Raw genomic sequence first — 133,527 nt, 5'->3', positions numbered from 1 at the left:
GGGAAGAAGGGCCTTCAGAGGTGAAGTTACGGAGAGAATTCGAGGCATCAGATACAGTTTGGTTTAGCTCAGCATTTCTCTGGCCGGAGGGTCACTGACCACCTGTGCAGAATCAACAGGGGGCGACTGTCAGAATACAGATTTACGGGACACCTGTGAGTCAGCTCAGACCGGGGAATCCCAGTCTCCGGGGATGGGCCCTGGGCATCTGCCCGTTGATCACCATCTGCAGGTGGCTCTACTGCTGGCTGACATTTGGGAACCCTTGACCTGGAAGAACAGCACGTGGCTTTTACCCCGCAACCTTAGAAAGTCTGGACATTTATCACATCTCAACCTCCCCTCCCAGCCCTTCTCCTCTCCTGCGAATCCATGACTCCCATCTTTTTTCCCTGTGGACTCTGATTCATGGAAATCATTTCTATAGTGCTGCTTTAGATGAGAAGGGAGGGTTTGTTGCAAAAATTTTATCAGATGGAACTCTATTTCCCGCAATACTGTGCTGTGCATGCACACTCTCCTCGTCCCGTAAAAACAGTCGTGCTTAGTGCCTCTCCAAGAACAGGGTGTAAATCTGCTCAATACAAACCATGCCTCCACCCTTTTCCCTGTCCTGTTCCCTCTGCCATGAGTGCCATTCACTTCTGCATTCTTTTAACACACATTCATTGAGTACCTACCATGCGCCAGCTATCTGCTGGGTGCTGGGGATACTGAGACTAAAAACAGACACAGTCCCTGTCCTCAAGGAGCTCAGTCTGTAGGAGAGACCGTTGCACAAAATAATCTGGTGAATGCAAAGCACTGAGATACGTGGTATTGATTTGTGTGTTCACTCACTCGTTTGCACAACAGAAATATTTGAGCACACACTATGTGCAGGTGACATGACACAGCAGTGGACAAACAGACAAGATGTTGCTCTGCTGGAGGCTTCATTCCAATGGGCAAGACACTTGTTCAGTGCCTACTGAACAAGTGAACAGCAATGTGTCTGATGAGAAAAAGAAAACTGGACAGTGTGAGAGAGTCACTTGGAGGTGGAGAGAGAGGTGCCTGGGGTGACCAAGGTGGGCTTCACAGAGGAGACGACCTTTGAGCTGAAACCCTGATCCAGAATGATGAGAAGGAGCCACCAGGGAAAGATGGGGGAGAAGCACACCCACAGAGGGCGCTGCCAGTGCTCCGCAGCTCCAGGAACAGGAAGGCCTGTCTGGCGATGGCCTGGACATGAGGGAAGAGGGGTAGGAAGTGAGGCCAGAGACGGGGGAAAGAGCCAAATGGAGCAGGATGTGGCAGACTACAGAGGGAAGTTTGAATTGCATCTCAAGTGCAATAGGATGCATTGGGAGGGTTTTAGGCAGAAGGCCATAGAGGGGGGTGGAGTCTCAGATTGTACTTAAGAAGCTATTACAGGGGCCTGGGGCCAGGATGCCTTGGTCTAGGTTGGTGGAGTCAATATGGAAAGAAAAGAACAGGTTCCAAATGAGAGTGAGGGCGGGGTGTAGAGCCAGCAGGACTGGTGGATGGATTGGGATTAGGATTGGGCAGTAGAGAGAGACCAAGCAGACAGAGGACAAGGAGCTCAGGCTCGGGAGTCGATGGTGAGGCCGTTCACTGAGATGAGGGGAGCAGTTGTTGGGGGCAGGGCAGCGGGAATCGAGGGGCATGTCTCGGATGTGTCTTAGGCATCCGAGCACCCATGCTGTGGGGCAGTTAGATAGACAGTTCGGAGCTCAGCGGAGAACTTGGGGATGGGATACAAATGCGGGGTGTGTGCACATGGCCCTGAGAGAGGAGTGGCTGTGGGATGGTGGTGTCAGCGAGGAAGGAGCAGTTCTTTCTCAGGGGGAGTAAGGAGAAAGGCCCTTCACACCCAGGGTGTGACTTAGGGGTTTTTGATTATGAGCAAAAGAAACCAACCCCAGCTATGGAGCAGCTCAGACTGAGATTCGGGAAGGAAGGAATCCAGGTTGGGGCAGTAGAAATTCAAGGACCATCTTGGGATGTCTCAGTTCCAGCTGTCTTCTGTCCTGTAAGACGCCGTGGCAAATAGAAAGTCCTGGGAGTAAGGTCTGAAGGACCCACACCCTGTCTGTGGGGCGTGGCTGGGGCTCAGCTGGCTCCAACCACCAGGGCCTCTTGGGACGCGGGATGGGGCAGGGGAGTTCTCAGAGAAAAGCTGGGCCCCATTATCAAAGAAGGGAGGAGGGAAGCTGGCAGACAAGAGCACCAGCAACTGCCCTACCCAGCCTGCCAGGAAACTCCGCACGTCTTTCACGACCCAGCTCAAAGTTCAGATTCTCTGGGCAGGTTTCTTTGACCTTCACAGATTAATTTATATGCTCCTCCTCCGTGTTCCCACTCTCTGAATCGTAAAAGCACTTGTGGGCTTGTCCATCCACTCCTGCCCCTCAACAGACTATGAGGCCACCAAGGTCAGAAACATACTCCTGTTCATCAGCGAAACCCCAGCAGCCCACACAGGGCCTGCCATATAACCAGAGCTCAGTAAACACTTGGCTGCATTGACTGTGAAGCCATGAGTTGAAGATAATGTGGATCACAACCCTGACACTTTTTTAATGTATCATTCTGTATTCATTTGAAAGCCCAGGGAGAGTCGAGTGACAAAGTACGGAGGTCTCTCCCAAATGCCTTCCAAGTCACACAGCCAAATCAGCTCAGCAAATTCTAAGCAATCAGTGAGGAAATCAATAAGCACTTGCAAGTGCATTAAAGGGTTTGGCAGGTTCATTATGCGTTTAGCACATCCAGTCTAATTCGCAGGCAGTTCAGACAGCAACAGGCTTTAGCATAAACAGTGTCTCTGACTGACTCTTTGGAAGGTCCTGGCTGCACAGCCTCAGAGGCGAGGGCCCATCAGGAGGCTGGGGCCTCACACCCCCTCTAGCACAGCCAGGCCAGGCCAGCCCCGGGTCAGGGGTCACCCCCGAAGGCAGAGAAGAGCATCTCACAGCCGCTTTCTGCTCGGAAGTTCTGTGGGTGACGAAAGAAGGGTGGGAGGGAGGGAGGAGAAATAGAGTATTAAATTTATTGGGGTTTTGGCCTTTCCCTCAGTATCTCAGCAGCCTCATGCCTCTGAAAAAGGGTCATCTAATAATTCAGTCCACAAACCTTTTCTAAACACATGCTCTGTGCCAGGTCAGAGGCCAAGCTCAGGGGCATGAGCTGAATCAGACCTCCACTGCCTTCAGGCAACTCACAGCCTGGCAGGGAGCTGGGAGGGAGATGCAGCCATGGGACAACATCAGCCCAAGTGGAGCTTGGATGCTCTCTGCCCGGAGAGGAGGAGGGGCCATTTGAGCAGGGTGCTGAGGAATGATGAGAAGTGCGTGAAGGTGGCATCTCACAGGAGGACAAACATCCTCAAAGGCACAGATGAAACACAATGCATTTGGGAATGACAAGTAGTCGATGTGATGTCACCAGAGCATTAAGTACGGGGGCAGGACAGCACGGGCAGTGCCTCTTGCACACAAATCACAGGGCCTCCTCCAGTCCTGGTTCATTCTCTCTCATTGCAGACACAGCCCCTGGTGCCCAGAGAGGGGAAGTGATTTGCCCAGGATCACTCAGCAAATGGCCAAGGCTGAATGGAGCCTCTGATCACTGCCCCAAGTCCTTTTCGGATTCCCCTCCACCACAAGTGCCTCCGTCACCTCTGGCCACAAATCTTCTCATGCTCCGATTTCTGAATTGGGCTGAGAAGTGGCACCAATTTGGGAAACCATGGAGCACACAGCCATCATAACTCCCTTTTATTGATTTGGAACAACTGACATCAATAAAAGAATAATTCACACTGGGACAGATGTACATGCATACTTGCACTAGTTTACGGCTCCCACGGCAGACATTGCTAATCAAGCCCTGCTTTGTTTCCCACTGATTTCCTAAGGCAGCATTCCAGCCAGCCGATTAGAAACGAGTCGTTACTTGGGTGAAAGCAGCACGCCTTTTCCTGCACAAGCATTTAACTACCAGCAGTAAGGAGTGAAATCATAAAGGGAAAAAAAGAGCAAATATCTAGCGTAAGTTCTAAGAAGCCAAAGAAGATCCAGAACAGAGATCAAGCGCTGATGGCGAAGCAGCAATAACACGCTTGGCAGCAAACAGGCTTCAGCTGGTGGCGGCTGGTTGTCGTAGGCCTTCTATTCCTCGGAAAACCCACCAAGTTTAACTTCAGCAAAAACGGGGACCGACAGGCGCATAATGCTGGAGCGGACGGGCTCGGAGGCTGGACTGGACCCAGGGGCTTCCAGGATGTCCTCGGACGTTGTCTCGGCCTCTGCCCACCCAGCCCTGCTTTCCCCCACGCTGGCTCCCTTCCCGGGCAGAACTGCCCTTTGTGGGAACAAGCTGGCCACCCGCCTACATCCCCACCACTCCCAGCCAAGGAGGAGAATGTCCTTCCTCCGGGGGGTTTCGACTAGAGCCCTGGTTCCCGCTCTCACTGGCCCATCCTGGTGGCGGGGTGGGTGGTCCACCCACGCCCTGGGCTCTGCCGGTAGAGACAGCTCCCCCTAGGAAAGGGGATGGGACAATAGCTGAGGGGGCAGGGGGATAGATAAGGTAAAAACTGATCGCATTTAAACAACATAAAAACAGCTGTCATCCATCATGCTGACGACCACCCACTTCGGAGGGGGACGCGGGCAGGGCCTCAAGGAGGAAGCGGCTTGTCCAGGGCAAGTAAGGAGTGGGCCCGGCTGTGACTCCTCATCTTCCCGGCACGGGCCATCTCCCCTCCCACCTCCCCCCACCTAAATGAAGCAGAGAGTTCAGAGAAGACCCCTCTGTAGCCCAGGGGTGCCCTCGCGGGCGGGAGATGCCCCTGGTGGCCTCAAACTGCCTTTCAGACAAGAGCCCTGCAGGGTCCAGCGGCCACCTGATTAAAGAGCCTCCACAGCTTCTCTGCCTTCCCTGGACAGCCACGGGGAACAGACCCCGGCCCGTGCTCCGAGCTGCAGGGCTGACATCAGGCAGTCACCCAAAATGCAGCGTCAGAGTCACCCGGGCGTCTGCCGAAATGCAGAATCCTTGGCCCCACACCCAGAGAGTCTGATTCGGAGTTCTGGAATGCAGCCTAGGAGCTGACAGTTTAACATGCTCCCAGGCGAAGCTGGTGCAGGAGGGCCCTGGGTCGCACTTCGAGAAAGCCTAAAAATGGGGTTTGGAGTCCAATAGAGGCAGCACTCAGAAGGTGCTCACTAAGGGGCAGCTCAAGGCTCTGGCAGCTGGCCCTGTCTTGCTGGAGTTCCCAAGGTGCCAGCGCAGATGGATTACCATCCGTAATAGACAGGTTTGGGGGTGCTAACAGCCCAATCTAGACAACTGCCCCTAGGCCCCCAACCTCCTCCACTAACCGCCAGCACTGACTGGCCAGGAGTAGATACTGTTGCAAGGACAGCTCTTCTGTAACCAGGTGAGCTGGGCCCATCACAGTCTCCTTTGAAAAGGCTGTAGTTCAGAGTTACGGGCCTGTAAACAGCCTGACAGGGTGGGGCAAACTGGAGAGCAAGGCCCAGTGAAAGGCAACCTCTCTGTTCCAGCCAGAGGCTCCCATGCAGACTGTGAGCCCAGGATTGTCAGCCCCGATGTTTGTAAGAGAAGCCGGAAATCTGGATTTTTTAAAAATGTCAAATCTTATAATATTTAAATGTCTGATCATGATTTTTTTGGTGAGGAAGATTGGCCCTGAGCTACCATCTGTGTCACTCTTCCTCCATTTTATGTGGGATGGCGCCACAGCATGAATTAATGAGTGGTGCTAGGTCTGTGTCCGGGATCCGAACTTGTAAACCCCAGGCCGCCAAAGTGGAGCACGCAAACTTAACCACTATGCCACCAGGCCAGCCCCCTGATCGTGTTTTTAAAAATTCTAGGAGCCAGCCCCGTGGCCAAGTGGTTAAGTTCACATGCTCTGCTTCAGTGGCCCAGGGTTTTACTGGTTCAGATCCTGAGCACGGACATGGCACGGACATGACGTGCTGAGGCAGCGTCCCACATAGCCCAACTAGAAGGACCTACAGCCAGTATATACAACTATGTACCAGGGAGCTTTGGGCAGAAGAATGAAAAGAAAAAAAAAAAAGAAGATTGGCAACAGATGTTAGCTCAGGTACCAATCTTTAAAAAAAAAAATCTAAATTGTCAAGGCCAACCAAAATATATCTGCAGGCTGGATTCCAGCTACGATCTGAGTTTTTAATTTTGCTGCAATGAGCCTCATTTCCCAGGCTCCTTTGCATTTAGATGTGGTCGTGTGACTAAGTTCTGGCCAGCTGCAGTGTTGTGTGGGCAAGAGACATTGTGTGGGACTACCTGGAAGTTTTCTTAAAAAGGAGGAAGTAAGTCCTTCTTTATTTTCTCCTTCCTGATGCTTGGAAGACAGAAGTGATAGCTGGAGCTTTAGCAATCCTATTAGACACTGAAGTGACTTTGAGCATAGAAGTGTGCTGAGGATTACAGAGCAGAAAAACAGGAGGAGCCAGAGTCCTCTCTGACTTTGAGAAGCTGTCATCCTGGTCCTGAGCTTCTCACTGCTATAGCTCTTTTGTATGAGAAAGAAACCTCAGTTTATTTTTGTTCCATGCAGCTGAACTTTGTTCCCCACCCCCTCCCTAGCTTAGGTGAGGCCTGGCCATTCTGCCTACCCTGGGTTTCATAAGAGGAGCCTGGATCTTTCCAGCAAAACCCTTTAGCTGGACTAGATTGGATGGGATTTTATCCCTTGCAAACCAAACGCTCTCTGTGTCCTCTCCCTTCGCCCTCACCTCCATTCCTTACCCGTCACAGACTGTGCCAGCCATCATAATAAACAACTGTTAGTGGATCTTTTTTTAAAAGATAAAGTCAGGACTGCCATACAAACACAGAATGAACAAATGTCGAAGATATATTTAGCTCAATAATGGTGAGGGAGCAGGAAGATATTGCTGCAGCTTTAAGGAGAATCCAAGGAACAGAGCCTTGAAGAGGAGATCACGAATGCTGCCAAGAACTTGTTAGCGGGTGACCACCTGGCCTTCCGCAGAGCAGGAGTCCGTGGAAGCTCCAGGGCAAAGTTCGTCTGCATTGCTATCGACAGGAATCATTTGCTTCCCTCTCAGTTTTCTGCACCTTACAGAGCTGTGAAACAGGTCCATCCCAGACCATGAAGGGCACAGACCCCTAGAGGATCAGATAACCCCAAAGGGTCTGCTAGACATTATGTTTACACCCAACACCTCTCCCCATTCTCTGAGCGTCCCCAGCTACTGAAGGAGGGACCGTGTCTCCTGTCTTCCCCGGACACCCTCCCCTCACCCCAACACATCTGCCCTTGACTTTCCTGCCTCAAAAAATACCTAAGGATGCTTTCCCAACTCAACTGGGCATCGAAGGAGGAGCAGAGGTTTGCCAGGCAGAGAAAGTTCTAGACCACTGGCCGTACTTACTAGAATGACCTGAGCAGCTGATAAAAATGCACACGCCCAGGCCTCACCCTGAACTTTATTGAATTTGCTGTGTCTGCCGAGCAGGCGAACGTTTCCACTGAGGCTGCGTGTGGTGTGCCGAGGTCGTGGGGAGCGGGTGGAGCTGTGGGCGTGGAGGCTGGAGATTCCCCCCTCCACCCACCCACCCACACTCCCGCCGGCCGCACTCAGCCCCCGCTTGGCACCATCACTGCTAAATCATGGCCTCCGTATGTCTATCTTGCAAATACACCCCTGGTGGTTCTACTGTGTGGATCTCACCTCCCCACCCACCCCACCTCCAGCTACCTCTCCGTTTCTCTGCTCCTCTCTGCAGCGAAGCTCTTGCTCTCTGTGCTCGGGGTTTCAATTCTCCCGCCCACCTTACACCACTTCCGTCAGGCTTTAACCCCTACTCTCAACAAAACCCTTCTGCCAAGGTCACAAGGAACTCCACGTGGCCAGGTCCCAGCCTGCATCTCCAGCCTCCTCTTGTGGACCCATGGCCTCGTCTGGCACTAAGTGTCACCCCGGCCTCCTGGAAATGGATCACCGCTCTCCTGGTCCTTCGAGCCCTCTGGTCTCTCTTCTCAGTGTCCTTTGCTCTAAGGACCTCCTTTCCCTCCCTCCAAATGTTCCTGGACTCCAGGGCTCAGTCCTGGGTTGCCTTCTTCCCCATCAACATCCCCCCAATGGAGCTCTCAGCAGGACTCATGGCTTTAGATGTCATCTGTGTCTTTCAAGTCCCAAGTTCAGGTTCAGAGCACTTTCCCGAGCTCGGCCTCACTTTCTAACCTCCCTCTCAGCATCTCCACTGGTTACCTCATAGACAAATAAACTCAAACTGTCTAAACCTAACTCAGATCTTCCCTCACAACACACGCCCCCCCACAGCCCCCTCTCGTGTGCGGCCACTCCCTCCTCCCACCAGTTCAGCCAGAACCTTGGCAGCAGCCCTGAATCCCCACTGCCTTTCACACTCCACATCCCATCTGTCAGAACATCCTATTGCTTCTACTGAAATCTACCCACGATCCCAGGACTTTGGGCCCTTGGCCCAAGCCGCTGCCATCTTCTCTGTCTTGGATCTACAGTAGCCCCGTGGCCCCAACTACCACTGCCCTTGGCCCCACACAGACCTTTCTTAGCACAGCAATCCTGGTGAGCCTCTGTAAATGTAAGTCTGATCAATGTAATTTTTCGCTTAAAAACTCCCCATGGCTCCCATTGCACACAGACGAAAGCCCTCATTCTAAGTCGGGGCCTACCTGGCCCATGAGGTCGGGTCCAGTGCCTGTCTGACCCGGCTGTACCACACTCCCCTCTCGCTCCCTCCAGCCGTTGGCCACCTGGCCGTTGCTCCAACAAGCCAGGCATGCACCCTCCCCTCCCAGGGCCTCTGTCAGGACGCCCTTCGCTGACATCTGCTGGCTAATGCCTCACTTCCTTCAAGCCCTTGCTCACAGCTTTTTCCCCCACTGCTCTGTGTAACAGCAGAACCACGCCACCGCACCTGCCACGCACCTTCGTCTTCTAAAATGCTGTGTAATGTGGTAATTTATCGAGTTTTTTGCTTGTAGTCTGTATTTCCCCGGGTGGAATATATGCCCCATGAAGGCAGGGATCTTAATCTGCTTTGTTCCTAGATTTCTCCCAAATGCCTAAAACAACGCCCGGCACACGGTAGTTGTTCAATAAATAGTCATCGTTGAATTGTTCCGTGCCAGGCACTGAACTGCCACCCTACATGGCTGTCCCATTTGAAGTTTCAACACTCCTGTGCGTAATGGCGCAGGCAGAAGGCAAGGCACCACGAGGAGAGGGACTCGCCCGCGGACGTGGAGTAGGCGCCAGTGCAGACGCTGCCGCGAGTCCGGCTAGAGCCCAGGGTGGGGACGGTGCCCCGCCACAGGCAGGGCCTGTCCCAGATCCCGAGCCCCTGGATGCCCGGCTGATAAGGCTGGACCTTTGGGCCAGTGGTTCTCTCCCTGCAGCGAGCATCAGGATGCCCTGGGAGCTTGTTAAACACAGACTTCTGGGCACCACCCCGAGTCCCTGAGTCAGTAGGTCAGGAGTGTGGCCAAAATATGCGTTTCTAACAAGTTCCAGGGTGATGGGCTGGTCCGGGCCTCATCTGGAGAACCCCTGGGGTGGGCCGGGGGGAGCCGCCGAGGGGCATTCGTCAGGAACGACAGAGTCCTCTGGTTTGGAAAGGGCTGTGTGCAGGCTGGATGGGACGTAAGGAGCCCCGGCAGGTGAGACAAGGCTGCAGCCTGGGGGGCCCAGCAGAGGGTAGAAGGGCCGGCGAGGAGGTCGGGGCAGCTCCGTGTGCCCTCGGGCCCTCGCCCTGGCCATGCAGCTGTGGCCTCTTGCCCAGCCCACTGGCACATCTCCTGGGCGGAAGATCCAGGCCTCCTGGCTCATCACTCACTTGAAATGTTAATTATCTGCCAGAGCGAGATTTCCACAGCCAGCCCCACTAGGGGCGGGTGTGAGACAAGCCAAATAGCTCCAAAACGCACGACTTCAGCAAAAAAGCAATCACAGTCTGGCTCTGGAGAGCAGTGGTGATGACTCCAGAGGCGTTGGTCCCCCGCAGCTGGGAGGGCCAGCTGCAGGCAGTGGAGCGGGATGCCGGCAGGGGCCTTGGACAAGCCCTAGGACTCAGTTTCCTCAACTGTCAAATCAGTTACCCAAGAATTACCCGGTAGCACCAGCCCTGCCCCAGACCCTGGATGCTGGGTACTGAGATGGGCCTTCCCTTCTGTGGTGGGAGGAACCGGCCCAATGTGCCCTCCCCGGGTGCACACTGACCGCCTGCATTTTAATAGTCATGCGTTTACTCCAAAGTGAATGAGAAGAATGGATAACTGGCATATCCAGTCTGTGCTGTTATGGAGAATTATTTCTTAGAGTGCAGCTAAACTTAAGTTTTTTTAAAAAGTGAACTATCTCAAGAAAATATTAATTAGCAATGTGTATCCAGCAATCGTGTAATGCTGACTTGCTCTTCATGGATTAATTCATTAAAAGCTTATAACAATCCTGTAAGGTAGGTGCCATTGTTACACCCATTTTACAGATGGAGAAACAGAGGTACAGAGGGACTAAGTAATTGGCCTGTGGTCACACAGTAGCGGGTAGAGTGAGGATTTGAACCTCGGCCGCCCAGATCCAGATTCTATGCTCTTAACACCCTCCTCACGGCATGGGCAGGAAGTGGCAAAAATCGGATGATGGTCCTCCAGACACTGCCGGTTGGGACGCACCCAGCAAGTCATCCCTCCTGCCTCAGCCACTGTTAGACCCCAAAATGTGGAGGCTCGAAGTGAGAAGCTGTCCGGATCCTTCGACCGCTGAGCCTCCCAAGAGGCGGTGAGCATGTCTTCTCCAAACGTGAGGGCTCCATGTGTCTGTCTGACACCCTCCGTGCCCGGGGGTGAGCAGGGAGGGTGGCTGGGAGCCTGTCACTTCGGAGGGCGGGTGGAGTGGGGCCGGGAGGGGAAGCCCCGGGGGACGCCCCGCCCAGGCTGTCTCCATCACTGGGAGACGGATGCAACAGGGCTCGCCCAGATCCACGGCTCCCAGCCCTCTTACCCGCCACGCCCTCTTTTATCATAAACATTCGAAAGTGAATCAGGAAACTGTGTCACTGCCTATCCGATCTGTGCCAAAATGAAGAATTAGCTCTTGGAGTGAAGGCACATTTTACAATTTTTAAGTGTTCCTTTTACCATCCTGAAATTTTAGATATATGACATACCTCCACGCATGATTTAAATATATACAAATATGAAATCTCCCACCCACAGTATAACAGGAAATAATTCATGGCACAATAGTACATATTTCAACACGTAAGTGCTCAGGCCTGAGTACATGAGAAGACATGGTGAAGTGACCTGACAGTCAGCCACTGGCTCCTATTTACAGTGTGTAAATGTGGATTAAAGAGGGACAAGATGCCTTCCAGAAAGCATAAGCAGTGCAGAGAAGTGAAGAGGCCGAGGCAGAGTGGGCCTTACGTTAAACACCAGTGTTAGGGTGAGTGTAAACGGACCCGACTTATTTATGTGGGATAAGAGGAAGGGAGACAACTTTAACAGAAGTTTGATGAACATGCCAAGCAAAGGGAGAGAGTGAGGAAGTATGAGGTCTCCCAAACAAGCTGGGCCTTCTTTATAAGGGGGGCGTCCAGGTAATTCCCTGTGTTGTGACAGGTGACAGGGTTGTGACGAAGGGTCCCAGAAAACATCTCCTATCTTGAAATTTCAGGGCGTACCAAGGCACGCAGGCATCTCAGAGACCTGGAAATCTGTGTCCTTGCAGAGGAGACAGACACAGGGCATGGGATGGAAAAGAAAAATAATAACAACACAAGAGCTGTAGAAAAGTTGTGTGGCCGATGGAAAGCTCTGTCAGAGGAAAAGTGAAAAATGACGAGCAAGCGCAAAATAGAATTTTTAATGTGTAAGTTCTAGATTGTAGGTGTCTTCTCCTTAGGCTGCGAGAATATTTAAAATTATTTTGAATGGCAATCATTTTGATTATTTTTGAAATTTCTAGTAATGAAATGAGTGAGATTTCTGCGTTCCATGTATCTCCGCTAATTTAACACAGTTTGGTTCTTCTGTTACAAGGACTATGCAGTCGCAGGGAGTGACTGCGTTTGCTGTGACTGCACGCCTGGCTGGAGCCCTCTTCAACTGCGGGTGAGGTTGGAGATGCTATGATAGGCTTTGCGTTAGATGCACGTACAAGAGAAATTGGTCAGTAATCTCTAGACAGAATTTTTCTCCCACTGAAGCCTCTATCTCCGTGGGAAGCTTCTCCTGAATTAGTAGGATTTCACATAGTGCCTTGTGAAAGCTTTTCCTTATTAAAATATCTTATTAAAAGTCTTACTGATTTGTATTTGTGCTGTCTAGCCTGGGGGGCCCTCTGAGAGCCCGCAGGGACGCAAAAAGTCTTCTGCGCCTTTCTGTGAGGACCTTGGTGCCCATGGCAGGACCCAAGCATCCTTGCCCCTCCCCCAAATGAATGTGCTGCCCCCATTTCCCAAATGCCCCCCAGGGGGTGATATGGTCCAGGTAGGAATCCCGATCAACACAGTAAAGAAAACTCAGGTCGGGCCGTCCTGACCTGCTGCTTCACTGTGTCCCTTTTATGTGCCAGGTTCTCAGGGCATCCTCACAGCAGGTCATAAAGCCATGCTATTATCCTGGTTTTACACATAAAGAAGTGAAAGTCCAGAGAGGTAAGTGCCTCGCCAAAGGTCATCCGGCTTGTAAGCCCTTGCCTCTGAACTCCAGTCAGTGTCCTCGTCGGCCGGCGCTCAATACATATTCATGGAGTGAGTGAGTCAGAAGTGAACAGACGGGGGTGGTGGGTGGGGGGGCTGTCTGGGAGCTGTCTGGGAGGGCTTTCTAGCACCCCATCCAGTATGTTTCTGGAATGTGTAAAATCAAAAGGAAATTCCGGAGTCTGACGAACAAAATTCCTACTTCATGTAAGGGTTATGGGAGCTAAACAAGATTCACATTTGGAAAGTATTTGGCACGTGATATTCCTTTCCCTCCTGTGTCTTTCACCCCACCGTCACCGTCCAAGGTCAAGAGAAAAATTCACCTTAATAAAAACAGTCCTTCACTCGGCTGTACTCATGATCCCACTTGGTTTTCATGTGTTTGCAGAGTTGGTTCTGAGCGCCCACTAGAGATCCAGAGACACCAGCTCCGGGAGGAAGGCAGGTCCCCGTTCTGAGCGCCACTCAGAGTCTCACATTTCCTCCCCCCCGCTCAAGGATGCTGCTTAATTAGCACGGGAAGCAAGGCTTTGGCTGAGCCCTGCCCGGCAGTCTGGCTTCTGTTAAAGATCACACTTCAACCAGCTCTGCCAGACTTATTTCCCTTCCAAACTTGCGCTTGGCTCTTAAAAGAGCTTTTCCTCTTCCCCTTCGAAAATAACCTTGAAGATACTTCTTGAATGCCTGTCCCTAAAGGGTTCACTCAGCAGATTCTTCCTTGGGGTGGCGGGTGGAAGCTGGGGTCCTATTTTAAGGAGAACGCAACTGGTGAGAACAGAGTGCTGGAGCTGGAGAGACCAGGACCAGGCTCACAGCTGTCCTTGTTTGGAGCTGAGTGTGGATCTCAGGCCCTCCACCCCCCACCCCGACCTCACCCCCGGCATCTGTGAGTGGGGAGAGACAGGAAGTTAGAAGTGGCTAAAATAAGGACAAAACAGGGTTTCCAGCAGCTACTTGGCGATCCCTGGGAGGACATTTGAGTGTGAGGGATGTGGGTGGGCACGAGCCAGGGACTGCCAGTCCTTCCTCTCACAACAAACCACTGTCACTAGTTCCTGCCTAACTCGAAGCCAGAGCTCTTCCCGAAGCATGCCCCGGATCCCGGGCCAAGTGGCGAGTGTGCTTTTGCTGCTGTTCACGCCACAGAAGAAGTCAGGGCAAGAGAAGGCAGTCCCCGGCTGAGCTGCAGCGAAGGGGCAGGGCCACTCAGGGAGCTCAAGCCCCTCACCAGCGAGCTCAAACTTTGGTCCCAGTGCCCCGGGCAGGTCCAGCATGTGATAGGTGCTTAGAAAGTACTTGTTAGTGGAGGAAAGGAGGGAGAGAAGGCAGAAGTACGGGCTTTCTCTGGCTGGTCATCCTTTCCCCTTATATTTGTAGAGGGCTATGAAATGCATGAATGTCACACATATTATCTCACTGCCTTCCAGAAGCCACCAGAATTGAAATTTTAACTACAGTAGAGCCTTTGTGTTGTAGATTAAGCCCGTTTAAAATATTCTTTGCAGGGAGTGCAATGGATAAACCCTTATGAAATGCTAATGTTTTCAGCCCTTTGAGGAATTAACTCATAGAAACCATTTACTTAAGGAGAGAAACTCCTAATGAATTAATGGATCCAGGCCATGATCATCAATGTCTGCTCTCATTAAAAAGCAGAGACAGTCTTGCAAAAGAAAGAAAATAAAAGATGAATCCTCCTACTGACTCAGCCTCCACTGGGTCAGGCCAGCAATGCACGGGGAGTGTGGGGACAGAGGAACAAGTCAAACAACGCCCGAGGCTGCGGTCAGCAAAGGTGGACTGTGGGGGCGGGGGCACATTTCCACAACGACAAAAAAGTTGGTTTTAGAAATTGAAAGCTGGAGGGGGAAACTTAAAAGGGATCTAGCAGAACACATCAACAGTTGTTACAGTATGATCTGTGCCATTTTTGGATCCCATTAGAGCATGCATTTTCAAGGAGGGATCACCCCTAACGGAGCAAAAATTGCTCCTTGGGGGGTGGAAAAATCTTAGCTATTATAATGTTTTGTGGCCCTCCAAAGGGCCGCAGTACATAAAGAAGCATACAGTATATCTACGGCATTAAAATTCATAGAGCGGGGGTGGGGGGGGAGGGTTACGATTGGGGAAAAAACGTCTTACATAACTCCATAGGGGCCCATAGTGATAAAAGATTAGAAACCGCTGCGTTAGGACACAGAAATTGTGAAATATGTATATATGAGGCAACAGGGGAAATGTACTGGTATTTGAAGGAATACTGTTAATTTTTTAGGTCTGATAATGGTATTGAGGTTACGTTCTTAAAGAGTCCTTGCCTTTCAGAGAAAACTCCTGACATATTTGCAGGTAAAATAGAGAGTAGGGAGAGACCAGGACAGACAGAGGCACGGAGAGATTCCTGGATGTTTCTCAGAGCCGTAGACTTCCTTCTCCTTGTGTTTCAAGAGGGAGCTTTTCTTAGACTGTGGTTGCAAACTAGAGACCCACAGGTCAGACTCAGCCCACAGATTTGTTTTATTTGACTCTCCCACTGTTTTAAAACTATTTGAGTCAACATTTTAAAATGAGAGATTTTACTTAAACTCCCCATTTCCAAGTTCTCTTGGGAGAAATCAGACCCTCTGGGACCTGGACCTGAGCCCTGTGTCCTCAATGGTGCCTCTGCTCTTCTGGTCTCCGAGGCCACCCTGGGTCCTACTGGAAATGCCCTGCTCACGCTCTGTTCTGTTTCCGGGCTTTTCCTTCCCTGTCAGCCCTCAGAGTACTGAAATTACATCATTAACAATGGCTGCCAATCCTTGCGTACCAACTGTAAGCCAGGTAGAGTGTAGCCACATTATCTCGTTGAACCCTCCAATCAAACCAGGAGGTAAGACCTGCAATCATCTCTATTTTACAGATGCCAACACTGAGGATCAGAGAGGTGAAGTGACTCACTCAAGGGCACACAGCTATTGGGAATTTAAACCTGCTCTTTCTGATTCCGAAGCCTGTGTTTCATCTGTCATACCGGCTGCGGCCTCCTTCACGTGACCACGGTACACAGGGTCACTGCCCCAGACCCATGGACAGTGCTGATCTGAGGCGGGCAGGCGGACCCTGCTCCAGCTCCCCGAGGGACCTGGCCTCAGTCCGGTTGGTTCCCTGGCAGGGGTGTCCCTACCGTATTTGACACCCAGAGCAGATCATTATTTTAGCACCCTTTCCTCTATACAGGTGAGTATTAAATTATAATAATCTGGAATAAAATAATCTTCTAAAGTGAAATTGATATATTTCATGTACACACTAAAATTTGAACTATCAAACTAAAATATTACATCTCACAGATATTTTGTTTTGTTTTGTTCGTTTTTAAGATTAACACCCGAGCTAACAACTGTTGGCAATCTTCTTTTTTTTTCTGCTTTTTCTCCCCAAATCCCCCCAGTACATAGTTGTATATTTTAGTTGTGGGTCCTTCCAGTTGTGGCATGTGGGACGCCGCCTCAGCATGGCCTGATGAGCAGTGCCATGTCTGTGCCCAGGATCCAAACTGGCTAAACCCTGGACCACCGAAGCAGAGCGCTCAAGGATAACCACTTGGCCATGGGGCCAGCCCCTACATCTCACAGTTTGTATTTTGTTCCACTGTTTTAAATTTCAAAAACAAATAAAAACTCCCAGTAGCCACGTAGAATGACAAAACCGAAGAAACCCAAGTTCAGTTTTTTGTCTCTGCAATTTCTATGCTTTCACTTATTTCAAATCTGTTGTTCAAACACAGAAACACAGAGCATCATAAACCCCTCCCAAAGGGAACTTGAACGATCCCAAACCCTTATGAATTTATTCTCGAAACAAGAGCTTGTAGCTGAGTCTGAGTGTGTCACAGTCGACTGTAGAATGGGGAATTCTCAGAATTAATTTCAGGTAGAATCGTATTTTTCCAAGAAACAGTAATAAAAATATGCTAATTTGAAGCTGACATATATTATTAAAACTCTCAGCAATAACACAGCAGTTATTTAGAACTTGCACCAACAGACAATTTTCCCGGGAGGGATGTTTTATTGCCAACGTTGTTCAGAATTGCAGGCACATGAGGATAATAAAAAAGCGAACTGACTTTTAGTTCATTTTGTTATCCTTGTTAAATTCTCAGACAATGCATCCCTTATTGCCTCCCTGGCCCCCCCCCCCCCGGGGTGCTCAGTCCCTGAGCGTCTTTCCCTGAGCCCAGCAGGGCCCCCGCGTGACTGCCTCCTACGGGAAGCCCAAAATCTGGTACCAGGAGACTTTAAGCCTCAGCTGCCTCTCCTGCTAAACAAGGTCAAGCAAACAAAACAGGGGTGTTGGGAGAAGCAAATGAGATGACACCCCAAGAGGAAGTTCTTCGTAAACCATGAGACAGCGTACAAAACCCTGTCAGCATCCTGGATGGACGAGCGCTTCCGAAGAATCCAGCACAGTCCGAAAGTGCACGGCCACCGTCTATTGAGCTCTCTCGGTGTATCTGTGAACTGTTTCTCCAACGCCCACAACCGGTTCTCATACCAACTCTCGGGACACCAACTGGGCTTCCTGAATTCAAGTAGGTTCTGACACTGACTGCCCGGAGCTGGCGCCGGCCCCCATGAGGGCTCAGTCCCACAGATTGCCCTCACTTCAGATGCCAGTCGAAAGTCCCAGGCTGCCATCTATACTAATGACCCGCAGCTGTAAATTCAGGGGCTTCCCACAACGTCCTCCTCAGGTCTGATAGTTTGCTAGAATGACTCACGGAATTCAGTAAAGTGCTTTAGTTACTATTGCCAGTTTATTATAAAGGCTACAGCTCAGGACGAGCCAGTCGGAGGAGACACATAGGGCAAGGTACAGGGGACCGGCACAGGGCTTCCACGCCCTCTCAGGGGCCCCCACCCTCCCAGCGCCTTGATGTGCTCACCACCCTGACGTGGGACTGAGAGTTCCAACCCTCTAATCCTGCCTTGATTGGATGACCAGCCCCATCCTGAACCTATCGAGGGGCCCAATGCCCCCAGTCATCTCATTAGCATACAAAAGACCCTCTTATCACTTGCAGACTGTCCAAGTGTTTTAGGAGCTCTGTGCCAGGAACTGAGACAAAGACTGAATATATCTTTGTCATAATCTGTCACTTTGCATATGCTATCTCAATTAATGACCTCCTCTTCATAATCCTGTGAGGTAGAGATGCTGTCATCTCCATTGAAATGATTAGGAAACGGAGGCTCAGAGAGGTTGGCAGACTTGCCCAAGGCATCGCGGCTGAACCAGGATTCTAACCCACGTTCTGGACATTCCAGAGTCTGCCAGATCCAAAGAACAGGTGGCTTCTGCCTGCGCCATGTAGGGTGAAAAGGAAACAGATCCCCTCTGAGCATGACCCTGAAGCCAGGGGCCTGGGGGTCCAGCCGGCAGGGAGCCGGGGCTGTTGCTTCTGGGTGAGAGGTTACTAGGAAGCTGACTTGAGGGCCAGGAGGGAAGATGGGTGTGCACGCTTGCTTGCTCTTGCTTGTTTAAAGGACTTTTCAGCAACTGAGTGAAAGAGGGATCAAAGGGATCTTGTGCTTCGGGCCAGCCAGCCAGGCAGCTTCCAGGTCCAGGAAGGAGATGGCCTGGCAGTCCAGTTGGCAAACTAGCAGGGAGACAGTCCAAGTGCCCAGGCCTGGAAGAGACAATGCAAAGGAGGACAGCTCTGCTTCCTAATTTAGCTTTTGGAGACTAAAGCTGAGAGAGGCAAAATGACTTGCCTAAGGTCATGCAGCCCCCAAGTGCCAGAGTCAGGCACTGAACCCCAGTCCATGTGACTATGTGGTCTGTGACGTGTCCACAATGTGTGGCCACCCCAGGAGTGGCGTGAGGCACCAGAGTCTGGATTTCTTCTGCGGAAGCGTGGACTCTGTCATCTCCTATGGTAAGACGTTCCCACAGGAGTAACGATTCTGCAGCATCTGCCCACGACTTTTTCTATTCTGGGTGCAGGGTGTGCAATTTGCATAAATCTGAATACATTTCTCATTTTTAACAGGAACCAGAAATACATGAGAAATGAGATTTAAAAGCTCATGTTAACTAGTGAAATTGTGTGTCACTTTTCTTTGGATTCTACCTCATGTTCTGCCTTCTGCCTAAGAAGCCCACCCTCATTGTCACCATCTAACGAACTCCTCTTCATCCTTCAAGGCCCAGCTGAAAAGTCGTGTCCCCTGGGGAGCTTTCTGGAGGCCTCCATGGCACAGTTGGTGGCTTTTCCTCTCATACCTCCCTGGACGTGTATATCCCTTCTTCACACCCCATCACGGTGTATTCTAACTGCAATAGGAAAAACTCGGTGCAGTCTGCGTCCTGAGTAGAAAACCCCAGTTCATCTCTACTACGTCCTTCTTCCCCGTGTGTCTCCTTGACTCTCACACTGCTGCCACACTCGTAGAGAACACTCACACTTCCGACACTTCTGGTCACCAAATGTGTGGAGGTTTTCCCCCACACCAAGCAATTCTCTGTAACACCAGCTGGGTGTCCTACAATTTGACTCAGTTCTGACACTGTCTACCCAGAGACGGTGTCAGACCCACAGGTGAAGGGCTCAGTCCCACAAGACTGCCCCTCTTCAGATGCCGGTTATCCTAGGTTGTCACCTGTGCTTCTGACCGCTGGCTCTAGCCCAGAGGTCCCCACGACCCCCTCCCTGAGTTGGACTGATTTGCTAGAGTGGTTCACGGAGCTCAGGGAAACGCTTACATTTACCAGTTTGTTACAGGACACAGATGAGCACCCAGATGCAGAGGTACATAGGGTAGGGGCTGGGAGGGTCCTGAGCCGGGATCCTCTGTCCCCGTGGCGTTGGGGTGTGTCACCCTCCTGCGTGGATGTGTCTGCCAGCCTGGAGGCCCTCTGAGCCCGTCCTGGCGGGACGTTTATGGAGCTTCCTCACGTAGGCGTGATGGATCCCTGGCTCCATATGCAGCCCCCTCCCTTCTCAAGAGAATGGGGGGCAGGGCAGAACATGCCAAGCTTCTGATCATGGCTTGGTCTTTCCAGTGACCAGCCCTCATCCAGGAGCCATCGAGAAGCCCACCCAGAGTCACTTCCTTGGAACAAAAGACACTCCTATCACCCAGGAAATTCCAAGGGTTCAGCAGTCCTGTGTCAGGAACAGGGGACAGGGACCAATATAATAGATTTCTTATTGTAGATCACAATATCGCACTAATATGCTCCTGAAATGAGCTACCTGGGGTTGTCCTCCCTCAAGTCCCTATGCCTCAGGGGGTTTGCTTATGCTGAAAGGCTCTAGAAAGTTCTCAGTGCTGCAGGCACCTTGTCACTGTCTGCAGACTGAGGGGCCCCACACACCGAAAGCTGTGGGACTGAGTTCAGACTTGTTCGCACAGCTTCCTTCCGACTTTGGGGAGTGTTCTCAGGGCCTGGCCAGCAGGGGACTGCTCTCCCCATTGCGGTGAGGACACCATTCTGTCTCAGGGCCAGGGCAGTGGTTGGCCCAAGCTGCAAAGGGTCCTCCACAGAGTCCAAAATTATCCCCAATAAGCCCCCAAATATAAGTAAGATTGCAGCCCCCTGGAGAGCCTTGGGCCTCCAGCCTGTGGTGCAAGGCCTGCTTTTGTAGGGTTTTTTTTTTTTTTTTTTTTGAGGAAGACTGGCCCTGAGCTAATATCCGTGCCCATCTTCCTCTACTTTATATGTGGGACGCCTACCACAGCATGGCTTGCCAAGTGGTGCCATGTCCGCACCCGGGATCTGAACCAGCGAACCCCAGGTCACCAAAGGAGAACGTGTGCACTTAACCACTGTGCCACTGGGCTGGCCCCTTACTCTTGGAGATTTAAATAAGAGTAGCTCACACTCCCATTCTAGGTCCCTGCATTTCTCCAGCCAGCCTTTGCTGCCATCTCCTCTTCCTCTGAGTTCTCACCCTCCCCCAGGACCCCCCCACCACCTCGCATGCTAGACGCCGGCCTGACCTCCTCTCACCCAAACTACCACGCACACAGGTTCTGTGCATGACAGCCTTTCGCTGAAAGTTTAGGGCAATGGAGAGTGCGCACACAGCAGATGGCACAGGACACAGCTTCGACTCAAATATTATCCTAAAAGCCCACCAGGAGGAATCCGTCACTGGCCGCATTCACCCTTTTGTGCTAGATTATTGACACCTTTTCCTGCCTCTTTTCCTTCTATGACAGCCTGTGCAGCGCCTCTCCACTCCCCGTCTTCCCACTCTAAGTCTCCTCTCCGTTAGGAGACTCCAGCTCTCTGGCCCCTGCTCTGCTCGGAGCTCCTAGACACACACATCCGTCTAGGGGCTCAGCTCACTCAGCGAAGGGCCTCCCTTCCTAGTTGCCATCCTTGAGCAGCACTGCGAACCTGCAGGGTATTAATATGCCATTTCCTTTCATGTGACCGAATTCTAGGTCCAGGATCCCTCACTAGGAACGAAGGGAGTCCCAGGGGTGACGTGTTGTGGTTTTCCTTTCTATAGTGTCTCGTGCACGCGGCTATAAGCAACTCAAGGACAGAGACGGTCTGATTCATCTCTGGTCAGAAGAGGGGAAGGATGCTGGAAAGAGGGAAAGCGTGAATGGGTGGATGATGATGCAGCACACAGACCAAGAGAAAGGCAGGAGGGAGCAGGGGGACACTTTGAAGTTGGGGATGGTGATGGATTTACTGGATCCTGGAGGGATCCAGTCGTGTGGAAAATCATGAATCTGTCTCTCTGGTATGGACCAGACATCTGGAAGGTCATTGTGGGGGACTGGAATTGGCAACTCCAAGATAGGTCTCTTTGGCGTGAGGATTATTTCGGGCTGGTTACTTTTAAAAACTGCAGACAGGAAAGAAACTCTGAAAAGTAGAAGTTACCCTTTGTAAGAGACATTTACGTTTGTAAGGGAAATCTCCATCTGTAAAGGTGTCTACCTCTCTGTACCAGGAGGAGGGGATGACCTTATCTCTAGAAACTCTTGTCAATATGAAAGGAAAGGACTTAAATCTGCATAATAACCTTACTCTTGTTTACTGTGCTTTTCTGGTGATCTCCCATGACTGCCTCTCCCCACCCCCAACATCCCCCTCTGTAACTGAAGATGGTGTTTAAGATGAGATCCTCCACAATTTTGGCAAGTTGCTCAGTCTTCCTGAGCCTCTCCCATATATACATGTTATAAAGCTTTGTTCAATTTTCTCCTGCTATTCTGTCTCATGTGAATTTAATTCGTAGTCCAGCCAGAAGGACCCAGAGAGGATAGAGGAAATGTCTTCCTCCCCAACAGTTTGGCAACTTGGACAGGATAAAATTTCACTGGCTGGACACTGCTCACTCCTGGACTCCTGCAGCCGAGAGATTCTGGACCCATGACGAGAACCGGCAGGCGGTAAGAGTTCTTACCACGTCAGTCTCCCAGATCTCTGCCCGCAGGGTCCAATGAAAGCAAGAGTGGTAAGTTTTTTTGCTTTTCTAAATTTAGATTAGCAGGAGAAAGTTTTGATGAGGTTAGCTTCTTGGAGTCAGTGACTCTAGGATTTGGTTGAGTACTCATTGGTTGTAGATCCTTTTCCTCCCAGAGATAGTATTTTTCCTTGTCTCTGTCTTTTTTTGTCATTTGTCATAAGACACAGGCATCTCTATCAGCCTGTTGTCTGGGCCTTTTGTCTTGTCCTATGTCTTGAGAGCTTGGCTTTGTGACCTTTCTGGTCCCCACCAACGGAGGATGCATGTACCGGCACGCATCTTGGCGGCCAGTCGTGTAGCCTGGGCTTCTGCGACACACTCTCTTTGGCTGTGTCAGCTCTCAGGGAAGTTCGTCATAAGGGGGTCCCAATTGCTTTCATAAGGAGCCTTTGTTGGCTCAACCTTCGTTGCTTGCTGTGCAATGAAGGCCTTTACTTCTAGACTATTTTTTGGGAGTGAACTTTTTGGATCTCTTTTGGGGACGCCTCTTGCATCCATGATTAAGCTTATTTGTATGAGTCACTGTTAAGATCCTACTCATCATTGTGGCCAGATGATGGATCATTTAAACCGGGAAAACATCTAAATTGGGGGAAAAAGTTTGTGAGAGCTCTCATCATGATTTTTATCGGTACCTATGAAAAGGCCAAATTAAAAAGGAAGTATAGAAAAAAAAAAAAATGACTAGCCTCAAGACCCTGACTCAGGTGGCAATTGAATTGAGAAAATATAAAAGTGTAAGTGTTGATAACATTACAAAGGTTGGAATGCTTGAGCTGGTTTTTTACAAAGAGGTTATATCTACTTTGCCTAAGTATGTTCTAAAATGTCTGGCTAGGAATACTTCCCCTGTCCAATTTCATAAGATCAAGACCTATTGATAAAGTCCTAATGAGAGCTATGATTAGAGGTGTAAGAGATGATGGAATTCAGATGAAATTTGTAGGAAATTGATATATTTACAGGCTTTCTGTAAAGTGATTGCATCTCTCTGTCTGATTGTGTTATAAACTGTATCGTGGAGACAGACATGTCTCGTGGGGAATGTTTCCCGTGTCTGATTGTATGATGTTGAGAGGTGTGATACATCGTTCTGAAAGTTTTAGAACAGACGAACCTTTGATTCACCTCTTAAAACTTTCCCTGACATAAAGAAGCAATTGGAAGGGAGTAGCTGGAGGGGTGAGTCAGCCTCTTTTTTTGTCCTTCAGGCTCTAATCCGGTTCTTTGGGGAACCGGAAGCAACCATCTTTGACTCGCCAATCTCTGCAAGGCTGGAGGTGTGGTTCCAGAGTGCAGTTCAAAGTTCACCTGTCTTCTGCCAACCCCAGGGCCCCCCTGTGCCTCCAAATGCTCCTAGATATTAACTGAGACAAAAGATTGAGACATGAGAAACAGATAGGGCAAACATGCCCCAGAAACTCCATCTTGAAGAAAACTTAACTGATTTCTCTGCCTTTATGATGTAAATCTTCTGCTCCCCTCTTCTCTAGGACCTGAGAGCCATTCTTTGAAATGCAAATGTTTCTCAGAAACTAGTGCGTTTTGTATTGCACCTGATTCATAACAAAAATTTAACATCTCTGCATGTGTCTACCTGTGTGTATATGTGTGTCTATATATACATTATATATGTGATATTTTACCCCTGGACGGGACGGCCAAAATCAAGAGCTCTGTTTAATTGACTTAAAGTAAGCACTTACGTGTCTTTCAAGTTAACACGATATAAAATAATCTTTGAATGAAAGCTTGTTGAAGTTGGCTGGTTTGATTAAAATGGACATGTCGGCAGTTATCAGCACTGGACATGAGGCAGACGTGCAGGCTTTATTCTCCATTTGTTGGTCAAATGAGCTGACGTTATCTCTATTACAAAACTGCTTAACAAAAAGACCTTAAAATGACGGCTAATTTTGCCAAATGTCTCATGAAAGTTTTGTGGGTAATCTAAACATAATTGTTGGGAACAAATGATTTAGTTAGAAATGAAATAAGAGTTTATAGATAAAATTTTAGCAATAATTTTAGTTTATGGCATGTGTATCTAAAACAACATCCAAAATCTCTTTGGTAACTTGAAACTTTGAAGTCTTCCTAGGTTAATTTAAATGATAAAATTCATTGAGTATCTAGATCATTTCCAAATAAGATATTAGACATTAATTACTAAATGTAAGTTTATCTACTTTTGGCTTCTTATTACAGAAAAACTAAAAGCTGTTTGGATCTATTGGTAAACATGTCTTGTGTTTTATTAAAAGATTGTACTGTGAAGTAACATGCTTTTAGAAATTATAAAAGTTACTTATAAATTTACCAAGCCACAAAATGCTGAAAAGTTTATAATTGCTTACTCAGTTTTTACTTAAAAATTAAGGTTTCTAAGGGTTAAAAAATTCTAATATGTGATTAAAGCTACTAGAAATTAATAAGGAGAAATTTATATTCGAGGAAAGTAAAATGTAAGTTTTCAGTAAAGAAGGTATAAAGAATTTGTTGTTGTAAGCTACTGCATTTTGGGAAGTTGTCTGTTACCCAGCACACACTGACTCATACGGCCATCTAGTCTAAACTCTACCCGATGCATAAAGCTGTACCTCACCATTTCTGCTGTTGACGAAAATAATCCATAACCAATCTATAAATGAAAATTTGGGTGAGTTTATTCTGAGTTGAAATCTGAGGATTATAACCCGAGGCCTTTCTTCCCAAAGGAAGAAAGGGCACCAAAGAAGTGGGGTGCACAGAGTGGTTATATACCCCCAGAGAGGATGTTTCACATAGGATTGAAATGTCCCTTTTACAATAGTCGTGAGACTGCTCTGTTTGCACAGCGATTGATGGAAACAGCAGGTAGGTCTTCCGTCTCAGTGAACACAGCAGGGTGGCAGTCTGTTGTCTCCAGCTGAGTGGTCACAGGTGAGTGCAGCAATCAGTTCCTAGCCTAAGGAAAGATGCTCATCCCTAAGGAAATGCCAATGTGGGGGGAAGTTGCACCTTTAACTCAAGGGCCTTTGTTCTGGCCATAGGAAATGTCTAAGCAGATATACAATGAGTGCTCAATAGCCACAGTCAGGCCCTTTTGGAAAAAACAAAGTCAGGCCGAATTAGGTTTATACCAAATGTCTTCCTCATATACTCCAATATATCCTATTGCTTGCCATTTTTATTTGTCACTGCCAAGTTGAAATCAAGCCTCAGCTCGCACACCTCCAGTGATGGGGAGCCCACATCCCATTTCTGGAGAGTTAGATCCAAACTCATCCCCCATCTGAGTTCATGCATTGGTCCCAGCTCCCTCCCTTCCTCCTTCCTGGCCTCATGGAGCAAGACAAGCCCAACACAGCCTGGCAGAGACGGAAGCAGCGTGGTTTTGCAGCCCTCCCTTGTCTCCTCAGAGCTCCAGCTGTTCCCATACCACATGGCCCCCTGCATCTTTTCTCCTCCACCTGCTCTCCGACTCCTGTCCTCCACAAATGCTGTCTGAACTGGCCGTCACAGCCAGTCAGTGTGGCCAGGCGCCAGACCCTGGTCTCTGTTGGTCTTGACAATATGCCTCCATGGGAAACACCTGATTAGAAGCGGACTCTGGAGCTGGACAGGCCTGGGGGCAAACCCCAGCCCTGCCACCACCTGCTGTGTCACCTTGGACACACCACTTCATTCTTGGAACCTCAGTCTACTCATCTGTAAAATGAGGACACTTGTTACCTCCACCTTGAGAGCTGGTGTGATGATTACAAGCACAACACCTCACACACTTGGCACAGAGCCTGGCTGACGGAAGCACTCGGTCTCCGCTGAGTGACGCCAAGAGCAATTGTTTACTCTTGACACCTGCTGAACTCACTGTCTCTCATGTCTTGAATAATATTTTCCTTTAAAAAGGTATTTTAAAAATTATATTAAAACACTTGATAAATAAATGAAGTATATGAGGAAGCCATTTGGTTTAAAACCAATTCAGCCTGACCTTGTTTTTCCAGAAAGCTCTGACGTGGCCTGTTGAGCATGCATTGTACATCTGCTTTAAACCTTCACAATGTCCCAAAGACAAGAATGATGCCCTTGAAAATGATGTAGCTTTCCCCAGATCATCATTTCCTTAAGGATAAGCATCTCTTCCTGGAAACTAAGGGTTAATTACCAACCTGCTGAGCTCACATTGTGACCACTGACCCGGTGACCACCCACCTGCTGTGCCAGCTCAGCCTCTCATAACAGGAGTAAAAGAGATGTTTCTGTCAATGTGACTTAAGCTCTTTGTTCCAAGACGGCATATAACAACTCCGTACACTCCACTTCTTTGGTGCCCTTCCTTCCTTGGGAAAGGAAGGCCCCCAGGCTATAGTCCTCAAACCTGACTCATAACAAACTAACCCCAATTTTGATTTATAGATTGATTATGGATTATTTGTGTTGACACACTCATACCATACCAGAAAGAACAAAGCGATCAAACCTGATCACGCAGAGACAATACAGTTAAATACTGGCTAACTCCCTTTTACAGAGATGTTTAATTTCTGGCGAGATACATGCTACCCCTCACCTTCCTTGCCCTGTCCTGAGGGAGGAAGCAGAGCATAGAGGAATGAAAGAGCCTTTGGGGTCATGCAGACAAGTCTTTGATCTCGGTTTTGTCACTTGCTAGTGTGTGACCCTGGGTCAGCGACTTTACCTCTTGGAGGCTGACTGTGTCTTTGGTGTGTAAAGCAATTTCTTTTATACAGCTTTATTGAGATATAATTCACATATCCATTTCACCCTTAAGGTGTATAATTCATGGCTTTTCGTGTATTCACAGAGTTTGGCATCCACAACCACACTCAGTTTTAGAACATTTTTATTACCCCAAAAAGGAGCCCCGCACTCCTCAGCCATGGAGCCCAGGCCCCCCAGCGCTAGGCAACCACTCATCTACTTTCTGTCTCTAGAGACTTGCTCATTCTGGACATTTAATAGAAATGAATCATATAATATGTGGTGTTTTGTGACTGGCTTGTTTCTTTAGCATAATGCTTCCAAGGTTCATCCATGTCGTGTTAAGGGATTTTTTAAAAAATCGCGAACCTGGACTTTTTTACGTGCCACCCCCACTCCCAGGGAGAGCGTTGCTTTCCCTTCTCAGCTCCTCCCCACCTGCCGCTACCCCACCTTCTCCAAGCTTCATCCAGGCTGGTGCACGGGCTGTAGTGCTACAGGCTCTGGAGGAAGGGCGAAAGAGAGGGAGCACCGGCCAGGTGGAGCAGAGGCACGTCCACCTCTGTGGCAAGGAGAGATAGTGACTGCTGAGCTGGAGGCAGCTGCCCCCTGGGGGAGGGAGAGGCCCTGGAGCACTGTGGGCTGGAAGGGGATGGAGGGAAAATGGGGGTGAACAAATGCCCTGGGGTTACGAATTGGATCCTCTTGAACGTTTCCTAGTGTTGCTTGTAAAATTTAGAGCTCCTTTGCTTATCACTTCTGGGATTGGGCTGCACTTCCCGGAAGCAGCTGCTTGCAGAGATTGGGCTGGTCTGGAATCCTGAGGGTTCCATGGCGACCTTGGCAAGGCACCTGCATGGCTGGGAGCAATCCGGGCTGGGAACATTAACCCTGTCAGCCCCCGTGACTCGGAAAGACCAGGGGCCCTACATCCTTTTCATTCGATTCTCAGGCACACCCACGAGGCAGGCACATCTTACTGATGGGGAAACTGAGGCTCCTTAAGTGGGGACACAAGGACTTCCATCCTTGGAAGGGATGCTCCCTGCCTGCCTGCCTCGTATGCTCTGCCCACAAATGGGCCTGAGCAGGCCACAGCCACCCTGGTCCCCAGAAGATGCTCCACTCACGGGGGCTCCCAGGCTCCAACTCTTGGCTCTGGACCTCTGGGTCAGAGGGTTCCAAGCCATGCTGAGATCATTCTACATTTTAATGGGTTTTTTTGTCTTCTAAAATAACCCAGAACTATAAAACTCTTAGAGGAAAACACAGGGTAAACCTTCATGACACTGGATTTGACAATGATTTCTTGGGTATGACACCAAAAGCACAGGCAACAAAATTAAAAATACATAAATTGGACTACATCAAAATTTAAACTTCTGTCCATCAAAGGAGACAAGAGTGACAAGGTAACCTATGGAATAGAAGAAAATATTTGCAAATCATATATCTGATAAGGGCTTAATATCCAGAATATACAGAGAACTTCTACAACTCAACAACAAGAAAATAAACAAGTCAATTAAAAAATAGGCAAAGGACTTGAACAGACATTTCTCCAAAAGAAGATACACAAGTGGCCAACAAGCACATGAAAAGATGGTCAACATCACAAATCGTTATGGAAATGCAAATTAAAAAGACAACGAAACACCATTTCACAGCCATTAGGATGATTACCATTAAAAAATAAAATAAAATAAGTGTTAGCAAGGATGTGGAGAAATTGGAACCCTTGTGCACTGTTGATGGGAGCGTAAAATGGTACACTTGCTGTAGAAAACAGAACGGTGGTTCCTCAAAGAATTAAACATAGAATTATCATATGATCCAGCCATTCCACTGCTGGGTATATACTCACAAGAATTTGAAGCAGGGTGTCGAGGAGATATCTGTACACCACGATCACAGCAGCGTTCTTCACAATAGCCAAGAGGTAACCCAAATGTCCATTGATGGGTGACCAGGTAAACAAAATGTGATATATACATTATATTATTCAGCCTTAAAAAGGAAGGAAATTCTGACACCTGCTACAACATGGATGGACCTTGAGGACATTGTGCTAAGTGAGATAAGCCAGTCACAGAAGGACACATACTGCATGATTCCACTTAGATGAGGTGTTTAGAGCAGTCAAATTCATGGAGAGAGAAAGGAGAGCGGTGGTTGCCAGGCACGGGGGGAGGGGAGATTGAGTTATTATTTAATGAGAACAGAGTTTCAGTTTTTCAAGATGAAAAGAGTTATAGAGATGGATGGTGGAGCTGGCTGCACAACAGTGTGAATGTACTCAATGCCGCTGAACTGTGCACTTAAAAAGGGTTAAGATAGTAAATTTTATGTCATGTGTATTTTACCACAGTTAAAAATCTAAATAAATAAATAAGTAGCCCAGAGTCTTGTATGTTTTCTTAGAGGCCACGGTCCTACAGACTCCAAGAAGACTCCATTGCATCCCAAAGAGGGGGCGGCAGCCCCAGGTGGAGCTTTAAGTTGTCTTTTAGGCAGGTGTGGGCTCTGCACAGGAGCTGGAACAGACACAAAGAGCACCCTCATCCCCCACGTGCCCGTCAGCACACAGAGCACTCACACTCATTCACCAGGTTCTGTCTTTCCAGACTGCTTCCCAGGTAATGACTTTACAGGTGGAGAAGAGGATCAGAGAGGTTGAGTCACTTGCCCAAGGTCACACAGCGGGTAAGCCATAGAGCAAGTGCTCAGACCCACACACCTGTATGCAAAGCCTGCACTCTTTCCTGAAACTCTCAGCACCCGGGCCCGAAGCCCGAGCAAAGCTGTCAGCTGCTTCACAAAAGCTCTCAGCATCGGTTGTCCCCTCAGGCCTTCAGCCTCCTCTCACAGAAGATGACAGGTCCAGCTCCAAGACTTCTGTGAGTGCCGCTCCCTCAGTCCTTCACAGGAGTTGCTGAGAACTGTCTGCCCCGCGGGTGTGGCCGTGACCCCATGGATGAGGCCTCTCGGAGCTCACAGACAACGAGGAGGCTCCCGGAGCAAAAGTGCCGGAGAACAGGCCAAGGGTACCTGGAGGCCTACCTGAAAGGGTGGAGGGCCAGGCCTCCCGCAAGGGTGTCGGTGATGCCCTAGCTGAGAACCCGAGAGTGAAAAGGAGCCAGCCAATAAAAGAGCAGCAGGGGACATTCCCGGCAGAAATAGAGCAAAAGTGGTGGGAACAAACCTGGCTTCTCAGGAGAACAGACAGGAGGCCTGCATGGGTGCAGCGGGTGGGCAGGGAGGAGACAGGGAGACGGGGGCAGGACGCGGGTGCCGAGGGCCTGAGGCCAGGGAGCGGGGTTGGCGTTTTGTTCCAACTGAGGAGGAGCGTCTTTGGAGGAAGCGACAAGAATAAAGAAGCGTCCCGGACTCGAGTGCTCTGTAAACTGTAGAGTGCAGTGCACCTGTGAGGTATGACACGCTCGCCCTCCCAGGGTCCCCTTCAGTGTCGAGCGGAGAGTTAATCTCCAGTGGCCCCCTCTCTCCTCGCAGGCCTGTCTGCATACCCCAGGCAAACGGACACACTTTGGGGCTAAGGAAGCAACAACTCATTCTTCTTGTTTCCCGTCCTCTTTACCTGATCCGGCCCTGGCGGGCTCTGCCCCTGGATCCGACCTTTCCCAGGACCTCGCCACCTGAGCCATCGGCAGGCGGGCAGGGTGACATGTGCCACTTGGGCAGTGGGGCCGGGGTGGGACCGCTCTGGGCAGGCACCGAGGGAGACAAGGTCTGGAAGGGAAAGAGCAGTGGGAAGGCTCTAGAAAAAGGGGAAACTAATGCTGGGTGGAACCTGGAGATTAGCTGGCGAAACTAAGAAGCCCAGAGAGAGAAAGGGAACTTTCTAGGTCCTACGGCAAGTGGGAAACAGATGGGACTGGATCCCACGGCTCCAGCCGCCCCAGCCCGAGGCTCTCTCGCCACACCCCTTAATTCGAGCGGTCCCGGTGCGTCATCATCATCGTCATCGTCACAGCAGCAACGGGAGTTCGCCATCCTTCAGCTTCACTCAGCGCTGGCACGGCCCTAAGGCACTGCTGCTCACGACAGCCCTGTGAGGTGGGACCCATTAGATTCCCAATTCCAGAGGCAAAGAGGTTTAGCTGCTGGACGGGATTCAAACTCGCATCTGCTGCCTCCAGAACCCCCCTCTTCACGCCTGTATGACCAAACGGGGGCTCCGAGCAGGGGAGTCGCTCACCGAGTCACTCAGCCCACGCACACCCGTGCTGTAGTCACCGCCCGACGCCATCCTCCAGAGAATGTGTCATGCGCTTCTTTATGTGGACGGCGCCAGGCACGGGGAAGGCTTGGCACAGAAAACGCCAGTTGAATTGAGACTAATTGTGGTAACAAGCCTTGCTTAAATGTTGCAGATTCACTTGGTACTCGCAGGAGGAACAGAAGGAAATTGCGGAGCGAAGCAGCTCTAACACCCCAGCGGGTGGCGGTTGTAGTAGAAAGAATAGGGGCTTCTGTGAAGTCCGATTGCTCATAGGAAATCTGTGCGATCATCAGCAAGTCATTTAGTCACACTCAGCCTCAGTTTCCTTATCTAGAAAAGTTAGGACAAAATTCCCAGCCTCCCAGGGCATGGATTAACTCAGCTGATGGACATACAGTGGGAGTTGGCAGATTTTTTTCTGCAGAGGGCCCAATAATAAACGTTTTCAGTTTTGTGGAGCGTACGGTCCCTGTCACCTCTTCTCAACTGCTGTTGCATGTACAGTGCTGCGGGCGACTTTTGTGGGCCTTAGGAACTTTTGCCTTTGTGGGTCCCTCCCACCAGAATAGAATTTTGTGGGCCCTGGAAATTTCTCTTTTTCTATATGAAGAAAATTTTTCATTTTTTATCTTATGATTTTAAAAGAAATAGGCACTGTGTCCATGTGTCTGAGGGACGGGCAGCACGCGGCCCACAACAGGCGGCCCACAGCAGGCGCTCGGTAAATGGGACTCCCCTCCCCGTCCCCTTCTCTCTGCGGGGTGGGCCTGTGTCTCAGCCGGCTTGGGCTGCCATAACAAAATACCAGAGACAAGGTGGCTGACACCACAGAAATTTATTTTCTCACGGCTCTGGAGGCTGGAGAGTCCAAGATCCAGGGGCAGTGGGTTCAGGTTCTGGTGAGGCCGCCCCTCCGGGCTGCAGACAGGCACCATCCCACAGTGTGCTCACATGATCTCTTTTTTGTGCGAGAGAAAGAAAGGGTGTGGAGGAGGGAGAGAGAGAAGCAGCTCTCTGGGTCTCTTCTTACAGGAGAACTAAACTTATCAGATCTGGGCCCCACCCTTATGACCTCATTTAACCTTAATTACTTCCTTAGAAGCCTCTTCTCCAAATACAGGCCCACTGGGCGTTAGGGCTTTAACATACGATTTGCGGGGGATACAAACATTTGGTCCGTGATAGCCTGGAATTGGACAAGGGAGGCAGGACGACTTCCATGTGGCAGGTTACAGGATGGCACCTGTGAGCTCAGGCTTTGCAGTGAGGCCACCCAGGCGTCAAATCCTGGTGGACCCTCCTTGGCGTTTATCAGAGAAGTCTTCTCACTTTTCCTTCCCTCAGGTTCTTCTTCTGTAAAATGGGGATAATTGTAATTTCTGCGTCACCGGGCTGTTGTGGGATGTGTGGCAAACATTCAGCAGAGGGTCTGGCACGTGGTGGATGTTAGTAACAGTGATGACGGTGTGATGGTGACGAGGGTGCCAGTGGTAGTGTTGATGGCGATGGGATGGTGATAATGGTGGTGATGATGTTGGTGATAGTGGTTGATGGTGATAGTGAGAATGGTGGAATGAGTATGATGATGGTGACGGTGAGTATGATCTTATAAAAAAGCACAGAGAGTGACTGAATTTTCCGGTGGCTGGGGTCCTTCAGCTGAGCATAAGTTCTTTCCATCACCAGTGCAAGAAAGATCCGCTGAAATGAGCGGATCCTGGCATCTCTGGGCAGGGACACTGACACGATGAATCTCTTTATCTGGGGTCCTTGCACACAACGCTTCTGTTCAAACTCTGCCTTCAGATGGACTAATACTTGTGGCCCCATTTATCTCCGATACCCCACCACTGATTCTCTGAGACCAACTGGATGTCTTGGAGCTAACATCAGACTCCATAGCTTTAAGAGCTCCGTCCTCCACGCGGCTGCTTCCACTTCAGATGCCAGCCACGAGTGTCGGGAGCCACCCACACTTCTGACTAACTGACTATAAATTTGCAGGTTCCCGTGACTCCCTTAGGGTTGATAATTCTGCAGAATGACTCACAGAACTCACTGGAACTGCTACCCTTACGATCACAGTTTTATTATAAAAGATAGAGATCAGCACCAGCCAACTGAAGAGACACAGAGGATGCAGCCTGAAGAGAGGATGCGCAGCTTGCATGCCCTCTGTTTGTGATCCAGACAGATCCCGTCCTGCACACCAATGTGTTCACCAGCAGGACACTCCGTCATGCCACAGTGTCGAGGTTTTTATTGGAGTCTCACTACGTAGACATGATCGATTAAATCACTGGCCACATAACTGAACTCGATCTCGAGCCCTCTCCCCTCCCTGGGGTCAGATTGGCCCAAAGTTCCAATCCTCTAACCACACGATTGGTCTTTCTGGTAACCATCCCCTGTCCCAAAACTATCTAGGGGCTCATCGTGAGTCACATTAGTGCATCCCAAAGACTCTCCTGTGAGCTCTGCGGCAGGACAAAAACCAGATGTAGTTTTCCTTGTACCACCTCTCCCTTGGGAAGCCCCCCCACCCAAAGCCTTGCTTGAATTCCCAGGCTCTGAACTTATTGTTTTCCACCTGGGAGACGTTTTGTCCCTGGAAATGACTTCTGCAGGAGCTGAGCTCATCATTCAGCCATACGTAGACTCACTCTGCTTACCTTTCGGTACCCACTGACCCTCCCTATATCTCCTTCTGACCTGGATCCTGAGTTTCAGGCCTGAACCCAACTTCCTAGGTTAAGGCTGGGGCCCCTCACTTGCTTATATCACCTCTCAGATCTGCCCAGATTCCCTGTTTCCCCAGTCACTGCCCCAGACCTCTTGCTGTGCTTTCTTGTCCTGTCCCTGTTTCTGATCCTGAGCTTGCCTAGCCTACGATTCTGGCTTGAAATGAGTCCTAAAAAGACGTAAGTTCAACTGCCAATGGCACATCCCCACTCTGCCATTTCCTAGGTGGATGACCTTGAGCAAGTGACTTCAAGGCCAGAAGGTTACATTTCCTCACCTGGAAGGAGAAAAATAACCCTCTGTTAGTCAGGGTCAGCTAGGCTTTGCTGTGGTAACAAATGCATCCTTAACATAACAGAGGTTCTATCTGGCTTACACCCTCATGCACAGCACTGCTCTGTCCTATAACTGTGTCATCTAGACACATGGTCTCCGGGGTCATCAGGGCAGAGGGAACAGGAGGGGTGGAGGAGGAATACTGGCTCTCAGTTGCCTGGGCCCAGAAGTGACCCCAAAGCTACCGGCCCACGGTCATCACACGGCTCTCTCTCCACACCTGCAAGGATGGCTGGGGGATGTCTAGGGGTTGCATGGCCGGTGCCCACACTCTCCTCCACAGCTTCTTGGACTCGCAGGGAGGTTGGAAAAATCGAGCAAGCTCATGTATTTGGAAACTCCAGCCACAGAGCAGGTACTCACTGATCAGAATTTCCTGATTCCACAAAGGGCCTCTGTTTCTCTCAGTGAGCACTTTGATCTTGATAAGGGGGGGGCGGGTGCATCTGTGTGTGCTGTTTCACAGTGAGGCCTCCCTGCTTACCGGCTGCCGGGGTTGGACAGTCCTAGTGGTCTGGCCGCTGGGGCTGTTCATCCGGGTCGAGAGAAGCCCAGCAGAGATGACCCCGTTATTTCTCTCGGGTCCCCCTGGGGTCAGACAGCCTGTCTTCCCAGTAGGCAGATCAAAGCCCCGGGCAGAGCTTATCTCAAACGTCACAGACCTCGACCTTTGCAGCCAAAGGTCAAAAACAATCTGATTTAGCGTTGTGGCTTTCTGTTTTCTGGCAAAGTTTACTCGTGTGGCTGTAACGGAGTTGGTTAGTGGAATGGAACACAAGACGTGGAGTCAAGATAATGACCACGGCAACTCTGACAGCAGCACACAGGTGTAGAACACCTACTGTGCGCCAGCTTCTGGCCAAGTGTTTGATGAGAATAGTCATTGAACTCCCTGCTGTGACGGGGGTCCTATTGTTATCTCTGTTTCACAAGCGGAAACGTGGAAGCACTGGCTATTGGGAGACCCGTCCCTGTGTCACGGTTGGTGCATGGCAGGGCCCAGGTTCACACCACGGCCTAGGCGACGGGCCGCCGGCTCCATGGCTGGGGTTGACAGCAGCTTTGCCGTTCACCGGTGGCAGGCATGTGTCCCAGACACAAAGGGCCCTAACTCTTCGGGTGTGTGAGGATAAAATCAATTCACCTTTCAGCAAGCATTGAGTGAGTGTCTGCTGTGTCTGAGGCGCTGGCCGGGTTCTGGGGTACCGGAGATGAATCAGACGTGGCGTCCTTAAGGAGCTCTTGGCCCAGGGTATCATTAATTCCCAAAGCAGTAAGAAAGAGGCCATGGGAGAAAGAGGGGAGAAGCCTGGAAGTTGGAGACAGGGCAGGGAAAGGTCAGGAAAGAGCTGAGTCCTGCTGGGTGAAGAGGGGAGAATCAGGAACGCAAAAAAGAGGGCATTCCAGGTAGAAAAGGGCCTGTACAAAGGCGGAGGCACGAAAGGACATAGTGGGGAGCTGCAGGGCGAAAATCCAGGAGGTGTGGCTGGAGAGGTGGCCAGGGCCACATCGTTCATTCATTCATTTGTTCATTCATCCAAGGAAAATCCAGTCAGCATCAAAAGACTCCAGGTGCTGCACGAGGCACTGTGGATACAACGGACGCAAAGCTCAGCGTGGAGAGGGAGACAGGCAAGAAGCCAGCAGACAAGGAACAAGAGAATTTCAGAGCGATCCAAGCCAGGAGAAGGGCCTTGAAAGCCAGGTCCAGGGACCTCAGGGGGTGGGGAGCCCAGAAGAGCTGTGGGTAGAGGAGAGACGACGCTAGAAGATCGCCCCAGGTGGAGACAAGGCTCCCTGAGGAGGGCACAGGGCAGCACGCAGTAGGTACTCAGGAAGCGCTAGGGGTCTGGGGTCTCAGTGGGCTGCGATTCCTAGAGCCCCCACCTGCACCCGGAGTAGGAGAGAGCCCCAGCCTTCCGGCGGCTGCCACCTGTCAGGACTCCACCGCTTCCCTGGCCTCATCTGTCCCCGCATGAGCAGTGGTCAGAGGTCTGACCGGGAGGCTCGTGACCTGCACCTTGAGCACGACTTCTGCTCCTGCCCCTGACTTGCTGCGTGCCCCAGGCAGGCTGCTCCCTTACTCTGAGCCTCTGTTTCCTTCTAAGCCAAATGGGGACAATAATCCCACCTCCTCACCTCACAGGGCTCTGATGGGGAGCAAGGAAGGTTATCCATTGGCCCCTCAACCCACAGGTTCTCACTGACCGCTTCCTGGGGCGCTCCACGGCAGGTGGGGGCACAGTGCAGCCGGCAGACCCGGAGAAAGAAGCCGCTCGTGTTTTCTGAGGTGCGCCGATTCCCGGCCTCTGCTCTGACAGCATCAGAGGGAGTTGCTCCACTGAATCTTCCTAACAACCCGATGAGGCGATGAGGTGGGCTCTCTCGTCACCCCCTTTGACAGACTAGGAAACCGAGGCAGAAGGAAGCTGCCACACCGGCCCGTGGGACAGGCCCATGAGCAGCAGCGGGGACAGGAACTGAGTCCAGAGCCCTTCCTTTTGTCTTTTTTTGAGGATTGGCCCTGAGCCTCCTCGGCGGGAGCTTGCATTTTTCTCCAAGGGCTCTGAGAAGCCATTTGGGGTCAGGGGGTGTAAGCCAATTTATGTTTTAGAAAGAATTCCCCAGACTCGAGAGACCATGACCAGACACAGGAAGGCCATTCACAGGATGCTGCAGTGACCCTGGTAAGAGGGGATGTGGCCTAGAAGGGGCGGTGGTCCTGGGGGTGGGCAGAAGAAGGCGGTTTGGGAGGATCTGGCAAAGAACCGAGCTGGGAAGTGGCACGTGGAAAAGTCACCACCGCAGAGTCTCGACACGCTCGTTCTCCAGGAAACAGAAGGAGCCAGAGCCACCATGAAACACACAGTGGGGAAGGCTCGGAGGACTCGATCAGGCCTGGAGGCCCTGGCTCCACCCCGACCAGCGTGTGACCTCTAGCAAATCACCTTCCTGACCCTCGGTTTCCTTGTCTCAAAACAGAGGCATAAACACCCACCTCGCAGAAGCGTTGGGATAACGGAGGTGGGTAGCTCCCGTCATGGGGTTCAACATCCCGGCATAGACTCAGCTACAAGTCACTGAGCACGGGCTATGTGCCAGGCTGTGCATTGTGCATTGCAAACAGGATCTCGTTAATCCTCCCGACATCCCAGTGAGGTAGGCAGAGTTAGTCCCTTCACTTCTCTGTAGGGAAATAGAGCTCAGAGAAGTGAAGTGCTTTGCCCAAAGTCACACAGTAACCAAATGTAGAGCTAGAATTTAAGCACAGATAGGTCTTATTCCGAAGCCTGTGCATTTCTTTACCACACTAGCTGGCATTAGTTAGGATGTAGTCAGCTGCAAGTAACAGAAAGCGCAGGCAGAGGTGCTTGTCCAGCAGGGGTTTATTCCTCTCACATATCAAGAAGCCTGGTCATAAATGATTCCAGGGTAGACGCAGTAGCTCAGCTGTGTCATCAAGGACCCACACACTTCTCAATTTCCCACTCTACCCCTGTCATTCTGTCAGCAGTATCTTCCCTCATGCTTGCAATATGGCTGCCACAGCTCCAAGCATCATGAATGGATCCCAAGAAAGAAGGAAAGGAGATGGCATAAAAAGAGTACTCTCTCTTATCATGCAGAAAAAACTCCCCAGAAACCTCCAAGAGACTATCCTTTATGTCTCATTGGCCAGAAATAGGTCACATAACCGACCCTAGACCAGTCAGCAGCAAGAGAGTGGGGATGATATGATGTGGCAGTTTTCAAGCTTCTCAACAAAAGGTTAGGTCCCCTTGAATTCGAGCCAACCTTAGGAACTTGTTGACCAACAGAATGAGGCGTAAGTGACACCATGTGACTTCCCAGGGCCAGGTCACAAAAGGAGACTGAGCCTCTACCTGGGTCACTGGAGCACATGTGCTGGAGCCCAGAGCCGCCGTGTTGTCAGGAGGCCCAACCAGCCCACACAGATCCACGAGGAGAGGCCCTACGTGAAGAGAAAGACGCCTGGCCAGCCCCAAGTGCTCCAGCCCCGCGATGTCCCAGCTCCAGCCACATCGGACTGCAACCCCAGAACAACGCAGCCAAGGCCCTCCACAGCTCCTGATCCCAGCGACAACCCGCGACAGAAGGATGGAGCTGCTGTTTCAAGCCACGAAGGTTTAGGGTAATTTGTTACACAGACAGCAGGAGGTGACGAGATCCCACGGTCAGCTTCAACCAACCGTGCTTCAGCCCCTGGGGTTAGACATGCTGCCAGCGGCATCGCCCTGGCGTTCCATCAGCAAGGACGAGGGGCAGTGATGGTGGGACAGGTAATCCCCGTGTCTACGACACTGCTGGAAGTTTCTGAGATGGGGGATTTGACAACCAAACTCCGAGTAACCACAGTAACACTAGGAGCCCTCTCGTAAGCTGCACAGCCGCTTCTCCGAGACTTACAGCGGCACCAGAAGCTTAGCGCCTCTCGCCGCAGGCTGCTGCGTCGCTGCCATGCTCTGCCCATGTGGCAGCTCATTTGGTCATGCAGCCCGTCCCGAGACCTGTCCACACCCAGCTGTCTCTGGGCCCTGAGACACAGAGATGGAAATGTAACCTTCCCCTGCCCTCTGGGGGCCCTGGGAGTCCAGCACGTCCATAAATAACTAACTGCCAGATCAGACAGAAAGTACATGGTGTTCGTGGGAGAGTGCAACTCAGATTCGGAGGGAATTCAGAGCCAAGCTGTCTCTTCTGAATTTGGGGAGGTGGGAGCTGGCAGAGGAAGGGATTTGTGGCAGCGGCAGCGTTGCACAACATGGCAGACCCCTGCCCACCTCTCCTCCTGGTCCCCCCCTCGCTCACTGTGCTCCCACCACGTGGCCTTCTTTCTGTTCCTGGAACTCCTCAAGCTTGTTCCTGCCCCAGGGTCTTTGCTCTCGCTGTTCCTTTTGTCTGGAATGCTCACCACCCCCCATTATCATTTAGGCTTCAAATCAGATGACACCTCTTCAGACATGGATCAGTTCTTAGCCACTGAGCGTCAGACCAGCCTTCACACCAGGGAGGTCAAAGGAGGTTCAGAAATCCAGTTTCTCTCTCTCCTGCCCCTTGGGAAGCATGTTATCTAGCCTCAGCCTCTCCAATGGGACCATCAGAAATGATTCACAGTGGTGAGAGTGATCAGGTCCAGTGTCAACAGGGCAGCAGAGGCGGTCCCAGGCAGGGCGGCAGCTTCCTGGGCCGGCTGTGCTGTGGCTGGTCTGGCTGAGGCCTTATTTAGGTCCTGCCCGCTTCCTGTGCCTCATTCTCTGTTCCTGTAGATCCAGCTGGCCGTCCAGGGCCCACTTGGTTCCTGTTCAGCGTTCATCAGCCAGAGCTGGTTTCTCTGGTCCATGCCCACTCCTCACTCCCTCCCAAAGCAGCCAGCCCCACCCCGCTCCACAGTGGCCTCTCCAATCGCCTCGAGGTGCCTTCTTCAGGGCCTTTCACACCACTGACGTCACCTGGTTTCTCTCCCGACGCAAACACAAGCTGCACGAGAGCAAAGACCTGGTCTGTTTGGTTCACAGTTGCATCCTCAGGGCCTTGAACTGCGCCCGACACAAAATCAGGGTCAGCATGTCAGTACAGAATTGTTGGATGGATGTGTGAATAAACGCGGAGGGAAGGACGTGCTGGCGGGAGGAACAGCATGAGCAAAGGCTAGGAGGTAGGAGAGGTTTGGGGAACAACAAATCCACCCTGAAGGAATATAGGAGTAAGGGAGAGGAGCGAGCGGGCTCTTGAGTCGCCCTCCCAGTGGGGCGAGTGGCCTCCTGCCTGCCCTCGAGTTTTCAGTCCAGGCCCACGGCCAGGGCTCCTGCACGAGGCAGCAGATCTACTTGTGGCCCGAACGGCTGAACAACAACTCCATGTGTGTGCCCAGCACTGCGCCGGGGGGTCAACAAGCTCCCCTCGTTTCGTCCTCACCATCGTCCTGCGAGGTGGGTATGGACATGCCCGCTGTGCAGATGAGAAAGTGGAGGCCCCGGGAGATGAACGAACGGCTTGCCTCCATCACATGTCCTCCAAGGAAGGGTGGGCTGACTCTGGAGCCCACACTGATCCCTCTGCAGGGCTTATCAGAAATGAGGGGCGTCCTAGAAACGCAGCTCCCAGAGTCGCAAAGAAAGCCCCCAAGCAGCCGCGGCTTCAACATCCACAAAAACAGGGAACTCAGCCCAAGACGTTGGCAAAAGAATCCCCCCGGCAGGTTTGGGGAGGAGAGGAAGGAGGCAGCTCAAGGAAGAGATCCCGGCAAAGGCTGACAGGCCTCAGAGCGGCTCTAAGGGGACAGGCAGGTTCCATTTGAGCTTTGGGAAAATCCCCAGGGGCCAGAGGGAAGGATGCAGTGGAGGCCTGGAGGCATGGAGCCAGAGAGCAGCAAGGACCCTGCAGTGCGGACACAGGGACGGAGCGCCGCTGGGGGCGACAGGGGCACTTGGTGGTCAAAGTTGGGGCAGACGGGGACTGGATGCAGGGATTTCTCCTGGCTGACCCTGGCCCCCTAAGACAGCATTTTGCATATGTACCCGGGGGGGGGGGGGGACACGCCATCGTGCGGCTGGTGCCCTCCTTCTGGCAGACAAGATCAGCCAGTACGATCACAGGGAGGCCCGTGGTTCACTAGTCTGCCCTGGCCGCCATGTCAATCATCAGCGGGCGATTAAGGGCCTCTGGAAGCTGTGCCCTCTGGCAGAACACCCTGTGCCCAGTGGTTTCTCACCGGTCCGCCCAAACACCCCAGTCACCCCCTCGGGAAGCTCGGGTCTGCTGGGCTCCCGGCTGAGGACCTGGACCAGCTCTCCCCCACACGCATCGGAGCAGGGCAGATCACTGGGGCCCACTGTCACCGAGTTAGAGGGGCTTCCTTCTTGCCCCTCCGGGGCCTAGGGCAGTCAGAAGTGTCTGGTTCTGGCCCCCCTCAGTTCCGGCTTCAAACCCTGGCTCCCCCACTACTTTGAGCCATGGTTGCTCCCTCTGTCAATCAGAGAAGGGCTGGCGTGGGGACTATGTGAGCTGATATCAGACAAGGTGAGAGCTCAATAGATGGTAACCCTCCCATATCATCCGTCTGCTCCTGCCACCTGCAAGAGGGGAAACATGTTCTTCCACAGAGGCAAACGCCCCCTGTGCAGGTCCTTCCAACCTGAGGCTACGGAGGGAGGTTTTGCGGGCAGAATGGTAACCGCGTGTCCATCCACAGGATGCGTGTGGGAATGGGACTTGCGCCAGGCCATCTTTATTCTTCTTGTATAATTCAGCAAACTATTACTGAATGCCCATTCTATGTGTTAAGAGCTGAGGACACAAACATGAAAGCATACGATCCCTGCCTTCAAGGTCAACAAAGAGGCACCATGTGACCAAATAACGCCAGTCCACCCGCTGACTGCTGTCACGACGTGTGGGCCGTGGTCAGGCAGAGCACTGGAGAAGGAGCAGCTAATTCTGCCCAGGGGAGTTAGGCCAGGCCCCCAGAACAGGGCAGGGACTGAGAGTCGGGAGACCAGCAGGCTGTCCAAGCTTCTGACCTCCCGCAGCCTCCCTCCGGCCCCCCGTGTTGTCCCCCCGGGGACTCCTGCGCCGGCTCCCAGCCTCGTTCAACGTCCTGGCTCTGCCCACACTCCTGGGCGACCGCCAAGGCTGGGCCCCGCCACGTTCTCCAAGGTGTCCACTGGCCACGCCCGCCTAGGTCTTCCAGGAAGGTGGTCCCAGGACAAGGGAACCTCCTGGTTCTGCGCCCATGAAGTTAAAAAAATGTACTTTTCTGGCTTTCTCTCTGTCTGCTTCTGGAGACTAACTCACATACCCCACCCCCTGCAGATCTCACAAACACACAAAAAGTTGACTTACGCTCCCCCTAAGAGAGGGTCAGCATCCTGTACGGTTACCTCATTACGCAGCGTTCAGAGAAGAGAAAACTGAGGCTCAAAACTCTCAGATGAAAAGAGGCCAAGACAGGGTTACCGACAAGGTCAGGACTGCAGTGGGCATAACAGAGCTGCCGCCCCTCCCACCGCAGGCCAGTCAGGGTCCCGGGCCGCTGTGAACCGACCTTCAGGGAAAGGATTCAAGTAACCAGCATTTACTCAGCCAGCAGTCATGGAGTTCTTACTGTGTGCAAGCACAGCTCTACACACTGGGCATTTGGCGATGAGCAAGCCAGACACACAAGGAGCTTGGATTCCAGTGAAAAGAGATGAGCAATAAACACACAAGTACGAGTAAATGGGAACACTTCAGAGAGTGATGCATGCTGTGAAGACAACAAAGCAGGGTAATGGGGTAGAGAGTGATGGGAGCGGAAAGGAGCTTGGCATTAGATAGAGTGGCCAGGAAGGGCCTAAATGATGAGAAGCATCCGGCCATATAAAAAGCTATGGGAAGAGTATTTTAGGCCAAGAAAGCAGCAAGTGCAAGGGCCCTGAGGTAGGAATGGGTTTAGCATGCTCATGAAACAGCAAGATCAGTGTGGCTGGAGCAACGCAAGGAAGAGGCCAAGTGGGACTGGAGAACTGCTTTTGAACACCGTGGGGAGAGGAGAGAAGTGGTACTCAGTCATCCACCAGGCTGATGCTTCTGTTATTGCCACAGGGGTCGCTGTTGAACACTGGTTTTGCACAGTCCTGTGGACATTTGTCTACTGTCGCAACTCTCTCTGGCTGGTCAGACCCTCCTTGTTGATGCCACAGTTGTGGCCCATGCTTGGCACCAAATTTCAGCTCTCTTGGCACACATCCTGTCTACTCAGCTCTTCTTTCTGAAGCACCACCCCAAGCCAGGGTGGCTGGGTCCAGAGAAGCTTTCAGCCACATGAACTCAGCTCTTCCCATGAACCCAGCCCCCCCTTGCTCCTGATGGAGTCTCCTTTGGGGAACCACCAGCAGATGCAGGTCAGGGGCTTCCCAATGAGAATTCCTAGTTTTAAATATCAGAGAGCAGGGCGTAGGGGTTCCAATACCTTCCTTTCCAGAAGACCTTGGTATATTTTGTTTCAGAAAAGAAATTTGTTTAAGCCCAATGTTGCTAAATCTTCCTATTTTTTTCAGTAGTAGCCAGTATTTATCATTTTTATGCGAAATTTCCAGGTCTCAAAAATACCACAAGGGCCAAAACCTGTCAACTATTAAAAAAAAGGGATATTAATAAATCACATCATGCTTATATACGAGTGTGTGTGTGTGTGTCCTTTTCCAACTTCTGAAACCAGTTTTTTCCCCTATTATCAATGAGAAAGCAGACGATGACTCTGCTGGCAGCCAGACAGTGATGTTCCCATCTGGACATAAACGACGCTCAATGCTCACAGAATACAAACGGAGTGCCAGTGGCAGGGCGTTCAGACTGGACCGCGCTGCCTCTGTGTTTCAAACAAGACAGAGACAAAGCCACTGAGAGGCCACAAAAATTACTAACCACCTCCTCCTTTGACTTACGTGAACAATTGCCGCTTTTTTTACTGCCTCCAAAATAAAAAGCATTAAGATACCCAATGACCAGAGAGCCCTTTCTCCTTGGCAATACCCAACCTAGAGCCCACTTCCTTAACCCTACCTTAGAATCATTCAGGTCAAGCCCAGAGTCTCTAAGAAACTCTCCCAACCCAACCCCACTCTTGGATTCCTCTGGGGTGCATTTCTCCCTTGCTGCGAAGCTGAATAAACCTGCCTCTGACCACAGCTGTGCCCCTGGTGGTCTTCGGTTGGTGGCCTTTGCCAACAGCATGTCCTGAGCACCCTCCCGTACCAGTCACTAGAGACGCCAGCACACTTTGTAGTGGCTGTGCGGTAGTGCGTTGTTTGGATGGTAACGTCTATGTTACTCCCACTTTTTCAATACTCCCCATCATATATTCCTTATCACGGCATCTCATCACACGCTGTAACTATTTTGTTTATTGTATTTATTTGTATTGTTTATTTGCTGCGTTGTAACTCTCTGCTTGTTTTCTGTCTTTCCCCCTGGACCATAGCCTCTGTGAGGGCAGGGACCCGGATAAGAGCTCAGTGAACAGCGAACAGAATCAGATGGGGACTAGAAGACAGCTCATCACCAAAGGAAACTGAAGGGGAAGAATAGTGCAAGCTGCCGTCTGGAGCACTTCCTGGTCACTGGAAGAGTCAACGATGCCCGCTCTGGATGCAGTTGCAGCCCAGGCAAGGAGGGAATGAACGCTGCGGGCCGTGGCCAGCTGCCTGCGAGCCGGGACCTCTCGGGGTCTATGAGTAGCCTTCACACAGGGGAGCCCAGTGGTGCTTGAGGTCCTGGGACCAGAGTCAGTGGTATACTCGTAAAGACAGCAATGTGGATGGGCCAGGGCCAGTAGCCATCCCTGGGACAGAGCTTTTCCTCCACAGTCCTGTCAGCGACTCTAAAGTAGATGGAGTAAGAATCCTGTCTTTGGCTCAGGGAGGGAAGAGAGCTGAGAAACGCCAGGGGTCTCTACCTTCCATGCTAACCCCATCCAACTGTGCCATTAGACATCCTGGAAACCCAGAGAAACTTCCTGACTCTGCTAGGAAAGAGCTCAGGAGGAATGTCAGCCCCAGCTTAGCAGGCCCCAACCCGGTGTGCAGCGGAGTCTGAGGGCTCTCCGAGGAGAGGCGTCCTCTGTGCTGAGCCTGGGAGGGAAGAGCCCGCCGTGAGCTGCGAGGGGGCGGGAGCAGCAGGAGCACCTGCTCCTACTCTGGGCGAGACGTGAGACGGAACTTGACTTGGAAGAGAGATTTGTGAGCACAGACTAGGCATCAGGAGACCAGTTGTGGGGCCCTGAGCTGACCACTGCTCCCTCTCGCCTGCCATTCTAAAGAACAAGGCATGGGAACATGTGGTTGCCAGGGGCTCTTTCTGCTGCGTGCTCTGCGTGCTCTGGGACAGGTCACATGTCCTTGCTGACCCTCAGTTTTCCAGCCTATAGGGAAGAGACAGGGATATAGGAGGGAACAGACTCCGAGGGGTGTTGGGTGGACTCTGGGCCAGATCTCACGCTGGGCACTGGAGATGCAGGGATCAAAGACACTTTCTGTGTCCTCAGGAAGCCCGTCATGCCCGAGAGAGGATGAGTCAGAGCTCATCACACTGAGTGACAGCCCAACCTCAGAGAATGAGGAGGAGTTTCTCAGGGGAGACAGGGAAGAGGCCGTCCCGGGGGAGGAAGCTGCACAAGCATGGCACAGAGGCCTGGTTCGCTCCGTGAGGACCTGGAAGGCAGCCTCATGCATGGGTGTTGGAGATTTGCAGCAAAAGTTACCTTGTCCAGTGCCTGCGGGGCCCGGGGCGGTGATGCACAGGAGTGAGGTGGGCAGGCGTCTGAGACCAAAGGAGCTGTGTGGACCTCCGCGAAGGAGGGAACTCACGCCCTGTCCACAGAGGCACACCACTCAGGTCCCGTGGAAGGCTGCCTTGTAAGAATTAGCCCAGTGTCTGACTTTTTAGAAGGAGACAAAAATCTAGATTTTTAGGTGAAATATTCTAATTTGTAAATACTGACTCCAATGTGCTAGACATATAAAACAGACTGAACACAACTCTTAGTTCCCCAGTTTGCAACCTCTGGGCAAGGTGGTCTCTGAGTCCCTTCCTCCTTTCCTAAAAAGGCATGTAGCATAGTGCTTGAGAGCATGGGCTGTGGAGCCAGAAAGATCTGAGTTCAAATCTTGACACTGGCTTTTACCAGGTAATTCACATAGTTTGCAAATGTCACCACTTGGAGTTGTGCAATGCACGACCTGAACAGCTGTATATAGTTGTCTTGAATGTCACTATGAGCAAGGCCCTCCTCCTCTCCAAGCCCACATTTCTTCCCTTGTAAATCAGGGACAGTGATCTGTGTACCTCTGGGGGAAATGGACTTACACAGGTACATATGCTCAGCTCAATGTAGGACACAAAGCAAATATTCCAGATACAGTGTTCTCACCCCCGTGTCTTTCTGAGGACTCCAGCTGGCGTTGCGGGCCCTCTGGGGAGAGACTTTCCTGTGCCGGGAGAATTGGAGCTGAGGGTCAGAAGGGAAGACCCAGCTCTTCAGAGTTGGGCTGGAGTGGAATCAGATAGAGGAGTACACACTTTTCCTGCAAGACATGAGCTGGGATTAGAACCTGCGAAGAGAGATTTCAAAAAACCTGGACACCAGGTTCAGATTTTGAAGGAACTTTTAAAGAATTTATTAAAAGAATCAGTTTGGGAAGATCCAAGATGGCGCCGTGAGTAGTCCTCTTTGTCTCTCCCCCTTCGAGTCTACAATTATTTGGACACTTATCGCTTGACAAAGGATATCCAGACAGCATCTCAGGACGTCTGAGAGACCCACGCGACTATACATCGGAAGGCGGATGGACTTTCCTCCGGGAGGATGTGGAAATAGGTGAAAACTCTCCGACCCCGACGAGCAGCCTAGTACCCGCAAGCGGCTTTCTTCCAATGGACGCCCCCAGAGGATCTACACACATCTAGGGCAGGAGCGAGCACACAACAGAGGAGCGACGGTGGAAACAGGTGACCAGAACCCTCCTAAACCCCCCGCAATTACTCCTAAATGCAGAGGGAAACTTTGGAGTTGCACACCTGAGCCCGCGGGGAGAGTCTCTCCCCGCCATTGGCGGGGAGTCCCCGCCGGGTGTTCGCGGTGCCCGGAGGGTCCCAGAGAGAGTCGCTGAGGGTACGGAGGTCTCCCAGCTGCCGGTGCCCGCCCCGTGGGACTAGGGATTGCCGGAGATCTCGGAGAGGACCGGGGCTGGGGGAAGTTTCAAAGGCCGGCTCTGCGAACCCGGACAGGAAGCGCCGGAGTTCCGCCCGGGCAGCAGACAAAACTCTCTGTCTGCCATTAGCAGAGGGGCCACCCCGAGCAATCACAGCTCCGGGAGAGGCCCGGAGAGAATCCCAGAGGGCGGGGCGACCCCCAGCTGCCGTTGCCTGCCCCGTGGGTCTAGGGATAGCCGGAGATCTCGGAGAGGACTGGGGCTGGGGGGAGTTCCAGAGACCCAGCTTCGTAGCCTAGGGGGAAACCCTACAGGCTCACAGCAGCCTTAGGGAAAGCCTGCGCACAGCACCAGTAGAAGGCACCCAGCCACCAGCCACAAGGCTGGAAGACCCCAGGGCAAAAGCAGCATAGCTAGGTGAACTAACCACAGACTGTAGAAGATGCCAATAGCTCTCCTACGACCCATAGAGGACAAGTGAGATTTTGTGGGTGCCGACAGCAACGGAGCGACAAATATAAGTGATCCCACCCCTGGCCGCTGGAAAAGCCCATAACACCGTTGCAGACCCCAAGGAGAGAGCACATCTAGGTGGGCTGCAACAGTAGGCACCAGCAGCCTGAAGCCCCCCTGTGACGGCCCCCACAGCAGAGGAGGGAATCCAAAGGGCCACTGTGGCTACGAGGAGGGGCCCAGGCCCAGTTAGCAACTGCAGACAGGGTTCCTGGTTGGTGCAGTATAAACAGCTGCTCCCCCACCGCAGCAGCTGAAACAAGTGAAAGGAGCAACTAAACTCTATCTCCATGCGGAGGCACAAATCAACAACATCAAGCAATATGAAAAAATACATTAAATCTCCAGAACAGAAAGAAAGTAACAAATACACAGAAAACAATCCCAAAGAAAATGAGATATATAACCTAAATGATGATGACTTCAAAACAGCCATCATTAAAATTCTCAATGAGTTAAGAGAGAGTTCTGACCGTCAACTCAACGAGTTCAGGAGCTATGTCACAAAAGAGTTTGATACGATAAAGAAGAACCAAACAGAAATATTGGAAATGAGGAACACAATAGAGGAGATTAAGAAAAATCTAGATGCTCTGAACAGTAGGGCCAATAATATGGAGGAAAGAATTAGCAATTTGGAAGATGGCAATATAGAATTGCTGCAGGCAGAGGAGGAGAGAGAAGCAAGACTAAAAAGAAATGAAGAAACTCTCCGAGAATTATCAGACACAATTAGGAGATGCAACGTAAGGATTATAGGTATACCAGAGGGAGAAGAGAAGGAGAAAGGGGCAGAAAGCCTATTCAAAGAAATAATGGCTGAGAACTTCCCAAATCTGGTGAGGGAGATGGATCTTCAGGTGACAGAAGCCAATAGATCTCCAAACTTTATCAATGCAAGAAGACCAACTCCACGCCATATAGTAGTGAAGCTAGCAAAAGTCAACGACAAGGAGAAAATACTAAGGACAGCCAGGCAAAAGAAACTAACCTACAAAGGAACCCCCATCAGGCTATCAGCAGATTTCTCAGCAGAAACTTTACAGGCTAGAAGAGAGTGGAATGATATATTCAAAAATCTAAAGGACAAAAATCTACAGCCGAGAATTCTCTACCCAGCGAAAATATCCTTCAAATACGATGGAGAAATAAAAACTTTCGCAGATAGACAAAAATTAAGGGAGTTAATTGCCACAAAACCTCCTCTTCAGGAAATCCTCAGGAAAACCCTCATTCCTGAAAAATCCAAAAAAGGAAAGGGGCTACAAAACCAAGAGCAGAGGAGATAAGTAGAAGGACAACAACAGAGAGTAGCAGCTCTACATCAGAACAGATTAAACCATGGGACGAGAAACAAAGGAAACTGAAGAAAAGCAGAAAACAAGACACGAAATGGTAGTGGTAGGCCCCCACATCTCAATAATCACTCTAAATGTAAATGGATTGAACTCCCCAATCAAAAGACACAGAGTGGCAGGATGGATCAAAGAACAAGATCCAACAATATGCTGCCTCCAGGAAACACACCTCAGCCCCAAAGACAAACACAGACTCAGAGTGAAGGGATGGAGAACAATACTCCAAGCTAATAATGAACAAAAGAAAGCAGGTGTTGCTATACTAATATCAGACAAATTTGATAGATTTCAAAGCAAAACAGATAAAGAAAGATAAAGAGGGACAGTATATAATGATAAAAGGGACTCTCCACCAAGAAGACATAACACATAAATATATACGCACCCAACACAGGAGCACCAAAATTTGTAAAGCAACTCTTAATAGAACTAAAAGAAGACATCAACAACAATACAATAATAGTAGGGGACCTCAACACACCATTAACACCAATGGACAGAACATCCAGACAGAAAATCAGCAAGGAAATAATAGAATTAAATGAAAAATTAGACCAGATGGACTTAATAGATATATATAGAACACTTCATCCAAAAACAGCAGGTTACACATTCTTCTCAAGTGCACATGGAACATTCTCAAGGATTGATCATATTTTGGGAACCAAAGCAAACATCAATAAATACAAGAGAGTTGAAATAATATCAAGCATCTTTTCTGATCATAATGCTATGAAACTAGAAATCAACTACAAGAAAAAAGCAGAGAAAGGTGCAAAAATGTGGAGACTAAACAACACGCTTCTCAACAAACAATGGATCATTGAAGAAATTAAAGAAGAAATCAAATTTTATCTGGAGACTAATGAAAATGAGAACACAACATACCAAAACATTTGGGATGCAGCAAAAGCAGTCCTAAGAGGGAAATTCATCGCAATACAGGCCCACCTCACTAAACAAGAAAAAGCTCACATAAGCAACCTCAAACGACACCTAACAGAACTAGAAAAAGAAGAACAAACAAAGCCCAGAGTCAGTAGAAGGAGGGAAATAATAAAAATAAGAGCAGAAATAAACGATATTGAAACAAAAAAGACAATAGAAAGGATCAATGAAACAAAGAGTTGGTTCTTCGAAAGAATTAACAAAATTGACAAACCCCTAGCCAGACTCACCAAGAAAAGAAGAGAGAAATCGCAAATTAATAAAATTAGGAATGACAGAGGAGAAATCACAACAGATACCAATGAAATACAAGAGATCATAAGAGAATACTATGAAAAACTATATGCCAACAAATTGAACAACCTGGAAGAAATGGACAAATTCCTAGACTCCTACAATCTCCCCAAACTGAATCAGGAAGAAATGGAGAATCTGAATAGGCCAATCACAAGTAAGGAAATAGAAACGGTAATCAAAAACCTCCCCAAAAATAAGAGTCCAGGACCAGACGGCTTCTCTGGAGAATTCTACCAAACATTCAAAGAAGACTTAATACCTATTCTCCTCAAACTGTTCCAGAAAATTGAGAAAGATGGAGAACTCCCTAACACATTCTATGAAGCCAACATCACCCTGATCCCCAAACCTGACAAGGACAACACAAAGAAGGAGAACTACAGGCCGATATCACTGATGAACATAGATGCAAAAATCCTCAACAAAATTTTGGCAAACCGATTACAGCAATACATCAAAAAGATTATACACCATGATCAAGTGGGATTTATACCAGGGACACAGGGATGGTTCAACATCCGCAAGTCAATCAACGTGATACACTACATCAACAAAATGAAAAACAAAAACCACATGATCATCTCAATAGATGCAGAGAAAGCATTCGACAAGATCCAACACCCATTTATGATAAAAACCCTCAGTAAAATGGGTATAGAAGGAAAGTACCTCAACATAATAAAGGCCATATATGATAGACCCACAGCCAACATCATACTCAATGGACAAAAGCTGAAAGCCATCCCTCTGAGGACAGGAACAAGACAAGGGTGCCCACTTTCACCACTCCTATTCAACATAGTACTGGAGGTGCTGGCCAGAGCAATTCGGCAGGAAAAAGAAATAAAAGGAATCCAAATAGGTAACGAAGAAGTAAAACTCTCATTGTTTGCAGACGACATGATCTTATATATAGAAAACCCCAAAGAATCCACAGAAAAACTATTAGAAATAATCAACAACTACAGCAAAGTAGCAGGGTATAAAATTAACGTGCATAAATCAGTAGCATTTCTATACACTAACAATGAACTAACAGAAAAAGAACTCAAGAACTCAATCCCATTCACAATCACAACGAAAAGAATAAACTTAACCAAGGAAGTGAAGGATCTATACAATGAAAACTACAAGACTTTCTTGAAAGAAATTGACGATGACATAAAGAGATGGAAAGACATTCCTTGCACATGGATTGGAAGAATAAACATAGTTAAAATGTCCATACTACCTAAAGCAATATACAGATTCAATGCTATCCCAATCAGAATCCCAAGAACATTCTTCACAGATATTGAACAAACAATCCTAAAATTCATATGGGGCAACAAAAGACCGCAAATTGCTAAAGCAATCCTGAGCAAGAAAAACAAAGCCGGCGGAATCACAATCCCCGATTTCAAAACATACTACAAAGCTACAGTGATCAAAACAGCATGGTACTGGTACAAAAACAGGTGCACAGATCAATGGAACAGAATTGAAAGCCCAGAGATAAAACCACACATCTACGGACAGCTAATCTTCGACAAAGGAGCAGAGGGCCTACAATGGAGAAAAGAAAGTCTCTTCAACAAATGGTGCTGGGAAAACTGGACAGCCACATGCAAAAGATTGAAAATTGACCAGTCTTTTTCACCACACACCAAAATAAACTCAAAATGGATCAAAGACCTAAAGATTAGGCCTGAGACAATAAGTCTTTTGGAAGAGAATATAGGCAGTACACTCTTTGACATCAGTTTCAAAAGAATCTTTTCGGACACTGTAACTCCTCAGTTGAGGGAAACAATAGAAAGAATAAACAAATGGGACTTCATCAGACTAAAGAGCTTCTTCAAGGCAAGGGAAAACAGGATTGAAACAAAAAAACAGCTCACTAATTGGGAAAAAATATTCACAAGCCACTTATCCGACAAAGGGTTAATCTCCATAATATACAAAGAACTCACACGGCTTAACAACAAAAAAACGAACAACCCGATCAAAAAATGGGCAGAGGACATGAACAGACATTTCTCAAAAGAAGATATGAATATGGCCAATAGACACATGAAAAGATGTTCGTCATCGCTAATCATCAGGGAAATGCAAATCAAAACTACACTAAGATATCACCTTACACCCGTTAGATTGGCAAAAACATCCAAAACCAAGAGTGACAAATGTTGGAGAGGTTGTGGAGAAAAAGGAACCCTCATACACTGTTGGTGGGAATGCAAACTGGTACAACCACTATGGAAAACAGTATGGAGATTTCTCAAAAAGTTAAAAATAGAAATACCCTATGACCCAGCCATCCCATTACTGGGTATCTATCCTAAGAACCTGATATCAGAAATCTCAAGAGTCCGTTGCACCCCTATGTTCATCGCAGCATTATTTACAATAGCCAAGACGTGGAACCAGCCTACATGCCCAGAAACTGATGATTGGATAAAGAAGATGTGGTATATATACACAATGGAATACTACTCAGCCATAAAAAAAGACAAAATTGGCCCATTCACAACAACGTGGATGGACCTCGAGGGTATTATGTTAAGCGAAATAAGCCAGTCAGAGAAAGACGAACTCTATATGACTCCACTCATAGGTGGAATTTAGTATATTGATATGGAGATCTGATCGGTGGTTACCAGGGAAAAGGGGGGGTTGGGGGAGGGCACAGAGGGGGAAGTGGTGTACCCACAACATGACTAACAAAAATGCACAACTGAAATCTCACAAGGTTGTAATCTATCATAACATTAATAAAAAAAAAAAAACAATAAAAAAAAAAGAATCAGTTTGGAATATGTTTGGAAGTATGTCATTTTTTTTTAAACTTCCTGTTCACTAAGGAAAATGGAAGAACAACCCCCCCTACCACCACCACCAAACCCAGCAAATGTCTGGGGAACTTGAGGCTAGTGACTTGGATAATAAATGCAAATAGATTCACTGAGGGCTTGTTTACACGGGGCCGAGACCTGTTGTCACACATCAGCCAGACCTGTTCTCAGCATTCCCTCCTCCCCCCACCACCCCTGCCCACCTCCACCATCCACCCCTCGGACCCCTCCCTCCGTTACCTGGTTATGGCCTGACTCTCTGGGCTGAGCTCTTGGCACCAGGGCACCCATCCTCAGTGTCTTTGCCTCTCCGGTATCCAGGGCTCGGTACACATTTGGTGCTCAATAAATGTAAGGAGGGAGTGAATGAGAATGAGTAAATGTCTCAGCTCTCAGGGGCCTAAAATCGTGTCCTCCCAAAAGATGTCGAAGGCCTAACCCCCAGTACCTTGAGAGTGACATTATTTGGAAATAGGGTCTTTGCAGATGACCAAGAGGAGCTCATTAGAGTGGGACCCAATCCAATATGACAGCTGTTATACTCCCCTCTTAAGGAGAGGGGCCTGGAACAGATCCTCCCTCACAGCCCTCGGAAGGGACCAGCCCTGCCGACACCTTGATCTCACTTCCAGCCTCCAGAGCTGTGAGATAATACACATCTGTTGTTTAAGCTGCCAGTTTGTATTTTTTTTGTTGTGCAGCCATAGGAAACTAATACAGACAGAAAACACAGAAATCTCAGAGTTGCGAATGCAGTGTTTAAAGCATGCATGTGCTCTTTCATTACACAAATACTGACTGAGCTCCACCCACGTGCCCAGCCCTCCTCCAGGCAGTGGCTGTGGCACACAGGCACGTGCATCCAGCTTTCCTGTTGCTGTTCTGTCAATTGTTTGCCCACCTCCTTTCCACGGTCCAAAACAAGTCCTTAGACCCTCCCCAATTCACCCCCTTCCCTTGTGAAATGTGCCCTTGGCCTCAACTCTCCTTGCCCTTCACATTCAAACACAGACACCCACCGGCCCTCCAATCCTCCTGTCCGCCTGCTAGGCTGAAGCTCCCCTGGCTGGACCCCACCCAGAGATTCGGACTGAGTGGTCTGCCAGGAACCCAGGTGTGGGTATCATTTTAAACCTCCCAGGGGGCTCCTAATGTGCAGCCAGGGTTGAGAAGTCCTGGACTGGAGGCCTGTGGTCAGAGAGCTGATCTATGATAATAATAATAATAATAAACAGCAACAATAGCTAGCACTTACATAGTGCTTACGATGTGCCCGGAATGGATCTAACCACTCATATTCACTCTGTTAAGCCTCACGACAGTACCATGAGGTGGATACTATTATTATCCCCATTGCAAACGAGAAAAGTGAGATGAGTGCAATGGACGGAATGTTTGTGTCCCCCCCAAACTCCTAGTTTGAAGCCCTAAGCCCCAATGCACTAGCATGTGGAAGCGGGGTTTGGGAGGTGATTAGGGTAAGATGAGGCGCCGAGGGTGGGCCCTTAGGATGGGACAGCGCTCTATAGGAAGAGGGAGAGACCGGAGCTCACACTGCAGGGACACAGTGAGAAAGTGCCGTCTACAAGCCGGGAAGAGAGCTTTCGACAGAGCCAACCACGCTGGCAGCAGCCTCCAGAACGGTGACAAACCAGTGTCTGCTATTAAGCCACGCAGTCTGTGGCACTTTGCTATGGCAGCCCGGACCCGGCGGGTAAGCGACGGAGTGGAGACTCACACCCGGCTGCCTCTCTGTTCCCAGGATACAGGATGACTCCACAAGAGGAGCACTGGGGTCCAGGGCTCTGGCTGGGACGTGGGAGCCGAAATGCTGCTGTAAGCATGCACACAGTACCGCGGGCTGACAACTGATGCAGGCGACCTGATTGCTCTGCTCATCGTCTGCTGGCTTGACGCTTTGCCATTGACTCACTCCAAGTAAAGCTCCTGAGTACAATCCTACCCTACTAGGAGTCTCAGCATTTGCATCCATCCCAACCCTAGTGCATTTCCCAGTGCGGAGCCACCCTGGAAGGCAGCCACATGCAGCGGCTCAGGAGGCAGCTTCCCGGGCACCCCTGAACGAGGGTTGGGAGGCAGTGCAGTATAGGGCCCCAGACCTCCAGATCCCAGCTCTGCCTCTCTGTAGCTGGGTGACCTGGCACAAGTGCCTAACCTCTCTGAGCCTCAGTTTCACTATGAGAAAAATACGGATGCTAACAATAACAGCACCCACCTCAGAGGGCTGTTGGGGGGATTAAATAATGCAAGTGAAGTGCTGACAAAGAGCCTGGCACGCGGTCAGTGTTACATGTACTCGCCCTTACTCTCCTGGAGACCAACGTGCGGCTCCCCGCTGTGGTGGATGACCTCTCTCTGTCCCTCCAGCCCTTCTCTCCACCCCAGAGGCCCACTCTACCAAACAGCTCCCTTGCCCCTGGCTCCCCGTCGTGTGCCGCCAATGGGCAGAGCTGTCAGGAGGGCTGGGGAGAGTGGGGCTGGGTCAGTGTCCTCCACTTCTCCCTGCGGGACCCAGGAGTGTGGCCATCTCCCTCCACCAAAGGTCATAGCTCCTTCCAGGCAGTTCTCTCTGCCCAGCCCTCTCTGTGTCTAGGTGCTGGAACCTGCTAGCTCTCTTGCCCCTCCAGCCCTAGGAGTAGTGGTGCCCAGCCGCGGCCAGCCAGGGTGCCGCACCATCTTTCGTGGCTTCCCTTCACCCTGCCTGCCCCTTTGCAAAAAAGTCCCTCTGATACCCTCCTCAAATTACCCAATTGGAGGGTGCCATCAGTTTCCTGCCAGGGCACTGTCTCACGCATGTGCCCTGTAGGGGCTGTCAGGAAACTAGCTTGGGCGCCAGGGATGAGAGAATGCCCTTGTTAACACAGTGTTAAGAGGCAGTGAACTGTGTCCTCAGAGGGGCTTGGGGCCGACTTTCAGACACGGGTGTGTGTATGTTAAGGTCTTCCATTCAACCCTGAATGGTGCCGGCCAGCGGGAGCAGCCAGCTGAGGAGGGCCCTGGGACAGAGAGCCAGGCTCCCGCCTCCCTCCCCACACCCAGGCTTGCAGGGCTGCAAGTTCCCCAGAGCCCGGACTCTGCGACCAGGCCAGGCCAGGCCAGGCCCCGCACCAGTGGCCCAGTTCCCCACTCGCTTTGCCAGCCTCCCCAGGAGTGGGAGGGAGCCGCTCGGCTTCCAGGTGGGCTTCTGCTTCCGCAGGGCCTGGGAGCCTCCGTGGCCTTACTGCAGCAGGTGCAGCTCAGAGGCAGGGCCCGCTGCTCTGCCTTGAGGCTCAAGGGCCCGTGGAAAGACCACGGAGAGGTCTGGATCAGGGCGGGGATGCTCAGAGCTTTCTTACTTGGCCGTTGTGATACTGCGATTTATAATAAGAAATATATATTTGATCTTTGTTCCTATTTCTGGCACAGAGCTCCTAAAACCCTTGGAATTTCCTGAGCAATAAAGGTGTCTTGAAATTCATAACAAACTCCTTTCAACCACACCTGAATTTATGCTAATGAGGTGACTTTTGGAAAGCCCCTAAGGTGGGGGCTGGTTGCCAGGGAAACCAACCTTGTGATTAGAAAGTTGGAACTTTCAGCCCCTGCCTGACCTCTGCAGAGACGGAGTTCAGTCACCAGTGGCCAATGACTTAATCACTCATGCCTACGTAATGAGGCCTCCATAAAACCCCAAAAGGATCTGATTCTTTCCAGGCCAGAGACCACATGCCGACTGGGAGAGTGGCGCTTAGAGAGCATGGAAGCTCCACGCCCTTTCTCCACACCTTGCCCTATGAATCTCTTCCGTCTGGCTGTTCCTGAGTTATATCCTTTTATAAGAAACTGGTGATCTAGTAAGTAAACTGTTTGAGTTCTGTGAGCCACTGTAGCAAATTAATTGAACCCGAGTGGGGAGTCACCGGAACCTCCAATCTATAGCTGGTCGGTCAAAAGCACAGGTGACAACCTGGACTTGTGATTGGCATCAGAAGTGGGGACAGTCTTGGAGGACTGAGCCCTTAACCTGTGGGACCTGATGCTATCTCCAGGTAGATAGTGTCGGAATTGAATTGACCTGTAGGACACCCAGCTGGTGTCGGAAAATTGCCTTATGGTGTCAGAAAAAAACACACATGGTAGCCACTACAGTGAGCAGGGGTAGAGCAGCTAGGGAGGGGTGGGATCTCCCTTCCAAATCCCCATGACACTTGACACTTCTGCTCTGCCCTCCCCTCCCATCACCTCGTGTCTGTGTGTGTGTGTGTGTGTGTGTGTGTGTGTGTGTGTGTCTCTCTCTCTGTCTCTCTCACTGCCCAGAACCTTTGCCCACACCCCTCCCATCCCTCCCAAGATTCCCTGGTCCCCAGCTCCACTCTCCACCTGGTCTTAGGCAGAGCAATTTTACTCTCTTCCAGCATTTCCACACCCAACAGCATCACTTTCAAGAATCTGAAAAGTCATTAGAGTACTCGAGACGTGTGCTTAGCGAACAGAAATGTCCCCCTGCTGTCAAAGAGATTCGGGGAAGAGGGTAAGAAACATTTTTGTATAGAGTAATGACAAACACCCAGCATGATGGTACATTGCTTAGAGTTATCAAATATTTATGTCAGCAATGTTGCTAAGTAATCATAATAGCAGACATTTTTCGCTTATGTGCACAGTACCAGGCAACATCCTGAAAGCTGTACTGCAGCACCTTTTACTACACGCCCGCGGAGCACATGCTACCTCCTCTCCGTTACAGACCGGGAACTGAGACTTGGGGGGTTGGGGGAGTTCCCCAGGTCACATGCCTTAAGTGGATTCGCACCCAGATCTGCTGGGCTCCACAGCCAGTCATCTGAACCACAGATGCCAGCGAGAGACATCCAACCCAGGATCCTAAGTCTCAGTCACTCTAACGGAGAAGAGATGCCTTCAAAAGAGCAAGAGAAACAGCAAAATACCCAGGAATAGACTTACAGGCAAGCAGACAAGGCCAGTAGCCAGGAAACGATGCAGCCTTGCAAAGCACAACAAGGAGGACGGCTGGGTGAAGGAGCGCAGGCCACGTTCCTGGGGTCGTAAGGTTGTCATGCCAATAAAAATCCCATTAGTGCTTGAGAGATGATCTTGGCAAATTAACTAAAATTAATTTGGAAGAAAAAAATGCTCAAGAGCAGCCAAGAAAACGTGCAAGAAATGGAATAAAGAGAGGAGCTCGCACTACTCATTCATTCTTTCAGTGGATATTTATTGAGCACCTATTATATACCAGGTGCTGAAGATACAGACACCAACCCTCTCCTCGAGAAGCTTACGGTGTAGTGACTACTAACTCTGCTGTGGAACCAGGGGCCGGTACATGGGGAAGCTGGGGCAGAGGAAACAGGGAAAGCCCAGGCACAGAAGCTTGAAAAGGGGGAGGAGGTTACCAAATAATAATCATGCGGAGGGTTACTGAGCGCTGTGCATGTGCCACCTCATCGCACCCCCCAGCAATCCTGTGAGTCAGGAGACCTGATGACCCCCACCTAACACATGAAGAAACATAAGCCTCAGGACATGCACGTGCTCAAGGTCACACAGCAATGAGTAGCAGAGCAGGGCCCAGAATCCAAGTCTGTCCAACTCCATGTCCCGTGTGTAAGCACCTCAGGCAGTGAGATGACAGGAGGTCAGATCCCAGATGAGTAGGGAAAGGTAGCTTAGTCCATCAGTCATGTTGAGATACTCATTTGAAAGACGATTACTTTGCTTTTAAAAACAAATTTGAAATGGATTAGACACTTAAATGTAAGACAAAAACTATAAAAGTCATAGAGTAAATAAAGGGAAAAAAGATTTATAATTTTGAGCTGAGAAACTCAGAAACTTTTTCAGCTTGACATGGGGGTGAGTAATGACAAAAGAAAAGATCAATAGATCTAACTACTTGGTGATTTAAAACTTCTTTATGGCACAAGACATGGCCACAAAGAAGAAAATGAGAAAATATATTCACAACATAGATGATAGACAAAGGTTGATGCTCAAGGAGCTCTTATAAGTCCATAAGGACAAGAAAGCAGTCTGATAGAAATATGGGCGAAGGACACAAATGCAGCCAGGGAAGGAGATCAGCGGCTGCAGGGCAGGCTGCTGCGCCCGCGTTCAGTGCCTTACGAAGCACCTGTTCCCCTCTGGTCTCTGGAAGTGGCCGCCGCATGTGCTCCCCTGCTGGCCTGGGACCCATCGGACCTTCTCTCTTGAAGCTCTGAACGGAGAGATGAGTCACAGAGCTTGTGGTCAGCTGGTGGGGAGTCGAGCTGACTGGTCATTTTAGGGCAAGGCCAGAGTCATTGCCATCAAGCCGAAGCCTCAAGCCAGATGTAATCACGAGGGACGCTGCAAAGTGACAAATTGGAAATAACTAAACATCCATCAGTAAGAGACTGGCTAAAAAGTTATAGTTCATCTGTAAATGGAATATCATGTTGGAATTAAAAAGAAAGAGGTAAATCTGTATATACAGGAACAAATGCACAAAATTAACTGTGATATTATTTTTTGGTTTTTAACAAAACTATGTTTCAACGTCGTAATTTTATAGATGGGGGTATGTGTTTAAGATTCAAATTGCCTGGGCTGGAATCCTGGTTCTGATGTTATCCGCCATATGGCTTTGGGCAAATGATATAACCTCAGTTTCCTCATCTATACAGAGAGGAATAACTGCATGATCTTCAAATGGTTATTGTGACGAAGATTAAAACATGCGTTATCTTAGAACAATGCTAGAAACACGCTAAACTCTTGGTAACTGGTAATGTCATCATCATCATCCGCAGAACAAAACAGCCTAGCAGGATGCACACCACACTGTTAACTGCCCCACCACTGAGAGAAGGATTGGGGTGGGGATGGTGTTATTACATTTGGCTTCATACACATCCACATTAGTTAACATTTTCATAATGGATATGTTTTAGTTTGAAAACTAAAACAAACAAAAGCTGCGAGGAAGCTTTCTCCTCTAAGTGGAGCAGCTGATCAGTAAAGAAGGAGAAGGGAGTGGAGCTGACGGGCTGAGAGAACAGAGACCCCTGGGGTCCCCAGAGAGCAAGCGGCAGGGGGATGCGGCTGCGGGGCATTGGATGGGTGGCCCTCCCCTTCTCATCAGGCAAGGCAGGGATCTGTTCACGGAGCTGCTCTGTGTTCCAAGAGAAAATGCCCTCTTCCAGTTTTTAAAAAACCGGAAGCTAGTTCAAACAACTTTTTATTCCTGGTAACCAAAACATCCTGACCAAAACAAGTAGCTGATATCATATAAAAATATACTCAACCCTTCTGAGAAACAAAGAATTGCAAACTGGAACACAGCGATATCCATTTGCACTTATCATACTGAAAAACATTTAACAGATTGGTGAATGCTCAGTGTGGTGTGGGGTGAAGAGTGAACATTTGCGCACCGCTGCTGAACGTATTCATTCGGTCAGCCTTCGGGGAAGCACTTAGCTATGAGTCTATGTGCCCTTAGCTCTGGAAATTCCACCTTGAAGAATTTTCCAAAAAAAATCTTGCACCAATTCATGAAGATACAAGTTCAAGGATGATGACATTGTTTATCTTGATGAGAAAACACAATGTCAGACGGTGGCCATGCCCCTTGGCTCTTGATGTTCACATCATTGTGTGGTGCCCTCCCCTTGAGAGTGCGTGGGACCTATAACTCGCTTCTAACCAGCCGAATACCTCAAGGTTGAGTGGGTATCACTTCTGTGGTTAGGTGACAAAAGACTGCTGTCCTGCTAGCCAACTCTGTGCCTTGCTGGCTTTGTTGGAGGGAGCAAGTTGCCATGTTGGGGAGGGCCACGTGGCGAGGAACTGAGGGTGGCTTCTAGCCAGCAGCTGCTGAGGAACTCAGGCCCTCAACCCAAAGGAAGTCAATCCTGTCAACAAACATGTAAGTGAGCTGGGAAGCAGACCCTTCCGCACTTGAGCCTTCAGAGGAGGACGTGACCCTGCTGACATCTTGGCTGCTGTGGTCCCCAGGTTCCTGACTCACAGAAAGTGTGAGGTAATAGATGCATGTTGTTTCGAGCCACTAATTTGTGCTAATTAGTTTTGTAGAAATAGATCACTAATACAGAACTGTGTCTCTGTTCAGTAGGGTTAAGTTAGCTCTATCTGTATAAATATGGGGAAATGTTCATGCTACTCTTATGTTTAAAAAAAGTCGATGGCAGAATTGTATGTGTGATATGATCCCATTTTTACAAACAAATGCCTAAAGATATTTTCGCGCATAGATAAAAATCTGGGATGAGATGTAGATCAAATTATTCATAGGCTTTTCTCTAGGGAAATAAGATTTCAAGAAACTCACAACCTATACGGTCTGAATTTTTACAACAAGCTTTTTTACTTTTAGAATCAGTAATAAATAACAAAAGTCTTTTCATTTAGAAAAACAGTTACTGTTAAAACATCAAAGAACTTAATAAAATATTTTGTCGTTTGTGGCAGAGGTTGCTTAGTGGCCAACCCAACACATCCCTTCCCAGCCCTCTTCTCCTTTGCTTGCTTCCCCCCATGGAGGATGGAAGGCTGTCACTTCGCTAGCCTCCCTCGTGGCTGGACATGGCCATGCGGCAGGTCTGGGCAAATGAGACATAAGGGGAAGTGGGCTGAGAGAGATGCATATCACTGGCTCCCTCCCTTCCCCCTTTCTTCCTGCCCTCACAGAGCACCCAGGAGAAGCATCTTGTGGGGAAGAAGCCATTACACGACATGACATGTGCAATGAAAGCGAAGGTGCACCAGGCTAAGAAGGCTCTGAGGATGGGCACATGACCCAGCCTGGGAACCTGAAGTTGAACTTCCAGAGGAAGTAGCACATAAGCTTGGCGGGGGTGGGGGGGGCAGGTGGAAACTAGAGAGGAAGACTGTCCCAACAGAGGAAAATGGAGTCACCATCTTCTCAAAGGGCAGCAAACTGGGGATGGGCCGTATTTTCTGCACATCCGTATATTTCCTCCTTGAATCAGGATGTGACAGCTGTAAATCATTTTCACAATTCATTATCTCAGAATCGAAAGAGCTGAGAAGTTGGTGTTCCCAGAGTCGCTCTGGAAGCCCTACAATATCTGTATTCTGAGCTTCTTTGCAGTTCTCATGGTTTTTCCCTCATGGTCACAACATGGCTGTCTCAGGTGCAGGATCAAAAGAAGGCAGTAGTGGAAAAAGTGAGCAGAGCACAGGAGAGTGCCTTCTCATGTCCCTCTTTCCTATTAAAGGAGGGATATTTTCTACATCCCCTAAAGACGTCCCCTTTGTCTCGTTGGTCAAACTGAGTCACGTGACAATCTCTAGCTGTAACGGAGAATGGGAAAGCAAGTATATGAATTTCCAGTCTTTACGGAAGGTAAAAGTCAAGGATGAAGAGGGGTAGAAATCACTGGGGTAGACAAGAACCCTCACTCGGTCTGGGGACAAGCTGCTCAAGTCTCCTTCAGCCGGGCCCCAGGCTCACCTCTTGACCCTCACCTCCAAACTCCTTGCCTCCTGGGATTCTTCGTTAGCCACCCAGCCAGGCTCCCAGGGGCAGCCTCGCGTGATTCCCGGATCTGGCTTTTCCTTCATTCCGGGCTGTGGTTCTCCTATCTGAGTCCCAGTTTGGAGCTGCCTGTGTCAGCCAGCACGTCCTCCAGCTGCTCTGAATCTTCTCTCCCATCCTTGCTTTAGGAGACGGCTAATAGTTCCTACTCTGTATATTAATCAGCGTTCTCCAGAAAAACAGAACCAACAGGATGTGGACATAGAGAGAAAGAGATTTACTCTGAGGAATTGGCTTATGCCATTATGGAGGCTAACAAGTCCAAAATCTGCAGCGTGGGCTAGCCAGCTGGAGACTCAGGCTAAACACATAATTTCTGACTCTGGGTTCCCACAGAACAGTCTATTTTGCTAGTGGCCTGAACCAGGAGAGCAGAGTAGTTAAAAGCAGGGGCTTTGGAGCTGGTTAAATGAATCCCCCAGCTAGCTATGGGACGTTGGAGAAAACTCTGACTTTCTGAACCTCAGTTTCCTCATCTGTAACCTTGGAGGAGTAATAGCATTTACCTCACAGGGTGGTGGTGAGAATTATTTGAGATGATGTGTGCAAAGAACCCAGCACAGTCTACAGAAGTTGGTAGATATTCAACAGATTGTGTTCCTTCCTCTCTCGTGAGCCGGCACTGGGGCGTCATGTGATCTTAGAGACATTGGAAATACTGCCGAGTCTGGCCTCCTTGGAGCAGCCCCGGTGGGGCAGGAACAGCTGCATCGGCTGGAACTCCCAGCCCTGTGCCATTTCCAACACCTCTCTCAAGACTTAGAGCACACGGTGGCGAAGAAACTCTGCACTGCGCACACCCCTACCACAGTCTCAGGAGCCCTGCCACAACCCGAGTCATCCCAGGATGGAGACAAGAAATAACTGATGACAGAAACCAGTGGGTCTTGTTAAAATTTTCCGCAGAACACTTCAGTAAATGTTACTGCTATGCTATGTCATTCATAACCTTAATTGTTGCAAATTCTTTTTTTCAATTTTAAGCTATCACACTCAGCAGAGATTACTTATCTAAAGAAACCACGGTTTTTTCTATTTTGGTCAAGTAGTGGTTTGAGTTTCCTCGGAATGACACGCTTCTTCCGGCTTCTTTTGAAAGATGGCTCTTACTACATATTCAGAGTAGGGAGGAACTTGGGGCCACCACATCTCAAAGCCCTATTGCAAGGTGGGAAGCCTATTAGTGATAACGATGACTTCTTAGATGATTAAACTGCGAAGGCAGTTTCCAAAGGTTTTCAGATCTAGTGCAGAACTGGAAACTTTTGGAGCTGGAAGCGATTGCGAATGTCATCTCAGTCTCTTGTGGCCAGCCACAAACCTCTTCTAGTAATAACTCACTTTACAGCATATGAAGGGTGTCACTTCCCTATTAAAACCCTCCAGCGGCTCCATTGCATTTGGGATAAAACCCACATGCTTCACCACAGCCTTGCACCAACAGCATCTCCAACTACTGTCTGTCTCCCCTCGTACACTCAGCCATGATGACCTTCTCCATGTTCCTTGCTAGGGCCAAGCTTGTCCCTACCTTGGGGCATTTGCACTTATTGCTCCTTCCACATGGGGCACTGTTCCCCCATCTTCCTGTGCCTGGCTCAGCTCAAATGTCATGCGCTCAGAAAAACCTTCCCCAACTATCTTAAACTACCGCCCCCAGTCACTTTCAATTATATCACCCTGCTTTGCTTTCCTCATAGCAATTCTTTTGAGCTGAAATTATCTGGCTTGTTTATCATCTATCTCCTCCCTCTAGCATGTCAGATCCTCGTCTACCTTGTTCATTGCTATAACACAGGGTTTACCCAGTGTCTGACACGTAGTAGGTCCAATAGACAGGTGTTGAATGAATTTAACATCAACTTCCTTTTTCATTTGAGCCTCATCCAAACTCTTTGAGGCAGACATCACTGTTATGCTTATTTAATAGTCAAGGAAATAGCCTCAGAGATAGGAACTGATTCCTCCGAAGGCCCCTTATCTAGCTATTCATTGCTTTGTAACAAGCCACTCCAAAACGTACTGGCTTACTGGCTTAGTGCAACAAGGATGTTCAGTTCTGCAGGGTGGCTGGGTGGTTCTTCTGCTGGTCTTGCCTGTGGCTCACCCATGTGGCTGTGGGAGCTGGGACAGCTGGCCATCTCCCTCCACGTGGCCCTTCGTCCCAGGTGTCTTCACAGCCTGATGGTCTCAGAGCATTATTCCAAGAGAGTGAGAGCTGAAGCACCAATGCCTCTTAAGGCCTAGCCTTGGAAGTGGAACAGCATCATTTCCAGTGGGTTCCATCAGTTAAAGCAAGTCACAAGGCAGATCCAGACTAGGAGAAGGGACTTGGACGCCACGTCTTGATGGGAGGTGCTGTCGTACTGCAAAGGAGCTTGGGCCAAACTGTTGTGGCCATCTCTGGAAATCTATCACGGCTAGTAGTGCTGGAACCAGCTTGCCTGAACCTCTAACTCAGTAAAGAGAACCAAGGGACTGTGATTATCCGCCAATATCAAACGACTCCAGAAACCTGAATGCCTACAACAAATTTATCTCTCATTCTCAATAGTGTCCACTGGGGGTTGGCAGGGGTTCTGGGACTTCACTCTGGGACCCAAGGTGAGGTAATGGACGTGGCGGACACTGGCTGGCCCAGAGCCTCTGCAGAGAAGTGATGCAGATCACCCCCAGCAATACACTGGTGGCCAACCACGTCACAGACATACCTTCCTCTCTTTGGGAGGGGCACTGAATGTGAGTGGACAGTAATCCCAGCCACACTGACCCCATTTTCCTCTTCGGATCCTTAAAGAAAGCATTCTACAGAGCCAAAATCCATCTCACTCCACTTCTATCATTGATCCAAGTGCTGCCCTTGCACCTGCTCCCGCTGCCCGGATAGCCCTTCATACAGACAAAGGTCACTGCAGCCTTCTCTTCTCCAGGACACACATCCCAGCCTTACCAGCCTCGCAGCCAGAAAACCCGCCATAGCCTCACCTGGCTCACAAGATCAAGTCCAGATTCCCACCCAAGTCATGTCCATAAAGCCCTTCACGGTCCGCACCTGCCTGCCACCCGTCTGCTCTGCCTTCCCTGATGCCCCACGCTGTTCACGCTCTGTGCCTGTCTCCACGCCTTTTCCTCTGCCTCACCGGCCTCTGCTCTTCTCCATGTTGTGAAATGTTGCTTTCCTTTTAAGATCTGGCTCTAAAACCACTCCTTTCTGATGACAAGCTTTTCTCACTTGGTGAGGTCAGTCATCTCTTCCTTTTCCTAAGCCTCTTCATTACAACATCTATTCATTCACTCATTCAACCACCATTTATGGAGCATGTATCACTAAGTGCTGAGTGTTGTTCCAGGTCCTGGGGAGAAACAGGGACAGACACAAACGAGGTTCCTGCTCCTTCGCTGGTATATTCTGGTGAGGTAAAGCAGACAATATGCATAGAAACAAATGAATAAATGAAATCATTTTAGATAGTCATAAGTGTTTTTGTTATAATAGAAAGGGGTGATACGAAAAACACTGTAGCAAGGAGGTGGCTGCTTTAGGTGAGATGATCAGGCCTCACGGCCTCTCTGACTTTGAGCAGCCATGGGAAGATGTGGAGAAGAGCATTCTCAGCAGAGGGAAGAGCCAGCGCAAAGGGTCTGCGGTATGATATAGCTTGGCCCTTTCTGGGCACAAGCAGGAAGCTGCTGTGGCTGAGGCCCATGGAGGTAGGTGGAGAGTGGTGAGAAATGAGATCACAGAGGAGGGCCATGGCCGGATCACGTCGATGGTCGTAAGGAGCTTGGATTTTATTCTAACACGGCAGGAAGTCATTGGAGGGTTTCAGCAGGGGGGCAGAGAGACATGATCTGATTTACACTTTTTAGAGATTATCTACATTGCTTTGTGAATTGCAGGTGAACAGGAGTGGAATCCATAAGACCAGCTTGGAGGCTCCTGCTGTCATTCCAAGATGCTGGTGACATGGATGCCTGGCCTGCAACAGCCTTCCCCAGAAGCTGTGACCTCAGAGCTTTAGGGACTGTGACCTTAGTCTCTGCATCTTAGCACATGGCACAGGGCCAGGCCCACAGGGACAGAATGGCCTAGGGTGGTGTGTCAATCATCCTCAGCACGTCTGAAATTTACGTTCAGCTGAACCAGCATCCTTTCGTTCTCCTTTGCCAAACTTCTGCAAAAACACCCCTCCAGGTCCTGGGGAGACACAGGGACAGTGTCTCTGATAACCTCCAGGTATCAGGTTCCCCAAGCAACCAGGAGCAGCCCATCTGACCACCTGCCTCCTGTACACTTGGCTGACCATTCCAGGCCTGGCACAACGCCCTTGGCCATCCTGCCCACCCAGGTTCCCTCCACTGAGGTCTGCGTGGTTAGCACAGCAGCCTTGACATCTTGATATTTAAGAGACAGCTTTTCCCATCTGAGCCTCTATTTTCTTATCTAGAATGTGGACGTTATTTTCCCTACCCAAAAAGTTCCTTTTCCCGAGGACTTCCTCCCTACCTCTTCTCTCTCACCATTCCTTTCTTCAACTAGAACAAATCCACTCTGGGGCTTTCTGAAGTTCCACAGATCCCAGAATTAGCCAGGGTTTTCCCCCACAAACTACTTCTTTCTCTCACTTCTAGCCTGGTTTGAAGTAGCTGGGTGCTGGGCACTCAAGGTGTGGGGCCCACCTGATCCCCAGCTGGGCCACAGCTGGGAGCCCCTTCCACTCCACCAATTACGGAACAGGTGGAGGGATGCTGGGTCCCAGGCCAGGCTGAGGGGGGAGTGGGGGGAGAACAAGGGAAAAAAGTGAGAGAAAGAGGGGGCAGTGTAACAGAAAGAAAGAGGAAGGGAGAAGTGTCAGAGCCAGAGAGGGAAGGAAAGAAGGTCTGGGAGAAAGCAGAAGAGAAAGTGGGTGAGAGTGTGGGAGAGGCAGTGCAGAGAGGGAGAAAAGCCAACGAAGAGAAAATGTGTGCGCGCGCCGTGCATGGAGCGAGGGGGAAGGAGAGGAGAGGGAGAGAGAGAGAAGGGGAGACAGAGAGACGGAGAGGGAAGGAAGGGAAGGAAGGGAAGGAGCAGTTGAGAGCGAGGAGGAGCGAGTCGGGGGCGGAGACGAGGAAGTGGGTGCGGGGCGCGGGCGGGCAGCGCCGCCCGCTCCATCCCTGCCCGGAGCGCAGCTGGCGCGGCGCAGGACCGAGGCGAGCCAGAGCGGAGCCACGCTCGGCGGCTGCAGCTCCAGGTAACGCGGCCGCCGCCTCCGCGGGGCCTCGGCTCGGGGTGGGATGCCCGGCGGGCGCTGGCGGGACCGCGCCCGGCGGTTGCTGCGGGTTCCCGCGGCCGTCGTCACCCTGACCCCGGCTTCGAGCCACGGCCCCGCCGCTCGCTGGCGGTGCCTGACCTTGGGCAGGTCCCTCCACCTGCGAGCCTCAGTTTCCTTCTCTGTGACCCGCCGGGTCGTGCCCGCGCCGAGGGGGCGTTGCGAGCGCGGGATGCAGCCCAGGTCCGCTGCAGTGCTCGGGAGCGGGGTCGGGTGTACGTCCCCTCTGCTTGCATGGGGGTGGGTTTAGAAAGTCCACTTGCGCCGAAACAGTCCCTGGTGTGTCCCGGGTGTGGGCGGTCGCGTTTTAGCTGGGAGATGTGTCTGTCGGAGCATGGAGGATTTTGCTTAAGGAAAGCCGATAGAGGGCCTGGACGGGCGGGGAGGGGGCTGCTAGCCCCTCGGGAGCCGTCGTCCTCCCGGGCTGCTGCCCCGATGCCCGATGCCCGGGAGCGAGGACAGGGCAGCGCTCCGCTCGGCAGGAGTCCTCTGGGCACATCTGGACAGCCATTCGCCTCCGAGATAAGGGAATGAGCCCAGCAATGCCCTGAGCTCGGAAACCCAGTTCTGCGCCGCTGAAGTGGTGCAGTTGACCTTGAAAATGCGAGCCTCAGTTACCTCCCTGTGAACAGGGGCATGCTAATGCCCCCTTTGTGATGGCTGTGAGGATAAGGAGGTGGCAAGAAAGCACCTGCACCTGCGGGTTGTGGTGTCCCCAATGGCAGTTGTCACGCCTTCACTTGGGTGGTCAGAATGCTGGCACTGGTTGCCTCCTGGGACCTCATTTGTATGCGCCGGGTCCTCTCTGGTCTCCTTTGCCAGAGATGGTCGGTGTCCTGGCTGGGCCTGAAGCAGGGCCCAGGGAATTTGGGGGACCAGGGAGCTCCACCCCCCAACCCAGACACACATCTTGATGGTTCTCTAAGATGTGAATTCTGTGGAATGACAGTTTATGTCCTGTGAAGACTCCTGGCTGAATCTCTCAGAGTCTGTTTCCTTATTTGTAACAGAAAGTTATGAATTCCTACCTACTAATCAGGTCCCTGTTGCTGGAGGTTATGAAAGGCAACTAGGTAGATTATTTTTATTGACATCTCTGACCCTGAGACACGACAGGAATTGAATAGAATGAGAAAAGCACATTTCTCTGGCACCTGTCCTGTGCATGCCTGGTCCTCTGTGCCTTATGTCTACAACGTTGGCTATCATCCTCACAATAATCATGGGAAGCCCGTGTCATCACACCCGATTTACAGATGAGAAAACCAAGGCTCCCAGGACTCAGCGACCCCACAGGGCACTTTGGAAGGAAGTGGCTGCACTGGGATTGGCCCCAGGTCTGCCTGACTCCGGAGTGCTTCTGACAGTACCACACCGGCCCCAAAATAGGACTGTGAAAGGTGCCTAGCCCAGGACCCGGCACCTGTGGGTGCCTGATCAGCGTTGGTTTCTTGTTCCATGTGTAGTAAGAAGAGCTGCTGCCTCATCCCAGGAGAAAGTGAGTCTGCAGGCTGGCCGTGGGGCTGGAGACCTCTGCCGAGGGACTTCTCTAGGGGTCTGGAAGGAAGGAAGGTCGCTCCTCGGCATCTCATAGGAAGCAGAAATCAGGCTAATTCCCCCAGCCTGCCGACTTCTCTTCCTTCCTCTGCCGCCTTGTCCTGGTTACCCTCACTTCCCTTAACCTTGGCCGGGGACCCTTCTCCTGGCTTCACAGGCACCTTCAGTTCTCCATCCTCCACTGATGACTAACTGAACTGACCCTGCCAGGCGGTGTGTCTGACGGGAAAACAAGGCCAGCTGTGGTCCATCTCCACCAAAGTCCCAAAGAAGGAGAAATAGGATTAAGTCCCAATTACAATGATTTAGCACACCCTTGAGCAGGAAATCCCTGATGATGGGAAAATGGACGTCCCAGCAGGCTAGAGAGGTTCCTTTGCCAAAAATGTTTTAAAAGAAGAGGAGAACATCCAAATGAATGATGGGAATATGAGCGAAGGCACTTTCCAATGCAACGATATTCGTTAATAGTCAGAGAGCACCTAAATGTCCAACAATAGGGGATCAATTATGTAAATTACAGGACAGCTATGTGGCTACTAAAAATGGACAGTTTTTAATAAATGGGGGCACACTTGTGCATATGCATATGTATGACATGGTCACAAGTTTGTGGCAAGCACTTAGAAAAAAGACTGGAAGGGAGTAAGCCAGAGTGTTAACAATGTTTGCCAGTGGGCTGTGAAATTATAGGAGATTTGTTCCCTCTTTATAATTTCTGAACTTTCTAGATTTTATGCAATTAGCGTATACTGTAGTAATTAGTGGACATAGAACTGTCTGGCTTCTAGTGACAATATAACCCACCCAACCCCACCTCCTCCTGGCCAGCACCCAGGACAGGGCTGGCATGTGGATGCTTGTCAATGATAGGGCTACCTGGAAGGCCCCTTAGAAGAAAGAAGGAACACTAAATTACTAATACCAATAACGTCTGACATTTGTTGTATTCTTACTATGTGCTCACAAGAATCCTATGAGGTAGGTCTTATCAATATCCTCATTTTACAGAAAAGGAACCAAGAGTCAGATAATTCAGTCACTTGCCCAGCATCACCTGGGTTTCAAACGCAGGCTGTCTAAACCCAGAGCCTACGGTCCTACCCAGAGTCAGGAGGGTGACAGATTCCACTGCCAACATGTGTGCACCTGTCGCAGAGACCCTGGGGAAAGCAGTGCATCTCCACACTTTACAGGTGAAGAATGGCTCAGCAGGAACCTCTGAAGTGCCAGGCTCTGTGCCAGATGCTAGGGACCCAAAGGGACACAAGCTGCCATCTCTACAGAGGGCTGGGGTGAGAGTGGTGTGTAAACAGTGTCCTCGGGGCTCTGACAGGGGGAGGGGGTAGTTTAGGAAACTGTGGGGCTTCAGAGGAGAAAGGGTGAAGGCTCCCCAGAAGAGAAGATGTCTGAAATGGTTCTGGAAGGATAAGCAAGAATTCACTAGATGAGCAAGAGAAGTTAGAGCAGGGTTCTCACCTGGGAGCAGTTTCATCCCCAGGGGACATCTGTCAATGTCTGGAGATAGTTTCGATTGTCACATGTCGGGGGGTGCTGACATATAGTGGGTAGGGGGAAGGGATGCTGCTAAATATCCCACAAGGCACAGGACAGCCCCCGCAACGGAAGGCTGTCCTGTCCAGTGTGTCCCCAGTGCCGGGCTGAGAAATCCAATTAGAGAAGGGCGTTTCCCGATGGGCTCAGCCCAACAAGGCACCCACGGGGATTCACCGATGTGCTGGGCACCAGAGCCTGTGACTGCACTGTTGGCCGCTGGCCTCCCTGCTGCCACTCTGCCCCCACCAGCAACCAGACTGGTCTTTAAAAAAAAAAAGTTAAAGCTTTATAAAGGTATAATTCCCATCCCGTGAAATTCACCCATTTAAAGTGCATAAGTCAGTGATTTTTAGTATATTCACGGTTATGCAACCATCACCACTATCTAATTCCAGAACATTTTCGTCTCCCCAAAGAGAAACTTTGTACACAAAACTGTCACTCTCTATCCACCCCAACTCCCGCCCAAGGCTAGGCAACCACTAGTCTATTCTCTGTGTCTGTGGATGTGCCTATTCTGGACATGTTATATCAGTGGAATCATATAACATATGATTAGTGGAACAATATATGACCTTTTGTGACTGGCTTATTTCACCCAGCGTAATGTTTTCAATGTTCATCCATGTGGTAGCATGTGTCAGTACTTCATTCCTTTTTATGGCCAAAATAATATTCCATTTTATGGATATACTGCATTTTGTTTATCCATTCATCAGTTGGTGGGCATTTGGGTTGTTTCTACTTTTGGGGCTGTTATGAATAACGCTGCTGTGAACGTTTGTGTACAGGTTTTTGTGAGGATGTGTATTTCCATTTCTTTTGGGTACATACCCAGGAGTGGAATTGCTGGGTCCTGTGATCATGCTCTTTAGCCTCTGAAGGAACTGCCAGAGCGTTTTCCACGGCAGCTGCGTCCGGTTACATTCCCACCAGCCGTGCGTGAGGGGTCCGGTTTCTCCACATCCTCACCAACACTTCTTATCTGACTTCTGGATTCTAGCCATCCCAGTGGGTGTGCAGTGGTATCACCCTGGGTTTCATTTGCATTGGTTGCAGAAGGGAAAGCGGGCCCTAGGCAAAGCCACCTGGCTAGCTCTCCTCACTGAGCGGCAGAGCTGGGATTAGGACACGCTGTGCTGCTGTGAAGACCCTTTTTCTCACCAGGGTCCTGGGGGCTGCTCTGGGGGTGGGGTGAGGGGCAGCCTTCGCACCCAAACAGCCGCTCTAGCCTCACCCAGCCGCCTGCACTCGGACGCTCCCAAATGCAGACCCGTGTTTCCTCGCGGCTCATTTCTTCTCCTGGCTCCTTCTTCATCTGGCGACCTTGGGTGCCTTCTCTCGAAGGAAAGGTGGGACATGAAGCCCAGAGGATGGCCGTGGGGAGGGGAGTAATGTTTGCCGGGGAGCCACAAAGCTTCTGGCACCATCTCTCCACCTTTACCTTCCTCTTCCCAGCACCCCGTGCTGTGGGGGGAAAACGAAGCCTCAGAGAGGATCCCGGCTCCTTTCCCCTCCACGGCCTTGGCCTCCTGGGGTGAGTGAACTGCTTCCTCCACTGTGGGGCAGGCCGCCTGGGATCCCGAGGTGGACTCAGGGGGTCGTGGCATAGAGAGCCACAAACCTCCCATCATACGGTGAGAAGATGCCTGTTCCGTTCTCCTTCAAGCCTTCTCTCACATCACAGAAAAATGTCAGTGAGGTTTCTGTCTGTCCGTCCGTCTGTCCGTCCGTCCATCTGCCTGCCCAGCACGGGGCTGGGCTGGCTCTTGGGCAGCAGCAGCTACATGGAATATAACAACATTGGGTGTGTTTTCACTGCATTTATTTTCAGGGTGACTTATTTGAAGGGAAGTGATCCTGGTGGTTATTAAAATGATAAAAAAAATTCCTTTTGCAATAAATTTAGTCACTTTAAAGAAAAATGTTAGGTAAAAAATGGAACTAGTATTTTACGGGTTTGGCAAAAATTGTGGAGGTGGAACGTGAACAGATGAGGTTTGAGAAACCCAGGAGGTGTGGGACGGGATAGGCTGTCGGGAGTTAGAAGCCGAGAGGGTCTTCCCGACTGCGACCAGCTGTGTGGCCTCGGCCTAGGCATTCAGCCTATCTGTGCCACACTTGCAAAATGGGGTAACAGTGTCTGCCCTGGCACTCCACAGAGTTCTCCTACAGGACTCAAAATGAGCCCCGGGGCAGGCGGAGGGGCGGTGGAAAGCAGGGAAGGGCCGAGAGAATTATGTGAGGTAACCGGTGTATGCGAATGTGCCTGGCAAGTTTTGACTGTGGGCTGCTGATAGCGTTAAGGTGGCCCAGCTGGCTGCAGGACTGCTGCCTGTGAGAGCAAGCTGCACCCTGCTGGAGGGCAAGACCTTCCTGGAGTGAGGCCCGCGGAAAGCAGAACAGAGGAAGGAAGATGCAGTGTTGGGGGGGACATTCTGGTGCCCAGCTCATGAGGCAGCGGCTGCTGCTGGTGCAGATGGTGGTGAATGGGATGGTGATGATGGTGGGATGATGGTGAGGACAGTAGTAGCCATGATGGCAATGGTGATGCTGATGGGTCAAGTTTAAGGACCTGAGGGCTGTTCAGTCATAGAGAAGCAAAAACTCAGAGAACATGGACCTCTCTAGGGCTGCCTGGAAAAAGGGACTTAGGCTTGTTCTCCGGGGCCTCTGAGCTTTTCAGGAACCTACAAAATATCTACAAACTCTCTCTTTCTCACACACACGCACACACGTACCAGATCTAAAACATAAAAAGAAAACCACAAACTTGCAAGTAATAAATGTTTAATCAGACATCTGCAAATGTAATACTGTGGCAGCTAGGCCGTGGCAGTTTATATTAAGTAGCTATATGTGGGGCTGGCCTGGTGGCGCAGCGGTTAAGTTTGCACGCTCTACTTCAGTGGCCCAGGGTTCACAGGTTTGGATCCCGGGTGCAGACCTAGCACCGCTTGTCAAGCCCCTCTCTTACAGCAGCCCCCATAAGAAAGAGGAAGATTGGCACAGATGTTAGCTCAGTGACAATCTTCCTCAAGCAAAGAGAGGACGATTGGCAAGAGATATTAGCTCAGGGACAATCTCCTTCACCAAAAAAACCCAAAAGTAGTTATATGCAAATTATATCTTCTATGGAATGTGCATATATCACAATATATTTGTTATGCCGTAGGGTATGGCCTCCAAAAAAAAAAGAATATGTAGGTCTCCATAAATGTCTTTAAATGGCCATGACTGACTGACAAATAAGTTGTAAGATAGTAAGCCCCCTGTCGTTGGAGGTATGCCTCTCTGGGATGCTGTAAAAGCAGTTCCTAAACACCGGGTGACCCCTGTGTCTTGTTTCCACCCGGAGCCCTCCAATTTTGTCATCTGCGGGGCTCGGATTCCTTCCCTCCCACACACACAAACAAAAGTTGCTGGAAGAGGCCTTTGCCATCCAAAGCACATGTTCCCAGCTTTCTGCGGAGGAACCTGGGGTGTGAAACTCGCCAGAGGTAACACAGCAAGTCAGACTCCCACAGGGACTCACCCGCAGGGTCCAGATTCCCAGCCCATGCCCTCTCCACCCGGTCCCTGCCTCCCCGGCCAGTTCTGCCGCTGGATGGCAGAGGTTTGGGCCTCGCTGCAACACTGCAACGTCGCCTCCCCCAGAAGGACAAGGCAGATCTTCATTTGGCACAGTCCAACTCCTGCCCTGAGACCGCCCTCCGCAGGCCTTCCCACATCTGCCGGCCTGCTGCCGGCTGGGGACTTTTGCCAAGTCACACAGCACCATAAACCTTGATTTCCTCCTCTGTCAAACAGAGATGAGTAACGGCGTACGTGTAGTATGTGTTGCAGAGATTAAACGTGATAAAGCATGTAAAGATTGGCGCTTCCAAAGTGCCCGATAAATGGGATATGATGTTGTTACGATGGTTGTTTTCAATCTGCCTTTAGGCAATCCAGTAGGTATTAATTGAGCCGCCCTGAAGTGCCTGTCGGGGAACAAGGCAGCAGGGATCCTGGCCCTCAGCAGCGCTCACTTTCAGTGGGGAGAGAGAAATAATGAACAAATAGGGAAGCCAGGAAAATGCCAGGGAAAAATGGTGCTGCGGAAGCCAAATGAAGGGGGCTAGGACAGAGGTGAGGGAGCAGCTGCGGGGGTCAAGGAGGGCCCGCTGTGGAGCTGATTTTGCAGCCTGATGTGACTGTCCATGTCGGCGTGGATCACAGCAGAGCTCCAGGGTGGAGTGAGCAGCACGTCCAGGGCACCGGAACAAGGTCAGTGCGGCCAGGTATCCACTGAGGCCCGGGGGTGAGGTAGGAGATCAGAGAGGTGGGTGCACATCTGTGGGGCCTTGTGAGCTGAGCAGAGGGTGCAATGGGACACACAGGCGAGACATAAGCCGGTGGTGGTGTTGGTGGGTAAAGGGAGCAGCAGGGAGGCCAGTCAAGAGCCGTCACGAAAGTCCAGGCGGGACATGGTGCTGACTTGGATGAGACCAGCGTGGTGGCTGCGGCCAGGGAAGGCGAACACACCCTGGGGGTGTGAGTTTCAGAGGCAAATGCACCAGGCTTGCTCATGAGTTGGCTGTTGAGGATGAAGGAAAGACAGGAGTCAAGATGATGCTAAGTGTCTAGCCTGAGGACCCAGGTGGATGAAGGGGAGGCAGAGAGTGAAAAGAGAACCAGGGTTCTCCCCAAGTCCCACACTTCCCAATTTACATGGACTTTGTGCCCGCAATATCCTGAATAGGCCCATCCCGAGAGCCAGAAAGCAGGCTGGCGGTTGTTGGGGATCGGGGACGGGGGATGGGCTGACTGCTTCAATGGGTGCAGCGTTTCCTTTTGGGGTGAGGAAAATAGAGGTGCTGGTTGCACGCCGTTGTGAACGTCCTGAATGCTACCGAATTGTACACTTAAAAGGGTTAATTTTATCTTATGTAACTTTCACCTTAATTGAAAAAGAAAGAAGGAATAAAGACTGTCTCAGACAAACAATAGCTAAGGGAATTTGTGGTCACCCGATGTGGCTTCAGTTTCCCACACTAACTGTGGGCAGATGCCAGGCAAACAGCGTGGGGTCTCTCACTGATGAGAAAACATCCCAGCACGAACTGGTCACACAAGTAGTCAGGGAATGATCTGGACTAGATGCGTGCCTTGGGGTGGGGTGGGGGCACCTATGGACGCTCAAAGACTATGGGACCAGGCCTGGTTCAAAGCCCTGCCCACCTCTTTACCAGCCGTGTGTCCTTAACCTGTCTGAACCTGAGTTTCACCATCTGTCAAATGGGAATAATGATAATCTCTGCCTCACAGAGATATTAAATTATCCGTACTGCTCGGCAAATGGAAGTGGTCAGTGTCCTGGCTTGTGGTCCAGGTCCCTTCCTCCTCACTGTGATGCCAAGCTGATGAGGATCTGGGGCTGGGCCAAGGGTGGGAGAAGACTTGTGCCATTGCCCTTTGGGACCTTTGGAATCTTTTTACCTCAGGTCCGTATCACCGGTTCAAAACCTGACAGCCACATAGTTTGACAGGTGGAGAAGCGAAGGGGAGGGGATGCGACAGGGAAAGGAGTGGAAGCTGGGCCTTCAGGTCACACCCAGGGGCAGGACCAGCCACGTGGCCCGTCAGGGCTCCAGGGCAGGGCTACCACTTGGTCTGCTCAGGCCAAGAGCCCTTTATAAGAAGGCCTCCACTCCACGCTCACGGCCCTCAGGGACCTCTCCTCTTCCAGGCTCATTGCGCGGTTTCAGAATCAGACTGTGCTGGTCTCTGGTCTTGCCGTGCCTCTGCAATGCTCCCCGTGCCTGGCATCAAGATGACAAAGCCTGCATGACCTGGCCACTCCAGCTGATCCTCAGGGGAGAAGTGTGCCTGGGGAGGAGTGCTGAGGAGTTTGAACTTAGTGCCGAAGGCAAGAGGAAGCTACTGAAGGTTCAGGCAAGGCCCAGGATTTCCCAGGGAAGTGGCAGCGGATGTGGGAACCCAGGTCTCTGGATGCCAGCCAGCTGACAATCAATGAGGATACCGTCACCAATCAGCATGTAGAAAACGGCACTTCATGGCAGGCCTGGGGCACTCTGCACATCTCATTTACTCTTTACCACAACATCCTGAGGCGAGGGACTTTTATTTCCCCCCATTTTACAATGCAAAGAGTGAGGCTCAGAAAAGGTGAGGAATTTGCCCAAAGTCTCAACACCATTAGGCGGAAAGGTCAGGATTTGAACCCGGTCCGTCTGACTCCAGAATCCCTGTTCACCACCATGTCTTTAGCTTCTCCTACAAAGAAAAAAAGAAACAAAAACCCTCTGGCCTTTTCAAAGGGACCCAGTGACTGCCTGCGCTTTGGCACCCATCCTCCTCCTTCGAGGTACCCCTCCTGCAACGGCATCCGTGCCGCTTGGACTTCTCGCTCCTTACTGCCATGGGCTAGATGGTCGCTCAACACCTCTTCAAGGTGGTAAAAGACTTCTGAGGGAGGCTGGGCATTAGAGAGAAAGGCCTGGTCTCCGGGGCCTGCAGCCACTGGGGCCCAAAACCAGGCACGGTCTTTCTCCGTCTTCCAGGCGCCTCGTCCCAAGCACTGCAGCCCCTAGGCGGGCCCTCCGCACAGGCTGAGAGGGGAATGGATCTGAATGTCGTCTGGAATGTGGGGCAGGTTCTGTAACCACCACTGTTGGCGCAGGTCGTGTGAGCCCCACCCGCCCTTTGGACATGCCTCCACCAGCCCAGAACGGGATGGTGGGATCAAAGTGGACATTTTCTTAAAGGAATGCAATCAGCTTGGCATCACAGTGAGGAGGAAGGGACCTGGACCACAAGCCAGGACACTGACCACTTCCATTTGCCGAGCAGTACAGATAATTTAATATCTCTGTGAGGCAGAGATTATCATTATTCCCATTTGACAGATGGTGAAACTCAGGTTCAGACAGGTTAAGGACACACGGCTGGTAAAGAGGTGGGCAGGGCTTTGAACCAGGCCTGGTCCCATAGTCTTTGAGCGTCCATAGGTGCCCCCACCCCACCCCAAGGCACGCATCTAGTCCAGATCATTCCCTGACTACTTGTGTGACCAGTTCGTGCTGGGATGTTTTCTCATCAGTGAGAGACCCCACGCTGTTTGCCTGGCATCTGCCCACAGTTAGTGTGGGAAACTGAAGCCACATCGGGTGACCACAAATTCCCTTAGCTATTGTTTGTCTGAGACAGTCTTTATTCCTTCTTTCTTTTTCAATTAAGGTGAAAGTTACATAAGATAAAATTAACCCTTTTAAGTGTACAATTCGGTAGCATTCAGGACGTTCACAACGGCGTGCAACCAGCACCTCTATTTTCCTCACCCCAAAAGGAAACGCTGCACCCATTGAAGCAGTCAGCCCATCCCCCGTCCCCGATCCCCAACAACCGCCAGCCTGCTTTCTGGCTCTCAGGATGGGCCTATTCAGGATATTGCGGGTACAAAGTGCACCACCTTTCCCCTCCCGCCCCAGCCGTCTGCCGGTGTCAACGTGTGTCCACGTGAGAGACACACACATACCTTCCCTTCAGATGTCTCACTCGGTGCACGTTTGGACACCATCCCTCATCACCCAGACAACCTGGTGCATCTTTCGGATGGCCGCATGGCACGCTGCGTGTGCACTTTCCCACCGGTTCCAGCCCCTGCTAACGCTCACAGTGTTGTGGGGAATCCCAGGACGGTCTCCTAGACGTGCACCTGCCGGCTCAGCACTGTGAGTGTTTTCAACATTCATGGGGTCTTCCAGGCCCATTAGAATGTTGCCTTTGGCATATGTGTGCTCACACATGCTCACACACACACACACACACAAAACTGTTGCCGCCACCGCCTGCAGAGCCAAACTCCGTTCCTCTGAGTTCCCCCAACCCCTCGTTGCCCCACCATGGCCCCAATTACCCATCACTTGGCAGTATCTGAACTGCAGGATGCTGGACCCCCTTGTCCCTCGGCCCCCACCCCACAGCTTGCCTCAGGCTCCGGAGTTGCAGTGAGCAGGGGCCCCTGAGCTCCCAGCAGTGGGTGCTGTGGGCACTTCTCAGGTGGGGCTGCACCTGGGTCCAGCATCTGTAAGGGAGAAGAAGAGCTTCCTGGCAGCCAGAGCCGGTTCAGGCCCCACCTCCAGACCTCAAGCACTTTGTTCAGTGCCTCGTGTGAGTGTGGCCCCTCTGGGGCTTGCAGAGGCTCGGTGCTCTCCTTAAAGAGTGAACGTTGCCCCACTGACGTAGCCCCTGCTTCTCGGGCTGTCTGGGACTCCTGGCAGGGGCAGAGCTCCTCAGGGGTTGAGGCTGGGCCGATTTCTGATGCCCTCAGCACAGGTACCCAGAACATTTGGAATGGCCGATTTTGGGGGAAAGTTCTGAGAAATTATGGCTCATAAACACAAGGAACTACCTTCCTGGGACCCAGTGACAGCGGTGTCTCATGACCTGCAGTGATAACTGTGGGGGTCAGCAGGGTCGGACCCAGGCCTGCCCCCAGCTGCCACACCCTGGGCCCTGGTGTGCAGCGGAGAGGAAGATGCGTAGTAGCCCACTGCCTTCCACTCCGCTCACCCCCCGACCCCCCTGAGGCTCCCGTGGCTCTGGGTTAGAATCCACTGTCTCCTGCCGCTGAGCTTCTGCAGGGACAGTTCCCTGTCTGGAACCTGCTTGTCCCTCATTTTCGCTGAGTTTCCTCCTTCCCGCAGGTGCAGAGCTCAACTCAGATATCCCCCAGACCAGATCGGTCGCCCTTGTGGCTTCCTGAGGCGCCATATGCTCCCCTTTATAGGACTCCTAACACGACTACAGCTCAGTGAGCAGCTCCACAGCGACCTGTTCACGTTTCTCTCCCCCGCCACGACAGGAGCTTCTAGAAGTCTGTCTCTGTTGCACTCACCGCTCCATCCTCAGAACCCAGCACAGTGTCTGCCCCGGGAAGGCACACGGTAAACATACAGAGAGCGCATGAAGGCTATTTCCTGGCCATGTGGCTGTAGACAACAATACAAATAACATTTTTATTATTATAAAATAATAACTTTATAGCATTATTATAAATAATACAACCTACCAGGTGCCAGGCACTAAGCGTGTTACAGACCTTTCCTCTCTGCATTTTCACATCCACCAAGTGAGGACACATTATTATCCCAAGGTCACAAGCTGTGAAAGGACATCACAGCGGTTAGAACCCAGACCGGGCAATGTCAGAGGCCTTGCCCTCAGCCCCGAGGCTGCCCTTCACTTCTCTGAGTGTGGATGTTTGCAGAATAAGGGTCACACCACCTCCTCTGCAGGATTGCCCACTGTCTCCCCAGAAGGTGCCAGCACACGCTTGTTGCTGGATGCAGACCGTTTTCTGTTCCTGTTGTAAATGATCGCATGGGAGATCAGATTCATCTCTCAGGCCAAGTGAGAAACCCAGTCAAAGGAGCTTAACTGATTCCCCCACATTGCTGGCTGCCTGTGCAATTGCCAGCTCATCACAGCTGCGCCTGAGGTTTAGGTGCTTAAATCCTGAAAGGGAAACTTCATTTCACTGCCCAGTGAAAAGGAAACAGAAAGTGGTAGACCTGGCTTGATAAGATTTGGAGGGGAGGAGACCCCGAGGCCCAGACGTGCTTTTCTGGGTGGCCTGGCTCTTCTAGCTGGCAAAGAGAACGTACCACCCGCAGGACTTTTTCTGGCATTTCGTGGGTGAGGAGCAGTGAGAGGGAAGCTGGGGCCTCAGACAGACCTGGGTTTGCCTCCACCTACACCCCTGCTCGTGGGGTGACCCTCCGAGCCCCGTTTTCTCTGCTGCCGCGTGGGAGGATGGAAAAGGGAAATGGTATTCTGGGTCCCACCCACTACAACTCAGTTCCTGGGGAGACACACTTTGATGGTGAATCACCCAGGACCCCAGTAGGAGGAGAGATTTCCTGGGGCCCTGAAAACTCAGCATTCTACCCAGTGGGGACCCTGTGCCCCTCAGAAAGCACAAGCCTCTGCCATAGGTGGTCCAAGTGGGAGGAGGAAGTGAGAGAGGATGGAGCAACTATTTCTGGAAGACTTCCTGGAGGAGGTGATAGAGGAGGCCAGGATTTGAAGGAAGAGTGAGGGCTCACCAGGCATGGATGGGAGGAAAGGCATTCCAGGCAGTGGGAACAGCATGTGCAAAGACACAGAGTCAGAATCGGCCCGGCACTTTCCAAAACCAGGAGGAATTAAATGCCATCAGAGCTGTGTTTCTCAAAGTGTTGTCCTCAAACACTAAAGGACAACTGGCAGGCAGGAACTGAGACTAAAGAGGGAAGATAGAACCAGTCAGCAATGACCTGGATTGCCACACCAAGGATCTGTACTTAGAGACAACCAAGGCTGGTCATGGGAAGAGACTGGAGCAGACCTCCCAGCATTTGTGGGCAGAGCCCAGCATAGTGGGCTTAACACACATCTGCGAGCTCATTGAGTGCATTCAACATACTGAGCTGTGGCTGACCGGCCAGCACAGCCTCGGAGAGGTGCGCCGTGCGGCGGCTCAAGCTGGCCGCTGCTCTTTCTCATGGCTTCAGTGCTTGGTGATGACCAGCTGGAGGTCAGGAGCCTCCCTGGGGGCTGGGGGTGGGGCACCACAACCCATGAGCAAGATCTCCAGAAAGTGCCTTTCACAGGCCATGCAGGCAAAGACGAGACGATGCGAGAGTGAGCAGTGTGACCCGTACAGCTGCCCGCAAGATGGGGTGCTGAACTCTGTTTCCACTGAGTTCATGTGATTTTCACACACACGCGCAGAATGAGAGAACAGACAATTATCTAATGTGCATGGACCATTGCATGAGATCTAATGTATGTTGTACTGTTTTTTCAACTTTTTGTTTGTGTTTGAAAAATTTCACTGTAAAATGTTGGGAAAAATAGCCTTTTTCTCACACATCCATTCAGACATACTAACCCAGCCCACTGAATCCCATGGTGAGCACCCTTAGATTTCCAAGGTGAGGAAACCACACACACATGCATGCGTGCACACACACACGCTCCCTGTGCCTCATAGTTCTCCCTTATATAGACAGCAGGAAATGTTTGCTGGCTGGATGGATGGACGGAGGGACAGACAGATGGATGGGTAGATGGGGGTGGAGAGAGGTGGGCAAGATCCAGTCCCTACCTGGGACAAATGCCGAGCCATATTAACAACACAAGGCCACAGGTGCCCACAGCAGAACTCAGTACAAAGGACAAGGGAGGGTGCCTGCACCTCCAGGCACCACGGGAGCTCCCAAGGGACTGCGGTGTTGGAGCCCAGCCTTGAAAGGAGAGCAGCTGCCGTGAGCAGAGGGAGCGGGACTTTTGGGGAAGGAGACAGCAGGGCTAGGGCAGGAGGAAGAGGCCTGGCTGCATGAATGGGGAGGCCGGGGACGAACGCGGGGTGTTAGGTAAGATCCAGCTGGAAAGCCGGGCTGAGGTCTGGTCCCAGGACGGGTGGGAAGGCAGGCTGAAGGCGCAGGAGCTGCGCGCTCATCAGCTCTCTGGCCACTTAATGGGGTGTGACGGCACTCTGCCCCTGACCGTCCATCTCCTCGGCTGCTCAGTGGGCAGTGATTCCCTCCCTCGCGGGGCATTGTGAGGATGAAGCGATACTCCATTTACTGTGCGTGGCGCCACCATGCCCAGGACTGTCCTGCAGCACGGATGGCCGTAATTTGGTGAACCATCCCCCTGCCGATGGACACTCAGGTGGTTTCTCATTTTTTGCTACTTGCAAACCTGCTGACACAGACGTACATCTTTGCACAATAGTGGTTGTGTTGCCACGGCCTAGGTCCCCAAAAGAATGAGTTAGATCTCAGCGCCCTAAGGGAGCATCCATTATACAATGGGAATTTTAAAGTTAAGGAAAGGTGAGTAATGTGGGGAGTGTGTGTGAAGCAGTGCCCTGCGGGGCCTGTGTGCACCTAGGGGCAGGGAACAGGAGTGGAAGCCCCCATCGTGCCAAACGGGCAGCAGCAGTCACCCCCTCACACCGGCAGGAGGGCTTGGGTGTGTGACAGCCCAAATAGCTGGCCCTTCCTCTGTACCTTAGGATACTCCATTTACTGCAATAAACATGTCATCGCTTTGGAAGTTTGAAAGGAAAGTTCAACAAAGTATGTTTTATGTTAACTGTGATGACGACAGTCTTGTGGCAGTGATGGCGATAATCTTGGGTGCCATGGCCCTCTCAGCAGGCGTTCTACCCACGGGGTGCAGGATGGATTGAGCTCCATGCAATGACCCCTGCCTTCACAAAGGGTCCAGAAACTTCTGGGACCTGGGATGCAAAATAGAAACACAGTAGAAGTGGTTCTTCTTTGAAACTATGAAAAAAGGAACCGCTGCTTTCTGTTCATCGTTGTGCCTCAGCACCTGGAAGAGCATTCGGCACATTGTAAGTTCTGAAAGAAATATCTGCCACATGGAACAGAGGGAGGGGGCAGAGAGGACGAAGGAAGGGAGAGAAGCAGGGAGGGAGGAATTAATTTCTAATTATATGAGGCTGGTTCCTTCAGATTTGAAACCCCCCAAACGTTAGCTAAAACATCAGTCCAATGTCAAAATACCTATACCTGGCTGTTAAGGAAACTCAGAGAGAATTTTGATCAGAAATAGGGATTCTCAAAAAACATACCCTGGCTGCTACCCCCTACAAAGTTAATTAAGTGTGGCGGTGAGAGCCATGCTGTTTGGGCTATTTATGTAATGAAAAGATCTTCTAAAAATAATACCCAGAGGCCCAGCCTGTGAGGCAGCGTGGCCAAGCCAGCTGGAGCAGCAGAAGGTGACCAGGAGCTGTGCTCCCTCAACCACTACAGTGGTTGTGATTAAGTGAGGCTTCTCATATTCGGGTTGCAAAACCGCTTCAGGCAAGAGACTAGGAGAGGCTTAATTTATGTCACATGGCACTTAGCTTGCTTCTGAGAGGGGTTCCGCTGTCGATGTGATTTCTGCACAGTCCCAAACCCCAGGAGATTGCTTGCTGTCTGCTCTCTGGGAAACCAGGATCATCTTGCGTGAAAGGATCCAGGAATCAGCAGGGCCTTAGCTTGTTTTGCATCAGTTGGCATCGTAGGATGTTACCACTAGGAGGGGATCTGAGATTTAACCAAGAAGCATTGTGTGTGCAGCCATTCTACTGAAGTGATGTTTGCAGAGGGAAAGGAGGGAGGGAGAGAGGAAATAGAAACCACCCAACTGCCCATGATAGGGGCATGGCGGAATAAACCTTGGCCAGCCACCCCAGGGACTGTTACGCAGTCATTAGAAAGACTGAGTGAGTTCCGTACCAGCTGACCTGGATGTGGGCCCACATGTGCTGCTAAATATGAAAAGTAAGATTTAGAGAGATGTTTAGAGCAAGCAGATGTGGGGTGGGGATGTGGTTGGCACACTATGACCGTGGGCTAAATCTGGCCCTCTGCCTGGTTTTGTGCAGCCCATGAGCTAAGAATGGCTTTTACATTTTTTAATAGTTTGGAAATAGTTTTAGAGAGTGGGAGAAAATCAAAAGAAGAAGAAGATTTTGCAACACTTGAAAATTATGTGAAATTCACATTTGTGTCCATAAGTAAGATCTCATTGGAGCATGCTCATTCATTTGCACACTGTCAGTGTAGGTGCTTTCGTGCGACAAAGACAGAGTTGAGTAGTTGCGACAGAGACCCTGTGCGATATAAAGCAGAGAGTATCTGCTACCTGGCTGTTTCCTGAAAACGTTGTTGGCCTCTGGTTTAGAGCATGATGACGTTTTGTAAAACAGTGTCAGACACTGTCCTCAGCAGTTTCAAAGATAATTCATTACACTGGCTTAGTCATTCATTCATTTTATCACCTATCCAGCAGACACTTAATGCCTACCTGTGGGCCAGGCACTGGGAGCCAGCAGTGAGCAGGCAGATGCAGCCCCTGCTCTCCTGGAGCTTAGAATCTGTGTCTAGATCTCTCTTCCTCCAGTATAAGCAGTCCCAGCCCCTCCACCTGTATCTTGTGTGGTAACACAGTGGTCCAGCCCCTTGCCTCCTGCCTCCCTTCCTCCTCCCACTGTGTATCCTGATTGCCTCTGTTGCTCCTAACGAGATGACCCCATGCCTCCTGGTGTCTCATAGGGAGGTCAAGGTCTAGAAGGACCCGTCCTGAATCAGGTCAAACTCTCGATCTGGTTTCAAAGTGCTCTACCCTCGACCTTTGCGTTTTCAGCTCCTGCTCTCCAGCGGTCCTGAGAGGGAGACGCAGCAGTCCTTGACCCCTGTCACATGGATGGGAGCAGCCGCCAGCTATGGAGAAGGATGTGCCCATGTCTCCACATGATCCCTCCCGCATAAAGCCAAAGCCACCTGCGGACACACTCCCCAGTGCCCCAGTCTCTGTGCAGACCCTGGAGAGCGGAGACCCGCTCCAGTCCGCGGAGGAGCCCATTCTGCAGGGGGCCATCTGAGGACTGGAGTGTGAACCACGAATTCCTGTCTGCTTTCCCTCTTCTTCATGAATACTCCTGCCCAACACCTCCTAGGAGACTGCTTTATTTATTTCTAGAGAAACAGCCTAGGTCATTGTAGCCTCCTCATGTTTGGATGCTTTCTTTTGGCTCTGTTCAGCCCGGAGCCCAGGGGTTGACGGAACTGACGCGGTGGGGAGCTGGGTGAAAAGTAGCCAGGGGCCGTGTGGAAGAAGGTGCTGTAGGGTCCTAGGATGGCGTCCAATGGCACAGCCCCTCCTTATTGTCTGGACTCTACCGCATGCAAGGTCACTGTCAGCGTGGTCCTCATTGTTCTCATCCTTATCACCATTGCTGGCAACGTGGTGGTCTGCCTGGCCGTGGGCTTGAACCGCCGGCTCCGCAGTCTGACCAACTGCTTCATTGTATCCTTGGCCATCACTGACCTGCTCCTCGGCCTCCTGGTGCTGCCCTTCTCGGCCTTCTACCAGCTGTCCTGCACGTGGGGCTTTGGCGAGGTGTTCTGCAATATCTATACCAGCCTCGATGTCATGCTCTGCACAGCCTCTATCCTCAACCTCTTCATGATCAGCCTCGACCGGTACTGCGCTGTCACGGACCCCCTGCGCTACCCGGTGCTGGTCACTCCTGTCCGGGTGGTCATCTCCCTGGTCTTAATTTGGGTCATCTCCATCACCCTGTCCTTCCTGTCTATCCACCTGGGGTGGAACAGCAGGAGCGAGAACAGCTCGTCAGAGCTGTTGACAGGGGTCAATCACACTGCCTCGAAGTGCAAAGTCCAGGTCAACTTGGTGTACGGCTTGGTGGACGGGCTGGTCACCTTCTACCTGCCTCTGCTGGTCATGTGCATCACCTACTACCGCATCTTCAAGATCGCCCGGGATCAGGCCAGGAGGATCCATCACGTCGGCTCCTGGAAGGCAGCCACCATCAAGGAGCACAAAGCCACAGTGACGCTGGCCGCTGTGATGGGAGCCTTCATCATCTGCTGGTTCCCCTACTTCACCGTGTTTGTCTACCGTGGGCTGAAAGGGGATGAAGCCGTCAATGAGGTCATTGAAGCCGTCGTTCTGTGGCTAGGCTATGCCAACTCGGCCCTGAACCCCATCCTGTACGCTGCACTGAACAGAGACTTCCGCACAGCATACCAGCAGCTCTTCCACTGCAGGTTGGCTGGCTGCAACGCCCGTGAAACTTTTCTGAGGTCCAACAGCTCTCAGCTGTCCAGGAATCAAAGCCCAGAACCCAGGCGGCAGGAAGAGAAGCCCCTGAAGCTCCAGGTGTGGAGTGGGACAGAGGTCACGGTCCCCCGGGGAGCCACAGACAGGTAACTACCCTCGCAGTGTGCATGCAGGTCGGGGACATGGGGAGGAGGTCCCATTAATGGTAGCCATTAAGGTGGCAACTGTTCACAAGATCCTGGTGCTCTTCATGAGCACTTTGCAAACCTCATGTTATGCCATCCTCTCAACAGCCCCCTGAGATAGAACTTTTCACCTCCATTTTAAAAGGACTACATTAAATCTCAGAGAACTTGGCCAGGGCCACACAGCTGGGACCTGGACAGGGGTCCCCCAACTCCAGAACATGTGGGCCCTGTTTTCTAGCTACGTTGTCCTTATAATCAAGAACCCTAAGTTTAAGGCCCACCTACCAAACCACCCAGGACAGCCCTCGGATGGCCATGCACACATGCTGCCACCTGGGGTTCACATGAGAAACCTAGCTTGTGTGCATTCATTGAGCACCTACTATGCATCAGCTCATTCCCCAGGGGGCACTCAAGTCGCAGGAGAAAGAGGACTCGAGAAAGAGGACTGGCCGAGTGGGGAAGGCGGGGCCTTGAAGGCAAGGCTGAGGGCTTGGACATTATCTCATAGGTCTTAGGCCAAGATGGAAGGATTAGAATTGGGGTGAGGGCAACCCAGGCAGATCTGTGCTTTGGGAAGAGGGCTCTGGTTCACCTCTAAGACGTGAACCAGAAACATGAGATGAGGACATCAGTGAAGGGAGATGTGGCACTGGTCCCTGAGAGACGGGAAGAGAATAGAACAAAATCAAGGTGGCATAAAAAAATAAGGTTGGAGACCACTGCACGTTCAGGATATAGGAGATGCAAGAGAGAGGATGCCTGGGGATTCCATCCCCAAGAGGTATCCAGGCTGAAAAGATAAACAGGATCGGAACGAGATTTAGATAAATTCCCTGGTGATGAAGCCAGTGCAGGGTATTATAGGAAACCCCACCAAAGACTTGAGTGGTGCTGAGGAAGCTCCCGGCATGGAGAGGAAGGCAGAGTCTAGTCAGCTCGAGCTGTTGAGAGGAGTAGATGAAAGGATGCTGCAGAACAGCTGGCACGGAGAAGGGCTCCGTAAATGGCACTTCCCTTTCTCTTCCAACAGACTATGCCTGGGCCTCCCACAATGCTGGTCTATGAGACTGACCCATTCATTCATTCATTCATTCATTCATTTGCAAACATTTGTCAGCTTCCCACCACGTGCCGGGAACTGTGCTGAGCACTGGGGATGTAGAAGTGATCTTTTTGGCCTTTGTTGTGACGAACAGGTATGGGAAGTCAACTGCGTGGCCGCGATCTCAGCTCTGCCCTCGCTCACTCTGTGGCTTGAGCAAGTCCTTGCCCCTCTCGGGCCTCAGTCTCCTCATGTCTTAGAGTGTGGGGTCTGTCCTCACGCAGCCGGCCCTGCTGGCCTCCCAGAGTTACCTGAAGCACGTGAGCTAAGGGATGCGAACAGGCCCTACGATCCCTCCTGGGATGCACGTCCCCTCTCGAGCAGTGAGCAGCAGCCTCGAGAAAAACAGGCAGACACTGCAGACCCACACACACTGTGGATCCTGCCCTCTGTGGAGGATTGTGGGGGCCAAACTGTCCAACTAGACACCCGGGCCTCATGGCCCCTCTGGTCCTTGCAGCAGCCAGGTGCGGAGTGTTCCCCGCTAGCCTTGGGCCCCGGGCCCTCCACCCTTGCAGTGCTGTCCTGCTGGAATAAGCTCTTACATTCAGCCTCCTCCTGGCCTCCCTGCCTCTAGAGTCTCCCTCTCAAATCCATCCTCCAAGCCACCCAAAGGTGTCTCTCCAAAATGCAGATCTGGGGACTTCCACACCCAGCCCTGATGGATAAGATGCCCATCTGACCACGTCCTTCCACACCCCCTCATTCAGGAAGCAGCCTCCAGTGCAAAGCCCATTTAGTTCATGAAGCAAACAAAGGACAAAGCAGCTATCATGGTTCAGTCTAGCCATGCATACCACTTCCTACTTGCGACCCCAGGGCTAATGGGCTGCCTTTCCCCCTAATCCCTAGGGAAGCATATTCAATAAGCGTTAACACCAATAACTAACACTTACAGAACACCCGCTAGGTGCCAGTTTTACCTGTTTGCCCTTGTTTCTCTGTGTTAATCCTCTGGGAGGGCATCCCGTCCCCAACCCTGTGCCAGGTCCTAAGGGTGTGAAGGGAGATGAAGCAAAGCCCCACCCCGTGCTACCTGTGATGGCTCGCAGTCCAGCTGAGGAGCAGGCTGGCAATGGTGCAGTGCAGCATGTGCCAAGGACTGAAACCCAGGGCACTGGGCACCCGAATGAGGCAGTGCACGGGCCAGGGAGCAGACCTCTGAGTTGAGCTTTAAATGCAGATGGTGAAGGCCCTGTAGACGCATGGCCTCATCTCTTTTTTCACACAACCCTGTGGAGTAAGTGGTTGTTTGGTTTCCACTTTACGGGTGGGAACACTGAGGCTCAGAGAAGTTAAGTAAATTGCCCAAGCAACAAGCTAGGGAGTCAGCCAAAGCCAAGATCTGAGCATCAGCAGAAATAGCAACCCCCCTCACTGACTGTCCTCTGGGGACACACTTCTCCTCTGCTCGCTTCTCCTCTGATCCTCATGGCCGCCCTGGGTGGGGGCTGTGGAGAAGCTAAGACCAGCCAAAAGGCCATGTCCTGGTCACACACAGCAGCCGTGGAGTACCTGTTCCTCGGGTCCACAGCCGTGCTCTCTCCTCCAGCCCCCCGGGAGCGTGGGCAGAGGGGTTTGGCAGAGGAGGATGGGGAACCAGTCAGAGGGCTTCAGATCATGGCAGGGACATGGGGGTGCAGGAAACAGGAACAGCCAGAGGATAATTTTCCCACTGGGCTGTCAGGACGTTCAGGGCCTCGTGTGGCCCTCCATAAGGTCAGCTCCCAGCTTCCCCCATGACTGATAGCGTGTCTTTCCTGTTCTCCCAGTGGGAACAAAAGCCAGTGTTGACTTGACCGAAAGCCCTATCGTTGCCAAGGGGGCAGGAGTGTGTGCCTGAGCCTAGAATTCCTAGGACTGATCTGGGCCTGCCCTTGGTGGGGGGAAGGGAGCCTCCAGGAGAGACTGCTGAGCTGGCCAGTCCTCCCTTCCCTGCTGCAAACCAGCGGCCACCTCCGAAGAAGGATTTTCTGCCTGCCCCTTCCTGACCCCGACTGGCTGCCTCTGCCCCCCGCCCCCATCACCTCTCCCCTGGACGCCCTGTCTGCTCCAACACCCCTGCCCAGCAGCTTCCTCTGCTCCTACTAGATATAGGCCCATGATCGTTTCCTAGGGCTGCTGCAACAAATGACCATGAAGTTGGTGGCTGAAAACAACACAAATGTATTCTCTTATAGTCCAGGAGCGCAGGAGTCTGACATCAAGGTGGTGGCAGCGCTGGTTCCTTCTGGGGCTTCACAGGAGGATCTATTTCCTTGTCTTTTCTAGCCTCTGGGGGCCGCCCACACTCACGGCCCCTTCCTCACATCACTCCAGCCTCTTGCCTCCATGGTCACATCTTCTCCTCTTCTATAGCCAAAGCTGCCTCTGCCTCCCTCTTATAAGGGCACATTTAAAGCCCACCAGGATAGTCCAGGATAACCTCCCCATCCCAAATTCCTTAACTTAATCACGTCTGCAAAGTCCTTTTTGCCATGTGAGGTAACATTCTCAGGTTCAGCAATGGGGCTGTGGACATCTCTGGAGACCACATCCAGCTGCCACAAGGTCCCAGCTCCTTAACCTGGCATTAGAGACCCTTCATGATTTGGTCCCTGACTACCTTCTGCCACCCTCCCCAGGCCCACACCCACCCTCTACCCCCTCTGTCCCCGTCAAACAAGCCACTCAGAGTCTGTTCACCCACAGGCACTCACCAAGGGTTGGCTGTGGGCCAGCACTGTTCAGGGCCCAACACTGAGCCAAGCAGAGGCCCTGATCCCTGAAGGATGTTATTCTGGGGCAGTGGCTCTCAAAGTGTGGGCCCCTGGCCAGCAGCAGGCTTCCAGAAGCATAGCAGCCGGCCTCGGCCCCTCGGCCTCATGTGTGCAGAGCTAGGGTCGAGCTCAAGCCCCTGTGACCCCAAAGCCCCAGCTCCTTCCACAGTGAAGTGCTGCCTGGACTTGAACTTAGCCCAGACTCAGTGCTAGTCCCATGGATGGCAGTTGGGGAAACTAAGGCACAGGGAGACAAGCGACCTATCTGAGTCTGGGAATAGACCCCTATCTCTGGACCTCTGCCTGGGGCTCTTGGGTCCCTTTTCCACACTCTCTTGCTCTGGGTAATCTCCCATGGCAGGGAAATAACATTCACAAGCACCTGGAGATCTGCAGTCTCCCTCTGCGGAGGGCGCGCCTCATTCCTGCAGAGCCCTGCGCCCGGGCGGCGGTGCTCCCAGGCACCTGGAGAAAGACCTCTGGAGAAGAGGTGCAAAGGGATGCAGGTGCCCCACACCCCTCTGGCCAGCTCACCTCTCTGCCCTGGGCCTGGCCCCTCCTTCTGCTCTCCTTCTCTCGGCAGCCAGAGAGAGCATTTCCAAACAGAAATGGGGTCGTGCCCTGCTCCTCCTGGTGCTCTTAAAACCCAGTACAGAGTCTTACCCTCACAGCCAAGGCCCTGGCGCCCCACGGGCCCTCCCCTCAGGCCAGGCCGTCCTCTCATCCCTCTTGATGCATCTGTTTCATGTCTGCTCCCCCAGAGCCTAAGCTCCCCAAGGACAGACCCCTGCCTCTGTTGTTCACTGCTGTCTCTCTAACACCTAGCACTGTGCCTGGCTCAGGAGAGGCCTTGTAATATTTGTTGAATGAATGAATGAGTGAATGAGCACATACCTCATTCTAAGTTCCCAAGAGCCATGAGAAGTGCTGCCCCCGCTTTAGAGATCAGGAAGACAAGTCTCAAAGAGGCAAGTTCCAGGAACCCGGCGGGGACTCAGAAATTCATGTTTCCCTTTTTAACTTGGCTGTCACAATGGGCTTCCCTTAAATGATGGCACTGGGGCAGGCCTCCCAGCCGAATTCACTGCCAGCTCTGAATCACAGTCTCCGGGTAGAAAAGCATCCTGGGCAGCAGCCCAGCCGCGTGCCCTGCCGGCTGTGTTACAGACAAGCCCAGCAAGGTGAGGTGACTCGTGCCAAAAGCACAGGAAGTGCCCTTCCAAGTTGGGGTTGCAATCCAGAGTTCCAGACGACGTGGAGCTGTCCAGTCCACCTCCACTGCATGTCTTGGTTTGGCCGGAGGCCGGTGGCCCAGGGGAGGCATGGCTGACTGTCTGTCAGCTCAGGGTCCAGTCTCTGCAGAGGAGGCTGCGGTACCACGGAGTGAAAGGGGACGTGACTAATGCACACAGGCTTCTGGAGAAGATGTTGCTCAGAAAGGAAGTTTTGCATAACTTACCCCTTTAGGAGCCCAGACTTGCTGACTTGTGTCACTTGTGGTTCTTGTTGACACAAATAATCCATATCCAATCTATAAATGAAAATTGGGGTGAGTTTATTCTGAGCCAAAATGTGAGGACCATGTAGCCCGGGGCCTTCCTTCTCGAAGGAAGGAAGGGCACCAAAGAATTGGGGTGTACAGAGTGGTTGTATACCCTCAAAGAGGATGTTCCACATAGGATTGAAATGTCCCTTTTACAATAGTCACAAGACTGCTCTGTCAGCACAGCGATTGATGGACACAGCAGGTAGTAGGTCTGCTGTCTCGGTGGACACAGCAGGGGGGCAGGTCTGTTGTCTCAAGCTGGGTGGTCACAGGTGAGCACAGCAATCAGTTCCTAGCCTAGGCAAAGATGCTTATCCTTAATGAAATGCCAACGTGAGGGGAAGTTTCACCTTTATCTTAAGGCCGTTTGTTCTTGTCTTTGGGACAGAGCAAATGCTTAAGCAGATATATAACACATGCTCAACAGCCACGGCCACGTCAGCCCCTTTTGGAAAAACAAAGTCAGGCCGAATTAGGTTTACACCAAATGACTTCCTCATATTCTCCAATATATCCTATTGTTTACCATTTCTATTTGTCAGTCTAAAATAGTCTAACCTTTTGGCACATTGATTCCATCCTTTCTTAATGGCTTTCATGAGCGCTCCTCTTACAGGCGCCCGGGGCAGCTCGCACCTCACTAAGGGGCCAGCTGCCCCTACATGTTGGAATCCTGCTGGCTGCGGTGGTCACACCTCAAGGCCATTGGGGTGTTCTCCCACCTCGGGCGTGGAGGTTAGGGAGCCCCAGCGTGAGTCCGGGCCCCACCACTAGTCAGGGGTTGGGTGAGGTGAGGCAGGTCACGGGACAGTCTGAGCTGCGTCTCCGTACCTATAGAGCTGTGGTCACTGTCAGACTCACTTTGCAGAGTTGTTGTAAGAACGAAGGGAGTGGGGATGCAGGAACTCGGCACAATTCCTGGCATGCGGCAGGTGCTTTAACAGCCACGAAGCTTTGTCCTTCACCATCCATCTCTTTCCCTCTTTCTTCCTCTCGTTTTGTCTCTTTTCTTTTATTTTCTTTCTTTTATATAACAGTTTTATTGAGATACGCTTCACGTACTATACGATTACTCATTTCAAGTGTACAATTCCCTGGTTTTTATATTCACAGAGTTGTGCAGCCACCACCACAATGAGTTTTAGAACATTCTCATCACCCCCAGAAGATACCCAGTAGCCTTTAGCCATCACCTCCCAGTCCCTGATTTCCACCCCAACCAAGCAGCCACTCAATCTACTTTCTGTCTCTATAGAATTGCCTGTGCTGGACATTCCAGGTAATGCAGCTCTTTTGTGCCTGGCTGTCTCACTCGGTGTAATGTTTTCCACGTTCCTCGTTTCCTGCCTCTTCTCCCTTTGTTTCTTCCATTTGGTTTTGTTTTCTTTCCTTCCCTCTGTTTCTCCTCTCCACCTCCTTCCACGCATGCTCCCAATTCTCCTTCAGCAAGCGTTTGTTGTCCTGCGCAGGGAGCTCTAGGCCTGAGGCTGCGTCCTGGACCACCAGTCCCCCCCAGCCCACCCCCCCCAGGCCCGAGGGGAGGGGGCTCCGCTGCTCTCAGGCCTGCAGGGCACAGCCGCACAGCCCCGCCGAGCAGCCGCCGCCGCCACCACCACCACCACCACCGCAGAGCCCGGGGGCCACAGCAGAAGTCAGTCCTTTTCATCTTCTCTCTTCAGAGAGTTTGGGGAGTGAGACCCCCTCACACCCCCAGAGAGGAAGTCAGGGGAAGGAGAGCAGAGGGAGAGGAGGTGGGAAGCCTTTTATAGCCTCAAAAGTCAAGAAGAATAAATCGTTGCCCCCCCCACCCCCCACCACCAGGAGTCACTTGAAAGGTAGAGAATTCTCATTTCGCCCCTGGTGACTGGGCCTTTGAAGCCAGCTGGAAGCCCAGCTTGTGCCCAGCCACCCCTTCCTTCCCTCTGGCTTCTCCTCATCTCCAGCCCCTGCCCTTTCCCCACCTTCACTTGTAGCTCCTTCTGGGGCTGTGCTGTGAGGCTGCCTCCCCAGGGACGGTGATGGGCAGAGGAGTGGGTACCACTGCTGGTAACCTTGTCCCCGTAAGAACAAGTGCACTCCAGGTGAACAAATTCAGAGAAGGCCCCTTCTGCAGGGGACCCAACCCCAGGACACGCGGCTGCAAGCAGAAGGTCTGGATGTCAGCCCTGATGCCCTTCTGCTGGGAACAGTCTGCGCAGCCACAGGGAGGTCCTGCAGGCCTTCCAGACCCCGCGGGAGATGGCACAGTATGGGACAGGGGTCCGCAAACCTTTTCTGCAAAGGGCCAGATAGTAAATATTTTTTAGACTTTGCAGCCCATACATTCTCTGTTGCAACTGAATCCTGCTGCTGTTATGGGTCTAAAGCAGCCGTAGATGATGCGTAAACGAATGGGGATGGCTGTGCTCCAGTAAGACTTTATTTATGGACACCGAAATGTGAATTCCATATTATTCTCACCAGTCACAAAATGTTATTCTTCTATTTTTTTTTTTTTCCAATCATTTCAACAAACACAGGTTTGGGGCTGGATTTGGTCCCCAGGCTATAGGCTGCCAACCCCTGGTGTAGCTCTGCGCCCTTGGGCTTGCCTTCTCTGAGCCTCAGCCAGCTCATCTGCGAAGTGGGGCTAAGGATGCCTCCGCATGAGGATGACGAGGAGGCTTAGCACCGATTTACGTGAAGCGCCTGGCACAGAGTAGATGCTTGTAAGTGGTAGTTTTTCTTTTCTCTTTTTCTTTTTTTTTCCTCCTCATGGCCCCTCTGCAAAGGAGCAGCTGAAGAGTTCAGGGCGGGCTTTGTGGACTCGTGTCCCCGCTGTGCCACTGAATTGCTCCAACCTGACCCTGAACCTGAGCCTCGCCTTCTGAAAGTGGGGGGCGTTGGACAGTTTCAAGGGGCGACTCCAGCACTCATTATACATAAATGCTTAACAAGGGAGAGGAATTATGCCAAACCCCCAACTTTGTATGTGTCAAGAATCTTCTGGCAAGGGTGGTGCGGAACATGTTTTTGATACTAATGAATCGCTCCGAGTGTGGAGGCAAGTGCAATGAAATGTGTCCTTGTCACAACCTGAGCTTCAAGGGCGGGGTCCAGGGGCAGGTGGGGGTGCAGGCTGGGCACAAGACAGGGGACCTGCATCTCTCTCTGCCTCTGCCACTGACTGGCTGTGTGGTCTTGAGAAGATCACATCCCTCTCTGAGCCCCAGTTTCCTCATCTGTCAAAGACAGCTAAGCCTTCTGGTGGCTGCCACCGCTCCTAAAGAAGCCTCGGTGAGTCACAGGGCTTTCTGCTTTGGGGCAACGCTGGTGTTTATTAAACCCCTAAGGGCTGTTTGTGGCAGTGTCGGGGAACAGGGACTGGGCATGCCTGAGACCCGCTGGGCATTGCGGGGTGCCCACAGCCCCTGAGGCTCTCCTACAGTATGAAGACCACTCCCTTTCTGCCCAGAGATGGGGAGGTGGGTGGGGGAGTTTGTCCCAACTGCCAAAAAGTGGCTGATGGCTCCACAAAGCATCACTGGGCCTGCTTCTCGTGCAGAAGGTGGTAGCGTGCGGGGAGGGCCTGTGGGCGAGGCTCAGGCCTTTCTAGTTCCAGGACTGAGCATGTACCCTCGTCACCCAGGGACGGAAATGGGTGGGTGGCAGGGCTATCCCCAGTGCCCGGAACATTCAGGGAACTTCCCCTTTCCACACCGACTTGGGAGACACAGAATAATTATGAATACTTACATTTTGTTGAAGTGGAACGTTCACAGTGAAAGTCAGAGAGCAAGCCCCTTCCTGTTGCAGTCTTACGCAACCCCTGAAGTCACGGCTCCATGCTCCCTTCCTGTCTGTCATAAGCAGATGTGGCCTTAACCTCATGGCCACAGGAGGGCCCACACCTTGTGTCCCTACATGGGCCACGTGTGTCCCATACTAGGGCTGCCAGTAGCGCTGACTCATTCCCTCCCCCTTGGCGCCCGTTCCCAGCAGGTGTTTGTCGGGGGATGGGGCCAATAAGGGAGGCGCCAGATGAGCAGGGAGGGGCACAAACACGTGTGATGAGAGCGTGGGCCTGGGGCCCCGCCTGGGACTCAGGGAAAGCCTCCTGGAAGGGGTGACGTCTCAGCTGACTCCTGGAGCACAACAGGAATTTCCCAAGCTGAGGGACAGAGGTGGGAGCTGCGGGTCCAGGCAAAGGGGCAGCCTGTGTGGAGGCCGGGGCGGGCGGGCCCTCACCGGCAGTGGGAAGCCAGTCCATGCTTTAGCGCGGTGGGCTGTTGAGAGAGCTCTGAAGGCTGACCTCCCTGTGTTGCTGGCCTGGGGGCCCTTGGGCAAGTCCTTTCCTCTCTAAAACTCTTGTCCCCATCTGAAAACCTGGGCTAGTCATGATAGCACCTCCTTCCCAGAGCTGGGGAAAGGAGCTGGGAAAGGAGCAAGAGCATCAATGCCTGTGCCTGGGGCAGAAGCTTGGAGCACAGCCCCGAGTCCACCCAGCTGTGAGATTCTTTGTTTCAGTCTGCTCAGGGCACCTACAGGCCACCATTTCACCGGTGGTGGAAACACAATTTTCTAGGTCAGGGGAGCTCGGTCACTTCCAGCTGTAAGCATGGTAGCTTTGGAAGTTGAACGCAGCCAATACAAGATTCTCTCCCCTCCCCAGCTCCTTCCCTCCAGGGCAAGCTAAGTTCCCAGAGACTGTCTGGCATCCTCTAGACCAGTCTAGAACTATTGGGCCAGCTTCTCCATCCATGGTGCCCGCCATGCAGGGCCCAGGGGGACACAGCTGGCTTGCTCTTGGGCTGTCTCTGGCCCTGCTGAGGACCAGCCACATCCTCCTATGGGCCTTGGCTCTGCTGCAGGCCCCCAGCCCCTCTGGGGCACCCCCAGCAGGCAGGCTCCAAGGCCCAGCCACATGCTGGGGTTCACTGTGGGTGCAGGGAGATTTTAGGGACCTCCTGTAACCCCTGTGGGAGCAGAGGATTTGGGGTACAGCAGCTATGTGAAGCTTCCTCACTGCCAAGTGGGCAGAGGCTCCTCCCTCGTCCCAGCTTCCAGCTGGAAAGAGGAACACGTGGACCTGTGCTTTCAGGCCCCACACTCACCCTCAGTGGCCCCCACTATAATGACCAGAGCTCCTCCGGTCAGAGCTCTGACCCCAAAGGAGGGGCCCGGGGCACCTCACCCTCAGCCTCCTGTTGGGGTAGTGGGGCGTTACTCTCACAGGCTCTGGAAACCCACAGGACCTTGGCCTCTCCCACCACTCTTTCCTTGTGGGCCTTAAGAAATGGTCTCTGCCCTCACCTGCAGTTGCTGCCAGAATGGCGGGGGCGACACTGGCGAGGGGACAAGCAAGGGTGAGAAGCCACGCAACCCCTGACATCTAAAATAATGTCCTATCCCACCCCCCGAGACGCAGCACACACCTACACAGTGGCCCGCATTCAACACCCAGCCCCCCGGCGAGGGGGACTCTGAGCATTTTGCTCTAAGGTGGCTGAACCTGGCGGGGGCAGATGCTGCCTAGGAGCTGACTGACCTTACCTGGCCTCCCCATGCTGCAGTTTCTTCATCTGTAAAATGGAGACATTGCTAGTACTCACTTCACAGGGTTGTGTAAGGGTTAGAGGAGGGAATAAATACGCAGACCCAAGATTGGCATCCGGCAGGTGGAGAGCCCGCTGCACCCCGGCCACGGCAGCTCGCTGGCAGGGACAGGTGCATGAGGAGCCTCGTGATTGACTGGAATGTGTCCTGATTGTTGTCCTTTGTTGTCTCCACATTTTTTGCTATTATAAGCAACCCTGTGATGAACATCTCCATGCAGAGAACATTTTGTCTTTCAGATTATTTCCCTAGAAACTGAATTTCTAGAAACAATTACCAGTCAGAGGGGAGGGATGTTGGGCCTGTTGTAATACTTGGCCTAATTGTCTTCCAGGCGGGCTGCACGGCTTCCCTGCCACCAGCCACGTCAGAGCTGTCGCTTCCTCGAGGCCGCGCAGGGGGAGGCTCCTGGGGAGTGTTGTGAGGGGACCACGAGGGCAGAGGGTGTAGACGGCAAGGAGGAGGGGCCACCAGCGCATAAGGATGGGCAGAGGGGCCAGGGAGGAGAGGAGAAGAGTCTGTGGAGGGACTGAGGACTGACGAGGGGCTGTCAGAGGGGAGACCCTGTCCCCGTCCAAGACCTGAGCCGTTCAGAGACCAGAGAGCCGGTAAGTCTGCATCAGAGACCAGAATGGTGCTGCAGGGGGCTGAGCCCGGGATGCGGCGCCCCAGGGTCCTGGAGGACCCGAGCCCCAGTCCACCGTCTATGAAACGGGCCTGACTCTTCACCTGCCGCTCAGGGGTGGGATGGAATGAGTGATACGAAGTGACTGAGAGGTGCCTCGGCCCCGTGGGTTCTTTTCCCGTGAGCACCCGCTGGCGAGAGTGTGCAGGGTCTTTGGGGTTCCTTCATTGTCAGGAAACATAGCACTCTCAGATGGGGGCTCCTGGAGGGTTCGAGCAGCGGGGCAGGGGGAACACAAGGCCGGGACTGGGGAGATCTGAGCGTGACCCAAATCCCCTGTGTATGGGGGTGGGGGCATGGCGAGCTTTGAGGTCGGGCCACGCTGGGCTCTCTCGAGGCTCTGCACTTACTTGCTGTGAGTTCCTAGGCAAGTGACTAAAGCTCTTTCGGCCTAGACTTGCTCATCTCTTAGCAATAAGGCTATAAGGACTATGTTACACATCACAACACATGTCACACATGTCACAACATGGATGTTGTGAAAGTGGTGTTGATGCCTGGCCGTGAGCAGTAGGAGCTGGAGACATGGAGGCAGGGGAGGGGTCCAGTGGAGGCCAGGCTCCCCATGTTCCACGTCTCCTTCAGGCAACGAGCCCAACGTGCTGTAACATACCCAGCTCCCCTGACTGGCTGTGACCTTGGGCAAGTTTCCTAACCTCTCTGTGCCTTAGTTTCCTCCTCCATCAAATGGGGAAAATAACAGTACCTACCCCATGGGGTTGGTGTGTGGATTAACTGAGCTAATACTTACAAAATGTTTCGAGTCGGGCCCAGCGTTCAGGAGGAGCTCAGCACGTGGTGACTGTCATTGAGTTGCTCTTAGGGCTCAGAGCACAGGCTTTGGACATAGCAGACGTGGCACAGAGCCTGGTTCCTCTACCTACTAGTTGTGTGACCTTGGTCAGGTCACTTAACTCCCTGGAGGGCTATGCCCCTCATCTGTAGAGATAAGGGTGGCGGTGCCCACCTGGCAGGCCAAGCACACAGTGAGCGTTTGCTGTGACTGTTGGCCGAGGGCCTTAAGGAAGACACCCATGAAAACTGCCAGACCCATGCCTGCAGCCTGGGCTCCCCGGTGCTGGGTGCATGCTCCTCGCCAGAGGGGCACCCTCCTCCCCACCCACCCAGGGGGTCTCAGTGCACAGGCAGCTGCAATCGCACTGACCCATGTAGTCCTAAGTTCCTAGAGAAGGGCCAGGCCAGGCCACCAGCTGAGACCGCGCCCTGGTCGGTTCCTGACTCCTCTTCCCCCAACCCTCGGCAGCACTCCAGGACCTGCCAGGTCACACGCAGACTCCTCCACCATGACCCAACCATTCTGGCTGCTGTGTCCCTTCCTGTCTCCTCTCCCGCTGTGTCCCTGGCACCTTCTTCTCCAGCTGGACTGGATCATCCCCCGTTCTCAGAGCACAGCCCACAGCTCGCTGCCCCTCGGCCTGAGGAAGCCTCCCCTCCCCGGTGCCCCACTCATCACCCAGACCCAACTCTAATGCCACCTGCTCCGCAGAGCCTCCCCTGCTCCCCAGGACCAAAAATGGCTTCTGTGCCACAGAATCCTGCCCGTACCTGCCCACGCACACTCAGGCACTGGCACACACTCACGCTTTTGTGTGCACAATACCCACATGTGTGTTTGTACACACATACCACACACCGACTCACACTCATGAGTTACTTGAGACCTGTGACCTGCCCTAATCGTCCGCATCTCTCATCTTACCTGTGGGTCCTGTTCTGTCGAGTCACTTGGTCTGGTCCTCAGGAAGGCGCATGCCACAGTGGGAAGAGAGGGCACTTGGGAGTTGACAGCTGTGGGTTCAAATTTGGGCTTTGCTACTGAGTGACCCCGGGGCATCACTTACCCTCCGGAGCCTCAGTTTCCTGGTCTGTGAAATGGGGACAGCCATACTTGTCCTATTGCCACTGAGAGGGTTAACTAGAAAAAGTATGCAAAATACCCCGTCGGGAGCTAGCATGTGAGCACTCAGTAAATGCTAGTTCTTGTCAATCATTGATTCATTCACAGATGCCAGCTCTGTGCCGGGCCCCACCGGACTGCTAAAGTCACAGGCAACCCCTCCCTCGATGACCTCCCAGGCTGGTCACAGGCTGTGACCCGCCAGTGTTCAGGGATCGTGCCCTGGGAAGTCCCTCATCATGACCCTTGTAGGAGCCTGAAGCTCCCTGACCCTCAGCATCTATTTCCCTCGTCATGGGAAAAACAAAAGGGGATTCAAGGTTTTGTGGCTGTTACCTATTGATCTCAGCTAAGTCCCAGGGAGCTCTGGGGGTGCCTTTGTTGGATAAATGTCACCTTATTTGGTGTGAAAGTGAACACAGGGTGTTTGCACAGCTCCTGAAGGAAGCCTGCCCTGCGTGCACCTCACGCTGCTCCTGAAGGACAGAAAGAGGGCTCCCCCATGGCCTTGCGACTGGGTGCCGTCCCTGCCCGTCGTCCTGCCCTGGCCTCCGCCCTTCAAAACAGGTGCTGGCGCAGGCAGACCTTTGTGTTTACTTCCAGAAAATTATGAGAGGCCGTGAAAAAGTCATTTCTTTCCTGAGCAGCGGGCTGAAGTTTGGTCGTTTCAGCCTATTGGGTTCTACTGGTTTGTGGTAGGAAACAAAGGCATCTGAAGAAAACACTCTGATTGGCTCTTGGGTGATTCGGTGTCCTGAAATGTCCACCTCGTAGCTGATTTTAGGACAACCAGAAATTAATCTGGCCTGGAGAAGAAGGTTCCCGCTGATTTTGGCCAAAGCTCAAGGCCCGGAGGATGTCCCCTGGTGGGTTGTGGCTGGCTCCCAGGATGGGAAAGCCATTTCCCCTTTCTGGTAGCCTCCGCTTCCATTTCCTCATACAGGAGAGGAGACTTCCTGGTGACCCAGTTCCCCTGATGTCGGTGAAACTGACCCTCGGGTTTGGCGGTTCTTCTGTGTTGTTGGAGGAGGGCAAGGGCCTGCGTCCAGGGATCGGTCCAGAACCTCAACACAGTCCCTCAACCAGCAGTCCTTGGTGACCCTCAGGGGGCAAAGCAGCTGCTCCCGTACCCAGCGCAGGAAACAGAGGAGGAGGAGAATTTCTTAGAATTTCAAAACATTTCACTTCTCCCATCTCGTCTCACGGCTTCAACAGCCCTTCACTGGAATTGTGCCCATTTTACAGATGAGGAGAGCGACTTGAGAGAGGAGATGAAGTTGTCTGAGACCCGACGGCAGGGGAATGAAGAAGGCTCAGGCCGAACCCAGGACTCCTGGCTCCAAATCTCACACTTTCTCCCCGTTGTCCTGGCACACGGCTGGTGCCCAGAAGGTGTTGGCTGACATGGGAAATGTCCCTCCTTGTCTCTCCTGGGCCCCTGCCCACGAGGCTCTTCCAGGCTAGCAGAGTGGGAAGGTAGATAGAGAAAGAAAGCCGGCATGAGACACGGCACATTGGGGCGAAGACTGCCAGGGAGCCAGGAGAAGTGCTTCTGCTTCTGTCCATCTGTGAACTGGCCAAGTCAGGAGATTGGAGAACCGCTGTCTGAACTGAGGTCTCTTAGGGTTTTCATTCGTTAGTTCACACACATAATTGAACATCTACTATAAACTTGGACAGTGGAGTAGAAGATGAAAGATCCAAGGGCTGCTTTTAGTCTGGAAGATAGACGGATAAACTGATGCTTCATTCAAGGAGGTGAGTCCCTCAGCAGAGGGGCCGTAGGGGCCAGCAGGAATCAGTAATCCTGGGAGACCTCAGAGACAGCTTCCCAGAGGAGGTGATGCCTGAACAGAATCTTGAAACAGAAGAAGTTGAACAGCAAAGAAGAAAACAAAGGATTTTCAAGCAATGGAAGCAACGTGTGCAAAGGGATGGATATAAGAAATAGCAGAGTAACATGTGCGTGTAGCTGTTCTGTGTGATAATTTGTACTATAAGCAGTAGAGGATAATGCAAAAGGGCACTGACATTCATTATCTGTAGTCCTTACAACAGTCCTGTGAGGTTGCTGTTATTAATTTATTTCACGGATGAGAAAACTGACATTCAGAGAGGACCTGAGCAGGGCTTCTGATAGACTAGCACTGAAACTGGGTCCTGACCCTTGGTGGCTGAACGTGTTATAACACCCTCAATGTGGAAAGATGAGGTTCGGATCAAAAGAATGTTTACTTAGGAATATTACCCATCAGGACACTGTCAGCTGCCCACAGCAGAAACCCAGTTAAAAGAGGCTGGGATGGGTGGAGGTAAGGAATTGGCACATAGAATGAAGAGACCAGGAGTAGCTTCAAGCATGCTGGATCCAAATGCTCAAAAGTCATCAGAAATTTGTCTTTCTCCAGCTTTCAACACAGTTTCACACTGTGTTAACTTCACTCTCAGTCAGTCTCCCAGAGTGCCACCGGCAGCTCCACCATCTCACCGTCTCAGCAGCTTACATCTCACCATAGCAGCCCCAGTGCAAAATATGTCCCTTTCCTACTGTTTCAACAAAAAGTTTCAGGCTGGAGTTTCATTGGCTGGACTTGGTCTTGTGTCCAGTACCCAGACCTGGAGCCAGGGCACAGAGTAAGAGGTCAACCCACCTGACCCACATGGACAAAGAGAAGGAGGGTTGGATCCCAAAGAATCAAGGTGCTGTTACCAAGAGAAGGGGAGCTGAGGACGGGAAGATGAAAAGGACAGGTGTTCACCATAAGCACTTGCTGGGTGGCAGATGCTGTACTACGTGCTCTCCTAGAAGCCCATTAACATGCCCTCCCTCCAAGGCTCAGGGCAAAGATGGGCCATGGGGCCATGAAAGGGGTCAAGGATGTTAGACCTGCTAGTATCTGTGGGCATGTGTAATGTGATAGAGTCTACACAGTATGGGAATCCAGCTTCGTGTTGCACCCTAACTCACACTGGCATGAAAGGCAACTCAGCGCAGGAGCAGGGCTCCATGCCCCTAGCCTTTGTCAAGGTAAATATGCATGACAGCATTTTTCGTAAGAGGGTAGAAATTCCATATGGTGAGGAGGAAAGAGAATGAGAAAAAAAAGGCAGTTTAAAACAAAGCAAGAAAAGGCAGGAATTTTAGAAAAGGTGGGACAAATATAAAACATGAAATCACGTTGAAAAACTTAGTCAAAATATATCAGTAATCAGAGTCCGTGTAAATGGAACAAACTGGCCAATTAAAAAAAAATGAAGATTGTCAGATTTGACTTCTTAAATTCGAACAAATGTTTTTACAAGAGATAGACTTAAGGAAACAAAGACGTTGAAAGTGTAAGGAAGGAAAAATAAGATATACTAGGCAAATACTAACCAAAGGAAATCTGAGTAGCTACACTGATATCAGACAAGGTGAACTTTAAGCAAAAAGTATTACTAAAGATAAAGATGGTCACCATATTTTGAAAAAAGGTTCAGTTCACCAGAATGATAATTCTAAACTTGTATGTAACCATAAACTAACTTATAGGTCGAGTAAAATGGACAGAACTACAAGGAGAAGTTAATCATTAACATCGTAAACAATATTAAGAATAAAAGTTAGATCCTATTATACATTGCAGAGATTAATAAAGTTAGTAAGAACATTGTGATCAATTTTATGCCTCAAACAGGGGAAACTCAGATGCAGTGAATGATTTCCTAGCAAAACAGAACTTGCCAAAACTGACTTGGGAAGAAATAGAAAACCTGAATGGTCCTATGATCATTAAAAATAAATAAAATAGATGAAACATCAGTAGTACTTGGTTTTGCAAAGGACCTCTCCCAGACCCGCAAGGAAGAGATCGCTGCAGTCCTGCACACACTCTATCAGGGGAGAGGAAAAGGGAAACTCTCCAATTCATCAGATGAGGCCAAAGCATAGTGTCGATTCAAAAGTAGCCTGAGAAGGGAAACCATAAAAAATGAGAGACAACTCCCATGTCCGTCAGCGGGAGAGTGGATGCAGAAATGGGAGTGATTCACACAGTGAATGCTTTGTAACAGTGAAAATAAACTACAGGTACACGATCAGCACAGTTTAATCTCAAAAATGTAATGTTAACCAAAAAAAGGGTAGCTACAGAAAAAATCATAAAACATGATTCCATTTCCAAGTAAAATGCTGGCAAAACAACACAATATATCTTTTCGGGATACAAAAATATTTGCTGAAACAAGTCAGGCGCTGAGGAAGTCCTGTTTCTTAACCTGAGAGGTGATCGCTCTGGTGTCGATTTTAATATTCCGTATTGTTCTTGAAACCCTGCGTATGTGTTTTTTATGTAGTCTCTTTGGATGTATGACGTATTTCATTTTAAAACCTTTCAGGATGGAATAGACATGTAACAGCTCTGAGTAGAGGAGTTACTAAGATGTTTATTTTCTTCATTTTGTTAATCTCTACACTCTGAATTTTTTACCGTGAACGTGATACTCTCCTAATAATACTATCTTAAGTGATTTTTAAGCCATTTGGAAGAAGAGAGATGGTTAATTCTTAGCCCAGACCTAGCTTCCTGTCAGCAATTTCAGTGAAAGTCACTGTATCGGAGCTGCAGGCTGCATCTGGAATGTTAATCCACAGCGGCTATCTGCCTGCTTGGCAAATATGTGCAGTGCTGGCACAGAGCAGGTCTGGAGCCTCTGAAGTTCCTCTGAAGGGTGTGACCTTGAGGTCCAGGTGAGCGCAGGTGTTCTGCTGAGGGAGGGGCTGGCCAGGCCTACAGGGAGAGCTTGGGCCACGCAGGGCCCCAGCAAAGGCTGAGCTGGACCATACCACGCGTTGAGGGGCGTGTGAGTTTGGCCGCGGCTGTTGGCTGTGTCCTTACTCCCAAAGCCTTTCAAAGTCAGGCGTCTGAATCCACGGCTCCCGTCTGATAGATTCTAAAGGGAAGCAAGATGCTCTTTTCTCTCCCTGTGTGGAAGGGGGAAGGAGCAGTGAACTGGATTCCTCTGGTGGCCAGATGACCTTAACGGGTGACAGCTAGAGCTGAGGCCGGGTAGGAGCTTCATGGCACATCCAGAGGAATTGCAGTGGTCTCAGGACAAGCCGTTGGTGGCTCCCAGGTTGAGACTGGACGAGGAAAGCTACCATTCCAGCCTAAGAGGGAAGCAAGAAAGTAGGTAGCCTTCGTGGCCTCAGACATTGCCGAAGCCGGATTTTGTCCTGCCCTGGGGCCGCAGGTCCAGCACACTGTCTCTGGGGACCCAGGCAAAGCTCAGCTTCCCTGTGTTGGGCGTAGTGTGAGCTGGATGGGCCGGGGACTCCCCCAATCACAGGTGCTTGCAAATCGCTTCCCCATCCACCCACAGTCCTCTCCCACCAGCATTATGTGCACTTAAATCTCTACACCAATTCACTGTTTTCACTGAAATGCATGTATAAGAAAACTTTACATCATCGCCATAAATGGAAGTGCAGCGTCTCGTGTGGGAAAGGCACAGACTGGTGAGCTAGATAAATGACACAGATCAGAGCTAGTTGCCTGGTAGAGGCACTGAACCCAGCCTCCGCTCTGTCTCTGCAGTAAGCGGAGATGTGCAGGTGCCAGGTGCTGGCATGTGGAGACACCACGCCGACCCTTCCCCTTTGACCTCACGAGGCTTGAAAGAAAAGTGACAAAGAAATTCCTCCTCCCGGGAAGTAGTGAAAGAGAAAGCGATCTACACCCACGGCCTAGCAGGCGGCAGGGAGAGGACATCTGTATGCCCAGAAGTGAGCAAATCCTCTTTCTTCTGAAAATGTATGCCAAATACATTGCTTAAAACTTCCCTGCCAAGTGTTTGGCTCACTCCCCTTCAGCGACCTTCAATCAGATTGACTCAACACTCACTGACTACTGCGTGCAGCCACAGTTGCAGGGCCTTGAAAGGCAGGCACCTTGCCTTCGAGGAGCACACATCTAGTGGAGAGATAGATGTGTTCACAGCTGGTTTTAATGCGAGGCTGAGTAAATCTCTGTGTCGTCTTCTCCCAGCCTTCCCCCAACTCATGCAAGGCCTGCTGTAGATGCTCAGGCATCATTTCATTAAGATTCAGAAATAGAAAACATGTGGCGGGCCCCTGCTGTGAGCCAGGCAATGTGTGGGATACTTTTAGAAATATTTTTATAGCACTTAACCCTTTCGAGAATTGGAAAGATGGTTACTTTTACTTCCACTTGAGGTTAAGAGGGGTTAAGTAACTTGACCAAGGGTGCACAGCATGTTAGAAGCTGACTTAGGATTTGAGAGCAACTCTCCCGGATGCTCCCACTGTGGGTTGAGGGAAGAAGTCTCTATAGCACAGGGGAGGTTTCCTGCCCCCTCCCACCCCAGCCTTCCCAGGGCCTGGCTTGAAAGAAGCAAAAGCCAGTGGCTAGGCCCTGCCCCCTGGCCTTGCTCAGTGGTCACCTCAGCCCTGATCTGTGCTTGTGTCTCCGCAGGAAGCCAGCACTCTCCTGCACCATGTGCTCCAGCAACCTTCTGAGCTGCTGCAAGAGCCTGTGGGGGCTTAGGTTCCTCCAGAGACATGTGGGGGGCCCCTCGGAGGAGCAGCCGGGGGAGCCACTGTTTGAGGAGCCACTGAGGACACCGCCCCAGGAAGCGGTGAAGACACTGCCCTCCGAGGCTGTCTAGACCCAGCCTCAGGACGCTGAAGATACTGTTCCTGGCCACCAAGATTTGACTCCTGGAGCCACTAAGGAGCCAGCAGCCCCCCCAAAGTCACAGCTGAGGCTGAGTCTGGGGACTCCCAGAGCACACAGTGGGGTGCCAGGGTCCTCGGGCCCAAGACAGAGCAGCCTTCTGTGCTCGGCGTTCCCAGACAGATGTTCAGGACCCCCTGGGTCCAGGTCCGCTGAATCCCATGGGTTCAAAGCTCACGTTGGTGCTGGCCCTGAGTCATGAGCAGGGGTGGCGGGACGTTCGGGAATGCGTGCACGTGTGTGCACAGATGTGTACGTGCTGGAGCACGCTGCCTTCTGAGCAGAGGGTGTTGCCAATAAAGTGTTAGCCTCTCACTGCCCCGTGGGCTCTGCAGGATGACGGCCAGGAGAGAGAAGGGAAGGGGAAGGAAGTAAACAAGCCTTGAATGAGCACCTGCCCTATGCGAGGTCCTCACCTGCCTGACTCACGGAACCCTTATGACACCGTTTGCAGTAAGGGTCACTGTCCCCACTCCACAGATGGGGAAGCTGAGGCTCAGAGAAGTATGGGGCCTGCCCAAGGCCACTCGCTAGAACGTGTGCCAGGCTCATAGGAGATGCTCGGAAAATAGTTGTTGAATGAATAAATGAACGGGTGGGAGGATGGGTGAGGAGCCAGGCCGCCAGCCCACGCTCTTGACAGGACACTTCACTGCCTCTCCGGAGGGAAGTCAAGATGCTTCCTTGACTCAGCCTTCCCTCCTCCTAGCGAGGCTCAGGCCCGGAGCCCGGGGCCCTTCATGCTGCAGTCCTGACCCTCTCTGGTGCTTTTCGTCAGCAGCAAGTGGCATGGCGTGGACTTGCTGGGGAAAGTGCCCCGTGACAGGGAGGAGAGGTGGAGGTTGGGGGCACAACAGACCTGAGTGGGGGAGTTGGCCCCACAGCGCCCTCTGCTGGATGCATGACCTTGGGCATGTCAGGGGACCCCTCTGAGCAGCTCTTTATTTCTCTTCCAAGTGGGTAGGCTACCTTTCCTATTGACAGGGTGGTTGAAGAGACCCAAGGAGGTGGGGGTGGTGACAGCCCCAGAGTGATGACAGTGTCCAGGGACAGTCCTCTCTGGCCATTGCTCCTCCATGAGCCCACTCTTCCCTTGGTTCCAAGACCCCCTCCTGGTGTCCCCTCCCTGCCCACCTATGCCTTTCCAGTCCCCCTGGCAGTTCACCGTCCTCTCCCTGGCCATCACATGTGGTCCTTCCCTGAGGCTCAGTCCTGAGCCTTCTCTTCTCGTGGAGATTTTTCTCCCTCCATGGCCTCGTCTGCACCCTTGTAACTCAAGTCACCATGGAATTTACCTCTGAGGAGATTCCTCTCAGATTCGTCCTACAGCCCCGGCTCCTTCTGGGAGCTTTCTACCCACTGCTGCCCAGACGGCCCCTCCAGTGGGTGTTTCAAAGGCGTCTCACCTTCAGCATGTCCACAGCTACACCTTGATCTTGTCCCTGCACTGCTCCTCTCCCAGGGGTCCCCTCTCAGACAGAGGCCCTGCCATTGGCCTCAAAGGCTGAGGGTCTTGGCACCTCCCTTTTCCCACCTCCTCATGGTCAATCCTCTCGAGCCGTCCCACATGTATCCACTGTCTGCTTGATGCTCTCCACCTGCCCTGTCATCACGCGGTCCCACTGGCATCCCCACTGTGGGGATAATTGAGACAGCTTCCTGACAGCTCTCTGCACTCCCCACTTGCTTTCCTACAGTCCACTCTCCAGCCCACAGGCACAGTGGGCTGTGCAGAATGCAAACCCCATCATGTCACACATTTGGAGGAAAACATCTTTCACCCGACGTGTCCCGCCTGCCACACACTGCCCTCCGTCTCTTCACCCCAGCCCTCCTGGCCTTCTCCTTTTGGTTCGTTTATCTCACTGCTCCTTCGAGCCACCAGGCCATGCCCAGAGCTGTTTCCATGACTTGAAATGCTCTTCCCGACCTTTCAGCCACGAGATTTAAGCTGAAACAGCACTTGCTTGAGGAATCTGCCTTGACTCTTCCTATTAGACCAGGCCCCCCACACTCATCCCAGAAGTGACCTTGGAAGCCACTGGCGTGGTTGTAATTTACAATCGTACGTGTGATTCCCCGAGCCCTGTCTGTCTGCCCCACTCAGGAGGTCGTGGGTCTTGCCTGTTTCTGTTGATCATTGTATGTCTAGCCCCTAGAAGAGTGTTTGACACATAGTAGGAGCTTTAAGCAGTTTATCTGCCACTGCCCCTGAAGGCATGATTTGCCCCAGTGGCCCCCAGCTGGCTTTCTTCCGGAAGCCCCAGAATCCCGTCTTGGGAAGTTTTCCCAGGAGTCTAGGCCAGGCGGGCCTCTACGCCATGGAGCCCTAAGACTGGTCTGGCTGATCACAGGCTCAGCTGATCAGGGCTGAGGTCAAGGTGCCCACTCACCACCTGCCACTGCATGGGGCTCCTTCAACTCTGACTCTGAGCTGCCCCCACCCTTCCAGAGGCCTGAGCCTCTGCTGGCTGCAGAAGTGGGGTGCATGCTGTCTAGAGAGGAGCATCTGCAGTGGGCCCCCAAATCCATGTTCTCATGATGTTCCAATAAAGCTATCGAAACAGATGCTGCCTCACGGTTTTATTTTTAACTCCCTGGTGAGGGAATACTCCCCAAACTTCATCATACGGTACGTGTTGATTTAGAAAAAGTTATGATAAAATGCTGGGGTAAAGGACAACTTGGAAATTACCTTAAAAAGTAAAGGAGTTTTCAGGAAACTAAGTTTCATCTTAAAACACCATGTTAGACATGAGGGATGGGCTGACAAAAAGGACCAGGCCTTCATCCTGCTCATCTGGCGAGCCAGGTGCATGGCAGATGCTCAGCATGTGTTTGCGGAATGGAATGTTTCTGAAGGTGTCGTGTTCAGACATGCCTTTTTTTAAATGGGGGAAAAAGACATCTTAAAAATGGAAAACTTGTCAATCAAGGAATTCTGCAATAGAGAGTAGGTGGGTGAGGCACTAGTGAGAAACCAGGTCAAGAAAACGTTCATGGATTCCGTATAAGGAATGATCGCAAAGGCACCAAGGAAAGGGTTTGGAAAATGGAGGGAGGGAGCTGGCCGGAGTCAACGACACATTTTGATACCCGCAGTGTGTCCCCGGGCTGGGAGGAGGAGGCTGTAGGAGACCGCGGTGTTCTGAACTTCTGGCCTCACTGCAGAACCCGTAAAAACATATGTGGTGAATTTCCACAGGAAGCGGAGAAGAGACTGTGAGTCATCGCAAGCAGAGCTTACGGGAGCTGATCTGCCTGAAACAGGTTTAAATATATTTCAGGGCAGAAAAGACAAAGCTGTGTTAAGGGAGACTTGGGAAAGATGAAGTGGAAGATTGAGTCAGTAGGTGATGTTCAGCAGTTCTGTGTAGATGGAAAGAAATGACAGGGAAATGTCCCCTGGGCTATAACCGTGGGTGCAATGAATTTTGGGGTGCATTATAGGCAACAAGCCAGGGGTGGAAGCCTGGGAGCCACAATTTCCAGACTCCTGTTCCAACAGGTTTAGATTCCACCAGTGGGAAGCGGAAGAGAAGCAAAGCCATTATTGCTACGTAGGCAAGGTGGGGAGGGCTGGGAGAAGAGAGAGGAGGCAGGGAGGCTGCAAGGGGCTGCTGCGGGGAGTCCTGGAGCAGAGTGGGCCCCAGAGAGAGCTGCATGAAGGACCATTGTCTCAACCTGTGATGAAGGGAAGGCTTTGGACGGTCTTCATCAGGATCAGGAAGTCTGTGTTATGAAAAGATCATTCAGACTCCAGTTTGGAAGATGAACTGGGGGAGCAGGGCGGAGGCACAGTGAGCGTGAGCAGCCCTGCTCCCAGGGGGACCCACAGTCACAGTTTATTAGGATCCACCCGGACTCTGCTGCAGACGTCGGGCTGCATGCTGGCAACCCAAAGGAATCAGTCCTTCCTTTCCTCACCCAAGAGATGGCCTTGTCCCTAAATATTACCAGGGAATCAGGGAAGGGATGGGACATGGGAACAAGTGCTGGGGTCCCCAAGGCCAGGAGGAAGGGGTAGTGTGTGGAGTGTGGGAGGACATGTGCCATGGCAGCCTGCAAGTTCTAAAGGGAAACGTTCCTGGTATTCACTGGACCCGGTGCACGCTGGCCCACGCTGCATTTAAACTCAGGTTAGAAGCGTGGTGGGTGGTGGGGAGTGCTCAGTAGCCTGGATTGAGGAAATCCCATTGGAATGCCATCTCAGCCAAGTAGCCAGCTGTTCACACTTTGCTGACTCAACTCCATCTGGAGCGTGTTGGGAGAGTTTATCTTCAGTGTCCATTTGAGGGGGCTCTTTCCAGGTCACTCAAGGAGGAAATGATAGCCGAGGACACACATCTCCCACCAGATTTCCAAAATCCCACCAGAATTCCAAGCATTCCGGTGATAACTCAGAAGCTCTCAACCATCACCAACAGCTTGCAGGGTCACTAGAAGAAGTCCTCCTTCACCCTGCCCTCAGGGGCTCAGAATTCCTGATTTTGGAGGTCATTACAGATGTTGGCGCCATGTCTCTGGCTTCCCGATTCAGGGTCACGCAGCGGACATGCTTCCCACACCCCGAGATGCCCCCGTGCCAGCCGGAGCTCCAGCCTGGCTGCACCACAGCCCTCACTTGGCATTGCCAAGGCTCTCAAGAGTCCAGGGGGCCTGGCTGGATTCCCAAGAAAATAGGGCCCCAGCGGGACATGCTGCCTGGGCCATGTGACTCCAGATAAACCTGTCCTTCACTTTCAACTGACATTTATGAGCCCCTCAGTGCACCCAGACGTTGTGTCGGCCTCTCCATGGGCACTGGCTCATTTCTTCCCCTGGGCAGCCCTACCAGGTAAACGTGACATCCACACTGGGGCCTGAAGAGGGACACGACGACCCAAAGTTGAAAACTCAAGTAAGTGACCTAGCTGGGGTTCCAACCCAGAGCTGGTTCACTCCAAATCCAGGTCTTTTCTTTATCATTCATACTATAAAATTAATTCTTAAAGATTAAGTGATATATAGATACAGCCTCTTTTCAAAATTGTGACATTACAGAGAAAGCCTGAGTTTCCTTGGCCACCTTTCCCCATCTTTTCCCCTAGCAATTTCCCCCGGGGCACCCACTGTATCCAGTTTGCTGTGTGATGTTCTGTTTAGTTTTGTTTGGTTTTAAACATAAAAATTATGCTGCACCTAAGGCACTGAGCTCAATCTTTTGTCTCAAGGTTCAACCACATTAGGACGTAGAGGCCTCCTTCACTCTTTGTAACCTCCAGAGGGTGTTCCAGGCGACGGGTACCACACAGTTCATTTAGCTGTCCTCCCACCCATTGGCATTTGAATCCTTTCTAATTTTTAGCTGTTTAAACAGCAATACGTTGATCATCTGACAATGTTTTCCTGTACACATGTGCACGTGGGCTTTGTTGGTGCTATGTGTGTGTGCACATGTGTTTAGCATGCTTGCAAGTGTACCTCTGGACATGGGGCATACGTGCTGTCCAACAGGCCCCCAAGAGGCACGGCTCAATCAAGCTCCCACCAACAATACTGAGGGGGCTGGCTCCCCACAGCCTAACCATCCCCTGAGCCTTTTCTACCATGGCCTGTGGCTTCTTTTATCCCTTAGAAGTGAGAATATTCCTCCTGTAGGTGTCCTACCTCCAGTGAGTGCAGGACAGGATATGGAGGCAGAAGGAATTCTCAGAGCCTTCCCTAGGCTCACCCCAGGCTTTCCATGAGCTCTACCAAGCCCTGCCTTCTCCTCGGGGTCTCGCTGAAGGAAGCCAGCCCTGCCTGCCCAAGACACACAGCTGGTGAGAGCTGTATCAGCTGGTGATGGCCACAGCAGTGCTGCATAACAAACATCCACAAAGATCTCTCAGCATATGACAGTAAACATTCATTTAGCTCACTAGTCTGTAGGCCAGTGAATCCAGGATGGGCTCTGCTAGAGCGGTTGGGCTTCACTCCACGAGCCTCTCATCGTCTCTTGGGACCAGCAGGCTTTGTGTGGAAATGACAGGGACACACGAGGGCAAGCCCAGCAGCAGAAGTGCACCTCAAGTTCCTGAGCACCTGGCCTACAAACACACCATTAGCCAAAGTGCATCCCACGGCCAAGCCATGGTTGGAGTGAGTAAATCTCCCTACCATGGAATCGAGGTGGAGTGGGAGGGAACGTTCCCGCATGACCATCTAGTCCACTACAGAGGGGGAGCCTGGAGAGGACCTGAAAGCTGCCTGGCTCCAGAGATCTGCAGAGCGGGGCCCTCGTGGGGAGGAGCCCTGGGTCTCCAGAGCGACTGGAAGTTCCCTGGGGTTCTTGAAGTCTCCCCACTCCCCAGTATTACAGTTGCTTCCAGTCTCCTGCACACTCTATGTTCATCCTCTGCCCTGGCCTGCAGCAGTATCTTTAGCACTCAAACCTGGGCCTTGGCACCGCCTGGTTGAAGGCCCTTCAATGCTCCCACCCCCGCCATTTCCACGGCCCCCTTAAATTATAATCACTGGGGCAGGGCATTCAGTGCTGCCCCGTGGTGTGGCTCTGCCGAACGATCCCGGCTCGTCTCACACCTCTCTCCCTCTGCTCCATGCTCCCACCCTGCCCACGCTCTCTCACGTCCTCTCCCTCTCTGGCTGTGTCTCTAGCAGAATTGCCTTCCCAACCTGGTTTGTCCTTAGTCATCATTCAAATCCCAGCTTGGGCATCGCCTCCATTTCAAAACTGCCCCTCCCGCTTCCTAATAATAGCTCACCACTCCTCCTGGTGCTTGCCTCTGTCACCGGACACATCTCACACATCCCAGGGGCTCCCAGACCTGGACACCTGCAGGGGCCACCAAAGTTCCCTGGTAAAGACAACAGAAAAGACCATCAGCGGTTTCTAACCCACATCCCTGCTGTTGTCTATGCCCCTGCCACACTACTGTAAATATTCTGAGGATCACCTGGCCAAAAGGGGTGGCCAAAGGGGCAGCAGCAACTCTGCTGCACAACGATGTTGCCTCGTGGGGATGTGTTTGAGGTTCTCGTCTTTAGGAGAAGCCATGAATCTGGATTTCTTTTAGTAACATTAGATGAATTAATATTTCTAAAGCTCTCAGAAAAGCGCTCATCACATAGTAAATGCTATAGAAGTGTTAAAATAAATGAATGAATGGATAGATATACATGATAGATAGATGACAGATAGATGATAGATAAAGATGACAGATAGATGATAGATAGATAGATAGATAGATAGATAGATAGATAGATAGATATGATAGAGACAGATAGATAGATACATAGATAGATAGGTAGATAGACAGATAGATCGATCGATCTTTGAAAAGTTGATGAAATTTTTTTAAAATACTGTACAGACCGAACCAAGCCTTTTCACAGGCCACATTTGACCAGAAGGCTGCGAGTTCCTAGCCTCTGATACAGGATAAGTGCCCTGTTACCTGGGGGAGCCCTTGGAGGAAGGAGTGGGGTTGTGGCACATGGCCTGCCACCCAGAGCAGACTCCACACTGCCAGCCCTCCGTGCATCCCTCATCCCTCTGGGCGAGGTAGAGAGGGAGGGGGGAGAACAGAGAAGAAGTGCAGAGAGGATGTGGATTCTTCTGTCTCGACCAAGGTTTCTCTGCAGTGCTCCAGAAAGATCTAACGAGCCTCCAGATCCTCAGAGAGGGTCTTCAGTGTGTCCTCCTCCCACCTCCATGGTCAGCACTGGGGGACAGGCCTTGCCGTGGCTTTCTTGAGCTCCTCACCAGCTTTCCAGTCCCCATTCTCCTCCTCTAACATGTCTGGCCATCTCATTGCACCACTAAAGGCACCCCAGAGTTGAGTGGGTCACAGTGCCTGATTGGCTGTGTGGAAAGTTACTTTACATCCTTGCACACGGTTTCCTCATCCATAAGATGGGGATAACTACAGCATCTCACAGGGTTGTTGGAGGATTCAATGAGATATGCCTGCAAGGTGCTTAGGACAACACTGCAATAAAAGAACTTGGGTCCTAGTACAGGGTCTGTAAATGTCAACCATTGCCACAGAGACAATACAAGTCATTCTAAGTACTCTTCTGCTTAAACACCCACGTGGCTCTCACCAACTGTGAGCACATGCTCCTCCGCATGGCATTTCCAGCCCTGCCTGACCTAGGCCACTTCATCCCCCCATGATCTCACGTGGGCGTAGTTTCCAGCCATGAGATGTCCACACGCTGCTCTGAATGGCTATGCATTCCTGCTTTGTCAGTTCTGAGCCTTCTGAATGCCAAGACCTGGCAGATGACCCCTCTCCCAAAGGTGGGAAGATCCCCCACCACCCTCAAAACTCAGTCCAGGATGTGAGACCAAGTCGGCTGCCCTGGGCACCCAACGTCTCATAGAGATCTAAAGACAGAGCTCATTCTGAGTTTACCCCGAGCTCTCTCCCAGGGACCCAGTGTGCATCTGATCTAGGGGCCTGAGCCAGACAGGACAGTGGGAGTGACAGACGCAGTCCTCTCTGACTCTCATTTTCTCACCCATGAAATAGTAGTACTGGGCACATTTTCCTTAATGCTATTTATAACCTAAACAGCCTTTTCAAGAGAAAGACCCTTTACTGGTAACTGGGTCCCCTGTTCTGTTGAGCACCTGGATGAATCTGAAAATGCATTTATCTGCATAATGGTGGGAGAAGAATTTGGAGTCCCTAAGGCACAGTCTGGGGTGGCAGATGGTAAGGAGGAGGGATGGGAAAAGAGGAAAGAGACAAGAGCCACTAAGATGGGAACAGGATGAAGTTAACCATGCAAATTCCCAAAACGACAATTTGAGGAAAAGCGAATGCCTAGTGTTCACTTTATGGTTGTGTGCACTGTATCCACTAAACCCTTCTCCACCTCGCCTCCATCAAAAATATCTCCAGGAGAGTTCACTGCACTCATGCATATTTTTGTGAGTGGCGTTTGTGGGGAATCTGGGAAGGAGACAGAGTTTCATGTGTGTATCCACATAGAACACAACAGAAGGTGTCCTAGAGGAGGCAAGTGCCAAGAGGCAGGGGAGACCATAAGAATCCGAGCCCTTTGAGAAGTCACTAGAGTCTCGGGGAAGACTGGACTACCGAGAGGGTAGGGAATGGATGGGATCAAACCAACCTTGCCCGTCTCTCAAGGGGTCGGGAGCCCTCAGATGTGATTTTGGTCACACAGGGTTCATAAAGTCTACCCTGTAGGTTGCTGTGAGGATTAACTGATGAATAAAAGCATCTGATGGACACCTAGAGACACAATTATTTGAGGTGGGTTTTCCTCCTGGTTACATCCTCCAGAAAATGGCTGCCTCACAATGCCAGACACAATATGATAGAAATCTCCGATTTGAAGATCAGCTCTCACACAGCGTAGAATGCTAAAGCCCTGAGCAGATCTAAGCAGGTGCTTCAAGCAGTCTGAAATAGCTGAGACTCATGTCACCACGAGAAGAGGAGGTGGGAGGGTCAGCTCGGCTCTTGGAAACTGTCTCTGCTGAAACACGCCAGCCCAAGCCAAGCTGTGGTTTGAGCCTGCCAGGTGGGGTAGGGAGCCCCGAAACAATGTGGAAATAGATCACAAATATGTTAACGAGGCTTTCAAAGCCCTTCTCTCTCTTAGTGGGCAAAACACTCGTTGATCCCTACACTCACGACAAAGCAAATGGTGCCCTCTGATGGGGTGTTCCTAAAATCCCCTCTCGGGGTTTGTTTGTTTGTTTAAATGAGATATAATTACAGACTATAAAATGCACCTTTTTAAAGTATACACTTCAGAACTTTCTAGTATAGTCACAAAGTTGTGCAACCATCACGACTTCTAATTCCAAAACACTTTCATCATTCTGAAAAGAACCCTCATACCCACTGGCAGTCACTCTCCCAGCCGCTGACAACCACTAACCTGCCTTCTGTCTCCACAGATTCCCTTTTCTGGACATTTTGCCATAGACACATGCAGTCAGAGTGAGCTGGGCGTCCACAGTGACGTCCCTGCTGCTTGTCAATGAAAATCACGCTGCTTACCCAAAAACATGTATTACCTAAAATTGGAACTCTCTACTATGCCTCCAGCTAGGTTATTTGATTTGGATACTCCTCAAAGGCAGCCTAAAGAAGGAAGAATAACCACAAAAAGTTGAGAAACGTTTCACTGAGTATTTTCAGCACTGACTCCACTGGGACCATGATGGGAAGGAGTAATGACTTTCTTTCCATGTATAGTTTTTATTAACAGGAAAATCCATTCTCCCTGACTCCACTGAATAAATGTTGACCAGAGCGTGAGAGGCATAGATCTGAAGGGCTGCCAAACCGTGTACCTGCCAGGCACCCTCGCTCGGGGGCCAGCCCTGACCCCTGCAAGGACTTGCCCCAGAAAAGCCCTTTTCTCTTGTTGGAAAAATTTATCCAAAATTTGGAAATAAGGCTAACAGGAGACAGCATGTCCGCTGAGTGTCATCCAGGAGGGTATCTAGCAGGCCCAACCAGGCTTATCTGATTCTCCAGGGGAAAGTCTCTCTGTAGATTTACTATTTTCTGTGATTAGGGGCCAGGAAGTTACATGTTAACTTGTGGAAGATCGATAAGTTGCAAATGATCTTCTTTGGACCCAGTAGAAATGCAAATGATCTCTGTCCAGTAGAAAAGAACACCAAAGGGGACGGTTTATTGTCCTGTAGGACACTGCCCAGTTTTGTGTCTAGTTTATCAATCTTATTTCAAAATTCTTCCTTTCTAGATATACAGCTGTCCCTCAGATGTTTCTTTGAGCCGGCTCCAGCATCCTGCTTGTTCCCTCATTAATGGGTTAAGTTAATCTCTGTCACGTGTTGACCATACATTTTTAAGAGTCATGTTTTTAATCTTCTGTTTTACACTTGGACAAAATCTTGAGTTTCTAACCACAGCCCGTGGGCAGGAATGCCCCCTACTGGCAGGGCCACCCCTTCGATCAGTCGCTAAAGGCACAAGATTTTCCAAGACTACAAAGATACTTGGGACCTGAAAAAAAATTTCAGAGCCTCCAAAATATGAAAAGAAAAATGTAAATTAAAAAATTAATAAATGCTTAGTTAAATATCTACAAAATACAATACTTTCAATGTCTACCAAGTATAACCTGTCAACCATGGCTCAGCTCAACTCAAGATTATATAAAAAGTACTTTTAATAAGGGATGTTCTTAGTGGTCACGACTTCTGATCTCGTCAATCTGTCAAGACAAAAGAGGAAGGCATGTTGTGTGTGTCATTTCACCAAATGTAAGACGGAAATAAAAATACCTATGCACTTGGGACATTCTCTTGGAGGGACAGCCGGTCCACCCACCCTATTTCTGAGATGAGATTGACTCCACATTATGAAAACACTGGCTGAGCCCACCTGGGCTCGCTAGGACGTGCTGGGAGAAGGCGGGCACATGCATGCTCTCACTGACTTCCTGTATCACCAAGACGCTCTGCCATCTCTCTGTGGTCCTTGTCACGCTTCAGGGACACAGAGGTGGGCCCAGGTCTTGACACTAGTCAGCAGTCCATCTGGGCAACAAGAGATCCAGCTCCCCTTCTGCACAGCCCACCAAACTTTATGGGAAAGCATACCGGTAGGAGTGTCCTGCCCGGTGACAACAGCAATTCCACTGATTTGGCTTCATCAAATCTTTGCTTCAGGCTGTGAGGACCTGGCACTAAGAAATACTAAGAATGTTCTGTTTTTGAGCTGTCTTCTGGGTAATCCATTCATAGGTTGGTATCCATGGTAACCCCTAGAGGCAAAGAAGATGTCTCAACAGGGATTTCATATCTCCATATCCACAAGGTCACAAATTAATTTTTTTTTTTGGTTGAGGAAGATTCGCCCTGAGCTAACATCTGTTACCAGTCTTCCTCTTTTTGCTTAAGGGAGATTAGCCCTGAGCTACATCTGTACCATTCTTCTTCTCCTTTGTAAGTGGGTTGGCGCCACAGCATGGCTGCTAACAAGTGTTATATGTCCGCACCTGGGAGCCGCACCCCAGCTGCGGGAGTGGAGCAGGCTGAACTTAACCACTAGGCCACAGGGCCAGCCTCACTAATCATTTTTTTAAAGACTCTAATTTTGATTTTGATTACCTAGAAGTATCAATTCTGGTCTGCCATGGACAGCAAGTGACATATAAAATAGCACGACCTGTTTCAAGCTCAAGAAACTGAACCAGACCAAAATCGCTCTTAAGGCTGTGGGGGAAGATTAGGGCCCCTGTCTTCACTTCTCTGAAAGTGTGGCCAGGCCCACCATCCCATTGTTGACAAACCAAATTCTATTCCAACGCAAGGTAAGAAGGAAGCACAAATACGCAAACTGCAGGTCTCAAGGTTTTTACCAAGAAGGACCCTCACTCCTCTCTCGACCTCAAAACCCTAAGAGCTGAATTCTGGCTCCAGTTCAAGTTCTAAGGGAACTTTGGGGCCTGTTACTTATTCATCTGTACCTCAGTTTCCCCATCTGTAAAATGGGAGGGACCATTAGTCTAAGGATCGAGTCAGGATCGGATGAGGTCATGTATACAAAGTGCCAGCACCTCTGTGTACCTAGTAAATACTTGCTTTAAAAGTCACACAATTTTAAAGTAAATCACTATTTCCCATGTCACCAAACAAGATAGTAAAGGTTTCCAGGTTTAAAAAACCCTGTAGTTTGACGTCTGATGAAGGTCCTTTCTGTTCAGATACACTCATTGGGAAGGACTTGCCCCACAGCTCATCAACATATTAAAATGTTTTTGAACGCAGCCTTAAATGACTCCATTAGTGCTTTATTCAAGTGCATTCACCAGCTGGCATAATGTTACTGCTTGCAGAATATGTTTAAATATAAACATTGATTGGTTTTGATTTTGCAGTCTTATTTTTATATTCTGGAATCAATTTTTTTTTTTATGGTAATATGCAGGCAAAAGCTAGACGGGGGAGGGTGACAAACCAGTGAGAAGGGGGAGGAAGTCCTGAGCTGGAGGTTATAAACTGCGGCAACTGCCAGAGTGAGCATTCATTCGTGGGGTTGTTTAAATATTTATCCAGAATTGAAATAGAATGTGACTTTCAAAAAATTGGAAGGGATTGAAAATCCTTTATTTGGCAAGATCAGATCCATCCTTCTTCCTCAAATCAGTGGCCTCTGAAAATCAAAAGTGACATGTTATTAGAAGAAAACGTAAATACTTCACTTCTGCATGCTGCTGAGTTAAGGCTGCTGGATTTACTCCTGCTCAGCTTGCTATTCCACGTCCTTCTTGCTGTGGCAGGCAGCTGTCAATCATGGCTGCCCAAATCTGCGAGCCCTCGCTCACTTTTTCATAGTTTCCCCTATTGTGTATTCCTCCTGCCCAATGTAGAATCTAAACAGCTGCCTTTCCCAGCCTCCTTCGCCCCTCATGTGCAGACACGTGGTTGGATTAGAAGCTCCTGATCAAAGGCAGTGAGCACCTTTGATTTAAAAATAAGCTCCGTGCAGAAAGCCATGGGCTCAGGCAGCCGTGCATCAGGCTGGTGGGCGGGACACAGCCACAGCTCTGGCCAGCCAGTTCTGTCACAAATCTGTGAGCTTTCTAATAGCCCCTGTGCTAATAAATCCCTTCCTGCTCCATCCCCAGCTCTTGGCATGTAATAGGTACTCAGCGGATTCTAACTGATGAGAGACCGTCGAGCCAAAACCTCTGCTATTCAAGAAACCGCAAACTTGGAGAGACGGCCTAGGTCTGCTTAGAGCGTCGTCTTCCCCTGCTAACTGGGAAGCGGGGCTGTGTCCTTCCAATCCATGATGGCCAGGGCCTGGCAAGTGCTTGGCACAGACTGGGCCCCAATGACCTCTGCACTGGTACTATTTAATCCCTTCTATCCTCCCTCTCTTTCCAGGGTTGCTTTGGTTCTGGCAAGTCCCTGGGGCTGCCTCACCCCTGTCTGAGAAGGTTGGAACAAGGGGTCTCTCAGGACCACCCTCAGACTGAGGCACGAGGGGCCCCTGCTGTGGTCCCTGAGCTTTCGAAAATCCTGCCCTGGCCCTCAGGCTCCATCTCACAGGGTCAGAAGTCCCAGAGGAGAAGAGGATGTGCCCACCGGGAGCCCATCCCTCCCTCCTAAACCACACTTGGAGGAATTTGGACCCTGGATTCCTGGGCCAAATTGTGCTAAAGCCCAGCTCCAGGGCCTGTGTGGGCCTCGTCCCCACATCCAGCCTTATGAGGGCAGACCGTGCTGATGGCGTGCACATGGCTCAGCCCAGGGGTGGGAATGTGCAGAGGGCTATGTGTGGAGTTTTAACCCTGAGGCGTGCAGAAGGCCTGGGGTGTATGGGATGGAGCAAAGGCGGGAAGAGTAGCGGGGAAGCCTCATGCCCAGCTCCAGCTCTCCCGCTTGACCATGTTCTGATGCAGAACTCCAAGGATTTCAAAGATTCCAGATTTGAACCTGAGCTCCTAGGCAGTTTTTAGCGTACACTTTGTCAAAGTCAAAGGACACAGCATATTTAATTTAATAGTTTGTGTAGGCACCGGTTTCCTATTGCTGTATAATGAGTTACCCCAAAACCTAGCAGCTGAAAACAACACACACTTAGTGTCTCAGAGTTTGTAGGGTCAGGAATCTGGGACCTGCTCTGCTGGGCTTTCTGCTTCTCAGTCTCTCAGGAGGCTGCAGTCAAGGCGTCAGCCAGGGTCTGCGGTCTCACCTGAAGCCTTGGCAGGGAAGGAGCGGCTGCCAGGCTCTCAGTGGTCCTTGGCAGCATTCTCTTCCTGGCTGGCTGTGATCAGTGCCACGCTGTGCAGGCCTCTCCCACATGGCAGCTGACGTCATCACAGCACGCAAGCCTGAGGCAATAAAGAGAGTCTGCTAGCAAGCCAAAAGTTACGATCTTGTGTAATCTATCGTGGAAGTGACACCCATCACCTTTGTCATATTTTATGGGTTACAAGCAAGTCACTAGGCCAGCCCACACTCAAGAGTACAAAAGACCCCCTTGCTGTGCCCAGAATGTTTCATCCCAAGGATCCAGCAGAACCCAAATCTTCACTCTGAACCAAGCCCTGATGTGTGCGCATCACTCCCACCAGAGCTCAGTGCTCCCCAGAGCACCACCCTGCACCCTGGACAGATAAGCAAAGCCAATTCAGTGGGAGCCTCCGTGAAGGACAGAAATTACCACCTCCAGTCCCAATTACCAGCTGAGCTAATTGCAAAAGTAATTGCAATTGAAGGGTCTAATTACCAGGCTGGGCCCAAGGAGCGCCTCCTCCCGCCCTTGGGGAGCCTCCTGCTGCCTCCTAGGGCTGCAGACACACTGGGAATCCCATGCTTGAGGGAACGGGAAGTCTGGCCCGTGTCCCAGAGACCAGACTGCCAGAGATGGGCCACACCACCCCCCCCCCAGATGAAGCTCCCCAGCCCTGAGAGTGGCTTCTCCTCTTGTGTTTCTAACCCGGCCCTGGACTCTTAAGCCGCTTGACCTACTCCCGTGTTACACACCCAGAGCCAAGAAATGTGAGCAGCGGGCTCCTCGTACGGCCTCAGGTCTAGCCCCCTCCCCCGCCCTTCCCTCTGCCATGTGTCTCTGGACCAGGCACGGTCAACCCTCAGCCCGTCTCCTTGCAGAACACCCCTTGTGCCTCTGGATTCCACAACCGCCTGTGGGACCTCTTCCTGGCCCTTCCTGCCAGTCGCACCCAGGCCTGTAGAGCACAGCTGGCCCAGGAGACCCCGCCTGGCCTGGCCCTGGGTGAGCCCAGCACATGGCGTGGCACAGGTGTTCATAGGTCACTGTGGAGAGAAGGAAGGTCACCAAGAGAAGCCACAGAGGCAGCCACCCTCCCCTACCTCCAGCTGCCTGCCGCCCTCCAGTAGGCCCCTCCAATTCCCTCTCTACGCCCCCAAAACAGCTGTCCTTGGGCCTAGCCATGCACACACTGTCAGGTCAGTGTTGTCCTTGCTCCAGAGGCTGGAGCTGGGGCAAGGCCTGTGCAGATCCTGGAATCACGGTGTGATCTGGAAGAGGGGGGTTGGCGAGGGCTCCAAGTGGGCACATCCTCCTGGACCCATGGACTCCGCCCATGGAGAGCAGCGTGGCTAGAGGACCAGAGTGGGGTCTTCCTAACCATGGGAACCATGGCACAGGTCCCTCTGCCCAGGTCTGGGCTTGCAGTGGGAGAACTCCTTGTTCTGTAGGAACTTTCTAACTCAGAAGTGGCCTGGCCACTCCTCTGCTCAAAAGGTTTTCATGGGAGCCCATTGCCCTCAGGACAGAGGCTGTGCTTCTTAGCTGAGCCCACCTGCCGCTCTCTGCCTCTATCATTCTATCCTCGGCTGCTCCGCTGCCACGACACCCCACCCTCCGCTCTGCCTGCTCCACGTTCTTGCGCACCTGGCCTTGGCTCCCCTTGTCTGGGGGCAGAGCCAAGTTTGGTGGAGCCCCTGATGCTTACACAATTTGGGGTGGATGTCCTGAAGGAAAAGAGCACAAAATGGTGTTCTGCTCTAATTGCCAGGCTGGGGAAGAAGCCCAGAGCCCTGAAAAGTGAGGGCCCCTGGAGCTTCGGGCCATCGGCTTCACAGCCAGCTAGCCTCTCCCTTCTGTGCCATCTGAGCCCAGTCGCCCTCCCACACTCACCCCACCTATCACCATGGTCCTTAACCAGCCTTTCCCTGCCTGCCCCTGCTCCCCGTTCCCACCTGGGTTAGGGCTCCCAGGATGCCCTGGGCGTGGCTCACGGTGCACACAGCTCCCTGCATCATGGGCGTCTACCCGTGGGTCTGACCCTCCCCGAGGGCGAGGGCTGTGCTGAGTCATCAGCATTGCAGCCTGGGGCCTGAGATCTCTGGAGATGGCTTGAATGAATTAATGAAGGAACACGTTTTCCACAAATAAGCAAATACATGGACATCTGTTTTCTGTTCTTAAACATTCAGCTGTCCAAAAGCAGGGGCTTTTCCACCAGGAGGGTCTCCCGGAAACTACCCACGGCTACCAGCCTAAAACTCCCAGCTCCATGCTCGCACACCCCGAGGCTGGGCACAGGGAGGCCACCAGGGGGCAGTGCGGGAACATGGATGCTCCTCCACCTGCAAGTCACTGCTGGTCCCTAAGCATTCCATCTGCAGAAGACACCGCAGCCCAGCCCGACCACCCTGCAGCTCCTCATCTGCACAGTTTAACAGAAGAAACCAGCGCCGAGGAGTCAGGCAGATCAGGATCGAACCCCCGGTCTGCCACTTCCCTCCTGGCAGTGTGAATTAGGCACGTTCCTTCCCAAATCCGAGCACCTGCAGGGTTTCTGTGGTGCCCCCAGGAGTCTCTGGAAATAGTAAACTGCCAAATGCAGATTGACTATTGGTTAATTCTTCATTAAGACATCATGAGCAGTTCATTGGGTTTTTGGGGTCAATGAGAGGAAGCAGAGCAAACCCTCCGGGTGACAGCTGAATGAGCAGTTGGGAGTTTATTATGTGGGAGACACGGGCCCAGCGGAGCTGACACTGGTCCCTGTCCCTCTGCTGTCCCTTTGCCCACAGACTGCGAGCTCCTCCAGGCTGCCAGGGAGACTGATGCCTCTCTAGAACCAGTGTCCAGGGGCCAGCACACAGTCGGTGCTCAATAAGTGTGCACTGCATCGCTCTGGGGAAGTCTTCGGGAAATACTTTCTCTCCCACTACCCACTTGGGTTTCTGTCTGCACCATCAGGAGCCCTTGGCTGCGAGCCCTAAACCCTGACTTGAGGGAACTGGATCTGCTGGAAGGAAGTCAGGGAGCTCGGAAAAACGAAGGGAAAGCTGGAGGATTGAGTTCAGCAAACGCCAGCGCAGCGCCGGGGGCCCAGAGGGAGGGAGCTCTCCCACTCTCTGCCAGGTGCCACCACTGCGATGAAGGACCTCTGGTGGCCTCTCCCTGTGATTCAGACCCTGGAGTAAGGCCACCCCCCTGACCGGGCCTGGAGAACCCTCGACACCTTGATGGACAGCCCCAGGATGACTCCACCCACAGCACAGGAAGAGGGCAGGGAGGCTGGGTGTCCAAAGACCAGCAAAGGTCCACGACACAATGCAATACAGTAAGTCTGGGCCGGGACTCCAGCCCCGTAACTCCCCCTGGGCCCTTGGGCCCAGCCCTGCAGCCAGGAGCATGGAAAGGTGAGGATGTAGGGGGAGCAGGCGAGAATCCTCCTTCAGGGCGTATGAGAGCCAGCTGAGGAGGCAAGGCCTGTGGGGGGACAGGGCAGGGTGAGTGAGAGAGAGAGGGGCCCTTCGCGCAGACAGAAGCCCTGGGTGTTCATCACAGCTCACCTGCCATTTGCTGTGCAACCTTAGGCAGGCCCCTGGCTTCTCTGGGCCTCATCAGTAATGGTTTTTTTGGGCAAGCATGCCTGCCCTCAGTAGTCCTTCTGTCCAGCAGAATCCCAGTATGTGGGGTCACTGAGGCCTACAGAGATGCAAGGACCTCATAGTCATCTACCACACACACACACACACATCCAGTCACACTCACATCCACACTCACCAGGCCCCTCCACATCGCAGTCATTAAATAGCAGGTTTCTAGAGATGAGAAGCTGGCCTCAAGCTGGCTCCCTCACTAGTTAGCCGTGTGACCCTGGGCAAGTCACTCATCTTTAAGCTTCAGTTTCTGCATCTGAAAAATGTGAGTAACACCTTCCTAGTGAGTTTGGCAGAAGCCTCAAATGAGAGAACAATGAGAGAATTTCGTAAATTGTAGAACTAGGCAAATACAAGATATTTTTTCCAAATTGTTATCTGTTCTTGTGCCTCTTGCAACCCGGGAACTGGTTCTTGTTTTCAGTGGCAAAAGCCCAGGGCCTTTTATTTGGGGGTAAAAGCCCCTTTTGTCTCTGGATTTTGTGGACTGGCTTCTAGGGAATCCTGCAGCCGTCTGAGTCCAGGCTCTGCTGGGGACCAAGCCCTAGAGACCAGGCTGAGCCGTCCAGGGAGGTGGTCCATCTTCGGGTGATGGAGGGAGCCCAGTGTGGAGCAAGACAACCAGAGGTGAGATGTCAGATGCTAAGGGGTATCAGGGTGGGTATGGCCCCAGCTAGAGCAATGAGACCGTTCTTGATACTTATTCTGGAGCTCCTGGGAAAGAAATTGCTGCTGGTGGCCATTTCTTGAGACAATACACAGGGAAAGCAGACTTGAGTAACAGAAAGCGATGGTGACATTATTTGAGAATCTGGATCCAGCCATGCCTGAAGCCAATTCAGGACTTCTCAATTATGTGAAAAAAAACAACAACAAATCCCATTTAAGCTTAATCCCATTTCTAGCGGTTGCCACCAAATAAGTGTCGACAGATCCAGCCTCTGGCACTGGTCTCAGGCTTGGGAGTCGCCTGCAATGTGTCTCCTCCCTCGTCCCCGATTCTTCCCATCCTACAAGACTGTGCTTCCCGCCACCTTTCTGAGGAAGCTTGTCCACACTCCCGGCTCCCCTGGTCGTGCCTAGAATGCTTCCCATAGGATCCCAACCTCTCAGGGGGCCACCTCACCCAGGTGCCCTCCCACAGCCCCCCAACCTTCCTTGTCCTTTCGGTCTTAGGTAATGAGCTCCCCATCTGCTCTTCGGTCACTTGCAGCTCCTGGAACATGACCCTCCATGAGTCTGTCGGAACCAGATGCTGAGCTGCGGGAGAGTCAACAGCTGCCATCCTTGAGATGAGGAAAGAGAAGCATTACTGACTCCTCGCCAAGGGCTGCAGCGCCCTGTCCTTCACAGGGCCCCAAAAGCCAGCCCAGGGATTCTCTCCCTGGGGTCTTCTTTGAAAGGCCAAGGTCACGCCGAACAAAGGCTCAGTCAGATCATCTGTCATCTGCCCCAGACACAGAGAATCAGGAAGGGTCCTTGAGGGTCCTGGTGCCCTCGCCCTTCCATGTCTCTGCCCGATGGTCATGACTATCTACTTAAATGCCTCCAGAGAAGGGAGCTTACTTCTCTGGCAAATCATTCTCTTGCTGACAGTGGGTCCAAGTCTGCCTCCTAAACTTACTTTTCCTTTAGCCCTCTGGGAAAAGCTGGCTGGGCACCTCTCCTCCCCGCTCCCTGCCCCCTCCCCAGTGCCCGCCTCAGCCCCAACACTCTCTGGCTGTGCAGGGGGACAGTCTCTCAGGTCCCCCACAACTGCCACCCCCACCCATGTGCCCACTGCCCCCTCCCTCTTACTCTGAATCTCCCCAGCTCTTCCCTGAGGGCTCCCTGACGTGGTCATCCAGCTCTGAGGGCAGAAAACAAGGTTCCAGAGCCCCCAGCTTCCGACCTGCCTCTGGCTGAGTGCGTGACCTCAGCCAAGCCTGAGGAGGGAGATTAAGAAAGCGTCCCCACCCTCAGACCTCCTCCTCTCCTTGAGTCCTACAAGATCCCATCCAGGGGCCTCAGGAGGCTGGTGGGGGGTGCGTGTGGGGCACGGGGTCAGGCAGGCACCCACCCCTCTACCATGGGTCTCTCACCTGGGGCCTCCAGGCTGAAGGAGGCCAGGACAGTGCACTCCCTGGCAGAGGGACATCTTATTATGCCCGGACAAGGACACTGAGCCAGGGGAGGTGCCCTCATACTGGAATCACATTGACTTGTGTAACCAGCTCCAAACACCGCGGGGCTTCGAAGAACCTGGGATCCTCTGCCACATCTGGGCCTGGCAGGCTCTCGGAGGGCGTCTCAGGAAAGAGCGGAGCGGGAGGAAGACAGAGAAAGCATTTCTGAGCCCCTGCTGGGCGCCAGGGCCTTTTACTGATGCCTCATTCACTCCCCACCCGAGACAGCTGGTTGCTCCCATCTTCTGAGAGGGAATGTGACGCAGCCAAGGTCACACAGCCAGTGAATGTCAGAACAAGGATTTGAGCCCAGGCTGTCCTGTGCCCGGGCCACCCTGTGCTGCACCTCCCTCAGCCCTTCCTTCCTCGATGGAGTGTCCTGGCAATGTCGGAGGCTGCTCCTGAGGGAAATGTGGCGGCTGCTGCAGCTCTTCCCCGGAAGGAAGAGGTTCTGCTAAGAGAAAGATGCAATGAAGACGGGGGAGGGGGCAGCGATTTCTCCAGATCAGAACACCAGATTTGACGAGCCCAGCTGCTTCTCAGGGCTGCCTGGGTAAGACCTCTCTTCTGACCCAAATGCCCTCCTTCCAGAAGCCCCCCAGCCAGCTACAGCCCAGTAGCCTGCCCAAGGCCGTTTGGCCAAGTGTGTATTGAACGAGGGCCAGGGGACCCACATGGTGGGGAGGTGTGTGGAGCACCCCCATTCCTTATTCTGTGCACACTCATTGTGTCGGATGTCACTGTTACGGATGCCACTTGGGCCAGCCCAGCACCATGGTGGAGATTCCAGCCATGCAGTTTGGGCAGATCGGTTCCCCTCTCTCAGTCTGCTTCTTCTCCATAAAATGCACACGACTCGAGTGTCTGCCTTAAAAGATTGTTGGAGAAAATCAATAGAAGGAGTAAGGCGTCAAAGAGTGTCGGCTGCTGTTATCACACTACTTCTGTCCTGACAACAGCACCGCCGAGAAGGCACTGCTGTTTCCATTCCAGATGAGAACTGAGGCTCAAGGAGGTTCGGGGCCCTGCTCAAGGTCCACCACGAGAACTGGGGGTGACGCCGAAGCTCTCCCTTTACCATACCATGTGTCTGCATTTAGCGAGCTCCATCCTCGCTGTCAGCAGCACCCCAGGGGCCAGGGTCTCTGAGGCACATGAGGCCTGACCCCAGTCCCATGGCGGAGGACAGACACATGGACAATTACAACCCCAGGGAGTGAAAGCTGCGATGGGGGCCTAGGGTGCTGAGGGAAAACCGAGCTGGGGTCCCAACCCAGCTGAGGAACCCCAGGGAGACCTCCCCAGAGGTGATCTCTGAGCCAGGCCCTGAGGGATGAGGGGTACAGAAGCGGCCTCCCAACTCCCTGGGGAAGCAACTGGAGCAGTGTCAAGGATGTAAGCTTGAAGCCCCTGAGCTGTGTGATCTTGGAGAAGTAAGTGTGCCTCTCTGAGCCTCAGTTTCCTCATCTAAATAGCAGAGACTAAGTAACAGTGAGATCATGTGGATGAAAACACCTGGCACTGGGTAGGTACTTATAGTTTACAAAGTCCCCTCTCCTCTCAGTCTCCAAACCCTTATTGAGCACCTCCTGCATGCCCAACCCTGGATGCGGGATTGTCCTTATCTCCCTCTACAGTTCAAATAGCTGAAGGGACTTGCCTAAGGTCACACAGATTCAGGGTCAACTCTGCGATCACCGAGTGTTTGCTCAGTGCTCACCACCTTGGCGAGCCCTCCAAACCTCTCTAGGAGGACAAAGCTGTTTGTTTCTATCTCACAGATGAGGGAATAAAGACCCAGGACGGGGACCCGCACCAGATCGCCATGCGGGCCCTTGACAAGGGGCTGTGACAAAGGCCGACCTCGACCTTCTTCAGCGATCCCACCCCAGCCCCTCACCACCAGGCCCAATCTGTGGCCCTCGACAGACTCCGAAGTCGACACAAGCAGCCTGGGTCCCAAGGGGCTTTACAAGTGGACTGTGTGATTCCCAGGGGCCATTTTTGGAGGAAATAAGCTTATCAGAGGGTGTCGAGTTAGGTGCTAATGGAACAGAGTGGGCAGAGTTGCTTCTTCACCTGTAAAATAGAAATGGTGATAATCCTTACTGCTGTTCCCCGGGCTCGGATAGCAGAACCCCGACTCCTGCTCCCCAGGGGACCCACCCCCGCCTCCGCAGTCCACGAGGTTCAGATGGGGCCGAGTCTCCACCCTCAGCTCCCCGCGTGGAGCCCAGCAGGGCTGGCCAGCATGTCCCAGTCCCCAGTCGCAGGGTTTGGATCCAAGCCCCAGGACTCTTGGCGTCTCTAGTGCGCGGGGAAAGCTCTTTCAATGGTGCTGTTGAGAGGAAGGGATGGAAGCAAAAGGCTGCTCTGCTCAAGGGTGAGGGAGAGCTGAGCCAGAAGCAGACGCTCGTCCCAGCCCATCTTGGGTAAAGTGGCTCCCTAGAATATTTCACCACAGAAACCCAGAGATGCCCCCTTTCCTGTAAGCCACTTCGAATCAGGTTTCTGATACTTGCAACAGCAGAAACTTGACAAATACAGTAACCCAAAGTGGAGCTAAAATATCACATCTGCCATGAAAAATACAGGAAAGCATTAAGGTTTTAATGGTAGTAATTAAACAAACAAGAAAACAATCAAATTAAATAAGAGAGTTTTATTTATCTAGAAGGCAGTACTTAAGGAGAAAATTATTTATTTAGGGAACAATAAAGGGAAAACGGAGGCTTGTAATACTCTGAAGAAGGCAGCTAGGCAGTCCCCGGAGAAACCACCACTGGGTGAGCACTAACCACGTGCCGTTGCTTCTCCAACCGCCATCGCGTTGCGTGCGCGAACATGCAGCAAAGTGCATGGCTTTATACCCACTTTCACAAACAAAGAAATCGACATTCAAAGGGAACAGACCCTTAGCCGAGCACACACAAAATTTGCATCCGGCTCCCTCTCACCTCAAGTGCAAGGCTGTTTCCTCATCAAATAATTCATTCAACAATCGTTTCTTAAGCACCTGTGACCAGACCTTAGGATGGCTCTGTGATCACAGTCTGGGGGTCATCATATGAACATCATAGAATGTACCCAAACGTGGAAATTCATGGGGAAAATCAGAGCCAGCAGCAATGGGGACAAGGCTGCAGGGGCTGCCTCCATCCCCAACCACTTCTGGGGGTTCCAAGTACAAGGCGGGAGTTCAGGACTGCCTGACTGTCCTATAGGACCAGCACACCCTCTGGCCCCAGGACCAGCACGACTCCTGCCCTTGGAACTGACCTATCCTCTGCTATTGAGAAAAGCACAAACCGTCTTGCCTGAAACCCTTCAACTCTTTCTTGCACAAACAAGAAGAAATCCCTTGCAGATAATTATACAACCTTTACCCACTGGTTCGAATGAAAAGCAAATCTTCTGTAAAGCTTTTTTTAAAATCCATACGGAAACTCTGCACCTGATGAGAGACTGAAAGAACCCAGAGCCTCACGGGGTCAAGCTGGACTCAGCTCAGCCAGGACAGGGCATGGGACTACATCGAACAGGCACCTGCTGTGTGCACCCCGTGTCGGGCTGTGAGCCCAGGCAGGTTACTGCTCGCCTGAAAGCCCCTGGTCCCCTGGCAGGGAAGTGATGCTGGTCTCCCCTGCACAGATGAGAAATGGCAGCCCAGAGAGGGGGAAGTGCAGAGGGACCCAGGGCAGAGTAGGACTTGAGCCCAGAGCCCCCTGTCCTACTCTCGCCTTGCCACCCTTGCCAGCACACTGAGAGACAGTAACCAGGCAGGAGCAGAACTGAGCTCCGAAACAGACTGTTCTTTATTGCTGCAAGCGGACGCTAAAAGGCGCCTCCCTGGCAGCCGCAGAGCAGGACTGCAGGGACTCCGAGGAACAGAGTCACCCCCCAGCCCTGGCATCCTCGGGATATAGCACCATGCTCTGGGAACACGTCTCCTCGCCCCATAAATAATTGAGCACCCGTGCGTCCTGTGGCATTTCTGCTGAAATCATCAGTCACCCACACTCTCTGCACTCCCTGCAGAGCCAAAGACATCCTTGCTGATTTTTTTTAAATGCAGCTTTTTGTCAAAACTAGTTTTTGAATTCAGCCTCGACTGAGCACCTGCCCGCGCTGTGCCTTGTCTCAGGCACCGGAGTCGCAGAGAGGACCTGGATGCAAGGAGCCCAGAGCCTGCTGAGAGGAGAGGGACTCAACAGCCCGTTAGAATTTTCACCATGTAAATGATTCACCAGAATTAGGGGGGAAAGGAGCAGGCAGGGGGGAAGAGTGGTAGGCAAGTGGAGACGCGACTGGCAGGTCTGTGCCTTGCAAGGCTGGGCCCAGGGGGGTGCTGCTCTGAGGAGAAGGGTGTAAGGGGGCAGGAGGCAAGTGGGGGACCAGCCTAATGGCAAAAGGCTCTGCTGTGAGCCCTGTGACTCCTCTGTCACCCTCAGGTCCTCAGTCAAGCTATTAAACCCACAAAATCACAAGTGGGATAGGGTTTTTTTGTGAGCGTGTGGAGATGGGGAAGGCACCAAGGTGTGCATAGCAGTAGCCAATCTGAGACGACACACACAATGCAGGAGCTGAGGGCCACAGGGGAGGAAAGCCAGGGACGTGCAGAAATCAGGGAGGGCGTGAACTGGCACAGGCTGTGAAACTGAGGAGTTTGGCCAAGTTCATCAACCTCTTCCAGAGGCAGGCAGCCCCACGAGACACGTGGCAGCAGAGGGTGGTGGGATAGGATGGAGGCACATAGAAGGGAGTGACTTGCTCTAGATTGTGGTGAGGGGTCTGGAAGAGGGGGCGACACTAGAGGTGGGGCCAGGAGGATGAGCGGGATTTTGCCAGGTAGAGAAGCCCGGGGGGGGAGCGTTCCAGACAGAGCAACCAGAGGGCGGGGACGTCTGCTGTCTGGGCTTCCCAGCCTCTGCTCTTCATTTAGTAACCAGCCCCTGATTTCCCTCTGGGGAATCTCCTCGCTAGGTCCCCGTGGTTTATGTGAAGATAACCGCTTCCTCCCAGATACAGCAGTGGGTTTATGATTCAGGCCTGATGTCGGTACACTCCAGTTCCCGCAGTTTTAGTTTAATAATGGACACGACCCCAATAAGCCAGTGAGAGTCAGCCCTGGGCCCTTCGCTGGAAAGTTTGGAAAAGAGACTTTCTTTCTCCCCTGGAGCTGCTGCTGATCTCCAGGAGGGGAGTGCCTGCCTGAGGATGGAGCCAACCCAGAGGAAAGCATATCTATCCTTCAAGGCACCTCTGCACACCTGACGCTCCCTCCAGCACTGGATATTCAATTACACGAGCCAATAGCTTTTCCCTTTTTGGTTTAGAAGTGTTTGAGATGGCGTATCACACTGGTGACCTCCAAAGTATGACAGTGGGTGCAAAGGCCGTTAGGTGGAAGCTGACCGCTGTGTCCAGATGCTCACAGTGAGCAGACTGTGGCAGGAAACGCAGTGTGCAGGCAGGCAGTGGCCAGGTCTCAGAGGGCCATGATATGAGGCCAAATGTGGGCTGTGGGAGCCAGAAAAGGGCTTTAAGTGGGGAAGTGGTATAGTCAGATATATGTTTGTGGACTCACTCTGTTTATTCAAATGTGTTTAAAACCTAGAAAGAATTCCGCAAGCAGAATGTGCGCCAGACATATTTTCCTCCTGTTTTGCAGCACGAAGGTGCTATCCAAGGTACTGAGATCCCCAAGAGGCCTCTTCCAGGAAAGGGAGCCGGCTGAAAGCTTGTGGGAGGAGATTGGCGTGCTGGCTCATACGTTAGAAAAGCCAGCTAGTTCTAGTCTCTTGCTTCTAGGTG

The 133,527-nt window shown here is 51.5% G+C and overlaps 1 protein-coding gene across 2 annotated transcripts; it reads left to right on the top strand.

Moving 5' to 3' along the window:
* Positions 1-67,398: 67,398 nt before the first annotated feature.
* HRH2 (histamine receptor H2) lies at positions 67,399-109,719 on the top strand. Of its 2 annotated transcripts, XR_011525022.1 has the most exons (4): positions 67,438-67,769; positions 85,182-86,767; positions 94,739-94,927; positions 106,891-109,719. XR_011525022.1 is itself a non-coding variant. In XM_070568991.1 (3 exons), exons 2-3 carry the CDS (start codon positions 85,674-85,676, stop codon positions 107,081-107,083), a joined length of 1,287 nt encoding a protein of 428 aa, XP_070425092.1. In that variant the 5' UTR covers positions 67,399-67,769; positions 85,182-85,673; the 3' UTR covers positions 107,084-109,719. The 2 variants fall into 2 exon arrangements, 1 of the variants encoding a protein (XP_070425092.1); XM_070568991.1 differs by lacking the exon at positions 94,739-94,927 and having other exon boundaries at positions 67,399-67,769.
* Positions 109,720-133,527: the final 23,808 nt, after the last annotated feature.

Source organism: Equus przewalskii, chromosome 13 (genome assembly GCF_037783145.1).
Source record: "Equus przewalskii isolate Varuska chromosome 13, EquPr2, whole genome shotgun sequence".
NCBI lineage: Eukaryota > Metazoa > Chordata > Mammalia > Perissodactyla > Equidae > Equus > Equus przewalskii.
The sequence above is the reverse complement of the archived record's forward strand: the minus strand, read 5'-3'. Positions and strand labels throughout refer to the sequence as shown.

Coding starts and splice junctions, on each gene's coding strand:
- HRH2 (XM_070568991.1), top strand. CDS start 85,674: ATGGCGTCCAATGGCACAGCCCCTCCTTATTGTCTGGACTCTACCGCA. Junction 86,768..106,890: donor CCCCGGGGAGCCACAGACAG/GTAACTACCCTC, acceptor GTGTCTCCGCAG/GAAGCCAGCACTCTCCTGCA.